This window comes from Aplidium turbinatum, chromosome 8, assembly GCF_918807975.1.
Source record: "Aplidium turbinatum chromosome 8, kaAplTurb1.1, whole genome shotgun sequence".
NCBI classification, from domain to species: Eukaryota; Metazoa; Chordata; class Ascidiacea; order Aplousobranchia; family Polyclinidae; genus Aplidium; species Aplidium turbinatum.
The window spans coordinates 15,265,534-15,389,814 of record NC_137479.1 but is presented as its reverse complement, the minus strand read 5'-3'; the positions used below and the strand labels follow the sequence as shown (position 1 = coordinate 15,389,814).

General features: G+C 39.6%; 4 protein-coding genes across 5 annotated transcripts; 2 read left to right on the top strand and 2 right to left on the bottom strand.

Annotated features, from left to right (window-relative positions):
* The first annotated feature begins 8,951 nt into the window (after positions 1 to 8,951).
* LOC145775558 (synaptosomal-associated protein 29-like) lies at positions 8,952 to 14,241 on the top strand. The gene is made up of 4 exons (XM_082586857.1): positions 8,952 to 9,287; positions 9,720 to 9,916; positions 12,636 to 12,808; positions 13,444 to 14,241. The coding sequence occupies exons 1-4, from the start codon at positions 9,069 to 9,071 to the stop codon at positions 13,608 to 13,610; spliced, it is 756 nt and encodes a 251-aa protein (XP_082442983.1). The 5' UTR covers positions 8,952 to 9,068; the 3' UTR covers positions 13,611 to 14,241.
* A 10,333-nt stretch (positions 14,242 to 24,574) lies between these two features.
* LOC145776093 (uncharacterized) lies at positions 24,575 to 98,974 on the top strand. Its single transcript, XM_082587498.1, is given in 94 exon segments — positions 24,575 to 24,659; positions 25,245 to 25,358; positions 26,855 to 27,030; positions 27,778 to 27,934; positions 29,152 to 29,345; positions 31,197 to 31,303; positions 31,846 to 31,973; positions 32,474 to 32,659; positions 33,566 to 33,765; positions 33,838 to 33,946; positions 34,238 to 34,320; positions 34,808 to 34,932; positions 35,187 to 35,269; positions 36,014 to 36,210; positions 36,576 to 36,801; positions 37,275 to 37,364; positions 39,122 to 39,256; positions 39,930 to 40,128; positions 40,684 to 40,880; positions 41,104 to 41,269; positions 41,422 to 41,721; positions 43,466 to 43,618; positions 44,197 to 44,329; positions 44,594 to 44,721; positions 45,080 to 45,278; positions 45,556 to 45,782; positions 46,555 to 46,699; positions 48,685 to 48,784; positions 49,361 to 49,609; positions 50,083 to 50,385; positions 50,726 to 50,874; positions 51,909 to 52,066; positions 52,131 to 52,206; positions 52,407 to 52,630; positions 53,037 to 53,201; positions 54,618 to 54,725; positions 59,941 to 60,135; positions 60,462 to 60,732; positions 61,287 to 61,461; positions 62,345 to 62,509; positions 63,089 to 63,322; positions 63,634 to 63,878; positions 64,053 to 64,244; positions 64,603 to 64,780; positions 65,042 to 65,243; positions 65,856 to 66,064; positions 66,622 to 66,941; positions 67,384 to 67,542; positions 68,114 to 68,224; positions 68,607 to 68,714; positions 69,775 to 69,970; positions 70,422 to 70,638; positions 70,794 to 70,941; positions 71,258 to 71,397; positions 74,171 to 74,308; positions 74,523 to 74,611; positions 74,728 to 74,873; positions 75,003 to 75,150; positions 75,331 to 75,560; positions 75,738 to 75,979; positions 76,193 to 76,328; positions 76,896 to 76,988; positions 77,421 to 77,541; positions 78,611 to 78,738; positions 78,977 to 79,114; positions 79,556 to 79,669; positions 79,989 to 80,155; positions 80,755 to 80,983; positions 81,354 to 81,804; positions 82,080 to 82,222; positions 83,850 to 83,996; positions 84,293 to 84,460; positions 84,866 to 84,967; positions 85,185 to 85,264; positions 85,414 to 85,635; positions 86,129 to 86,267; positions 86,703 to 86,769; positions 86,894 to 87,038; positions 88,610 to 88,745; positions 89,541 to 89,672; positions 89,960 to 90,787; positions 91,110 to 91,342; positions 91,679 to 91,808; positions 91,891 to 94,633; positions 94,775 to 94,831; positions 94,984 to 95,127; positions 95,586 to 95,720; positions 95,867 to 95,944; positions 96,481 to 96,609; positions 96,967 to 97,089; positions 97,207 to 97,311; positions 97,895 to 98,005; positions 98,242 to 98,337; positions 98,716 to 98,974. Coding segments are annotated over 94 exon segments (18,393 nt in total). The 3' UTR covers positions 98,907 to 98,974.
* On the bottom strand, positions 54,913 to 56,877 carry LOC145775396 (uncharacterized). Its single transcript, XM_082586689.1, has 2 exons — positions 56,150 to 56,877; positions 54,913 to 55,425 (listed from the first exon to the last, which is right to left on the bottom strand). The coding sequence occupies exons 1-2, from the start codon at positions 56,875 to 56,877 to the stop codon at positions 55,374 to 55,376; spliced, it is 780 nt and encodes a 259-aa protein (XP_082442815.1). The 3' UTR covers positions 54,913 to 55,373.
* LOC145775060 (aryl hydrocarbon receptor nuclear translocator-like) lies at positions 98,925 to 119,709 on the bottom strand. Of its 2 annotated transcripts, none has more exons than XM_082586255.1 (15): positions 118,963 to 119,709; positions 108,303 to 108,449; positions 106,644 to 106,758; positions 106,165 to 106,275; positions 105,561 to 105,663; positions 104,326 to 104,473; positions 103,925 to 104,117; positions 103,338 to 103,472; positions 102,787 to 102,882; positions 101,880 to 102,010; positions 101,531 to 101,661; positions 101,358 to 101,401; positions 101,017 to 101,116; positions 100,490 to 100,611; positions 98,925 to 99,679 (listed from the first exon to the last, which is right to left on the bottom strand). In XM_082586255.1, the coding sequence occupies exons 1-15, from the start codon at positions 118,971 to 118,973 to the stop codon at positions 99,587 to 99,589; spliced, it is 1,680 nt and encodes a 559-aa protein (XP_082442381.1). In that variant the 5' UTR covers positions 118,974 to 119,709; the 3' UTR covers positions 98,925 to 99,586. The 2 variants fall into 2 exon arrangements, with proteins under 2 accessions (XP_082442381.1, XP_082442382.1); XM_082586256.1 differs by lacking the exon at positions 118,963 to 119,709 and adding an exon at positions 109,503 to 109,544.
* Positions 119,710 to 124,281: the final 4,572 nt, after the last annotated feature.

The following is a 124,281-nucleotide window of genomic DNA, read 5'->3' as shown; positions in this document are numbered from 1 at the left end:
AATGACCAACCGACCTTTAGAGTTAGGCCTACGTGTTCGGATTCAAGCTGAAAACTGTGCTTCAGAAATCAATGAACACACGGATCAGTTGTCCGCAACCTTCGAAACACCAATATTAGTGCTGCACATCAAGCTTGTTCCAACGTAACTTCTGCTCGGAATTCAGCTAGTTCAGAGACCACTTATGTGTCTCCAATGCAAATAGGCCTACTTCCAATTTTGCCAAATTTGGTTCGCGAAGCAATACAATGTGGCCCGCGGAAAAAGCATGAAAAGTATTAGATTTCATGTCACTAATTTCGATAGAATGTGTGAAATTTGGGTCTAGGCGGTATGAAGACTTTTTTTAGAGAAATGGCATGAAGTAGGGCGAAATCGAGAGAAATTAGGGCCTGGTTGCGGTAAAGACCTATTTTTGTTTTCTTAGAGAAACGACATAAAGTCGGGTAAAATAACCGAGGAAAATTTGGGTCTGGTTGCAGTGAAGACTCTTTTTTCAGGGAAAGACTGAGGAAACGGGCGAATTTGGGGCCATGTGGCCTGCCTGGTATTGTTAATAATTTTTGCGGCCCACAGTACAAAGTAGGTTATTCCCCACTCCTGAATACAATAAACGTTCATTGATGGTATAGATTAGAGGTGCCAGATAGGGGCGGTGCCCAATATAGACCCAAAAACTTATGCATCTCATAAATGCCATTGCGCCTCAACTAACCCCACCCACTGACTCAACTAACCCTGCCTGTGGGGTTGGTTGAGTCAAACGGTGCTCTATGTTTGAGGTAATAAAAATGGCAATTACTTAATTGTCGGCTGCAGTGGCCGAGTGGTTAGCGCGTTGGGCTCGCAGTCGAGAGCCTGCATGTTCGACTCCAGCCACCCGCACTTGCTGTTGTTTCTCTGGGCAAGAAACTTTACGATAATTGCCTCTACCCAGTGATCGATTTCGAGTAATGGGTAGTCCCAAATTTAAGTGATAAGTAGAGTAGACAACCGGAAACAGACATTGCAGTCAGCTGCAGCGTGGGTCAGGTGTACGTCGGAAGACGTACACCGATGCATAGCGCTCAAGTCCGCTTTCCCGCAATGCAGGATAAAGATAATAAAACAAAAAAAACAAACAAACAATTAAACATGAGATAGCATTTTGATAAATGGGTAGTAGCAAGCATACTTCATTACCTTTGTTTCACTTAGAGTTTCATAGGTGTATCTACAATAGGTAAAAAAATATAAGGAAAAATCTGAAACATGACTCAACTAACCCCACCTTCCCCTAGTTTGATTGATTGAATCTTTATCCTCGGACTGGGAAAGCTTCTTGCAGAGCTTAATCCTGGCAGTTTCGCATACTTGTAGAGGCTTTGAATCACTGACGCAGGCCCGGTCACCGAGATTGACAGAGTGAAGTTTCCGATTGTTGAAGTCTTGTTGCCGGGGAACTATTCCATCCATTGTAGATGCCGCTGAATGGAGAGCAGTCCTTAACGTGCGTTGCTCAAGCGCACACCCCGAGAGTCGAACCAGCGCCGCTTGATCTTGAAGCTTCTTCGTTCCGGAAGTGACGCGCTAACCAATTGAGCTATCGGGGCGAAGTTAAGGTGTATGTACAGTATATTATTCCTGAAGAGGTCATTTTGTCATGTCGAAAACGTTCGATACTTAATTTGTTGCGTAGTTTTGTGTTTTTATATGTAATAAACTCGAAGATGTTAAACTTGATCACGTTACTCGGCTTCGTATGCCTATGGTTCAATAAAACTTGATATAATTAAAGCGTTTTCTAAATTTGGACAATTACTTAATTAGGATAAAAGAAAATACAGTGCAGCATCTACTTTATCTGCTTGCAAAAACCTTGAAAAATGTCTGGCAATTTTAGTAACAAAATCTGAACTCAAACACCAATCATCCATTTAATCGAAGTTGACTTTCGAGGATTGGGGTCACATGATCAAAGAAGTAAGCTTGGAGATGTTGTTTCGCTTTTTTTTGTTCTTTTCGCTTCGCAGTTACAATTCATGAAGCCTAAATAGTTAATGTGTGAAGGATTAGCCTAAAGATGTAAAAATAAAGCTGGTGAACGAGATGTTTTGGTATGTAACCTACGGTATACTCACTCAAAGTTGGAGTAGGGTAGGCTAAGAGCTTTTTTGCTGACATTCGGTTGTGGGCTGTGGCTCAACAGCAAAAGCCTATCAATTTGACATTTTACACATGAGTGAAAGGACGGTTTACAGCACAAGCACTGTGTCAGTTTTGTCAGCATATTACTAATAAAGACTTATTTAGCCTTAATAGTGTAACTTACCGTAATACGTATGCCTGGATAGCAATAAATTTATTGGGTTATGTTGACAACAGTTGTAGAGTGATGATTGGGTACTTGAGTAAACTTAGTTGATAGCTCAGTTGGTTAGCGCATAACTTTGTGAACGAAGAAACTTCAAGAACAAGCGGCACTGGTTCGACTTGGGGTTTGCGCTTGAGCAACGCTGCTCTCCATTCAGTGGCACCTAATGGATAGAATAATTCCCTGGCAACAAGACTTCAACAATCCGAAATTTCACTCTGTCAGTCTCGGCAACCGGCCCTCGTCAAAAGCCTCTACAAGTATGCGAAACTACCAGGAATAACCTATAAAGGCTTTGTCAGTCCGAGGATAAAGATTTGAAAACCAAACCAACCAATATTGCTTAGCACCCAAAGCATTTGATTATGGGAATTTCTATCCTTGGACTGAGAAAGCTTCTTTAAGAGCTTAGTCTTCACAGTTTCTCATGCTTGAAGACTGGAGGCTTTGAGCCACTGACACAGTCCCGGTCACCAAGATTGACAGTGAAGTTTGCAACTGTGACACATCAATATATTTATACTGTTGTTGCCAATATCTAATACTGTAGTGTACTATTTATTGTTGTGATTGTGTAGCCTACTGTTATTACTGTACCAACACTAGTGTTCAATTACACTGTTAGCATTAGGCATTCCAGTAGTCACTGCCTAATTGATGCATACCAATATTGCTTTAGTACAATAACAAAAATTTTGTATTGTTTTTGTTTGTCTTTTTACCTTATATAGCTGTTTACTTTTGCGTGTGTATCACTGTTGATACCTCTGTTAATCTTAATATTGTTATTATCCTTATTAGTTGTTTACTGTACGTGATTGAAAGATGAATAAGCTAGGGTTACCATATTTGAAAAAGCAAAATTCCGGACAGAGCATGACTATTTTCATGAGACCATATATATATGCACTACCGAAATGCTAAAGCTGCAAAAGTTGTACGATATAATACTCATGCTAAAGCGCCAGCTACCGAAATGAAAAGTATTGTCTTCTGTCACGAGCAGAATCCCACACCAGGCAGGGTAAGCACTTTCTAAATATAGCTACGGACCGTCACTGAAAAAAATCTCAAGTTCAGAGTGAAAAATAATAATGAGAATTACGTTGTGCCGAAAAAGGAAGAACAGCAATTACATGCTTAAAACAAATTAAAGACACGCTTGTAAGTCAAGTCACTACAAATTTACTCTTCCGACGATGCATATTTTTCTGAAAATCTAATTCTTTTCAATAGGGCCTTGTGTGATTTCAAAAATGAGAAAAATTCACTACAGCACATATCTTTGAAATTATATTGAAGAGTCTATATGCCTTTCATAGTCGCAACTTGTTTCTTTCTTTAGTCCACTGACTTTGCATCAGTGAAAAGACTCTCTCTACGTTGGCATTGTGGGATGTAATTGCTCAAAGAAAAACTGTACAATCCTTAAAATTTCTGAGTGACATGTGATGTTCGTAGACTGATCGAAATATTTGCACCATGTCTTATGCGTTGACAATTTAATAAATTCTTCGTCCTGTAGGTAACTTTCCACAAACTGCTTCAAGTTACAGATTTGGTCAAAGCATTTTGCATCGTCCACATCAACCCCTTTACCAATCAGATATCCAAGGCAAGGCTCTACATCCTTCCAACTTGGTATTTCGTTCAAGGTCATCCAATTGAAACAAGCAAACTCTTCCATTGGTTTCATCCATTTGCACAGGTACTCCAAGCATCTCTTATAGAGGTTTGCAACTTCGGAAAGAAAATTGTTACATTCATCTTCATATCCCTCTTCTCTTTTTTCAACTAAAAGCCTTTTAACTTTCAAGGACATAAAGTTTTCATTCTTCCTTTCCACAAGCACATTATGAACCAGCTCCAAATTTTCTAGTACTTCTGCAACGGAATTGTTTTCTCTCTCAACTACTTGAATACGTCCATGAAACACGGACATTAATGAGTGCATATGCCAAAGGTATAACTCGCTCATTTCATTCTCAAAGAACCGTTTAATAACTATTGGTGGATGTTCTTGTGACAAAAAGTAGGACTTCAAGGGTGAAAACATTTCTAACAATCTTGAAATTCCAGGAAACAAGGAGAGCCAGCGAGTCTTGCTATGAGAGAGAAGTCTCTTGTATTTACAATTTGCAAATTCACAGCATTCTTTCAGTTGTTCAGTTTTAATTGTGTAAATAGAAAAATATTGATATATCTTATATTCCCCCAAAACGCCCATCATAAAATTCTGGACATTTGAGCGTTTTTTTAAATTCCTCCCGGACGCAAAATTTAACCCTAAATTCCGGACATGTCTGGAATTTTCCGGACGGTATGGCAACCCTAGAATAAGCACTCTGCTTTACAACATCTCCTATATTATTATTATTATCAAATTTTGCTGCAACGACTCCTTGCGGAGTTTTCCTCTCTAGCTCAGCATGGCTTATCGTATGCTTACTGATAGTATCAAAACACTCAGATGTAATTAAAAGATTAACCAAAGCAACTCAAAACTCAAGTTTGCAAACAAAGGAGGAATTATTGTGGTTGAATGCTTTACAACAAAGCCAACTCATGAGATAGCTGCCTCGCAGTTCTATGCACAGCAGCGCTCAGTAATCCTATTAATTCATGTAATTTAGAAACAAAAAGACTAGCTAGTATCGGTAGCAGGCTAAAATACCAGAGTGAGTTGTGAAAATCATGTCATATCTCTAAAACTATAGACCAGAGGTGACAAACCTTTTTGCGGTCGCTGGCCACTTTGTCAATTACACATGAGTTATCGGGCCACACAACTTTTTAATCGTAACTTACCATGAAATCTTTTAGAAGCGACTCAAGATATTATTCATGAAAAGTAAGTAACGGCAAATGAAAGTAATAAAATCCACGCCAGTTGAAATTCAGTAAAAATAAAAACAAATCAACTCGAGCAAAAAGGATAGAGCAACAGTACTTGCAATGATAGTGAAGACAGTTTAATTTTCTAAGTTTAATTTTCCGGTTTAAGCGTTTGCTTTTATATGGGTATGATTTCTTCTTTTTTTGGCTCTATCCTTTTTGCTTAAGTTGACAAAATGTTTCGACCATTATGCTCAGAAACTACAAATCAGTTAATGACATTTCTTTTTCAAACAACAAACAAAAGCCCATGCGAATCATACAGCTGAAGCTACTAATGCAGCATTGAAGCATAAAATATTAAAAAATAACAATGAAGCATTGAATTTTTTTGCTTAGTGGGATTTTTGGAAAGTTTTTTGCTTGGCTAAGCGTTCAATATTAGGTCGAACAGACGATGTGGCAACTCTCAACTGCACACTAAGATTTTTATCTGTCAGCCTCGACCTGTAGCAAAGGAAAGGTGTAGCCTACCAGTGAAGGCATAAAACAGCTTTGAGATGTCTTTTGTCTTTATTGCATGAGCTATTGTCAAATTGTTTTGCGTGGCCGCACAAAATTCTTTGACGGGCCGCAGGGGCGTCACTTCTGCTATAGACAATAGCAATGTCATTTGAATCGGAATAAACAGAGGTCCCACTCGGCATAAAATCATAAAATTTTGCTTGATTTGGAAAAAATCATAAAATAGCATAAAATTAAGACACAATTATAAAAAATCATAAATTTTAGTTGTGATGGAGAACTGAGCATGTAAAAATCCAAAAAATTGATATAGTGTAATGTGTAACAGTTCCAACCAATCATTTGTGTACCGATTGTGACGCCGTCTGTGGAATGCGCTGATTTAGAATAACATGTGGTTGCGTAATCAAGTCCAGTGTTGCCTGTGGAGCTGGAATTAGAAGAGGACCGTAGCTAGATACTTTCATTGCACTTTTAAACGTCATTAGACATAGACAAGTAGACGCTGACAAGATTTCAAGACATTGCAGTTATGGTGGGAGAATGGTGAAAGGATAATTTGACAGCAATGTTTTGGGAAAAAGCGTAGAAGCATTTGCAAGCAATGTATCACTCAGGCCTCGAAATTCACGGCGGACATGTCCTTTAAATCTTGAGTGGGACTTGTGACATTACTTCTTGCAGGTTTTGGCTAAGCAAAAAAACTTTCAAGTCAAACATTGCATCCACCCAGAGATACAGAAGGATTTTAGAAGCATTAAAGGATCCTTTGATTGAAGTTAATATATTTCATTTATATCATTTGCTTCTGGTGACTTTGAACGGTTTTTAGCCCTATTCCAATGTGAAGAGCCACTGATTCACATTCTTCACTCAGCAATGTGCCATCTGATCACGGCTTTGCTTAGTAAATTTATCAAAAAAAAAACGTATCATCCACTCCACAGAGTGAGAAAATCTTGTGCTTGATGTCACAAACAAAGAACTTCAGAAGCCGTTGAACTTGATTGATGCTGGAACACAAGCAAAAATTTTAGTCAGTGATATTGCAGTCCTTACTGAACCTGACAAGAAGAAATTTAAATCTGACTGTCTAAACTTTTTTGTGGTTGCTACAAGTTACCTTTTAGTTTACACCATTTGCCATTGCATTCATCTGTTATTAAGCAGGCACAATTTTTGCACCCAGAAAAAAGAAATGATGTAGGAGCTACAACTTCTATCATCAATCTAACTTGGACAGTATCCAATTGCCTCGAAAAGTGCCATGCAAATGCTTTTGCCATGGACTTCTAAATAGTAGCATCTGGACTGGAAACTCAGTGGGCAACATGAGGCCAAACAGTTGGTACAACAGTTGGCCAACAGTGGGCCAACAGCCAAGTAACTAACCCTGTTGGCCAACTGTTGTACCAACTGTTTGGCCTCATGTTGCCCACTGAGTTTCCAGTCCAGATGCTACTATTTAGAAGTCCATGGCTTTTGCAATTGATGCATTTGTTTCAAGAGAAGAGCTTTATGATGAGGCAAGACTGCAGTGGTATCATACGCAGCAGTGGTATCATACGGTATCAATCTGAGGATATTCTAGATGAGTTTTACAAAAAGACTTATCTTGAAAGTAACAAATTCACCAATTCCCAATCTTCTTACTGGACTCAAGCACTAAGCAAATGTGGTTTAACAGTAACACCCCTACCAAAAGTGTCTTCCTACAAGAAAATTGACTATTATTGGACAAAAATTGGAGGCCTGTTAGATGATGCTGGGATAAAAAATATATCCGCAACTACGGTATTTAGTCTGGCGAAATGCTTTCTAACATTAAGTCACAGTAATGCCAGTCCTGAAAGAGGTTTCTCCACTAATAAACATTTGATTGATTCACATAGAAGTTCTCTTAAAGAAATCACAATTGTTGCACTGAGAATGGTGAAAGATGAACTAAATCGGTATGAGGATGAAGTAAACTTCCCCATTAACAGAACGCTAGTTTTAGAAGTGAAGGTTGCTTGTGCAAAGTATATATATGGCTGACCTTGAGCAGGAAAGAGCTTTGGAAGATAAATTGATAAAAGAGAAAGAAAGTGCTCAGGCTACTGTTGAAGCCAACAATATGGCAGAAAAACAAAAGGGAATCGATAAAATTGAAGATGAAATTAAAGAAACTGAAGCAAGCATTAAAGCTGCTGATGAAATTATTGGAGATGGGCATGCAAAGCTTCAGGAGCCATTGTTTTCTATGTGAAACAAAGCGTTGGATCGGAAAGTTCTTCAAGCAGCTAAAGCAAGAATTAACATCAGCTAAAGCAAGAATCGAAAATCATAAAAAAAAAGCATAAAGTTTTGATGAAAAATCATAAAAAAATCATAAAATAACCAAAAAATATCATAAAAAATCATAAAGTTTTTGACTTCGGATTAAAATCATAAAAAAATAGGAAAATCTTGAGTGGGACTCCTGAATAAATTCTTGAATAATTTTCAGGAAAAGTCAAAAAATTTCAAAGAAGTGGATTGCGTAGTTCTTTAGTGATATTGCTTTGAAAAGTACCGAATCCCACCCGACCCCCCCCCCTCATCACAGGACAAACGGTTAAAAAAAAAGTGTATTGTTGGAATTAGGGGCCAGGAAATATTTTAACATGACTCTTACACTTTGTGTTGGCCTTTTCATGTTAGCATGTCTTATACTTTATGATAATAAATGTCCAATGACATTTGACCCTTAGAAGAACGGTAGTTCTTCAGATTAAACACTCAATAATTGTATTGATTCCATAGTTTATCATATGTTGAAATATGTATATCGTAACTGCATTTAAAAATCATGAATGAATAGACGTTTAGTTTGTTCTAAGAGTTATTTCAAGTTGTTGTGTTACCACTAAACAATAAACATACTTGTTATATGTGATTAATGATTTATTATCATCAGTTAAATTTACTCTGCTACCTCAACTGTCCGCACCACTCATACAATTCATGCAAGTAACATGTTGCCTTTGCTTCAATGTGAAAATATACCAATGGACTTTAGACTCTATGTATTGGCTTTTGTGTTGTCAATTGAGGATTCTAAATTAAAGTATCTTGCTCAATGAAAGACCAAGTACATTGGGGACTTAATTTTCATATTAAGACATGTTATTGTTAGTACTGTACATAGTTAGACATGTTCAATTGTTCATACTTGCCATCAAGGTATATCATTTAGGTAGTATGGCTTAGATACCTTTTATCAATCTATTTACTTAGACGAAGTTCATAATCTAGTAACAAAGTTTTAAATCCTGTGTTGAACTACTCACTGTGGTCTAAGATTCTGTTGTAAAGTTGAAATAAAACCAAAGAGATGTCTAGAAGAAATCGTTGGCTTGATGATGATGACGATATCAAACCAACATCAAAAGGATCAAGTCGATGGGGAGATGATGATGTAGAAGACTTTGATCCCAACAGGGATTATTTAACTCAAGTGGTTGAAAGAAAGCAGAACAACATGCTTGAAAGTACCCAGCAGTCGTTACGCATGCTGAATGAATCTGAATCCGTTGGCACTGCAACTGCTGAAGTGAGTTACTTTTAATGCATGTTCTTAGTTTATGGTGGTCATTCAAGTGGAAATTCTAACCGTTCGTAGAACTATTGAATCAAGTGCAGATAAAATAATATTTTTGTGTCAGGAACAATCATTAACAGGGAGCAACATAATTGTGTCACTTAGTTTACTTAAGGGTTGATTGTAACATCGCTCACTTTTTAGTTTGTATTGCTTTTTAATTTTATCCAGATGCAGTTGGCTTTATTCCTGACAATGACACAGTTTTAGGTTTCAAGTAATGAACAATGTTATTCAACCCTGTTTCTTTGTTCTCAAAACTTTCATATCTTTGCCTCATTTTGTCGGCTTAAGTCTCATGTATTTGTAATTCTTCTTGCATGTGTTGTAACATTTATCTCAACGATTGATTTTTTGCACTGAGTTTGTGTTTATATGTTGTAGGAACTGGTTCGACAAGGTGAAGTTTTAAGACGAACTGAACAGAGGGTTGACAAAATGGAGCAGGATTTAAAAGAAAGTGACAGACACTTGAGAAGTATAAAGAGTTTGTGGGGAGCGTTCATGAACAAATTTAGCAAAGAGCCTCCACCGTCTAAGCCCTCAAGTTTTCCACGAGTGAATGAGGAGGGTCATAATAAGTATGTATTTAATTCTCACTAAAACTTTTTTTGAAGCTAATGTGCACCAATTACTTCAGATCTCATGGCATGTTCCAAAGAATTTTATTTAGATGCTTCAGTGTATCTAAATTTCAACATTCTTTCCTTGCACACAACAAGCTAATACGTGTATGTTTCATACATGAAACGATGTGAAGTTATTATTGTAGTGAAACAAATGACAAAAAAAACTTTAAAAAATAAGATTCCGTTTAAAAACTTATTGAATCCTGATCCTCGGACACCGAGATTTGCAAAGTAAAATTTTCCGATTGTTGAGCAGGGGTCCCACTCGGTATAAAATCATAAAAAAAACACTAAAATTGTGATTTTGTCATAATTGGCACAAAATTTTCATAAAATTTTCACAAAACACAAATTGTTTGCTATTCATTTTCTACCGTTGTAATATTAGCTTTTGACCAACAGGTCAATAACTGGTTGCGTACGGTATGTTCTCAACAGAGCTTTAATTATATGTGCATGCAACTGCGTTATGGCACCTTACTTGTTTATGCTCCTCTATCTACAAACATTACAGTTTTGTCTAACCAATGATACATGATATTTTTTCTATATCGTTTACAGGTATATTATGTTACATTTTGTTAATGTAACGGTTTCACGATTTTGTGTTGTTGCTCAGTTGCTCAGCCACAGCCATGGTTGAAGTTGTTTTTAAAGAAGCTTTTTTGACCTAATTTGTTTGATACTTGTGTTATAAGGCACTAAGGCAGAGATTCCTAAACTGTTTGTGTACCACTTGGCAGTTTCCGTACAGTTTTGCATACCGCTTTCATCCAGAAAATCTCAAAAATACACAATAAAAGGCAAGACAATTTAACGAATATTAGCTCCAATCTCAAATACAAATTAAGAACCAAACCGTTTCAAAGCAACGAACCAACGGTTGACTTGATATTTCCTACAATGTGTTAAGTCATTAATAAAACCAGTTGCAAAGAGTTCGCAGCACGTGCATTCTCGTTGAGTTGAAAAAGGGCCCAATTTTGAGGGATTAACTTCCCCATAGTTTCTCTGCAAAATCATAACCGAGAGAAATTTTCAAGCATAATACTTATCAGTATACTTTACGATATAATCATAATCGAAGTCCCGCCACAAAAATAAATGACCAAAAAGTTTTAAACGCATTTATCTCGAACACAACTTTGTGGAAATCGGGCCCTTTTTGAATTCACGTATTTAATTGTGGTTGATACATGTAACATAAATGGCATAATGCTTAGGAATGACATGTATGCTGATTGCTTATCTGTTATCTAAACTATATTCAATCAGTGTTTTTTTTAAGGTGTTTTGGGGGACCGAAACGGTCCCCCAAATCTCTCCAGCGGTTTCCCAAAATTTGGACTTGCAACTACAGTAGCCTAATAAATAATTCGTTTAAGCAAATTTAGCTATTTTTTGGTATTTAAATGAAACACTTGCGGTCTCTTAAAACTACTTAGCGGTCACCCAAACCAAACCTTAAAAAAAACCTGTTCGAGCTGATGGATTCATTCACAAGATATAAACTGATATTCATTCAGCTCACTGAAACACAATTCGAACGTATATATGGGAACCGCCTTGCTATGTGATCCCTACAATTTCTCTAAACATAAGCAGTGCTCACTGAAATGGAATTTTCGAGAACATTCTCACCAAAATGGGAATCGCGTCTCTGTTATCACTGAATTGTCATAGACCAGTGATCTCCAACCATTTTAAGAAGCGACCCCAATTTAAATGAAAATGATTTTCAACATTTACATGCGACCCCATTTTGTTTTTCCCAAAATTATAAGATAAATTTGACTTCGCACTGTCTGTAACTGTAACAACACTCTGGACTGAAAAGGTGCTTTTCAGTCCAGAGTGTCGTTACAGTTGTAGTGCAAAGACAAATTTATCTTACAATCTTTCATTTTATGTATATTGCAGGTTGAATCCCTGATGAGGACACACGTACGTGTCGAAAATTTGAGTTATTTTCTCATATATTTTGTTTTGTGTTTAATACATTATGTTAAACCCGCTAAACTTTAAGACAGATTACACACTTTGGTTTGCCATTAAATTCAGTGAAACCAAGCTTTAAAAAGCCTCGTCATATGATCTTTTTTTCTGGTGTTTTTTGCTGCCATTTTTGTATAATGTGTAGCTATACTTACTAGCTACAAATTACCAGCTGCTAAGCAAACCGTAAACAGCCGATGAAATGTCTGCAAACTGCACCTGCATAAATAACTATTCGCTCGTTCTGGAGTCACCTTGAATAATAAAAAGTTAGTCTAAACTAGCATCGCGAATGCTTTTGCTCTGTCCTACTTGTCGCAACTATTCCGTTTTGGATAATTGCACCACAATGGTTTATTTGTGACACGAGGTAGCAAGCTGTACTCCAAAACACAGGCAAAGGTTGCGAACTTGAACAAAAAAGTATCGGTCTTATTTTTCGGTAATGAATTAAAACGGTAACAAATTTGGTGAGTTGTGGCGACCCCAGGAAAAGTTAAGGCGACTCACTTGGGGTCGCGACCCACAGTTTGGAGACCACTGTCATAGACCACCATCACCATGCCTTAACATGGAATAACCTGTGTTGTTGTGTGTGGTACGATAAGGTGTGTGTTGCTTCATGCATGCGTTTGCTGCTTAGTGCTTATCCAAAAGCTTGCATTCTGTTGCTTAGGTTACAAGATGCCATAGATGGTTGTGGCCGTGCTGACGATGAACGGAGGCGAGTAAACGATCATCCAGTGCTGCATCGGCAGGAGGAATCATCACAGTTATATTCATCATCCTCATCTTCACGATACAGTGCTCCCAAGAGCAGTGCCGAGCAGCAAGTAGATGAAAATTTAGGTGAGCGCAACGCTTTTCATTTATTTCCATTTCTTTTAAAATTAATTCCTATAGAATAGAATGCAAAAAGTAGTTTTGTAAAAACTGACTTGAAATTTTTCATACGGAATGCACGTGAAAACTTGGTTTTCGATAAAGGCATGTTTAATCCATAAGAAGATGAAACCAACAAATATCTTGGGATATGAATATGATATAAAGAAATAAACTTGAATTGCGAACGTTTTCGGCTGTACAACATGTTAGCCTTTCTCAAGCATCTCCACAATTTATTTATACATATTTGCTTTTACCAAAAACATTTGCAATTTTTAGTTAATTTTTATATATTGTGTTAAATGTCGCTACTTGGTTTTATCTTGTGTTTCAACAAAGCTAGTACCTCTACTAAGTACAATTGTAAAGACATTATTTTGATTGTGAAACAGCCATACTTTCGAAAGGTGTTTAAAACTCTGGCATACGAGGATCTCGACATGTCTGATGTGCGTATTTCGCCACTCGCTCCATCCTAGTAATGAACAAAACATCGCGCTTTTGCTAAAGAACACCAGTAGGCCTAAGCGCATTTCCTGTCGGCGCATGTAACGTTGAAGAAGTTCAGTCATCAGTGTGCTTTTACAATTTTTGTTTAGATCTAATGGGTCAGAGCTTGGCGAGATTGAAAGGGCTAGGACTCGGCATGCAAAACGAAATAGACGCCCAAGATCCTGTCATTGCCCGTCTCCAAGGAAAAGTACAAGTTGTGGATGGCAAGATTAACCGTACTAACAAGGAGATGATCAAGCTTAACAACAGCTAGAGGCATTACCTGCCACTTTGTTCTTGCATTGCCGTTCGAAAATTTGTATATACATGTATTGTTCACCGACGTGTATGTGGTTTTTGCTATTTGTGGAATAGGAAATCAACAGTAATGTTCCGTTACCCATTATTTAAGATTGTGTTTAGTGCATCGTTTGAAACAAGTTGGTTAGTCTATCTAACTTCTTAACGGTTCCCACAACGTTTTATTTTGTTAAAAAACATTTACTAAATTTAGCATATAGGTTAACCAACTAACTATTAGTTTACCAGTCACACCCAAACACTAGCTGGTGAGTTATTTACAAGTTACAGGCTACCTAAAAACTCACTGGTCAGTTAGCTTTCAAAATTTAATGTTGCTTGTTGACGTCATTTGATACTGAAACGAGTATTTTCAATTGTTTTAGCGGTTGTTGTTTGTCGATAGGTCAGTGTTGAGTTGTCACTTGTCATTGCTAACAAGTTGCAATGAAGTCGAGACATTTATTAACGATGACTACAGTTCTTTGTGTGAGAATATTTCTTTCATCCCTTTTGATACATAAATGATTGTATTTCTACGTATTGATGAGCCTTGATCATTGCTTTGTGTATTAAACTTTGCCACTAATAAAATATATTGCGGTTACAAAGGTTTTCAAACTCTTCTTGACTTGTGTAGAATGCTCATGGCGCAGCAAAGCGAAAGTAAGAGCTTTACCTTGAAAATGTGAAGCTTGATTTGTGTCAATGATCAATCAGAAAGCTTCCATCACCTGAAATTATTGAGAGTGTAGAGTTGTGGTTTACAGGTCGTCGCTTGCAAGCTTTGTGTGATGCGAACTACATTTTGGTTGCAAACCTAATTTGTTGGTTGTGATGGTATTAATTTTTCTCCACGAAAACCAAAACTCAAAATTAATGACATTAGGAAAAACTACTGCATATTTTGGTTGTTGATGACTGTGGATTAGACCAGGGGTCGGAACCCATAACTCGCGAGCCATATATGGCTCTTCGTGACGGCATCTGGCTCACAAAAAGTTTTACCTCAATTTTTCATTACAATTTAATGCAGAAAATACGCTCTTCTTCTTCAACAGATTGATCATGTTTGATCGGCTGTGATCTCTCTTATGAACTGCCTCCATTTTGTTCTGTCTTTTGTTTTTATTAGTGCTTCCGGCATGCTTTTTTTTCCTGTAATTTGCTTGATATTGTCAAAATATTTCATTTTTTGTCGTCCTTTTGTTCGTTTGCCTTGCACCATCCCAGTCAACATTGAATTTTCCAACGAGTTGCTTCTTGCAACGTGTCCGAAATATCTCAATTTTCTGAGGTTAATGTTGTTTATCAGACTCCATTTATCGTTTATTTGTTGGGAAACAAATTCATTTGTTTTTCTTTTCATCCAGCTGATACGTAATAGCCTTCTGTGACACCACGTTTCAAAACTTTTTAACGTTTTAATGTCACGTTTTTTGCATGTCCAAATTTCACATCCATATGTGGCAATTGGGAAAACGAGAGTTCGCAGCAATCTTAATTTCGTGTTTTTACCGATTGACCTCTGCTTCCACACCGTTGTAAGTGATGTCACAGCTGTTTTTGCCATAGCAATTCGCCTTCTAATTTCTGTGCTATCATCATAAGTGTCAGTTGTGACACTGCCAAGATAGCAGAAATTACTTACACTTTCAACAACATTACCACCAATGTATAAGCTTGGACAAATTTCATCTTTTTTACTTATGGCCATTACTTTTGTTTTTGTGGGATGTAATTGCAAACCATATTCTTCACTTCTTGACTTGACCCTATTTAAAAGTTCTTGCAGTTCCGTTACACTTCCACCGACCAACACTATGTCGTCAGCATATCGAAAGTTGGTTACCATTTTTCCTCCAATTTTCACAGAGCCATCAAAATTCTCCAAAACTTTTCTCATGATGTGTTCAGTATAAAGATTGAAAAGATATGGTGACAATATGCATCCCTGTCTAAAATACGCATCCCTGTCAAAAATACGCTCAGAATGCACCAAATTAAATACATTTTTTCAAAAATTTCCGGGGGAGGTCTGCCAGACCCCAGCTGTTTTTCTCTTCTTCAGTAAACACATTACCCCAGTTTTACAAATCATCACCTGCCACTACATATGAGTTGTATTAAGTGTTAAAGCAATATATGGTTTTTACGGAAATACATTTCCAAAAATGTAGTTTCTATGCCTCTCTCACCTAAAAGAGTTCCCAACCCTTGTATTAGACTATCTATCACCTTAGAGATTGTGAGTAATGTTGCGTTTTTGAAAGTGTATTTGCAAAAACAAAGTTTGTTCGCCCCCCAAAATGTTTTACTCTCCTACGGCTATGTAGCCTACCAAAGACTTATTAAACATGGTAGACCTACTCTACTGAACTTTATTCCTGCTAAGCACTTAGTAAAAGAATAAATTCATGATAATAATGTTTGCCTACTCAGCTTCCTCGCGTTTGCTCTGATATTCTGTGCTTTGTAAACTGTTGAAAGAAATCCATTTATTTGATTAGGGCCGTTGAGAGAATACTTTGGACCCTGTTAGCTACTAAAGAAATGCTCTTGTCTGAAATCAAGACACTTCTAAGAAAAGTGTACCGGTAGCCTCAGTGGCGTAGCAACGCAATATACCGCCCTTGGATTTTGCACGAAATGCCGCCCTCCTTAACATCGTCGTAAAAGCTGATTAAAATTTCACTCAACAGAAGAATTAAAGCAGTGTTTATTTAATTTTATTGAAAGTTTAAAATTCAATACGTCTAGCTTTCATTGAAGCAAATTCAGAAATTATATCGTCAAAAGATAATGTCTCGTCTAAATCCCTTTCAATAGACAGAATTGCCAGCGCAGAAAGCCTGCTTTCTCCCATAGTCGATCTCACGTAAGATTTTATCAACTTAAGTTTTGAAAAACTACTTTCACAGCTTGCGGTAGAAACGGCAACAGTGAGGTAAAGCTTAAGACTCATATATAAATAAGGTGTTGATTCACATAAACGATGTTTGCTTAACAACTCCAGCGCTGTATAGTCAGTTTTAAATGTAAAACCACTGGATCGTACTCGTCGATTAAACCTAGAGATTTCTAGTCTTACCTCGGTAAAATTTACGTTTTGGCTCCTTCATTCTTTGTTAATTCCTCTCAGTGCCGGTCTTTGGGGTGTGCAAACCGTGCGATCGCACAGGGCCCGCAAATTAGGGGGCCCGCAATTCACTCAGAAAATGCAGTAATTTTTGTCATTTCCAATGGAAAAATTCAACAAAGGAATTAGCAACAAGAAAACATAGAGACTCAACGGGTGCAACCTATTTCGTCCCCTGAAAAGATCGAGAGAAAAAAACAACAAAGCCGAAGTCGCTGATCGGAGTTGCCGCAAACATTTTAAAATTTCTCTCGATCTTTTCAGGGGACGAAATAGGTTGAAATTCGATTTTGTTGGCAGCGGACAGCACCATTTTACAGTAATATTCATACCCAAATTTTGTTGAACATGCTCTCAGAATGCCCCAAATTCAAAGTAATTGTTCAAAATTTTCTGGGGGAGCTCCCCCCAGACCCCCCGCCGCTGGGTGTCGCCTTCGACGACCACGCCATCAGGCATCGCCCGCCGACCGTCAAACCACCCCCCTCCCCTTTCAAAACACCTAGCTACGCTATTAAATTGGATCATTGTCATTGGGGCCCGCAAAGCATATTCCGCACAGGGCCCGAAATACCCTAAGACCGCCACTGTTCCTCTTCTCTAACTTTATTCTTCTTTTTAAAAAAACTCCACTTTCTTTTACTCTCTTCATAGGCAAAAATTAACTTCAGTGAAACTTCAGTGAAAAAAATTTCCAACTTTAATCTTGTTCTGGAGTCTGCAGCACAATAGTTAAAAAACAATAACCATAATTGCAAATTTGCTGAGTTAAACTGAGTGATCTATTTCAGACCTGAAACTTAATTAAGCCTTTCACAAACCTAACCCATCTTCACACATGAAGATGGAAGAATCTCGTCTATTCACCACAAACAGATGGTGAAGATGGCAGTTGACTCGATGACATAACGGTCCCTTCCTGTCTTCTCGCAACTGGTTTGTTCGTTTAAAACGTTATCACATTTTACCGCCCTCCAGCAACGTGCCGCCCCTGGATTTATCCACAAGATCCAATGGGTAGTTACGCCACTGGGTAGCCTAATTATAGGCTATCCAATAAATACGCTGTGGTTTCTTCAAGTAGGCTACCCGAGCCTTTGAAAAACTTACAGGCCCATAAAATCATTTAGTTCCTGGTTTAAAAGTACCCACCGTCAACGCCACTGCAGGCTATTCGATAGGTGCAGCACTATATAAAGATACTCTTCATTACCATTACCTTCGATTTATCGGAATGCGAGTGACAGGTTTAGCCGAAAGTTTACAGGTACGGTAGCCTACTAGACTAGTTTGAACTTATATCCATCCCAATAGCTCAGTTTGGTTAGCGCATGATTTTGTGAACGAAGAAGCTTCAAGATCAAGCGGCGCTTGTTCGACTCTCGGGGTGAGCGCTTGAGCAAGGCACTTTAAGGACTGCTCTCCGTTCAGTGGCATTTAATGAATGGAATAATTCCACGGCAACAACACTTCAACAATCGGAGTCTTTATGCTGTCAATCCTGCATCAGTAATTCAAAGGCTCTACAAGTATGCGAAACTGCAGGATTCAGCTTTAAAAGAAGCTTTCCTAGTCCGAGAATAAAGATTCAATCAATTGTATGCAGTAGCCTACTGTGGGTCGGTAGCTTATCTTTATGTCAACAATTACGTGCAATTGAGTTTGAATTAATCTACGGGTAGTTTTTGGCACGTAGGATGTAGGCACACTATCTTTAAAAAAGTCAATTTGAAATTGTGTAACTATAGTCTAATCAAAATATGAATAAACTTGTGTACCGTAAACCGGGACTACTTTGAACGCCAGGGTAACTTTGAACATTTTTTTTATTTTGTTTGTTCATTGTATGTTTACCTAAAAACGTATATTCGCTTATTTTATTTTTCTGTTTAGCAGTCAATTTGTAAATAGTGTCTGGTAAACTATTTCTGAAAACCCTTTCTGTTCGAAAAAAAAAGATTGCTGCTTTGAGACTATTTTGCTTTCAGCCTAGATTTTGAGGGAAATAATCAGTTTTGGCATGGTAAGAATACTTCATTGTGTGTCTGAGTGGTTTTAACGCTTTTGGGCAAAACCTTCTTATCAATTGCAGGGTAAGTCATAAGCAAGTTATATCAATATGCACATCGAGTTTTTTTGTAGTAGTTGTGGAAAGCTTGGGTCATATGCTAGATGGGTTACTTAGAACAGTATTCTGGGGTTACTTTGAACGTCAAAAGTGGATTTCGAAAATGCGGTATTCATCCTTTTTATCCGCAAAAAGTGTTGGAACGGCTTCCAGACTATGATTTGAATGAAAATAGCAATGCCAGTATCGGTACCGACACAGCTGGCAGAGTGTCAGATGCAGTTCTTGGAGTGCTCAGAATGATGTAGATGTGGATGAGGACAGACCAAAGAAGAGAAGAAAGAAGATCAATGTCATTCCAGGGAAAAGCATCACATGTGATGAGATAGCAGAAGCAGGTGAGCACCAGAGCACATACCGGTAACCATTCTTTTATTTCTAGAACCCTCTGATGTTTAGTTTTATTGCAAAGGTTAAATAACTTAATTTTTTTGTACCAGTACTGGAATTGGTGTCTAAAATATTTCTGCTTTGAAAGCATATCATTAACAACTTCACTACCATTTGCAAAAAGCTAGGATTTCGTTACACTGCTGTTCTGAATAAATATTTTTCAGGCACATCTAAAAGTGAAACTGCAGTTACCGGTACGAGCGGTGATGATGAATCGGAAAGCAATAAGTCGTATGAGAACGAAAGCATAGAAGATGGTGCTTCATCAGAGGATGGTGCGGTTTCTGATGGTGATATTGAAGAAAATGAAGTAGAAGGATCTAACAAAAAAGATATTGCAACTGGAGAGTACATAGGCAAATTGTTGAATACGAAGGGCAACAGTTTCCCGGTAAAGTGACAAGTGTTGAGAGCGAAGGAACGGTGGTATCGACATTGACAAAGTGCAATCGAAACGGATGGAGATGGCCCCAAACCAAAGATGAGATGCTCTATGAGTGGGATGATATTGTCAAAGTACAGCCCAAAGCCATTCCTCTTAATAACAGAAATATTCTTCGATTTTCTGACTTAGAATACATGTCGGAAAAGTAGTTGCAAAACCGATGCTAATATGAACTGTTTTGAGCCATATTTCATGTTTTCCTGTAGCATCATAATTGCTATTGCCAATTCATGTACCAGTTCGTGTAAATATGTTCTCTTCAGTGAAATGTGTTGCTTATTGTCAATATACTACGGTACCGATATCAAAAAGGTTTTTTAAAAGCTTTCAATGTGTTTAAAGTAACCTCATATACAGCCAAGTTTGAACAAACGTGAACAATTCACGTCTGTTCAAAGTAACCCCGATTACGGGGTTACTTTGAACACTAACAATTTTCTAAAAAAAGCGGTTAAGATAGAGATTAAAACTGAATGTTGTTTGTTCTATTTAGAGACCTAGTTGGTCCTCCTAACATATTGCAATTTAGCGCGGATAGGTTAAGAAACCGCTGATGCACTTCATTTTGAAGTCAAAAAGCGTTCAATGTAGCCCCGGTTTACGGTAGCCTAATTTCAACTGGGCTTTTTATATAGGCCATTTTACTTAAAATTTGTACACAACAGCAAAAGGTAGCTTATCATCTCAATAATGGATCACTGAATTAGATATCCATGCCTCAAGAGGATTGGAAAAGGTACCGTAACTCATCAGACGAACTGACCAACTATAGAACCTAGCCTACTAAATGGTAAAAAGTAATTTGGCTCGGTTTTGAAAGCTTCTCTTGCTAATAAGTTACGTGTATCAAAAATTCTCAATAATTACCGTATATAAAATTTTTGACCAGTGCCCGACGTAAAAACTCAACAGAAATAAAGCAAAACAATCTGGTCATAATTCCAGACAATTAACACCGAAAAAAGTTTTAGTAGGCTATTGATTGGTTGGTTTTAAATCTTTATCCTCGGACTGACAAAGCGTTTGATAGGCTAGTCCTGGTGGTTTTACGCATACTTGTAGAGGCTTTTTACCGAGATTGGTAGAGTGAAGTTTTTCGTTTGTTGAATAGCTTCTTAAACAAAAACACAGAATGGTATTTTAATTTACTCAACTAAGTAGGCTATACAGCAGCCTACCACTTTTTGTGCTGAACAACAACACATTCATAAAACAAAAAATTGCAATAGTTTTTTTGTTAAGCTTATCTCTCGAGCGTAGGTTACGATTCTTTGGAACAGACTAGGTGTTCGATAGTTTTTAAGATGTTGCTTATTTTCAAAATTGAAGAACTGCTTGGGATTTTATTTTAAAGGTGTGGCAACTCTTTTGTTTACCTTTTTTATGTCGTCTTTCGATTCGGTTCAACAGGAATGGAGAAACTGTGTTTTCAGCTCCTTGCGCTGTGTGGGCTAGGCTTGTTATTTAGTTATTTGTGTTAGGTTAGGCTACAGATTTAGACTTGTTAGTATCGTATCGGTTTTTATGGTTTGCAAAAAAGACAAAGAAAGAAGTTTCAAAGCATGTGAACTAAACCAAATCTCTGTTTAAAAACATTATAACCAGACAATATAAATTTCTCTGCCATCTAATAAGAAAGCATAAGCAGGAGCATGTCTCTTTAACTAGTAAAATTTCTGGAAATCGGGCACCTGGCAAACAAAAAAAACTCATCAGAAACAAGTTAACGACAAAGCAGAAGCATCCATACAACACAAATAGGTTAATAGGAACACTTGGTCTAATTATATTCATCCGGAGCTGGTATACAAGTCCCCCCCCCCCCCCTGGCAACAAAGAGAAATTGACCAAAACATGTGGATTGAAGTGTGTGAACAGTAAAGCAAAGGTAAAGTGGTTTCACCCTATAGGTTTGATTGAGTCCTGTCTTTGTCATGAGTTACCAAGGGGGGGGGGGGGGGGGACTTGTATACCAGCTCTGAAATATAAGTTACACCATTTGAGTGATTTAACAGCTCTATTCACGTTGTAAGAAAATCTTTTGGTGTGATTTTATGTCATTGGCATATTGGCTGGACCTGCTGAAAAGGTCATGTGTATGCACACACCCAACCTATCCCATCCCCAGGGTATGGGATGGAATGGAATGAAAGGCGTTTTTCTCATCTGAAGATTTTCTTTCATCCCTTTTTCATTCCATCATTCAAATCTTCCATTCCATCTCAAAAATTTTTTCCATCAGCAAATTTTGTGATCTCTGCATTGTATATGCCACAAGTAAGCTTGTTAACTATAGGCTAAAAAATGATTGATTGATTGATTGAATCTTTATCCTCGGACTGGGAAAGCTTCTTGTAGAGCTTAATCCTGGCAGTTTCGCATACTTGTAGAGGCTTTGAATCACTGACGCAGGCCCGGTCACCGAGATTGACAGAGTGAAGTTTCCGATTGTTGAAGTCTTGTTGCCAGGGAACTATTCCATCCATTAGATGCCGCTGAATGGAGAGCAGTCCTTAATGTGCGTTGCTCAAGCGCACACCCCGAGAGTCGAACCAGCGCCGCTATTGATCTTGAAGTTTCTTCGTTCCAGAAGTGACGCGCTAACCAATTGAGCTATTGGGGTGGATTTGAGCTAAAACTTTAGCTAATTGAGCTAATAAAATTTGAGCTAAAACTTTAAAAGCAGTAGTTTTCTAAAGATTACGTAGGTGTCATCTGGTATTTGAAGTTAAAACTAGAAAACTATATTTGTGGTCTTGTTTCTGTGCTACACTTGTTGCACAGGGAGCACAACGAGATGGAATACGTTGGAATGGCTGTTTTTCGTGTTTTGTCAAGTCATGAAAAACATCAGTGGTATATATCTCATTTGTATGATTGTTTGTTTTTTTGATGTCTCCAGGTGTATTCCCAATATGTTTTCAAATAGTATATACAGCTATATAGGCCTACTGAAATAAACTTAATTGATCGATTTATTATTATTATATACGGTACGGTATCACAGTTAGCGCTTTGGTTTTCAAAGTGCTCTGCTTGCTGCCACATAATATTATTGTTTCTCAGACTATTTGATTGATTATTCACGTTAGAGTGTATGCGCGGTAAACAACTGAAGTAAAACTATGGGACTCACAAGGATGCTTTTCGAACTTCTTGAACAAACAGCATGTTGGTTTAATACGTATGAAAAATCAAATTATTTCATTTAAAGAAACGTAATCAAATGGTAACTTTACTCAAGTTATCTTACAATTTTTTTTTACTTCAAAAAACTGTGTTAGAACATTAATGATGGAGTTGGGATGGATTAATGGAAAACTGTCTTCTATCCCATTCCATCATCATCTTCCATCGCAAAACATGCCTTTCATCCCATTTCCTGCCCTTTCCTGAAAATGTACATATAGAACCAAGTAGACTGGTGTTATTGTTCATATTCATTTAGACACTGCATAGAAATGTGATGTCAATTAATGACTATAAAGTAAAAAGATCTCTTTTCAACATTAACAATGAGGCTGTGATATCGTAGACTACTCAGATAAATGTAAGTAATAATTCTAGAAGCAACCAGCCTAGTTCAATGATGTGGAAGAGGAAGTTTTTCCTATTTGTCAGCATCAGGCTGGACACTCACTAGTACAGCAAGCAATATTTTGATAACCATATAGGTGCAGCTACTTTACTAGCTGTGATACATTGAACAATGTACGGAGCAGTTGAATATATCCAGGAACCAACTGAGTTATCAGAGTGGTTACCAATTCCAATTTGTAGCAGAATAGTTATGACACAGGCAAGATCAGTCATATGTCTATCACTAAACATCGTTCAATGCTATTTTTGTTGTTATCATGTAGCATAGCCTTGTCTAGGCTTCATTTGTTGTTACCAAATTAAAAAAAATTTAATGTATATGTACTGTTTCAAATTACGACATGATACTTATCTTAATTACAAATAACATCTCATTACCTACTAACTTTTATGGTTGCTTCAATGTTGTGTTGACTGTTAAGCATTTTTATTGACCTAGTGGTGGGATTACATCTTAAATATAAAAAGAACAATGCTATGATTGGTGTGTAATCAAATATTTGTCTAAGTTGCGTTTGAAACTATTTATGTTTTCGGATATCACAACTTCATTCATTTGGTAAAGTATGCTACTTATTTTAGTTTTCTTGAAAATCCTGATTTGAGAAAAAATGTTCTCATGAGGCTAAGTTCATTTAGATATATTATTTTTTTCAAAATACATACTACATCACAAGCCTCAATGACAAAAAACGTTGATGCTTTTTCACAATGACAGCTAAAAATCACCTGTCAGGCACCACACAAGCATTAGACTAGCCTATATCATCTATATTTTGTATGACACTGAAAATAACAAATGGTAGTGTGAATTAGTGTGAATAACAACATGTTACTAACAATAACAGCATGCTTAAACAGTTTGTGTCACTTTCTTTTTTCCACACTTACTAATGATGTGCAAAATGTGTTTTTAGTATTCTTAGCGTCTGTGTATTATACTGTTGAACTGGCATGTTGTATTTCACCAAATTAATGTAAGAAAAATGTACTAAGTTATGTGGCATTTGAAGCAGCTTTTTGCAGTATGCTGCACTTATAACTTTTATTTTGCTTCAAAGTGAGAAAAAAATTGCCTAACTAAATAAAAAATAAACTGAATTCCACAGGTTATGGGTAACTTTTACTAAAATGTTGACATAGTCAAAATTTGTGCTGTATGCTTCACCTTGTATGAAAGTATCAAGATGTTGTTGTGTTGCCAAAATTGCTTGCAAACAAAATAACATCGACATGAAAACAATTTCACTTCATAATTGTGGAGCAACATTTCTTATTATTCTACTTTTTGCCATTCAACCATCTACGGGATATGCAAGTATGAAGCTTTAGTTAACTTTTTCTTACTTGATTGCACTGTGTTGTTTCTCAATTACTTAACATCTATTGAGCTTATCATCCAATAGTTACTGCATCGTCATGAGAAGCTTTGATAGTAATGCTGATTTTTAATATTTTGTCTTTGTATTGTGAACTGAATAGAGTGGTATTTAAGTCAACTTATTAAAGTGGTACCATACAGATTACAGAATGGCTCATTTGTTTTAGTAGCATCAGTCTATAAAACAGTAAAAAAATATGCAGTAAAGTGATTTTATTTTTTTAAGGTACCATCTATCAATTGATGTTATTTTTAATTGAACGTGATCCTATGTAATTTTTCAGAAGTGATTTTGCTAAAATTAGAAACTATTGAAAAGAGATTACTCAATGATAAGCTTGTTTGCCATGCCAACCAATACTTCATAGAAGAGCAATCATCAATTAAATATGTTTATTTTTCAGAGGCTCCTGATAGAATGCCTAGAGTTCTAGACCAAATACTGTAAATAATACGAGTACTTTCCCAATTATTTGTAATAGCAAAGGCCTATTGGCTCTTCATCACTGTTTTTATTTTTAGGATTCAAATGTGAAGATGCGTTTGGTACTGCAGAATGCACACTTTTGTCTCGGCAAAATTATTGTAATCAACTAATTGTCAAGTGGGGTTGTGCACAATCTTGTCAGTTATGTAGTAAGTGAACAGTCAACTGAGCAACTGTAAAGTAGATGAATCAGCTTATTCGATCATAAAAAATGAACAGAAACAACACCATTGTGAATTACAATATGAATTACTATGTTCAATGTCTCTGCTTTGGTGGGGAGACAACGAAATGACCCCATAGTGCACTGGTCGGTTACCACCCAAATAGTAAGTTAGTGACAAATCAGGGTGTTTGGTTTAGCAGAAACCCCAATACAGCATATTGCATAAACATACGAAGTATGCAACAGTAGCCGCCTATTGTGCTCCATTAATTTGCAAAAACATAAGCTATTTTTAATACACCTGAAGGCACCGATACAAAATCTGATAGAATGGTCTCTGTAAATTGCTTCAGATGACCTACAAATTTGCAGAAAACAGAGAAAAATTACTCCCACACATTCCACTAATCTTTGTCATCCCCGCGCAATATGTGTTGACGTTGCACCGAAACAGGCTCATTTTCTCTTGATTGTGGGAATTTTTATGTTCAGACTGAGGAAGCTTTTTTGCAAACTTAATTTCGGCAGTTTCCCACATTTGTAAAGATTTTAAACAACTGACGCAGGCTCAGTCACTCAGTGAAGTTTTTGCTTGTTGTTGAGGTGTTGTATGTAAATTAGTCCATTCACTAGGTGCGACTAAATGGAGAACAGTCCTGAAATGCGTTGTTCAAGCGCACACCTCGAGAGCTGAACCAGAGCACAGTTACCGCATACCCCGTTGGACTTGCATTTCTAAGACAAACTTCTATTACCTACCCTAGATTGATGGAGTTTATTTTTCAATATATTTAATTAACCTACCCTAAGCTGCATTATATTTGTTTTTTCTATAATCAGGTTTTTGAATGCTTGACAAGTGCTAGATGCAACAGTTTTGTGCAATGCAGTGTAGGATTTCTTTGTATCAACTTTTGCGATTTTTTTTGCATCAAGACAAATGTCGTGTTGCTGCTTAGATTCGCCTACTTGTGTACAACGTGTTGTAACGCATAATGACATCAATTTTTGAGAAGGATGTCAAAACCTGCACTCCTGTAGTAAAAAAACTGACTTTCTTTGATGCATTTATCACCGTAGAAAAACGTGCTGTAATGACTGTTTTACCCCTTTATCTCATTCTGACTATCGCACATTCCTTCTTCATTCTGACCTTGTTTGTGTTGTCCTTTAACTTATTGTTGACATGTTCTTTTTTGTATTAATAACTGCAAACCAAACATGCATAAGTTCATTTGCGAATTTTGTGTTGTTTTGTGATAAAATCGTCCTTTTCTTATGTTTTAGCAAAATGTTTTGACTACATAGAAGATAGAACTCCTAACTAATTATGCTACCGTGTTTTTTATCATCATCATTTTCAGCCTGTGAGAGCCCACTGCAGAGCGTAAGCCTTCCCCTTTTCATGCCAATTTACAAGTGTTTTTTGTGTTGTTTTTTAAATAGTGTTATTTATGCTGATACATAAATAATTTTCAGATAAGAGCTTATCCTGGAGTAGGTGGACACATTGGAGCGAATGCAGTGCTCGGAAGTGTGGCACCGCTGGGCGAAGAACAAGAGTTCGGTTATGTGAAACCATACAGCCATGTATTGGCTCAACCATTGATGTGCAATCTTGTGTTCGTACCGCCTGCATTGAAGAAACAAACGGCGTACGTATAATCCGGTATGGTTAGGCTATTTGTCTGTGTCAATGTGATCAGCGTTTCTGCTATCTTTGTTTAACTCTCATTCCCATATGTAATATGTATCATAGGCTTTTGGTATACTACATGCTGAGTTCATGTATCATGCCAGCGTTCTTGGTTGGATTAATAATTTGCCTTACTTTCTTTAAAAGTAGCGCGCTGCAATATATCAAATGAGCGGCGCTCCCTCTGCTCGCTATCAGTCGCTAAGTAAGTGAAGTGTACTTTTATGCGCTGCTTTTTGTATCAAGGTGACACTGAAGGCTGCAGCTTCTTGAGTACGGTAGCTTGTAAAATTGAAATGTCGATTAAAACAAGTTTGTTTCAAATGCATTTTACAAAATATTTGCAAAGATATATAATACCAAGTTTTGAAAAAAACAGCTTATATCTCAGTGTTGCCAGCTTCTTAGAAAGTTTCTGGCTCAATTTAGTAAACAACAAGCCCAAACGTAGTCTAAAATTTTGTAGAAAAAAAGATCCCAAAAGAAGACTGCGCTTTTACTCGCACTGAAAATGAAAACAGTTTAGTTTTTGAAACGTTTGCTGAACATAAGTTTAGTATTTCCATATTGGGCTTTTTGTTTTTTGATTAGATTAACCAGGCGTTCCAAGCGTGTCATCCTCTTATCAAGTTTGCATTCAAATTGTTTTAGCGTGTGTGTATTAAAAAATGCATGTTCATTGCAAGTAACTAACGGGAATCAACAGGAGATATGTGACCCGACCGAGCAATTTCTATGTCCTGGTGGATCTGTGAAACACACCAGCGATTGTCGAAACCGTACATGGTTGTGCGATGGTTTCAAGGATTGCACAGACAACGCCGATGAAGTTGATTGTTTGTTAGGTGGCGGTCCTACTGATGGTGAGATGAAGTTACGTTCAGGTTTTTATTTGAAGTTACTTCTTGCGCTTGTCGCAACTCCGCTATGTTTAAGCGCCTTTTGAGTAGGCTAATGGGGGGCGAGGGCTGACACTTTGCGTATAGCAGCCTTAGCCCTTGTCTACTCTTCAGCAGAGTACTGTGCACCTGTTTGGCGCCGCAGTGCTCACTGCCACAACATCGACACTGCCATAAATACTAAATAGCGCCCTGCGCACAGTGACGGGATGCCTGCGTCCCACACCATTTGACAATCTCCCCATTCTCGCTGGCATCCAACCCGCTGAGCTTCGTCGCAAAGAAGCCACTCTGTCCCTCGGTCGACGGGCACTGGAGCCTAACCACCTTTTCCACCACAAGACCTCTGCTCTCCCAAACGAGCACCCCAGTCGAGTGAAATCAAGACACCCATTCGTGCCAGCCGCTCAACTTCTTATCAACGAAGCTGATGTACAAGACATCTCTGCGTCTACTTGGGAGGACCATAAATGGAGTTCTGAATGGAAGTCAAGCGCCACCAGACTCTATTCGTTCATCCCCGACGCCGACACACGCCCCATCGGCCTAACACTACCAAGACAGGCATGGGTGCGCCTCAACCGTCTCCGTACGGGCGTCGGGCTTTTCCGCTCAACCATGCACCATTGGGGAATGGCCTCTTCCTCCTCCTGTGAATGAGGTGCCGAGGAACAGACCGCAGACCACATCATCAATGACTGTTCCATCTTCAAGCCACCTAACGGAGTGGAAGGTCTGCGTGTCATGGATGATGAAACCAAAGACTGGCTGCTCTCTAGTAGCCTTCCACTGTAGTCCGGGAACATCGTGAATCTGGGGTGGTAAAAGGATAGACCCTCGGCCTCAGAGGCTCACACGACGACGACGACGAGTAGGCTACAGTTAAAGAAATTAGGCAACAAAATCTATTTCTGCTATGCAATACAGATGTTACCAAGAAGAGAATTTAAACGTTTGGGTGAAAAAATCCTTATACGAATATTTTCGTTTTTTTTAAAGCCTCCCCAAGCACGCGAAGCTTCCATAGAGGTTTTCTTAGTTCAAGAACGATAAGTTTCGCAATCAGTCAGGACGTGCCGTGTTTCGCATGTACAAAGACTTTAACGCCACATATAATTAACCTTAACTGAGTGTACCATTGAACCAACTGGTCATACCAGGTTTCATCATTTTTGTTTCAGCGTTTCTTATAGAATTTGTAACCACGGATTCCATTCCTCAATGCTTGCACGCCAACAAGAAGAACGTGTCTCTCCCGTGGCATTGCGGCACACCCATCGCTCCTTACTATCATGAATTTCGATGGAAGTGGCACGGCTTTCACAACCTCAGAAATGTCAAAGATGGAAGGTGTCTTGCTGTAAACGGCACAACTGTGAGCAAAGTTATTATAATGTTAATGTCATAGGCGCCGACTCCAGGGGGGCGGGGGGGGGGGGGGGGCGGCGCCCCCCCGTGAATTTAGCTCGGGGTGGCTGCCCCCCCGCAAATTATTAAAAAAAAATCCAATATCAAATGTTTTTAAGTTCAGATTTGCGTTAGTTTGACCTTCATTGCGGATCGATCTCAATTAAAAGATCTACTTGTTGCAACAAGAGCGCTGCTCCTAAGATAACAAAAGAAACAGGAGTACGGTGACTGATAAACGGCAGCATGGTGCCGTTGAAGCATAGTAACAATGATTGAAAAACATTTTTCTTGATTTCTTCTGCTTTGTTTTTTCTTGGGAGTGTCAATAACGAGGTGCGGTTTGCTCAGTTTAGTATCTACGCGTATTAAGAGCTAAAGTTCAAAGTGAGCCTACAGGCCTCGAAATTCGTTTTTGTTGACGGCGGACAAACCTGTCTGGTCTGAGCAGCTATCTCGGCGGACAAATTAAGTCTCACGGCTGACACACCAGTTTTAGCCGTCGATCGTCATGCTTAATCACTTTATCTTGATAATAATTCTTTGCCATTTCAGAACTATAACTACGGTTTTAGAAGGCTTTTTAAAAATTCAGTAAAGTCACTCTGAAAGGCTTTCATCAGACCAACGACGTGCGCTTGAAGAGTCAAAGCGCCGTGTAGCTGGTCAATACGTCACATAACTGATTAACTTCCACCGAACGAGGTCGTGTGGCTTATTGCGTCACAATGCTCTAGGCCGGAGTCGGAAATTTCTACACTAACGCTACTATTTTCTGCTGTGCAAAGTTTTACAGGCTTTTTTCTTTAAGTTGACTTTTGCGTGTCATGTGAGCGAAAGTGAATTTTCCTTGGGTCTTTTCTTTCTCACTGTAGGCCTAATACCAAAACTTAACAAATTTTGTTGCATCTTGCTGTAATAACCTACTCGTATAATATAATTTAGTAACCAACCTTGCCGTATCATTATTACTCGGTGATCAAAGCCAGACATTGTGACGTAAAACTTGAACTAAATTGCGCGTGATTAGTGTAGACTGTAGAAGTACCTGTACTCCTATCGATTCTTAGCGAAGAATTCATCTTTGTTACGCTGCTTCAATGTCATCAATCGTTGAAGCAATGTAAAAATCGAAAGTTTTCCTCCTTGAATGGAAGCTATATTCACATTTTCTAGATGCGCGCTAAAATGCGCTGGAAATTATATTATCGCAACAATTGTTCGTGCTATGCAATGACGATTTGTATCGCTAGTTCCTGTGTTATTTCTCAGCAGACAAATATGACCGATCTAGATGGTACTTCCCGCGTACATCACCTGCTGTGACGGCGGACATGTCCGATGTCCGCCGTGAATTTCGAGGCCTGAGCCTACATTATTAAGCTTGGCGATATACAATGGCATATAGACGCAAAAAAACATCAATGCTGACAAACAAACATCAGCATTTTGAATGTAAGCAATCAGTCGGCTAGAAAGTTTGCCCCCCCGGCGATTTTCAAAACCCGGCGCCTATGGTTAATGTTATAATTGTAAAGCTATGCTAATGTCATAAATATGCGTAGTGTATTACTAGCATATAAGTAAAATATGCTGCTAATACCGCTAATGAAAAGATGAAGACCATTTGTCCACTTGAAGTCGAAGCATTGAACAATATTAGTTTACATCTCGACCCTGTAGCATTCGCAAACAAGCTGAGGATTCTGCTGCTTTGTTGGGGAATATTGTAGAGATTCGTCAGGCATAGACTTGTTCAAATAGAATTATGTAATTTACATATTTACAGCTTCAGTGAAGTGACGCCTGCTTGTTGCAGAGAGCTGTCGAGATGACGAAGTGTGACTCCAATAACATCTACCAACACTGGCAATGCTCGACTGATGGTGGGCTTGAGATTCCTAAACAAAAGAGGTTGACAGAAAGGTAAAGCTATGCAAAGTGCCCGTCTTTCACGTCAGTTAAAAATGCGATAAGCAATGACTTCAACTAAGTTGTTACATGAACGTTTTTAAATGAACTTGTCTAATCACATGTAAGGTCGAAGATTTTTATTTCGCTAGGGAGAAGATAAAGCTTCGTGCTGACGTTTCATTATCATCACGTGTTCTCTCTCTGAACCGAAGATTGGCTGTCATTTGCTTGCACATTTGCTAAATTTTTTGCTTCTCCAATGCTTGACAAGTTGTATTTCATCATCTTTAAAAGTTTGTCTCCCCCTGCACCTCTTTCTCTCCACCATTAAAAGTGTGATATATACAGTAACTTCTTCAACTAAGTTGTTACATGAGCGTGTTTAATGTCAGGTCTCTCATCACATCTAAGCTCATGCTTTTCTGACGTTAAAAGAGAGAATATTACTAAAACAAAGTAACTTAGCCTACTCTTGGCGGGAGTTGAGCCGACGCTCTTTTGAGCATCGCCCCCATTCTCTCACCATTCGACTATCCTCATTTGTTTGTCGGAAGGTTTTTGACTTATGAACGATCAACCGGAAAAATGATCGTCACTAGCACCAAGGATCCGGATGTGAAGTGGAAGCTGTTTGGAACCAAAGAAGATATTTGCTCCGAGAAGCGACGTTGGTCGGAGTGGAGTAAGATACTTATTTATAATCAAGTTAGAGTGCCTGTTTTGTTATAGTTTTTTTCCACATATTGTAACTACGTGTAAATAATCGTTGATCTTCTTTTCATTTCTAAACTCCCTCGATGTGTTTCAAAATCAACCATACATAACAAATCAATGTTCTTCATATTCAAAGAAACTATGAAACATAACGAAAGGCCAGCTTGAAAACTTGAGCCAACACCATAATCACGGAAGGCCAAACCTATGTAAATCCAACATAACGACCGATATCAAAATAGGTTTCCTAGACCATAACGGCAACCTAAGTTTACAATTCCTAATAATAGCGTCTTTCACTTTAAATCTTGTAGGATAGTATAGTATCTATCTTTTACAAGAGGAAGCATCACGCTGTCATCGTCCATGGGTGATCAAGCCGACGTCTAAGCTTATAAAAGCTTACAAAACTAAGAGGTTTAAAATTTGAAAGCTCACAAATTGATTTAGCCGTTTTTTTGCATTTAGGCGAGTGGTCTGGTTGCTCTTCTTCTTGTATTGCCATTGGTTACGGAGTCCGAACTCGATCCAGAACTTGTAAAGGAGGTGATCCCGGGAGAGGACTATGTTTTCCTCCTGCCGTTGAAGCGAAGAGTTGCAGCTCTACCAAATGTTTAGCTCAATGTCCTCCAGGCTTTAGCAGTGCCACTTATCGTTAGTACCTACCATTTGCTCTTTGCATATGCACGGCTGATTGTGGCGAGAATGAAGCTATAGACAGCTTATTGTGAGGCCCAGTAGGCTAGAGATTCTCGGAATGGCCCGTTTCGGTGAGTTCTCTATTCGGTGAGAGCCTTTTTCGGTGAGACCCTATTCGGTGATTTTTTTTTAAATTATTGGGTACCGTAGCCTAATTATCATTGCCGTTATAGGGTTAGGGGTTAGGGTTAGAGTTAGGGGTTACGGGGTTAGGGTATTATTTCAACGTTTAGCGACGTTAATACGATGTAAAAGCGGCAATGATAATTAGACTACGGTACCCGATAATTCAAAAAAAAATTTCAAAAAAATCACCGAAAAAGGCTCTCACCGAAAAGGCTCTCACCGAATCGGACTCACCGAATAGTAGCAGACCCAAAAATTCTATACTGTGGGCTATGCAATATGCATGACGCTTTTTTTAACCTTACTTAGTCAGCAAAACTTTCCCTTTTACATTGCTTCAACATCTAGCGACGTTGAGACGATGTATAGGACTGCGTTGTGAATAAATGAATGCCACATTGCAGTATTGCTTTAGGATAGATTAGTTTTCGTTTCTGTAATGCTACAAAAAGGTTATTTAGACATGTTGAAAAAGTTTATGTAGTGAATGGATAGCAAAGCCAACCTTGTTGGCTTTGTCCAGGGATTCCAGTAAAAGCAAGGTCCAGCAACGTCAACCTCCTCAACTCACCCGCGATTCCAGTTTGCAAAATCCATCATTTGAACATTGATTTAACGTCTACATACTTTAGCTTTATATTAACGTAAAAAGGACTGGGGTTGCTCAGTTGGATTAGGGTTTGTTGCTCAGAAACCTTTTGCGAGAATCAATTATTATTTTTTACTTTTTATTAGCGTGGAGTTGCGTAAAGTTGATAACAGAGCAACCATTGAACCTCACTGATGCAAGAAAATCCTGCCATAACATGAAGTCTGAAGGAGTTTCTTTGAACGCTGTGCTGGCATCAGATAAAGACATTCACAGTCATGAAATCTTGAAAAACTTAAGTGCCTCGGCGGGTGTGAAAAGATTTTATGTTGGAGGCACCGCATCGGTAAGTGCAGAAATTCTGCATAAGAAGTTTATTTATATACTGACATTAAACAATGTGAAGTTTTTTTTTCAGGTAGTGAATGGTGAGATTGAGAAGTTCAGCTATGCAAGCGATGGCGGTCTTGTTGGAGATTTAAGTGCAAGCAGGCACTGGCATGACGTGTGGCTTAACCTGACTGGAGGTAAACTATTCTTTGCAAATTTTTGTATTCTTCTGTAGTCGTGGTATATTATGTCGGTCGCCGTGTGATATACATGCAGTGCTATTGTGTGTGTGATAATACCAGCTGCAAAAAACGTTCTACCAGCTCAGTAAACTAATGATGAAGAGGTACGCCGAACTAAAAAAGTTGGTAACTCTTTGCGACGTCTAAAACGTACTTTATTAGTTTTCGCGTGGTATGTTGGGCCACAAAACTGAAATACTTAAAACACAAAGTTTTTATGATCGTTTTCAGCTTACTGATTTTTAGGGTGGTCCGGGAGTAATGGAGCATTTGCTCAAATAGTATCTGGAACAGGATATTGCTTATCCATAAATGCCACATCTAAACGAGTGAGTGAATTTTATTCCTGTCCATTTTCAATAGAAACACAGCTGTGTAAATGGTTATAAAGTCTATTAAGTCTGTTATAAATCCATCTTCTTCTTGTCGTCTGAACCTCCGGGGCCGATGATCCATGATTTTCCTCTTTAAGTTGTTGATGATTGCCGACTACACCGAGAGAATACCACAAAATAGCCAACGTTTGATCTCGTCAAGCAAGACGCGCGGTTCTGCTCCGTTTGCTATACGAAGGATTGGTGATTTGGTCTGCGTTTTGTTTCTCTGCGGCTTAGTCTGCTGGGAGCCCATGGTAGTAACCCATTTGCTATGAGATAATCAAGCTGCGATAGTGCTATTATTGTGATGCATGCTCTCGCTTTATTTTCTACATTTGTTACCATCAGTTTTTGCTTGTCTATGAAATAAAGTTTTTAAACCACCAGTTTCACCACGTTTTTTTACGCTTGTGACATGTGTGCATTGCGTGGTTTTCAGGGGGTGATGGAAGACTGCTATTCCGATGCGACGTACTGGGTTGAATCAGGAGGCCTACTCATGCACTTAGACTCTGGTTTATGCTTGGGGAGAGATCAATTATATTCTGGTAGTTCAACGTCAGTGTAAGTCTCCGTCAATAGGGTCTTGTTTGAGAGACGCCATTTCAAAGGCGATTACAGTCGAACATCATCAGTAAAAAGCAGTAGAAACAAGGTACTGTACTTCAGCGAGATGTTGCTCCCGCTGTATAAGGAAAAACACGTGATACTTTCACTCCAAAGAAGCATATTTGTGCGGTCGCTCCTACCTATGTTCTCACTTCCAATGCAATGTGCATGTCATGGTTCAGGTTCGATACAATCAATTGTCATTACAGGGTTCTGTTTGGGGAAGCTTGCGACATGAAAGATCCTAAGAATAGTTTGAAGTGGAGGTTAAATGGAAAGTACATTGTCCCCAGTGAGTGACAAAGCAATACATTGCTCTTGGTTTCAATGTGGTAGATCTCTGCTATAACAGACAATGTTCAATCGTATCAAAAATAACTTTTTATTGCGAGCAAAGTTTACTGAGTTAATGTAAGTTTAAAAAAGACGTTATGTCCACTGTGCATACTATCAGAGGAAGTTAGAGGTTCAGAAGAACGTAACTTCTAGCTGGGCTAAGAAATAGTAAACTGTTGCCAGATGTGGTTTCAAATTTCACGCATGAATGCAATTTCTAAGTAGTAGTGATCCAAAGCTTTAACCACTACTCTGGAATAAAGTTTCTGCTTGAGACTTGTCTCAAAACCAGACCAAAATTTGAGACTTAAGACTTTCTTATAGAAATGAAACTTTCTTTCTTGAGACTTATAGAAATTCCTAGATGTAATTGATACAATCTTTTAATATCTTACCCATTTCTATGTCGAAATGTTAAAGAAAATCTTTTTAATACCTTCGAACGCAGAAAATTAACGTTTACGACAATTTGATGTAACTGTTTTCAACTCTTCTGTAATAAAAAAACCTTTTAAAAAAATTATCAAGCCTAGAATCTTTAAACTTCTAAGACTGCCTCCAATTAAAATTTTTGCAAAATTAGTCTTAAATAAATAGATTTAAAGCTTAAATTTTAGCACTCGGAAAATCAATGGCACTCACCGACCCTGGGTTGGCGAGGAGCAAAAAAAGATCATTCATCGCATGAGCTGTGTTGCAGAGGACACGCATCTCATGCTTACTGCTAAAGACGGAGACGAGCTCGGGTATCGCGAGCAATTGGTGCTGGAGTGGTACGCAGAGACGACCTACAATGGCTTGACCGACATGTTTGAGACGAGGGACTGGTACGGAAAGTGGTTCACGGTTGCCATAAAGACCGACGGACTTTGCCTTACAGTCATTCATGATGTTGAGGTTCGATGTTCTTCCTTCGTTCCCTTGCAAAGTTTGTGTCGACAGACATGATCACTAGTAGTTGTCGTAGTAAAGATTATTTTTTAGTGTTAGCTGAAATAAGAAGGCACCATTTCTTGCTTGTTTTGGTTACTTAACTATTTAAACTTTAAAGATTAGGTGATGAATGTTAAATTTGCTTGGGTTTTAGTCGTTGGTGTTCCGCGTGAGTCGAATGTCAAGAGTGTTTCCTATTATAAACTTTTCTTAAAAAAAATTTTTTAAATAGGAAAGTCTGTGAATCGATGTCTGAAAGAACGACATGAAATAAGAGTGAACTATTAAGATAATCCTTTTATTGACGCAGTGTATCCCCGTGGTTTCAGGTGAATGATTTCTCTTTGAAAAGAGTCGCTTGCAGCCAGGAAGACGCGCAGCAACGTTGGAGCTTTCTTTGGTCGAAGCACTTGGTTAATCGTCATCATACAATGTGCCTGGCTGTCAACATATCTCGTGGCAGCCGTAGGGTGAATAACGACACATCCGTGTTGGTTGCCCCATGCATCGTCACGGAGAGAAGCCAAATCTGGAGAAGAGTGCTGCAAAAGATAGGTTTGCGAAGTCGGAAAGTTGTACAATCTTCTAGGATTTAAATTGTATTTTTCTTCTATTCCATCTGGTCTGCTTATTTGTTATTTATTGCGTCAGACAAAGCTGTCTATTGAAGCTCTTTTGCACTTTTAATTTTTTTAGCATAAAGTAGGGATAAAACCTTTCAAGTGATGAAAAGTTGATTATGCCATCACTTGATACCTTTATTTATGAGTTCCCATTGTTTTTACTGAGTTAGTATCTGCACATTTCCTAAAATTCTTTCAAGAGAACATTTCCTAAAATTCTTTCACTTTAGTTTGTTTTGTTATTATTTTTGACCTTTATAACAATGACAATGATGCTATAACAAAGAAGAGATTTAAAAAAAGTTAAAACGATTAGCAAACGATGTAAATAGCAAGTTTGCTGATTGCAACTTCACCATTCCTGCACGTAAAATAATGCGAAGATTTTTTGAAAACAAATTTCAGGCGGAACATACTATTCAAGGTTTTATCCAATAGAAAATTCCGAGCTGACATTGCAATCGAAGTGTAAGCCTCAGTCGCCAGATGCCTCAGGTATTTAATGCTTCCTTCAAAATTATTTGTTAGAATAAGTGCTTAATACTGCAGTCCTATCATTTTTACGTTTGTTTATTACACAATAGCGGTTATTGCCAGATGCAATAATACTAGCGGTTATTGCATGCAATAACCACTAGCGCAGGGGTCGGCAACCTTTCTTCAGTCGCGGGCCAAAACAAAACTGCGCAGATGTCAACGGGCCGTACAAGTTTTCCATTTGCACTTCCGTTTTCTTTACTTTTTATAATATTGTTAAAATTGGCGTTCTTATCAGAGTATCTCCATATTTAGCTACTATAGGCTTATATAGATTAATATAAAGAAAATTAGTAACAATTGGTAACGAAAAACACCAAGTACTTTATTTATTGACAGCACAACATTAATGTGATATTTGATGTTGTTTCCTGCTAGAAAGTTTCTGAAGGTCAGGTGATAGGTTGGATGAGGCAAGAATCATAACATCTTGCAAGTGGTCATCAGTAAGTTGTGTTCTCAACTTGCCGTTAAATATACGGTTAATTGACTATTACTAACGCAACTCATGTAGCCTGCAACTAGCATGCAGTAAATAGGCTAATATAACCGGACTTCAAGGTGAAACTGCCAAAGTACCTTGATGCTACCTTCTGCAAGCTTAAGCTAAATTTTGCCCCAAACCTAGTTTACTATAACAAAGCGACCCGTGATCGATAGGTCGCGGGTACAAAGGCGCTTTGTGATAATTTCCTATGCTTGGTGGATTCTAACAAGCAGCAAATTCTTCAAAGACAAGAATCACTTGTTGAAAAAAACGGAAAAATGGAACTGGGAGTAAATTATAACTCTAAAAAATAAAGTAATTTAAAAGTCTGGACCGGCTGTCACTAAAAAGGCCAATTCCTGCTTCCTAAGCTACACATATTTCTAAATTATCAACCTTCAAACAAACTAATTCTTAAAACTTCAAATCTATCAAACCATCTGTCAGGCCTGCAACGTCGCTCTCTCTAAAATGCAGTTCGCAGAGAAAGAATATCAAGGAAATTCAAAATGGCGACAATGCCCTAACTAAGCATTGTTGCGGCATAAGTACACAGGCTACGTGATTACAAGTGAGCGTTACGGATAAATATGGAAAAGTAAAAATTGCGAAAGTTTTACATAACATTTAGTAATCTTAATTCTGTTATGTAAAACCAAATGGCAGCATAAAATAATGGGATGTTCGTTTTGGCCCGCCAACTACAATTTGCAAAAATGCTGCGGGCCGGATCCGGCCCGCGGGCCGTAGGTTGCCGACCCCTGCACTAGCGGTTATTGCCGGTTATTGCCAATGTAGGAAGCGGTTATTGCCAGATGCGAAGTGTATGAATGGTATGTTGAAACTAGGCATTTGGCCGACCAGCGTATGTGCAACTATAATTTGAGCACAAATTAAAGCTAATTTAAATGTTTGTTTTTTTTTATGTTGAATTGCTGTTATTTCTTTCGCTTTCTTGTTTTCGTTGAATAAAGTTACTTTTTGGTTACTTTTTCGCAAAATTAAAGTCACTTTTTTGATTTTTTATGTTACAAAAAAATCACCCTAATTATAACTAATGTATCCTTTTGCATGCTGTAGTTACCTCATTTCTTTTTGTTCAAAATAGGTCGCTTATGTGAGATCGATTGACGGCTTGACTTGTGTGGTCTGATTTCAGCTTTCGTTCAATTACGTTTAACTGTTGCGAGCAACGGTATCAGCTGTTGGATTGATTTTTCCCATTCAGGAGTTTGTGTTGCCAAGACAGACGAAAATGATGGCTTGCTAACCACCAAGTATAAAAAGTCTTCTATCACTGGGGAGATATTCATGCTTCACAGTCGAATCATCAACATCATGGACTTGTGCTTGCAAGTTAATCGTATGTTCACATTTTACTATCTTCTTTCTCGATTTATAGGAATACAAATGTGTTGTCGAGAACAGAGCCAGTGTGGTCATTGTTGAAATCTACCGAGGAAAAGTTAGCGCTACCCAGAGTTTTACGTCTCAACATGCACCGTTCCGTAAAGACTGCATGCAATTTGACCGACTTAGGCGTAAATATTTGTGTCAAATTCGATTTTTTTTTGCACAAGATAATAATCCTTTTGGTGGGTGTGCAAAAAGATTGGACTCACCGTACCCAGCGTACAAAGTGATTTTTGGCACATCAGGAAGATGTTCAGTCATACCCGGCTGGCAAAGTTTTTTTTTTTGGTTTAATCAATACAAAAATGATCAATTTTCCCAGCTGGGGTTGTGGGTGATATGCTTGCTGATGCTGCTACGAGAGTGGGGAGGACAAAATGTCACTGTCAGCCAGTTAAAATTATTCGGAGTTTCGTTTTTTTGAGCTCGATTTGAAGAGAAACCGGTGGACCTGCCATGAGGCAAAGAACTATCCCAACCAACAAACTTTGTTTTTTTTATCTTTTTTACATCGTTTTGACGTCGCTATACTTTGGAACGATATACAAACGGTGACTCGCGCCTGAGCGCCTAGCAAAACTTCACTACTTCAAGCAACGGAAATGACTTGAGATTTTTATCAGCTTTAAATTTTCCTGTCAACGACACTCCAGTGGGGTTTGGTGTTTGCACGAGGAACGTACAAGGTGGGAGTTGGTGGAGGTGGTCCGCTGCCGGCACAGCCATTGTGAATCACGCTTGCAGTGTGGACGATTGTTGTTTGACCGCCACTTTGGATGATGGGCTTGTTTTAAGGAATTGTACACAACGACTTATTCAACGGTAAAACAAATTTCAATATCCAGTATCATTTTCTTGTCGATTAATGTAATTAATTTCTTTTTCCCTCTGGAGACACATCCTCATCAACATGTTTTCTCTGATCCCCTTCGCTTCACGTATCTCTTTCTGCGTCATTCTCCTGACTGGAAAATCTAATTTTTTTAACTTTCTTCCAGTTTTATCTTGTCCACGTTATATTATCTACTTGCTCAGCATCTTCTCCTTAGTTCTTTCAACCACCCTCATATAATTTCACTTATACCCTTGTCAATTTCGACGAAAAATGTAAGCATTTTTTTTCTAAGATCGCGTGGACGAGGTTATATAATGCAATTTTTTTTATCGTTTATCGGAGGTCTGAATGGCTAGCGTGGAAGCTACACCGTTATGGTTAGCGAATCGCAAATGCTGCTCGCTGTGCTAGTGAGTGCTCAGCCTTGTGCTGACGGCCGGGAAGAACGCTTCTTCACTAATGCAATTTTGTTGTTTGTTTAGAAATTTGTTTCTTTAAACTGTCAGTTGTTTGAATATTGTGCACGTTGTTTTTTCTCGCAGGGACCAGATGTGGAGGATCGTCAAAGGCAAACGAGGATTTCAGCTCATCCTGCTGAAAAATCCAACTCTGTTTATGGGGATGGAGTTGCCGTTTGTTGATTTCGCGCACAGTAACCTGATATCGATTGTACTGGGTCTTGTCGCACCAACAATGATCAATATGAACGAATCATATTGGTTTATCAAAGAAAGAAATGGTTAGTTCCGCAAATACATCAGCTGTAAATTATCATCTGTAGGGCAGCGAAAGCCGGCACTTTTTATTCGATAGCGAGACTATCCCATCGCGTATGTTTAACTTTAATGATAGAGCTGTTAAAAGCCAACCAACATATTATAACTTTTGACATGAATCTGTTTAAAAGAGAAAAGATTTGTTCATTGAGAAATGCCCTGTTCATACGTCATTAACCACGTCAGGCGGCCAAGGAAATGTATCAGGACTGACAGATTGTTGGAAGAAAGGCGATAAAGACTTTGTTTATAAGGGAAGCAGAAGTTGGACAGAAAATGCGGTGCGTTGTCAAGCGTGGAGAAGACAGGCCCCTCACGGCCACACTTATCCCAGCGACGGTCCATATTGCAGGTTTATTTTTATATGTGGTAGAAACGGTTGCAGCTTACGTCGTTGGAAGTTCAAACTTCATAAATATATCTCTATAAAGTTCTGAAGAGAAATTTGACAATGTCTACACGCTTTTCTTAACCAAAACAACGCTTTATTTCCATTTTGTGCAGGAGTCCACCGAGTTTTAGACCGGATGGCTCCAGGCCGTGGTGTTTGACCGTGATCCCCACCAAGCGTTGGGAGAGTTGCCGAATTCCGGAATGCCCCACACAGTTAGGTGTCGCTCTATCAAGCGATGACGGGTTATGGGCGGTTACCGGAGGAAGCGAGAAGTTGCCGTATGCCTGTGAAGTCCATCCCGAATGTATTTACGGCCACGGCTTTGACTACAAAGGAACCATCAACTCAAGTTGGACAGGCAGGAGCTGTATGAACTGGCTAGAGCGCCAAATAAAGTTGCGTCAAACCGAGTGAGTCATCTTCTTTGCAACCCACTTTTTAATCTGGGCTTGACTTTGTTTTTAGTTTTGGTAAGCGAAGCATGATTGTAGATTTTTTCGATTTTGCTTGAATTCAAGTAATGCGATGTCAAAGATCATTGAAAGTTATATTTGTTTGTTTTATATGTAGCTATAATAATAATGTTATGGTTTTATTTATAGTCGCTCTACAACTGCTAAGGTCTATTAGCGACAGGGCTCATGTTTAATTTTGTATCAGATTTACGATGTCATCACATTATTCCCCGACTTATCCTCACTGTGTTATGCAAGTAAATATACCTATCGGTACCGTTTTTGAAGTCTTTGTTTTAGCCCGATCTGGAATTGATCTCGGACCTACCAGTAGTACAGCCGAAGGCGAAACCCCTCGACCACTGAGCTGTTTTTTATTTTATTTTTTATTTTTTATCTGTAATTGGTAACAGACCACGGGCAGAGTTAAACACTTTCATTTGAGCGACAGTTAAAGGGGACCTGAAATGAAAAGTTAAAATTTTTGGTGATTCTTTAGTGTTTAAGTATTATATTTTTGGAAAAAAATTTATATGCCTTTTTGTTTGGGAGATAAAACCAAATGAAAATCGGCCGCCTGATGGCGGTATGTGTCTTGTGACGTCATCGGCGGGCAGCCAAGTATAAACAGCTTCACGCATTTGCCTTAGAAACGTTGTATAGGTCATTGTATATTGAGTAATAGAAGATCAGCACAAACAAGTTGTTTGAAACAAGACAAGGATTTCTCTTTGAACTAAAAAGACAGCGAAGAACATCATTCTGATTCGTGCTCTGACAACACCAGTTCGGACAGCAATCGGATGGAAAATTTGCATTGAAAAAAATGCAGGAAAATAATTTGCTTGAACCAAGTGGTTTATATCAACTAAAAGTAGCCTATGTATTCAGAGTTGCCTACCCTGCCAATGTTTTACTGTCCTACTGACCTGTTTCAAAGTCTTGTTGTTTTTTCGCTTTGCTATTCGATCCAAACGCACGATCGTACTCACAGACCTGTACCTAGGTCGATCGAGTTTTGTGGGTACTGCATTGACAGTGGCTTTTACATATCTTGAAAAATCAAAGACAGAAGAAACAGCTTCAGGGATGAGCAGGTGTCTGGACTGGTGCCTTGTATAGCTCTGCCTGTAGATCACGTTGGTAATCGCTGGCCAGAAAATGATTGCTGCACACACGACAATGCTGGTTTACAGGTGGGTTTTGAGTATCATCGCCGAGATCCATTTCTTCAGCTTGTCGTCATTATTCAGAGGTAAACGATAAAAGGATGCCCCTTTGACGATTCCCCGGTTAGTACAACCGGGAACCATACAAGAAGCCACCATTTTAAGGGCGTAAAAACTCCTTTAGCACAAAATTGTTTGCTGTTTCGGTAGCCTACGCGATTTGTTCCTTGTGTTTGCACGCAAAACAGTAGACCTTGGATGCGGCTTTGCCAGCCAATGACGTCATCAAAAATTCTGACCAATCAGAATCATTCAATTCAAAAAAGTTTTTTTTAGGTTTTTTAATTAATGGTAACACAAAAAATAAAAAAATTGTTGAAAAACGTTTTATTTCAGAAAGATCTACAAATACAAAAGCCATGTATTTTCGTTGCAGTGCACCTTTAAGCTATTAAGCTTGAAGCATTGTTGACTCATTCATTTGCACTTGTAAAAAATCTTCAAACGTTGGAACAACTTTTAATTTTCAGTTCTGGGATCATCGCCCCAAACCACACGTTTTGCCGCAACCCCAATCGAGAGGAAGGGGGTCCGTGGTGCTGGGTGTCGGATTTCGAAAAGGAATATTGCAAGCACATCTTGAAATGCCCGGTCAGATGCTCTGATCCGCCTACGTTGTTTCGGTGAGTCACTACAACGTTCTCAAGTAGCAAAATCGTACGTTTGCACACGTTGAATCAACGTAAAAAGAACGCATTTTTTAAGCTGGGTTACTGGTTGATCAAGTTAAGATTTTTTACTCGGAAACTTGCTTTGAATCAATTGCCATAAATCATTCAAATCACTGTGATTCATTCCCGTCATAGTTATCTTACAGCAATTTTTCAAGGTCTACGATTAAAATTTCAAAACGCTTTTTTTCAAAAAATCTTGACATGATCGAAAATAACTAAGCACAGACTCGGAATCAGCGCCCCCGAATTCACAAAGTACGCGCCCACTAGTTCTTGAGTTTTTTCAAAGTTGAAAATTTGTTGCACAGTGCGTGGACGCACAGTGTTATTAACTTGTTTGAGAACAAAATTCTGTTATCCCAAAACCAGAAAACACACAAATGCGTTTTAACGATGTCACAGCACAAGCTGTAAAACAAGTGAAAAACCATGCTCCGGCGACAAACCTAAAATGTCTCAATGTGATTGCACTTCTAGTCTCTGCTTGCTGCTTTATATCTATATTTTCACATGAGTGTATTCGTCAGTGGTTATGTTCATGGAATCTTTCACGCTGGGTCTGGCGTCATGTACGCGAACAAGACCACCATTCTGTATGCTTGCAATCGCGGCTTTATCCGGTCAACACCGAATACAACCTACGACTTGATGTGCGTCAACGTAAGTGTTTACTTATCCAGAAGCTTGTTGTGACCTACGGTACTTAAAATAAACATATGATAATAAACGAAATAATTTGGAGAATAAATGTCGAGCTACCTTGTAAAATTACTGTATATTTAGTGTACACCTTCCTTGTTCTCGTTTAAACAGACGTTAGCAGACGTGGAATTAATGTAAAAATGATGGATGTTGTTGTCTGGGATATGACAACGTAAGCTTTACACATTGATCCAACATTTTTAACATTTTGGTTCGGTCCAGGGCACATGGCTAGGCAGCATCCCAACTTGCGAGATCACTTCTTGTACTTTTCCAAACCCAGGAGTTGGCAACGCAGAACCTTTGTTTACTTTCGATATTGTTATCTTCAACAAGCCCGTTGTTTACAAGTAAGCCAAGTGTTTTTCAGCATTGTCAAATCCAAGAATTACTTTATTGAGGTTATCCGTGCAGTACTCATTAGAGATCATTGCATGTTGTATCATATCTGATTTTTCAAGAAAATTATGCATTCACCTTTGATTATGTCACCTCACGTCTTGATTTCCTGAAAATAAATTCTTATTTATTATAGCCACATCATTTTCCGACATCGTTTACATTCAGACACCTGGTGAGAGATGCCCGGTTGAACCTGCAGCACAAAATTGACATTTCATTTTTATCAGTTGGCTAGATAAGAAACTCACGCAAACAGTTCAAATAGAAAGTTGCATTTGAAAACGTTTTTTTGTCGTCCGCGTGCAGCTGCAAAGAGGGTTTTGTGATTGACAAAGTGACGGAGAGCATCACGTTGACGTGCAGCACGGGCAACACTTGGTCAACAGAGAAGCTTCCAGAACGTTTGGTTCATCTGGACAACACGAAGATCACGGACGTCAGCAAAATATCTTGCATTTCATCTTGCTACCACGGCTTCACGCAAGTTGGCCAGTGGTGCACGAAGGTTTGCTCTGTATGCATTAGAGGTTTTGTCGTATCAGTTTATTTTTACAGTGAGTTTCGTCTTTTGACGTTGAATCAGTATCCAGTTTGAATGATTTGTTGATTAAAAATTGGGATCGTTTAAAAAGAAGAGTTTATGAAGTTTTTTGGTTGTCGGATTTTTTTTCGTGAAAAATGCGAAAACAAGAAGCTCGCGGTACGAAATATTTAATTTCTTCGTGTTTCTGTGGACGTTGATTGAATTAAAAAAAAACTGATTTGCTGGCTGTGTGCTGTAGGTGAACACAATCAAAGACTTTTACGCCGGCGATTCAGATAGCGACCAAATGCGATGCGATGCTCCTTCAAGAGTGATTCCTTTGGAAGCAGCATTGTCCCTGGACATGCACGCCATGTTAAAGGGACTGGCTCGTGAAAGATTCAAGTTTAACGCTGAGTGGACACCGACTCAATTTGAGAAACTGGATGATTTTCGTGGCTTAACTTTCAACCAATCCATCTTCAGGTTAGTTGAGAAAACCATTGTTCACTATTTGGGTGGTGTTAACTGTAAAGGACACCAGTGTTTTTAACTTGCTTGTGCGACTAGCACTTGGCACTATTAAGAAGTCTTGCAAACACTTAACAAAAGTCAGAAAAACTACGTTGTATTGTAACAAAAAAATAAACACATTCATGGTTAGAGTCAAGAAAAGACATTGGTGTTCCGGTTGAAAGTCAGACAAACACCTGTTGAAAATCAGCCTACCTAGAATATGTTGCGTTTAAACCAACGCCACTTAGAGGTAGATTTCATGAAAAAAATTTATTGAAATGGCCACTTAGAGGCCATTTCATGAAAACAATTCAAAGTTTGTGACGTCATCACGATTAGTTCCGAATGTCAGCGTGGTTTGACGCGCTTGCTTTCCATGATAAAGAATCGGATTCGGTGTCCGCGTTCCTCAACCACCACTGACAGTTACAGTGCATGGGTGTTTGGCTGACAGTTACATGGGTAGCCATTTTTTCGTAAAGTGAAGACGACATGAAAAGAAAGTTATGCCATGTTCCAACGTGTCACTCACTTATTTACGCATTATGATAAAAATGTAGTTACGTTTTTAAATGTTGAATCAACGTACAATACGGACTGATTTGTTGGCTAGGCAATGATAGTTTTGGAGTCACTAATTTTTTTGGCTGGGCAATGACAGTTTTGATGAATCACTATTTTTTTCTGGCTGGGCAATGACAGTATAGTGATGAGTCACTATATGTCTTATTCATCCGCGCAGGTCATCAATGAGCGGGAAAATATTTGAACCTGAAGTCGACTACGTTCCTTCCCGTTTCATGATCAAATCTATCACTCACATTCGGATCAGTTTCACTGAGTTCAAACAGTACTGCGCGGCTGCATTCACCCCTTCTGTTCTTGTGGTATGAATATTGCTCTGTTAAAAGAAGAGAAGGAACTTTTTGTTCGTCTGTTTTGCTTTGCAGTGAAATCGAATCATCATATTTGTTGCATGATAATTTCTCGTGGCGGCCGATTCAGTTCAGTTGTTATAATTTCTGACCAGCACAGCGAAAACAGCGCACGTCGACATAGCAGAGGTCTAGAAAAAGGTAGTAACGACAAAACGCGAACGTTAAAAGGTGCTTGATACCAAACAAGTTAATAAGTTTTAAAAAAATTGTCACGGTCGCAACAGTCCTCATAATCAAGAAAGAAACACTTAAAGTACTTTCACGGCTCCCTGGTTTGACCGCTCTGCCAGTTCTTTTTATTAATATCTTTAGTTCTATCTTTTTAACGTCGGTAGACATTAAGACGATGTATAAAACGGCAACCTTTTTCTGGCTGGGTGATATAGCGTCTGTTCATGGTTGCGACAGTGCTTCTTGTTTTACCGAAACAAGATTAATCTCCGTTTTCTTAGTTCATTTTATTGATTTACCCATTTTTTTCCAAATCGGAATAACATCTCGCATAAAATCGCTTTTACGTCTCAAATTGAATAAAATCTCGTTGGTCTGTGTTGCGAGTTGCGACATATCGCTGATCTAGACTTACTATCGTGACAGGAAGATTGCCCGTCGGAAAATTGCCACCCGGAAAATTTCCCGCCGGAAAATTGCCCGTATGGGAATATTGCCCGCCGGAAAATTGCCCGTGTGGGAACATTGCCGTCGAGAAAATTGCCACCCGGAAAATTGCCCGTCTTTGAGTAAGAAGTAGCTGCGAAAAGAATCCAGCTGTGAGTCTGTAATGAACCATTGTTCCTTAAACAGTCTAAACTTAGCACCCTTGCAACCAGATTGGTGCGACGAGATTTAATTATCACGTTTTGATACTGATCTTTGTCATGTATTATGCGAAATTCATGAAATAGCCTACTTTAATCTGTAGCAAACTTGATTGAAAATGTACATTAGGTAATTAGCAGTAATTAAGGCACATCACATCATAAATTTATCATTTAGATATTGAAAGTAGCAACAACTTTCATTCGGGAATGACAAGTATGGGGAAGGTTTAATTGATATTAGAAACTTACATGATTACTATTGTTGCTCATGTGTTAACCAAAGCGATCATACAGAAGGCAAATAATGAGAATACATCCATCAAAACACCCGGACGATTCCATGATAATATACAAAGAGTAAAACAATTAAATAGGGTGGCAACATAACAGTTCGTGTCATGTGCGTTGTGCATGGCAGATCAGCAAGTTTTCCCTTCTTAGTTAACAATAACAACATCAATATTGCAATATGCGAGTTCGCGTGTAATCTTGCTTTGCAACTTGTAGATTTTCTTTCACTGCAAATGCACTCCCAATAAATCGTAGTACCACTTTTATTCGTCTTATTCCGATGATACATAAATTGTGATTCATCTACAAGAATGTCTTTTCCGCGCTCACTTTTTATCACAGTCACCATTTTGGGGTGACAAAATTTGAGACAATAGCGGAATCTGAAAGAAGACTATCCTCAGAACTCAGTGTAAAGCTGTAGCCTATACTTTTGTCGGTATGAGATAGAGAGTTGATATTTATATTCCCCAGAAGCATTTTTTCATTTAGTTTGGCATTTACAGATTAAAATTGATCACGCCTTTTATTACAGCTAGGTGCTAAGTTTAAATTATTAGAGGAACTATGGTTCAATACAGACTAACAGCTGGACTTTTTTCGCAGCTACTTCTTACTCAAAGACGGGCAATTTTCCGGGTGGCAATTTTCTCGACGGCAATGTTCCCACACGGGCAATTTTCTGGCGGGCAATATTCCCACACGGGCAATTTTCCGGCGGGAAATTTTCCGGGTGGCAATTATCCGACGGGCAATTTTCCTAGTGCCACTTACTATATCTGACATTTGGTGAAATACAAAATCTCGTATGTTGCATTGCAGCCTGCAGAGTGCCCGGAGGACTTTAGAAACGAAACTTATCTTTTTCGCTGGATATCGGAGTTCCACATTCTTCATCTTGGATTTAAATTGTGTCTTACAGGTATGGCTTCATAGTTTATTCAAAATCGTTTGAGGATAGGCTACTTTTGTTTCAAGATTTTTTTCGAGATAAACTGCGTCTCGTCGTAGCATCTTGACAGGGTCAAGAACAGCATTGCATCTTTTATATAATTACTTGAAGTTCTAGCGGTTGAAATGCGCGTTGAAATCTAAATTCTTTTAAAGCGTACCTCCGTCTTTTTTCACACAACAGCCAGTGTTTCGTATTGTTTTCATACCGAAGCACATTTTGTTACACAATTTATTGCCCATGATTTGTGAAATGATTTGATTTTAAACTTTAAAAAAAGTGATGCAAACTGATGGCTTACTTGGTGGTTAGTCTGTCCGCCTCTGGATCGGTAGGCATAGGTTCGATGACCTGTCGGGTCATACCAAAGACTTTTTAAATCTTATTCCTGTTTGGCATTTTGCAATGGAATGGATTCGGTAATAATGTTGCGCCTCTATACAGCTGCATTGCCACTGTCTGCTTTGTAAAGCGCTGAGAAGCAACGCATATCTGCGGTGGATACAGCGCTATATAAAAGCACACATTATCATTATGTGTCTTCAGCGACCGGGATAGGAGCCACCGTCCGTCTCGAGCCTTGTTCAATCACGAACTACAACCAGCATTGGAATTGCGAGGATGAGAGGATTTTTTTCTCAGTGGGAAAGTTCTTTCGTGGCGTGATGCATTTTGGCTTCTACAAAGGAGCTCCCTTTTTGTCCACACGTTCCCATCTTCGTGTATCTTCCGGTGCTAATCTCACTGCATACGCCAATAAATTCTACGCTGGCGATTACCTCGTGACTACTCTAGGTGACGGATCTGCATGATTTTTAAATTATTAGGCCTACTTTTCTCCTTTTAAACCTGACAATAATCTTGGTATTGCTATTTTTGGATGTATTTGATGTTTGGTTTGGAAAGGGTTAAGAATGTTAATGTTGGAAATCAATGGGCTTAACTTGTTCTTGATAGAAAGATAGCGCTTCGGTAGAGAGTTTATTTTGTTGAACCATTGGCATACGAATATTGTTGAATCTGATTACGTTACTCGGCTTCATATGTCTATGGTTTAACTTGTTCTTTTGCATTAAATAATAAAAAATCAAATACACATTTGTCTTACGATACATAATTTTCAACTATGGAATGGGATAGCGATGGTTGAAATTCTACACTTTAAAAAGTTCAATGTCCAGAGGTACATTGTGTTACATGCAGACTTTGAATCAATGTAAAAAAATGACTGAATTGCCGACTGAGCGGTTCACACTTTCTTGTTGCAGGATTAAGGCGGCACATGGGAATCTGCAGCGGCGCTTTCAAACCATCGCATGAATTCTTTTTCCCACTTTGCTACAAAGAAAACCCATTATCCTTGCTAGACACACGTCCGTGTTCACTCACTCCACCGGTTGACCATGTCTGTCCCTATTATAACGCCGACTATGACGTCAGATCCACCGGCATAGGCCGTTTACTTTGCGTTAGGCGAAATGAAGTAACAGTGCGGGCTTGGAAAGGGACTATTACTGTGGGAAGTTGGTGCCTTGCCATGTTCATATCATTTGACTCTTTGAAATCACAAGGTATCGAAAAATCTTCAAACGATTAAATTTCAAATTGGATGTCACATCCATGCTTTGTAAAGTTTCAAGGGTTCTAGTTTCCCTTCAACTTTCAGTCGTCGTAATTCCAAAAAATCGTTTATCTTTATTTATTGTCAGTTTCACGCTAACATGGCTTCTCGTTAAGTTATCGCCTCAGATGTGCAGTATTCGCATGAGTTTTGCTATGCTCGATATTTTTCAAATGAAATTTTTCTAAACTACTGCTAATAGGACAATCGCTAATTTGCGTGAAAAGAGGTTTGACGTTTCTGGGGTGATACATCTTCATATTTAAGAAAGACTTTTTCCTTGCTAACAGTTATGGAAACACCGTGCTCATTACACGTCACTGAGAACATCTGCGTCATGAAAGCGTTGCATTCTTGTTCATCTCCTGCTCTGAGGATCAGGCGGGGATACAGAGTTTCTGGAAACGACAGCACTGAAACAGTCAACCTCATATACTCTGTAAGAGCAGTCATTTTTAATTTTATTTTTAATGTTATGATTGGCTCACGCCAAAGTGACGACGTGATGAAATCTAAATTTACCAGCTTTCTCTTTTCAGAGTCACTGTGCCAAGTTTCGATTTTTTATTTCGAACAGGTTTGGTCCGATTTGTAGTTCCCCGCCTTGTCATAATCGACACAGCCTCGCACCTCCGTCGAACCGTCAAGATGTGTAGCCTACCAGAGGCTTCTGCTTTGTATGCTTGTCTTCGCTAAGTTTTTCTATCGCATATCTAAACCGGTGGGATGGCGCAACGGATAAGGCGTTGGCTTTCCAATTATGCAAACCTGGTTCGACTCCCGGCTTCAGCTGGTTGTTGGAAAACACCGCTCACCTCTACCCAGGGTGTAATAAATTGGGTGGGCGTAGTTGCTGAAGTAAAGGCGGCCAAGAGAAAGGAATTGGCCACCCTACTCTCCTTAGTGCCGAATGCTTAGTATAATGAGAACCTTATCTTCTCATACCCGACACTTAAATCAAGTATGGGAACCCCCTTTACCTTTTTTTTTTAAATTTAAACCGTTTGCACTTGCTCTCGACAATATTGTTTTTTGAATCTTTTTTTTTCTCGGAAGGATCCTTATTCCAGCGATGATCAATAACTGTAGACTATAACAACCACACAAGAAGATAGTGAATCGTGAAGAAAGGGGCGTTCTTCCCGGCTATCAGCACAAGGCTGAGCACTCACTAGTACAGCGAGCAGTTGCGATTCGCTAACCATAACGGTATAGCTTCCACGCTAGCCATTCAGACCATTCAATCAACAATATGTGGTCGAATAAATTTGTGGCTAGAATACGGTGCGATACTGATGAGCCCAGCCTCATGGGCGAAACACGTGGCTATCGCTGTCAATTCTTGCTACAAATCGGCTGCCGAGAAACAAGATAGTGAATCGTTACTTTTATTACGTTACAATCCGCACTTTTATTAAAAGCTCTTTCAAGGAATCCGTCAACGTTTAATAGATTCTCCTGTTTTTGTTGCAGATCAGCAATGCGTCGTCTGCCGAACCAACATCTTACGCACGCGGTTCTGTGCTCAAATATCGCTGTGATGCTGGATACAGGTTTTCCGATGGAACGGTACAACAGAGCATTGTCTGCCTTAAAAGCGGCTCTTGGTCAAGAGAACCAACGTAATTACGGTTGATTGTTCGAGAAAAGTGTTGCCATCTTATATTTTTAAGTTAATATTATATTTTTGTCCAGGAGTTTCCAGTGCATCCCAAGATATTGCTACAGACCGAACGATCCCGCCTACGCCCGACCCTTGTTTATACCCAAGGTGAAACTATGTGATCCTTTTGTATTACGTGCATCGACGTGTCTCTGTATGTTCCTGAACTATTCTTTGTTGTTAGAAACCCAAAACATCGTTGACTCCAAAGAAACCCACGAAATCTATTTTAAATATCTAACCCTAATCCACGAGACCACTGGTGGCATGACACATAGAACTTGAGAGACAATTTAAATCTTTTTCAGAACACAACTCAACTCAATGTAGGTACGACCCTGCAAGTGTCTTGCCTCACTGGCTACGTCATCAAGGATAACATCGTGGCTCGGTCCAGCATTTGCAACCCAAACGGGGATTGGGATCCTCCTATTGTGTCCTGCAGACCGATGTCGTGCACTCCTCCTCCGAGCATAGATGGAATGTCAATTTCCGGAAACGTGTTTCGTCTTCACGGCACAATCACGTACAAGTAAGTTATGTAGATGTTAAAAAGTTTAGTTTTCTATTCCAGGGTCAGCCACTCTGCTGAATGTCCATGTGCTCTTGTGGAAGTCAAGTAATGGGGAGTCCCATTAACGTATATTTCTGATGACACCGATGTTTTGCATAGCACACACTAGTAGCGATGAAATGCATGTAATTAAACAATCAGTTTACGGCGTATCACGACATGACTATGACCACCCATCCTTGTAACCCAATGGATATGCTCCTGATAATAAAGATGCTTTATTTTATATTATGATTATGAGACACTGTCTCGGGGATCGTGTTGACTTTGGGCAGACGATTATTTTAAGCCAGAAGTCAAAAGCGTTTGAAATTTAACACGCTAAAGTAGTTACTCAGATATTTATCTATTGCAATGAAACCAGATGCAAGTTTGGAACTCATTTCATACTTCCCTCTGGTGAGTCCGCATTGGAAAGTTTTCACAAATGCGATGCGACTGGAAGTTGGGTGCCGGACCCATCGCTTCTTCAGTGCGTCGAGACGACTTGTCCTGATCCTGTCAATATCTTAAGCAGGACGAAGTCCGGGTAAGAGAGATGAAAGCGTGTAGACTGTAGACTGTTGTAGATGCATTATTTTTTTATGAAATTTGCTCCATTATCGGAAGGTTTGCAAGAGGAGCGCAGCCATATGCTATAGTGCGTAGCCAATTGTATGGAATTATTAGTTAAGTTTTCGGGTTTGCGTGTGTTTCTATATTCAAACGTCAAGGGAAAATCGGTATGAGTCAGACTATCCTGTTTATTCTTCTTCGTCGTATGAGCTGTTCTTCCGGACTGTATGTTTGGGCATGATGTCATCAGCCACTCGACAGTCTCGTCATCCAGGGCCTTCAGTCCAAGCGTTCCTGTTTATTGATTTTCCTGTTCAGAATATTTTTTGGTACGCCAAAAAGTTCAGTAAAAGTTATTGTGTTGAAAGCATTTTTTATTAGATACAGTCGATCCTACTTAATGGTAATATTTCAGCAGACCCTATTCCATTTTTTTTAAATAATTTTTCGCGTTTATTGGGATAGTCCGAGGGTAAAATTTCACACAATAAGCTACTTTCTTCGGCTGCATAACCTAGTGGTGAGACCCGTGGCACGACGTTCGAAAGAGCGCTGGTTTGACACCGCTCAAGAGCATGTGGCTGTGTCTTTGGCAAGACACTTAAAAGTGGACACGAAGATTGACTTCCTTACCTTCCCGTTTCCTTAAACTAAATCTTTCACGACCGGGCGTAAACTTGGATCTGACAAAAAAGCCACTTTTTAACAGGATAAAATCTGACCTGGTCTCCGTGTGGCCCGATCGAGATTGATTGTACTTTCGCGTTGATAAAAACATTGCAAAGTTCCTTTTATCTGCACGCATGCCCTAAGGTTACCAAGCCATGACGTTGCTTCCTCTCGTCAGATGCATTGAAAAGCTAAGGTTACCAACCCATAGCTTTCCTGCCTCTTCTCATCAGACAGTAGAGCGCGGCCTATTTTTAAACCATCTTGGTTGCTGCAGACATGTCACTGCTGACATATAAATCGAGTACCGGTAGTTTATTATACAACGGTCACCAACACGGTTCGTACGGATCTTAGACTGATTCCAAGTCAACATATCAGTTGCAGGTCTGTTCTAAATCATTCTTCGCCTACTAAAGCTGCGCCTGCATTTGAATTTTGTTCTGTAATTGACTGCAATTGTACTTATATAAACTCAGAATATAACGTTATATAATCTTCAAAATATATTGATTATTTGCATGAAGCTTGAATTCCGCCTACTCTAGTTCAAAGGTCATTACTGTGTGCGCGCAAGTTTTCTTTTTTTTTATTTGAAAAAGAAATGCAACTCTTCATATGCTCCAGTACTCGTGAAGAGGACTTGGTTTCAAAGTGTTGGTGGCCTCTGGTTCATCAAGACTGAAACAACCTATCATTTATTATTTGTTTGTCCAACCAGCCCGGCTCAAGTGGCCACCATTGGCTGCACCGGTGGAGAATCATTGTTCGATGGATCGGTGCCAGTGCGAGGAGGCAAAGTAACCGCTCTTTGCAACCCTCACGGAAGGTGAGGATTTGAGTATTACTGAGGTTTTATTGTAAAGGATTCACGCAAGATTGTTGGAACGTTCAGCCTGCTCTCACCTATTTTATTTACTCTTATGAAAATCAACAGAAACAACTTGTCAATTATTTTGAACTGTGCTTTTTTTTTATTAAAATAAGACAAAGTTTCATATGAAAATATATTCAGGCAACAAAAAGACTTTAAACATCAAATAACGTAGTTTCATGCAACAAATCTTAACCAGACCATGTTTACAAACATCACACTTGTATTGAGAAGAACTTACACAACATTATTAGAAACGCATTGCTGCTAATCTTTTTAACCATTTAAAAAGTGATGAAAACGAAAAACATCATTATTATATGAAGTGAAAATATCACTGATATGATACCACGCGGTCTAAACAGTTTCAGTACTTCGCACAGCTCATTCCAACGGTGATTTGGAACGAAAATACATCGGACATACCAGTTTGTGCCACCAATATAAATTAATAAAACAACTGGTCAATTGCTTGAACTGTGTTTTTCATAAAAATAACGTACAATTTTATATACAATATATTACAGTAAAAAACAAACAATAAAGCAAGCATCAACTTATACAATTTAATGCAACTAACTTTAACCTGGCCATGCCCACGTCTTAAAGCCACCAACTTCTTCTGTATATCCTTTGGTTGTAAGCATTTTCTAGTCTGAAAAATATTGAGATAAAGCTTCAATTTATTGGTTTTTGTTTTTCTTCTATAGTAATTTCTTGAATAGAAACCGCACAATTTGATTAAAAATAAACAATAGAAGCCGCAGAAGACAATGATCAAATCGCTTTTTTACTGATAAAAGAAACCAAACCAAACATGTCTAACGCCACGCAAGAGCTTGCACATGCAAAAAACTGCAGTTGTCACATTACAGTAGTGGTCAGATCGTAACTAATAGAATAAAGACTTTTTGACAAAAGAGAGCGCAGAATTTTATTGTCACCTAAACAACACTACCGAAACTTCCATTTGGTTTTGTTTGCTTTACACAGATGCGACAATAATAGCAGCTGTCGGATTAGCGGTTTTACAAAAAGAGACATTAAAATTGCAGCTGACTTACTGTTTCCGTTTTCTTGTTACCGTTTCTTATGGTAGATAAACTCGAATGCCCACTGAGCATCAATTAGAAAACAAAAACGTTCATATAAAAAAATACAAGGTGCACAAAACTTTCAAAAATAAAAAATAGTAGCCGCGGTTTCTATGCAAGAAAATACGGTATTCAGTATATAAATCTGATTTAAATGCCGCTCAGTTATTCAAAGTAGAATAGGCAATGGACATACTGTGCTGTAAGTGATGTTTAGTTATTGTTGATTTAGTATACATTCAACCTGATTAGAAGTCCAATCATGTTGATGTCGAGGCCACTTACTTTTGCAAGTTTTTCAATGCTGCCCGATTGTGACAGTGAAGACCCGAAGTGAGGTCAGTCATATTCACATCCCCATCTTCATCCCTAAAGTTCCTACAGTATGGTGACTGGTCATCACAAGAAGAATCCCTCTTAGCAGAAGCCAAAAAAATGTCTAGCAAAAGATTCAAGCCATGACCACCTATTCGTAAAGCTATTTGAATCGCTTCTTCAGTCTCGTCCCGTGAAGGACTACATGAATTTTTGTCAGCATTTTCCCTCAGTAAAGAGCTGTTAAGAATTACTGGTCTTGAACTATTGGCATGATGTATGGGGTCCATTAAGATCTTTGGTTTACCATCCAGTCTTCCAGCAACTTCAAATTGTAGCATGAAAGAGACTTGGAAAAAGTGATCTTTGCTCACATCCCAATTTCCGAACAATGACATTTTACTTGCTCGGAAGGTTGAATAATATCCCGGAAATCCTCGATCCATTAAAGTATCTTTCAGGTCTACCCATGTGGGAAAAACTTTTCTCTTATTATCAGCGTAGAACTTCACCCATCCATTCCCAGGATGTTGCTGTTCTGGTTTTACTTCGACGTGCACCTTTTCTTTACGATCGATCGTGAACTGATAAGTTCGATTTGATCGCCAATAGTGGTCCACCAAACACTTCAGCATTTCTTTCACCTCCTCCCCAGTGATCTCGGTGATATCGTAACGTATTATCGATTTATTTTCCATGTTTTGCGGATACCTATATTAAAGTACTTTGATATTACTTGCAGAGAATAGTTTAAAGTTTAAACCAACAATTTCCACACAAGAAAAGAAAAAAAAATGTTCGATTATTCAGTTTTGTTTACTGTTATTTCTGATTATCAAAATGCAAAGTAATTTTCACTCTAACCATTTAATACTTCAGTTAGACTAGCAGTGAGACACAATTCCAGTTTAAATAAGTCTTTATTTCTCTCACGAGATTGCGGCCAACGCAAAAAGGTTTGATGACAAATAAGTTTGACATTGATTGATTGAATCTTTATCCTCGGACTGGGAAAGCTTCTTGCAGAGCTTAATCCTGGCAGTTTTGCATACTTGTAGAGGCTTTGAATCACTGACGCAGGCCCGGTCACCGAGATTGACACAGTGAAGTTTCCGATTATTGAAGTGTTGTTGCTGGGGAGTTATTCCATCCATTAGATGCCGCTGAATGGAGAGCGGTCCTTAACGTGCGTTGCTCAAGCGCACGCCCCGAGAGTCGAACCAGCGCCGCTTGATCTTGAAGCTTCCTCGTTCCAGAAGTTACGCGCTAACCAACTGAGCTATCGGGGTATCGTGGAAATTACATTACATCACATTACGTGGAATGCGCCAACACTGTATACCAAAGCAGTAGCCTACATGAACTATAAATGTAATTTGCGTATAACTTCTTGGTTCGCCGTTGTGTATAGTCTACGCATGAAATGGTTGCTACGTTCTATCAACATTTGTCTGTCACAACTAATTTCTACTTCAAGATTACCAGATTTTGTTCACATCATCCATGCGATTGACCTGTTAGTAGCCTACATCCGTGCCAGTGACATGTGCCTGCATTAAGTTTGTGCAATGACGAAGCATTAGCTCAGTTTGATAGACGCGAACTCGTTTAGTTTATCTGCTAATTTTAGCCTAGGGCCGTTCGGATTGGTTTGCCAACACCCCTGGAATGGGTTCCTGTTGTTTTTATGTCAGGAATGGGTTTGTTGCCATCATGGCCTTTTAACACTGACAACGTATCAAATGCTAACAATTATAAAAGATATTTTTAGTAGTAGCAGTAGCAATGGGATAGCACAGCGGATAAGGCGTTGGCTTTCCAATAATGCAAACCTGGTTCGACTCCCGGCTTAAGTTGGTTGTTGAAAACACCGCTCACCTCTATCCAGGGTGTAATAAATTGGGTTGGCGTAGGAAAGGCGGCTGAAAGAAAGGTAGGCTACTGGCCACACTGCTCTTGTGTACCGAAGGCTTGTTAGCACAATGAGAACCTTTTCTTCTCATATGGCACCACCTTTACAAGTGGCAAGATCTAATAACCTTGCCTCAACGCTTACTAGTGTATAGTGCTTTTTTTTATTTATTCACAACCTCATGATTTTGTGGTGCCAACTCTTCACTGGACTGGATAAATTTTACTTTGATATACAATATTGTTTGTGGTTGCACTTTATTTTTTATAGTCGTCTGCAGCTAAACTTTTAATCGTATCGAAAAGATTTTTGAAGTTTTCGAAGAAAATAAATAATATTTCCGATTTTCAGCCTGATCAAAAAGTTGAACGTTTTAATTTTCACTATTCTCTCAAAACAATTTATATGCAAAGTTATTGTCTTCACGCCCTGTGCGCTATAAAAATGAGGTGTAGCCGTTCAAAACAACACTCTGCTGCAGTATATGGCCTACTGAACCACAAGAAATATGAGCGTGACAGCAGAACAATAGGTTCTATTATCGGCTACAACAATCGGTGAGTAGATTTCATATGCGTATTGTTTGACGCACAAAGCAATTTTGATTGATCAATATCCAGAAAACCAATGAGATTCTGCACCTCGAACAATTACTGTGACACAATAAACAGTGGCTGGTGGTTCAACTTTGTTGCGTACAAAAGCGGGGATTCCCCATAACAGCTATTTAACTTTCCCCAGGTGTGGCCGAATTGCGCACTCGGCAAGCACGCAGGCTGCTCGACGCGATTTAACTTTTTAACCGTAGAAAAATAAAGCCTAACAACCAGACGGCATTTAACATTATAAGTTAGGTTTATTTGACTATGGTTAAAAAAAATCACTTTTCTACCAAAATTGTATTTAACTTTTTTACGACCAACAATTTTATGCCATCACTCACCAAACTCGGTCCGTTGGACTCATCAGCGCAGTGATCTAAGTTGTCATTACATCTGGCCAAAAATGTGTTTGTAGGCCTGCATGTCCAGAGTACTTGCAAAAATACATGTGGTAATTTGTAGCGTTCTTGAAATGGATTTATGCAACTACTCACATTACAGCTTAGCTTGTTAGGCCGGTTGTGTTAGTTACTGTGCAAGGTGTGTAACTTCGTAACATTTCTCCACTGATAGAACATTTAAAGTTTCTTGTTCACTCTCAGGATGAGCACTTCTTTTTGAAGTCTTTGTTGTAGTATTTCCATATCTTTGTGTCAGAGTTGGGTGTGACACTCAAGGCATAGCCTATCCATACTAGTTGGATTTGTTACCAGATCATCATGTCGACCATCAACTCTTTCACTTTCCACTGGCTCTTATTCATTATGAAACTATCAGACTCTCCAACAGACGGCTCAACGTCTTCTTTATTATCAACCGCAGTGTTTGTTTTGCCTGTTAGAAGTTCAAGGGACCCATGTTTTACTTCTACCAACTCTTCTTCATCATTACCTCCATGTGCTAGCCTGTCCTAGGAAAAAAAATTAACGCGATGACATTTTATGTTTTGCATATGCAAGTGAACGTCAATTGGCATAAATAGTTATAAGAATATTATTATTTACACAGCGCCACGTCCGCAGTGAAAACCATGCCCCTAGTCGCTGTACACGACAATAACAAACAAAACGCTAATGACGCATAGTGACGTGAAATAAATAGTCAGAAGTAGATTCAAACTGCTGTAATAAAATCTATAAAAATGATGTTTAAATTTCAAAAACGTTTTTGCATGGGGTATAGCTTTAAATAGTAACGTCATAGAATGTCAAATGGGCTGGAAAGTGAATTTTCTTCAATATCTCCAGCTGGGAACCAAACATAGCGAATTTGCGGTGCGACTACACAAGGTGTCCCCTGCCGATCAGTAACATACAGAACGCTCGAATGATCCGCTGGTCGAACAATCTCCCTGGGAAGAGAGACGACTTCCGGAACCCGGTCCATCAAGCGAAAGCCGAGCTTTTCTGCAATGCGGGTTTTCACCAAATGCGCCACTTCAGGTTAATATGAAAGGTTTAACAATACCTGATCATTATTTTTGGATCAAAGTTGCGAGTCACTTAAATTTGCAGAATAGCATGATGATAGTCAAAACCATAGCTCAGACGAAGCATTACACGCAATGTTTGCTATATTCTGTTGTAGATAAAATAAATTGTTGTTTCATTTTCGACAGTAAGTTATATGCTGTAATCAGATAATTAATAAACTGTTTTTTTTTAATTAAAATGAAACGACTTATTTGGTCCATTACTTCTTTATTCTAAACAAGGTATTGCAGTTCACTGACCACTCAAGTCAAGTTTACACTTTGTTCTGTGTTTAGCATCTACAATGGTGTTCCAGTGGGAGACAGAGATGAAGGCTGTCTTGGTGCAAACGTCTTCACAAATCGAGTCACTTTGTCGCTGTTGAAAGTTTGTAAACAAGAAGATGATCCGACATTGTTGTGGCAATGGTGGCCTTACAACAACAGCCTACTCATGAACGTCGTCACAGGAATGTGTCTGACCTCTTCTTTACCAGCACCAAATATCAGGCGAAATGGCTACGGGAACGTAACGTTGGAAAGCTGCTACGCTCATAATAAACGCCAGGTGACTGTGTATCAAGACACTTTACAAAGTTGCCACACAGCTTTTTTGTCTTATCCAGGTTTTCGCTTGATGGTTTATTGAGAGTGGACGGGAAGGCAAGGAAGCTAATCTTTGTGCGTATCTATGACAGCACCCTCAAAGCCATGCCTGAAGTTGGATTTTCAGGCATAGCTTTAAAGGTCCTGTCAGAGACACAAACGCATGCTCTTGAGCAGTGTCGAACCGGCACCCTTTCAAGTGCCATATCAGGGCTCGCACCACTCGGCTATGGAGCGAACATATGCAGTTGTTAAGTGAGAATGTAAATCGAAATAAAATCCCTACAAACTTCATCTCATGAGACGTTTATTATCCGTATGCATTTAAACCTCCTTAATCCGACCTACGTCCTTTCTTCCAATACTGTCGCTTTAGGAGGTTGTCCAATCATCAGAATTGAAAAGGAATGAGGTCGGGCAGTAGTAAATTTTGATGATCTTACTTTTGTTTGACAAGGTGTGACAATGGCAGTTATCACTCAGCACTGCTTACAAACTATATTCGACTTATTGTAGCAATGGACGTGTTATACTCACAACGGAAAGAATCTGTACGTTGGCTTGTTGCATCAGGAACATGAGGCTGACGGAGAAGTCGTGTTGCTACGGTACAGCGCTCCGTTGCAAAGCGTTGTTGTGTCCACAAGTCTGTCGCTGGGCATCTCGGAATGGAAAATGAGCGAAGGATCGGGTCCGTATTTTGTTGCTCATTTCCTCTTCTGTTCCACGAGAATTCAATCAAAGCTGTATTGTTTTGTTGTGTGTAGCCCATTTTATTAAAAATCTTCTATTCAAAGACGCCTTTTCACCAAGCCGGCACAATGAATCGGTTGTTAGAACGTTGTCTCTGCATTCTGCAGCGGTAAAACTGGTTTGACGACATATCATGTCAACACCAAAACACTTTAATTTATTATTTTTGTTATGCCGGGTAGTTGAAGATTTAGGTTAAGTGGACTGGAAGACAAGGAAGCCAATCTTGGTGTCTACCTCTAAAGTGTCTTGCCAAAGACATAGCCACATGCTCTTGAGCGGAGTCAAACCGGCGTTTTTTCGAACGTTGAGCCAGGGCTCTCACCACTCAGCTATGCAGTCTATTAAAGATCGTGTAGTGAAGACTAGGCCTGCTTTGAGACGCCTGCTCTACCCAGGCATAGAACACTTTTACTTTCTATGACAATCTTAAGTTTTGTTGTATAAAGAATGATTATATTACTAGTTAAGGAATTCAATCTTTTGTAGGAAAAGCAACAAATCGTCATCAAATTTTTAATTTAATTTTTGTCTTTCTAAATCTTTCTTGTCGGAGCAGCAGCCCATTTTGCAAAATAAAATATTCATGTTTTTTTTCTTTCGCTCAAAATCAGCAAAGCATTAAAATGCTGTTGCCTTTACGAAAAGCTATAGAAGTGTGTTTTCATTCTTCATGTATATTTGCTTATATCCTTATAAGTGAGTAACCTACTAGCTAACAACTGATAGTACGATACGACATTTATTCAATGAAACTGTGGTGATGTTTTTATTTTGGTTTCATAGCGTGCAGTAATAGCCAATCATTGTGCTTGTTACAGCTATATGTGTCATGAAATCCCCGGATATGAAAACAGAAATAAAGTGTTCCGCAACCGGGGTTTGGGTTCCCGACGCGAGCAAGATTGGCTGTGTTCCAACAGTGTGTCAACTACCTGCCAACGAAACCGGAATTATTTTTCACTCTGCTACTTCTGCGAGAGGAGGTATTGGAAACATAAAGTTAATTTGCTGTACAATTAATTGCAGATATTTCAACAATATTTCGGTATTTCGACAATATATTGCAAGGAGAACAGAAAGTCCTTGGATCAACTTATAAATGATTTATTAATAGACTATACATAAAATTTCATCAAAAATGTATCACAATGAAAGCTTACAATACCAGGAGTGAATTTCTTCATTATTTTCAATTTTTCCGCCCTTCACTTGGATAACTCTCTCAATCCTTTTTCGGAAGTTTTCGATCGAGGCACGTAGCTCATTCTTAAATCTATTCACAACATGGTAAAAGGTGGACTTGGCAACTTTTAAGAGCTTAATGATCTTAGAGTTGGTTTTGCCCGCGCGATGGAGCTGAATGATGGCTTCTCTTTGGCTCATGTAAGACCTTAGAATTAATGCTTACAATTAGACCTAAACGTTAGAGAGTGTAGCAAGATATTTAGCATATTAAAGGGCATATAAGTGACATTCAATATGTTTAATCATAAAATGAAAAAAGTCCAAGGACTTTCTGTTCATCCTATACATTCGTTGTGTAATATCCAAACACGTTACAGCACGGATACCTTGGCGCGACGCCTACAGAGGACTCGCATATGGCAGCACAGTGGTAGCTACTTGCGCTGAAGGTTACAAAGTACGAGATCCTTATGGAGAGGGAAGACTTTCCACTGTCGTCATCAAATGTAGCGCCATGCAGCAATGGAACCCCACGCTGAGATACATGCATTGCGAACCGATTGTATGCGAGAGTTTGGCTGGTAAGATCGCCAACGCCAGACTCAAAACAGGTAAACATATTTTTGCTGCATTTAGGCGTTGAATGTTAATCACTACGCGGTGATTAACCGATGAAATATGCATAAAAAGTTCATTCGCTGCAGTTTCACTTTTCATGGATGGTCCAAAAATCATTGTCAATATCATGAAAGTCAGTTTCTACTCACGTCGTCTTTCAGTCTAAAGTATCTTATCTTTTCTTTTTCATGAATATTTTATTTCAATTTGTGCTGCTTAAAAGCGTTTTTATAAAAACGAGCACGTCACAATATACCTGGTGTATTAAATTGACGCTTGAAATTGCTTTTGTATTTGTGAATAGAAGTGGACCGGGCCAAGAAGTGGCAGTACCTCTCATCCGTGACTGTGATATGCAAAACGGGCCTGTGGTTTGAAGATGCTGGGATAAGAAGCCCAACACTGACCTTGGACTGCGGCAAGGACGGGGCCTGGGGCTGGCCTCCTGCTGAAGTCATCTGCAAACCCGTGGCCTGCGCTAGTCAGCCTCGTGTTCCCTCGCATGCGTCTATAATATCACGTGGAGGAGGCCATTCTTACAACGATGCTGTAAATTGATATCACTAGTGCTGAGTTTGTTTCTGATGAAAACAGTGTGAAAATAATTTTATGATTAAATGTTAAAAATTAAACAAGACTAGTGTTTGAAAGCAAATGTGTCCTTCTGTATGCATCTTCTCGACTTTTGAAAAAATCTTCAATCAAGCGCAACTTTGTTTTCAGCGGATAATGCGATGCAGCGAAGGCTACTGGTTTGGTCGGGATCGTCATGAGCTGATAGTGCGTTGCCTTGACGACGGGAGGTGGCATCCCTCCTTGGACTGCAAAGAGGTGACATGCGTTGATCCTCCTTCCTACATTAGCTTCGGAAGGATGTTGACGGAGACAAGAAGGGGATGGGAAGTCGGAGCGTCGGTGAGGAAATGATTTTCATTTTTACGAAGCAGACCCTCAACATGAGGATTAATTCGTGACGTGTATAGTCAAAATTGGCTGATGATGATGACGAAACTTTACTTAAAGTTTTGTAGCACATATGAATTTCTTACACGGATGTGAAGTGAGATTTTTAAGTAGCAACCGTGCTGATGTGGTATTGTTTGCTGATGTTGCTGTCGGGGTCAGTTAGACTCACCATTTTGCAACTGTAGTTTGACTGTCACATTTTTTTCGAACTGATAAAAAATTTTCCAGACTGCAACACAACAGTTAGTGTTTAAAGGTGTATAAACTTTTGCCATACCACTCCTTCAATTATGCTACTTGCTTGCAGGCCATCTACATGTGCACAGATCATCGGTTGTTTCATGGGACGGATAACGTAACAACGACGGTCACTTGTGAAGTGGATGGCTTGTGGTTTCCTGACCCAAAAACCCTTGCATGTACTTTGTATGGCTGCTTGTCAGTGGAAAAGATGCAGAAACTAAATCCCAATTCAGCGATGGCAGGTGAAAAAGACAGTGAAAAAGTTTTAATTACAGCATGTTTTTCTCGATTACGTTCACGCTTCAAATCATACTTTCAGTCTTTCGTAGTGGTAGTGCTGTCAAGTAATTGCATCCATTGTGGGTTTAAGGTAACAACTGAGGTGAAGTCGTGGTGAAAGTACTTTGTATCTGTCAAACTGTTGTGTTCTCATGTTTGTGAGGTTATCTTTTGCATGCGTTAAACTGATATCGTCTTGGTCGTAAAGTATTGTTTTTGTAAAGGTGGTCACACCACTGTAGGTGCCACCTTGAACGTGAGCTGTGAAGGTGGATACGTTATGAGGAATGGACTTAAATCAGTGGCTATCACATGCAGAAGTGACAGACGGTGGTTTCCCCCTCTGGAGGCTATTCAGTGTCTCCCCGTCAGTTGCGGAGGGAATCCACCTGATATTCCCAGGGCAAAAACAATAGCTCGAACTGGGTCAGTTTCTTTTTGATTCAATAGCTTAGCATAATAAAAATCACATTAGTTATTATGAAACTGATCGAAGTAGAAGTAGAGAAGTTCCATGGAAGTGCATCTGAAGTCTGAGATCTTTTCTATTGACTTTTGACTAAATGTCTTGCCCAACTCTCCGATGTATTTTTTTTCAGTCGGTTGAATGGGTGAGCACGTCAGCCTGACCTTCAAAAGTTATCATCATCGTCCATTTGTCCTTTCTTTAGTAGATGAAACCTAGCGTTTGTCCCCGCTAGCAGGTGTCCGCTAGTTTTTCAGTTTCTTCGCCATGCCTCCCAGTTATTGTAAAGATTCCTTACACTAATGTCTTCTCTCACCAACTCTAGCCATCTTTTTTTGGTCTCCCATTTTTCCCCCTGTACAGACAGAAAAGTTCAAAAGTTGTGGATTCGAACCCACAGGGTGCACGTCAGTGCCTCCGCAAGATATTTAATAATTTATTTGATGATGGGCACTCAGACAGGGAGATAACATTTCTATTTCATCGAACTCTTTCATCCCTACACATAGGATTGGAAACAGCACAATGAACTTATACTAAATTATGATCGTTTTTGTCTGTTTGTTTTCCAGCTATGCATACGGCTCAGTAGCAACGGTCACCTGCGACCAAGGTTACATCATGCAAGGTGTCAATGCGATTCTATCGGTTGAAGTGAAATGCAACATCAGTGGTTTTTGGAACCCAGACCCACGTACTCTCAACTGCACAAGCGTGACTTGCATTGATCCAAAGGCACAACCAAATACTATATTCACTCGAACCAACAGAGGAGGCCGCCGTACGTTTTCAAGTGTTCTTATTTTTCTGTTTTCTCATTTGCTTATTCACTTGTTGTAAGAAACTGAAGACTACTTTATTTAACATGTGAAGTTTTTTACTAACTTAAATATGCAGCCATGTTAACTCAGAAAGCATCCATTCTACACTAAAGACAGGTTGTTCACAACAACACGAAACAAAGAACAGCTAGAGGGTAAAACACGCCGACTAAATAATTAAAAAAAACAAGAAACGTAGGCTATGGGGGGAAATAATTATTTAATAAATCAACATCGCAAATACGTAAGAACAACGCAAAGAAAACTGAGCAAGATATTATTACAAGGGTGACAGCTCACTTTGTTGGTCATGAGTACCTGTTGTCCCCACCCTAATGCCAGCACCCTATTCAGCATCATAATCTGTGGTATGCTCGCATTCTATATGTTGAAATAAAGAACTAAAAGAATCTGTAACCAAAATACATACTTTTGTATGCCATCCCAGCCAGGAAAGTGGGTTCTTTTGACGTTGATTCAACATCTGCTGACATTTACCATCTTTTTCTATTCACAGAGATTGCCGTTAAAGGTGACACTGCCATGTTGTCGTGCACCCACGGTTTCTGGTTGGAGTTTCGCGTCTATGAACTTGTGTTGACATGCTCGGACACAGGTCTATGGGACCCACACCCCTCCTCGGTGCCCTGCATTCCCATCAACTGCTTCGATCCTGGCTTGCTGCATCACTCGTCCAGACAACTGGTCGGCTCCCTACCCAGTCAAATTTTCATACTCTCTAGCAGCAACATAGACACATCCAAGGGCTTCAAGTACATGCAGCAACTTGAGTACAAGTGCAGCCCGGGTTATTGGGTCGCTCAGGGGATTACTGAGGTTGGTCTTTAGGCAAATATCGCGTCATGTCTTGTTTGCATATACTTTGTAGCAGCAGTCACAGAAAAAGACGTGTCGCTGCTGCTGGGAAATATGCCCAATCACGACTTTACATGCGAAAGTATCATGTGGTTGTGAATTGCGTGAATGTCCATTGCGTGAAGCTATCAGTTAAACTGATAGCTGTGGCAATTTAACAAGAGAAAAAAAAAGCTAAAAATTTAATTTTACGATGATAACTTTTTTGAAAACCACAGTATTACTAAAACTGGTTTAAACACCCAAATACCTTATCTAGCCAGTAGGCTAAATGTTCTTCTTTATTTTGATTTAACGTCATTAGTTGTTGAATCAACATAAAAAAATACTGTTTTGTTGGCGGGATAGTCGCTGGTTGAGTGTGCGACCACCGCTTTCATGCTGACATGCTTGTGCACCGCAGCAACGTACCCTCTGCCAACAAAATGGTGAATGGACGCAAACGACAGGCACCCTTCGTCCGTGCGTTCCTAAGTCTTGTGCAAAGTTGCCTGTAGTTCAGAATGCTGATATTGTAGCGGTGCATTCTGCTCACAGTGGCGTTCATAGCCACGGTGTGGAGGTGAGTCTACGGTTCGAATCCAGCTAAGTAACGTTTCTATTTTTCATTGTTGTAACTGATGTAAAAATGCCTTCAATTTGAGCAAATAGAACGGGGATTGCAAGCTGTGTACTTTTTTTCAGCAAACGTTTCTGAACTTTAAGTGCGTTTTGTATCATGGCCTTGTTTGTGTTGACGAAAACTCAATAGCAAGTTTGTGCTTACCATGCAAGAGTTGCTCTCACCTTTCAACGTTGGAATGCAGGAGATATCTAACAGAAAAATGCGTTTCACGGCAAATTTCTGCAAGAAAAAAATCTAGTTGTGTCACCTTTAAGTTTTATGGTTTAAAAGCCATTTCAGAAAAGAAGCACTCGTGTTGCTTTTACATGTGAATTCCCAAGAGTTCAGATCCTGTCGACCGATAACCGCAAACGTTGATTTGGTTCCTCTGAGCTTGCTTGATGCTTTTTAGTTGATTGAGCTGTGAATTTTATGGACGTTAACTTTAAATTTTGGGACTGTTCACTTAATAAATAAAATCCTTTATAATGCCAGATGAATTTACAATTTCAATCTTGTTTACACTTAGATCACCTACAAATGTCGCACCGGCTTCTATTTCGAAGGCGGTCAGGTTACTAAAGTGACAACGGGCGTGACATGCACCCTTGGTGGGTTATGGAACCCGGCGCCATCCAAAGTGAGGGGTTTGTAGAGATTTTCAAATTACATGCCACCAGCATTGAATAAAAATTTTAACAAGTTATTTACTTTTTAGCTTTTTTTTAAATGTTTTGTGCGTTAGCTAAAATAGTTGGTGTTAATGTTTGAAACGACCATAGTTCAACTGCAGTGTTAACAAGCAGCTTGTTCACTGTTTACGTTTGCTTCCAAACGTTAAAGAACAATTTCCACGTCTGATAACGATGTAGTGAAGGTTTATAGCGACGCAAACCACCCCTCCTCCAAACAACAAAATTCGTTATTTTTACATTGATTCAACGTCTGCAGACGTTGAATCAATGTAAAAAATAACGGATTTTGTTGTCTGAGGGCCGTTATTTGAGTTGTTCCACTTGCAGTTACGCTGCATCATTGTCACGTGTCCTCGCTTGAATCCCTTGTATCGCAATGACTCATCATCCATCTCGTACGGCTCCATTGTGACAGTGACTTGCCCGATCGGTTACGTACTTGACACTCGCAGCAGAAAAAATTCTGAAACACTGACATGCACTGCTACCGGCGAATGGGAACCAAACTTCGGTGTGTATTCAAAAGTGATTGCATGAGGGTTTTTCATGGTAGTAGTTTTTTTGTGAAATTTCTTGCGTTCTTCTAGTGACTGCTGACTGACAGAACGTCGAATATAAAGCTGATTGTCATTTTCAACGTCCAATGGTAGCCTAGCCTGAAAATTCTTATTTAGGTGCCTGGTAAATATTAAACAGTCTCGTTCTGCGTTTAGTTTTTTTGTTGTTGCTCCATACCTACTACGTTTTGTAATCACGTTCATAAGCCTTGAAAATACTGGATTGCTGCTTTTTTGCAAGCTATTTTTTCTATTTCGCTTTGCAAGTAGTCACCCTTAACAATAAAGCCCGCGTGTTCATCTTTAGTGAAGCTGTGCGAGCGATTGTCATGCAGAAAGCCTCCCGATTATCTCAATGCTAAAAGTCGGCCTGTCCAATCGAGTGACTACTTGTTTGGGACCATCTGGCAAGTGGTTTGCCAGAAAGTGAGTTCTATGTTGTTGTTATATGTTCTACTATAGTATGGTGGAACTTCTAGTGGGATTAGGATTAAAGGTGTTACAGTTTATTACCAGTCAAAATCATTCTTGCAAAGTACGTAGAAGCATCGACATTGAGAAAAGCACGATCGCTCACCAAGCGTTCGCAGTTGCACATTTACAGCATCAGGTTTCTCTTATTATTATTCAATACTCGTGACGCTTTTTCCAATCCTTAGAGTTTGTGGACGTCTCGATTGTGCCCAGTTCTTGCAACGCTTCAGTCGATTTTTTAGGAATGCTTTGTATGTGAAACTTCGCTTGTAAATGCTAAATAGTTGGTTAGTAGTCTTGACATCCTGATGCTTGGTCAATGCTAGCTGAACATATAGAAACTAGTTTCCAAGTATTTGTGATTTCTATTTTTGCTGATGACACAACCATGAGTATCTTGTCATGATCAAAACAAAAACGTGCACGCAGAAATCCAGAAATTTTTCCTTTCATTCCACTTGCAGAGCTATTCGGTCAGCTTGAAAAACAATTCATGGGATATCCGTTGCTCTGACGACCGTACTTGGCAACCGGACGACTTGCAGTGTGTACGGGACAACTTCTTTCGCTGTGATCTCCCACCGAGAGTTCCCTTCGCCAGACGTGTTTTGCAGCCTCGATACTTGCATGATTCTAATGTCACGTACGTATGCTTTGAAGGTAAGGAATCGAAGATGATGGATTTTGCTGTCTGGGACGTTGTCTTGCGGAACCGGCCGTTTAAATTGTCCCACTTGCGCAGTTATCAAGTAGTGTGGTTTGTTGTATGCCAAATCTGCTTAGTTTTTCAAATCCAGATCAGACAAACTTCTGCACCTTTTCTCAATGTTGGTCAGAACCCTGAAATGACGAAATTAAAGGAATAGGTCTCATTTTTATCAAAATAGCGTTCACTTGTAACAAAATTTTCTTACTCTTTTAATTTGAAACCTTGACGAAAAACCTTTGGAAAACCTACTCAGTCTGATGTTGACTTTTCTTAATTTTTTGAAATTGTCCAGCCAACCTTGTTGGATATTTTGAGAACTCTCCACTGACGTCATACTTGTGCGGTCCACTGAAATATATTTTGTGAAAAACTATGAAATGAAATGACGTGGCAATTAATTAGATTATTGGATGGCCGGAAAGGAGAGATCTCAGACGAGCATCTGCGTCGAAGGAGTCTGGGTGCCTAACCCCTCCAACTTTGCCTGCCATCCGGTCACTTGTCCTCTGCCTACCAGTTTCCCTACGAACACTTTCTTAGCAAAGCTAGTGGGCAAACAACAGGCGCAAGGGGTGACAGCGGCCGGTCTTTCGCCAGGGCAAAAGCATTATGAAGCGGGGTAAGTTGTTTTACTCCGTCGTGACACGATATGAAGCGCCTCTTGTTTTGCGTTGTCAGTGAAAGTTAATTTACGCGACGCTGATGCGAATGTTTCGACGATCTATGCGTTCTATGCCTTGCGATTAAATGAGTTGTGATTGATCATTTTGCCAGCGCAAAGCTCACCATCCAGTGCACCAACGGTTATTGGATGCCAGATTTTGGGCTTGAAATTGTATCCGTCTGCGGTCGAGACGGATTTCTGCCTGAGATTACTGAGCTTCAATGCACTGCAGCAATTTGTACGGAAATCTTACCTACTGTGAGTTGTACTTGTGGTGTCCTGTGATGTTTGATTTTTTTAATTTCAGTGTTCATCCATTTGTTGTAAAATGTTTTCTATTTCTTACAAGAGGTTTGCTGGTTTTACTAAAAAAAAATTTCATCTCTTATGAAATGTTTATCAAACTTATTCCGTGTAGTTTTAAATAGTGACGATTTCAAATACTCGGCAAAGGACAGGAACTTCTCCTTGTGGAAAATTAAAAAAACTGACTGAAGATAAAACCATATGACAAGTCATAAGTCGTCAACTATTGCAACGAGGCCGACACCGACTGATGCTATTTTCTTTCCAGATAGCTTTTGCTACTTTCACCATTCACATGAACGGGTTGAAAGCTCCGGAAGCTAAATATCGTTGCGCGGATGGCTACATTTTTTCGACTTCTCAATTCACCAGAACAAGAGATTTCACAACTTCCTGCGATGGGGGAGTGTAAGTTTTTTTCTCTTTTCAGACATGCAAGTTGACATTGACAAATCTTGAATCAATGCTAAATGCGCTGCTATTCACCGATTCTCTAAATGAGAGATTTATCTTTATCTGTATGATCTTGGAGTCAATTTTTTTGTACTATAAAAATACAAAGCTATATTTTGACTTTGTGATCAATATCGATACGGCATCGAAAAAGTCCTTGTGTCCAAATATGATCTGATCACATGACTACTGTTACGTCTGTTCTCTAAAATCTGAACCAGATGAAAATTTGTTAATAAAATACCCTCGTTCATAAGCAGGGTTGGTTGGGTAAAACCTCTGGGAAGTTTTTTTCAGTTTTTCCCGGGTAATACTGGGGGAAACCGTGTAAAACTGGGGGAAACAGGGGAAAACTAGGGTAACGCTTAAAACTTCTAAATGTGTTGTTTGTGGAGTTTCTTACGCAATATAATGACTAGCCAGCTGTTTAGCTGTTATCTTATGACATTTTCCATCTGAATTGCATCAATACTTAGATAAAATAGATAAAGCTCCGGATCATTACAGAGTGATATTTCAGGTTTTTCTTTTGATACTTTCTCAATGCGTACTGACTCACTGTTTGCTGGCAGTACCAAACTACCAATAGTAATTTCGTATTGCATTCAGATGATCTACCTCCAGCTCAAAGACCACGCCAGTCAGTGTTGTGCTGTTGTGACTAATTGCTTCAGTTTAAATTGCAGCTTGCAAACCAACTGATATCTTCCAGCACTTTTCCGGAAAGCAGTAGAGGTCGTCCACATAGCCTTCTCAGTCCGAGTCCCTCAGTGGTAAGCACTTTCCTAAAACGCTTCCTCCCACAGAAAAAAAGAAAAGCCTCAAAAACGATGTCTAGTGTGCTACTCTCATGGAAGGAGAAAAGTGAGAAGAAAAATAAAGGAGAAAAATGAAGGAGAAAATGTTGATCGGTTTCAAAAATATATGACTTTGTCTGCAGATGAGCAAGAAACTGCACGCAACTTTGTTTTTGAAAAAGATGACAAGTTTATTCTTGTACTGGCAGGATATGAAACTAAGGATACATATATTTTTCCAAACATCTCTTTTATCAAATCAATGAAAAAATTGTCACCACTTAAATATTGGCAATACATAAGAAAAGTTGCAAACAATGAGCCAGTAAAGAAGTTTTGTTCATTGATGATGGCAATATCATCATGCCCACCATCCAGTGCTGGAATAGAACGCTTGTTCAGTAGCATGGCTTTAATCCACACAAAGCAAAGAAATAGGCTGGGCAATGAGAGGGTTGCTAAATTAGTGCATGTTTATAGACACTTTGGATGGAAAGAATTTGATACCCCAGATAAAGAGCTGTTCTATGTGGACAATGAAGACTGTTGACATGTTATCAATGACTGAGATTATACCGGCTCTTAATCTTTTCTTTCTTTGGCTTTTGTTGTTCAATGTTTACAATTTTGTTCGCTGACTTCATGTTAGGCACAGGGGAGCATCTGACTTGATAACATACTGGTATGTTCATCTATGTAAACTAATGATTGGACCTATCTATTATTAGATATTAGTAAATCACAGTATTTTCTTTTTTTGTAGGATGAGCACAGGAAATCTTATAGGTTCATTCAAAATATGATGGTAATAAACATTAACTATGAAGAGTAATCATTATTTCATTCACATTTGCAAATTTTAACAACTCAAGTTTTTCCCAGTTTTCCCCAAAAGGTTTTTCCCAGTTTCCCCCAGGGATTTACCCGGGTAAAACTAAAGTGGGGAAACCTCCTTGGCTAACCCTGTTCATAAGATAGGTTGCCAAGAAAAGGAAAAAGAATTCTTTTTATAACTTCAAAATGCAGTAGAATCCGGCTTACTCAACACCGGATAATTGGACGTTTTGCCTAACTGGACACTTTTTCCGTGGTCCCTGCAGAACGCATATGGCTTTCGTAGCCGACATGCTCATTTTGGCTGTCGCGACACTCGATGACTCGACACCATTTTTACGATCCCGATAAAAGAAATTTTGTTGGTCGACGATTTCAGTGCTTCACTGAACGCCACTCTGCATTTTAAGTGCTAATGCAGTTGCGACGATTCTTGACAATTTGTTTTCCCATCTTTTATCTACCTTTACGCTTCCAAGTCATGAATTTGCAACTTTCCATTCGCTTACTTGTGAAAGCCAGTTTGTCACTGCCGCTGCAAATTATGATTTTTCTGTAAAATCAATTTTTTTTATTGGAAGGCAACCGAATAGAATTACATTTTTAAGTATTTTCAATATTGTATCTTGCTTTGCTCAACAGACTGTTTCTTTTGGCCATTCACTAAGTCTCTTGCGCCTTTTAGACGTGATGTTTTATGTATTACTAAATAGATATAATCAAACACGGTTTATTCGGCTTTGTTTTATCAGCTACGAATTTTAAAAGTGTGAAGTTTTAGCAGCGGTTTGTTTTATTCAGTGCTTGTTCGTTTGATGACTGCACGTTAGTCTCTTCCCAAACTCGTTCTGTCTTGCCTAGACGCCTAACGTTTGCTTATAAACAAACAATACGCACAGTTTGGGTGGGGAATTCACGAGGTTGCTTAACTCGGCGTTTCGCCCAAGTCGACATGTTTATCATTCTGCTTCTGGTGTCGAGTTAGGCGGACTCTACTACATACGACAATCATGTTGTTCTCAAAGATCGAGAAAAGAATAAATATTCACCTTGTGCTAAATGTTAAAAGTAATTTGAGTGATTTATTTTATTTTCAGATGGGTGCCCTCCCCGAAGAACCGACTGTGTGTACCCCTGATGTGCCTAATCCCTCCTGACATCTCTTTCGGTTTCTACTCGTCGGGTTCAATATACTACAAAGACACGGTTACATACAGTTGTTTGAGCGGCTTTAAGTAAGTTTTATCAATTTGTGTTTTGTCTCCAATCGAGGTACGTGTTTTGTAGGCCCTATCGTTTACAAATGTAGGTGACAATACTCAAATAAGTAATTTTTCGGCTCCGTAAATTATTGTTTTGTTTTTGTTTCTTGTACACCTGGATTCGATTCCAAGTCAATTCATACTAAAAACTTTAAAATGATTCAAATATTCTTTTCAATATCTTCAGATTCACATCTGGAAAAACGACTGAGGAAACCACTTGTAACGACCATGGTCTGTGGGACCCTGACCCGGTTGACACCTTCTCCTGCGTGGGTAAGGAGGATATTGTTTTACGTTGTTTCCGTTTGCGTCTTTTGTTCTTGTCTAAGTTGTGCCGACTTGCTTTTATGAGCATCTAATATTTGCATGAAATGGTGGTAACATTCCAGTGATTGACTGCGGTGTGCCCATGAAAATTCCATTGAGCACCGTTACTTATGAAAGTGCTACTCATTTGAAGACGGCAGTCTATACTTGCAACCACGGCTTAAAGATATACGGACAACCATCCAACAAGGCAACTGTGAAATGTGAGGTGGGCATTTTGAAAACTTCATTCGGACTTTGATTTTTTTAAAACTGCCCTGAAAAGTTTAACCTCCAATAAAAATTATATCGTGTTCAAATGTCAGACGATCAGCAAAAAACGTGTTTTTTAACCCAGTCGGACACACGTTGGACACCTCATCCAGTGAATGCTGTGCGATGTGTTAACGGAACTTGTTCTGGTGCACCACCGATTGTAAACAACACGCAACATGCTTATGGCTTTACTCACTATGGAGCCACATGGACTTACGAGTGCAAGACAGGTTTTTTTCTGTTACATTATTTTTCCTTTCTACTTTTGACAAAATTAAAAAAATAAAGATTAGATTGTCTGGTGGTGAGCTTGCTGAACCGGTGATCTTAAAACATGGGTTCGATACCTTTCATATACTAATCTTTTTTCCCCTGAGTCATATGTTTAATCGCCGCGATTGCTTTTATAGGTTTTCATGTGTCATCGGGCCAGCGTCATATTCGCATTTCATGTAACTACGACGGCACGTGGTCGAGACCACAGGGGAAGTGCATCAAGAGCACTTGTGGGACACCACCTTATGTTGACAAAGCTAAAATCGCCGACTACAAAAGTTACGTAGACGCGAGTGGTGCTTCGAAGCAGAACGTCACCTACCGGTGCCATGACGGGACTTGGATCAGCAATGGCATCTACAAGGTTCGAATCAAGATGTTTTTATTTTCTGTATTCGAGTCTTTCTAAATGCACGGGATGACAGAGCATCGATCTTCCAATGCTTTCACTGTCTTGAATTTGAAAAGCATTTCCCTCGTTATTTTCGACTCCGTCTTCATATGAATCATTGACGTCGCGTTCCGTTTCGTTTTTACACAGAGCTTCACAACAAAACTTGTGTGCGACGACGGAGAGTGGTCACCAAAGCCTGAAGTGGGCATTCGTTGCGTCATGGTGACGTGTGATGTGTTGCCTACACCGCGTGTGCAGCAAGGATTAGCTCCTCCTTCAATCTCCCGGACCCACCCGGAAGAAGCTCCGCAATATATGGCTAAGGTCATCTTCGAGTGTCCCTATGGGCAATTTATAAAAGCTTACCGGCTGAGGAAACTATCAATTGAGTAAGTTGAGCATAGTTTGTTTTTAAAACTTAAAGACTTGCTTGAGTGCCGGTTTTACATTCGTTCTATCACAATATACATTGAATCAATCTAAGCTGCTGTTACTTCTCCCACGCAGCTGCATTTTTAGAGATTTTTTAGAATCAAACGTTCCAATTAAAAAAAATTAGCAAGACCGGACGTTGCTAACCTTCAGATTTCTTGCATTTGTAGTTGTCAGAAAGACGGACGTTGGAGCAGGGATATAACAAATTTGTTTTGTGAAGAAACCTCTTGCCCAGATTTCTACAATGACACCAACGCTGTGTGGACCCATCGGTCTCTCTTCTCTATTGGAGCAAAATCGGAAGTAATTATTAAAATTTTTGTCAACTGCCTTCAGAACAAGTGATGATCAATTTTATTTTACTCACTTTAAAGATCATTCAAGGAGTTGCCACGGTGCCAAAAGTATTAAAGTAAATCATTTTGGTCTTGAGAACGCTTTAACTTTAACGTTTTGTCGCTTCTACCTTTTTCCTGACCCTTGCCATGTTATAGCAAGTACTATTTTTCACTTTTAATGTTAGAAAGTAAAACATGAAACTGGAAAACATTTTGATTAGTTCCATGTTGGCATTGACGTCAGGATAAGCTGTGATTTCATGACAATGCTTTGAGCCTACCAGCACACCGTGGGTGTTGAAAGCATAAGCAGGTCCAGATCACATGATTTAACTTGAATCAACATGCCGCCTGTAGCAGACAACTTCAAGATTGTGTTGTTTGGTGTCAATCGACCACTAAACGTTTGATTGCCTTTGAACTCACACATGAAGTTCAATGTCTCACAACTGGAAAACTAACAATGATGATTAATAAGACCTTGCGTTATTACCTGGCACGTCCGTAAACGACTTTACTGCCGTACATACAGCTGACCTGCCTGCCAACATTTTGGATCACCAAACGAGTCTCACTGCTTACGATGACGTGCACTGAGAATGGAAGATGGGAACCAGAAGAGAAGGTGGGTTTGATTCTGATGACGACTATCTGTCGGTAACCTTCCTCATGTATCACGTGATCAGAATTTATCCTAAATGTTGTTGCTTTGGAAATTTTTGATGATCAATAAGATCTTGAATGTACCGATGGTAGTCTACCTCTATCAGGCGTAACCACACCGATCCGGTTTGCAAAGCCAAATCTAGAAACAAAGCCATGAAATGGTTAGTAGTACTTTATTTTTTAAATTAACTATGGAGGTAACGGCTTCACTCTGGAAACCAAAGCCTAAATATTGCTTATAAACTACTGCGAATTCTAGGTCTCTTGGGCTTTAACGTTAATTAATCGCGGCATTTCACCGTAAACTTTTAAACTTTAATGGTTGTACAAAATGTGACGACAACGAATACCCAGAAACAGCGATATGCTCGATGTTATTGTTACGTACCAGTGTCTTCCAATTGAATGTCCTGATCCTGGGGTGGAACACTCGTGGTACAACGTCACCCACAAGACGAGGACCGACGTTCGATTCCCTGTCATGAGCCAAGTTAACTTCACTTGTTTCAATGGTATTTTGTTTTTCAATTATTGTTTGAAAATTTTGTGTGATAAAATTCTTGGACGATACGTATATGGAGTGTCTCGAATTTATGTATGCCATCTGTTGATAGAATGCGTGCGTTTTAGTTTTTAACAGCTTTGGCCAACAAATTGTTTGGTGTGTTTTGAGCGACTACCGATCTACTTTTTCAGCCTGGCCACCAAAAAAGGCGAAAATGAAGACTAATTTATCACAAGAAAGCGAATGGAGTTCAGTTTGATATAAATTTTGCATCATATCGCACGAAACTTCTCCGCTGCAAACAAAACTTGCTGCAACGTCATAGAATAGATGTTCGAAACGATTTTTTAGGGGGATTGAGATGAGACGAAATTGGAATCTATAAAAGGCGGTTCGAAATTAAACGAAACCTAGTTTCGTTTGGAAATATTTTTGGTTTACACGCTCATTAGCGTGAATAATTGCTAAGTTTTCTGTCAACATTATTCAAAGTCATCCGCTTGAAATTGCAATGTGCTTTTCTGCATTCAGAGATTACTCTACGTTTTGATTCCATTTCGAGTCAATGACGAAACGAAACGGTATTCATTTCGAAATGACACTAAACAATGACAAAGAATATCACATGGAATCGAAATTAAACGTTTGAAAAGTTTGGTGCATTTCCGTTTCGAACAGTCTCGTATTCCCCTAAAAGATCTATTTCGACCGTCCTGTTTGAAAATTAGTTTGTCATACATCACGGCAAATCTTGAAGTCTGCTAAGTTCTAACCATGAGAATGCAAATTTTCACATTGCTACTATGAAGTGACATTTACAACTGTTTTTCTCGTCACCTGGTCCCATTTCCCTGATAGCCAGCCATGCTGCTTAGCGAAATGTGAGAATCCATATTACAGCGCCGCAAAACGACGGCGTTGTAGATTAAATTCGCTTTGAACCATATCATTCAACATTTTAACAACGTTGAAATTGTTTTAATTTTATCCCTATTTCGCCTTACCAATGTACTGTGAAGCCTGACTGCTTTATCGTCTAAGTAACTGGCATTAACTTTCTGTTTCGTATCATTAAGGTTACACCATTCTTGCGTCGACAAAGAAATTGATTTGTGAATTATCCGGTGAATGGAATCCATCGCACACGACAGTTCGATGCAGACCAATCACATGTCCCATGCCGCTAGTGACCGACACAGCTTTGGTTCGTGCAAGTTTTGATAAAAGCATCTGCTATCATTAGATAACAAATATCTGCATGAGTTGAAAGTTTCTTACTGTTATCTGAATTTCTTTTTTCTTATACAAGTTTTTGAATCCTCTTCGTACATTCAACGTCAGTGTTGCCTCCCCAGACAACAAACGTTACTTTTACGTTGTTGAAACATGGTAAGACGTGGGGTTAGTTCATTATCACGATAGTTGATAAATAATCTTTTCAGTTGGTTGGCGCGAGGACATACAACTCCACCTTGTTCGTCAAATGCAAGCTTGGCTTCATGGTAACCAACGGTATTACTTTCAAAGGAGCCCGATGTCAAACTGATGGAACCTGGGACAATGATTTGGCTTCCGTCGTGGTTAGTGAAACCACTAGGCTCGGTTTTCATAATTTTCTATTTGTGTGTTGTGATCTTTATTGATTGAGTTTGGGAACCTCAATCCTCGAGCTGAGAAAGCTTTTTGAGAGCTTGATGCTGGCAGTTTCGCATGAGGCTTTAAACCACCAACGCAGACCCGGTCACTGAGATTGACGGAGTGAAGTTTGTACCGTTGTCTGTGAGTTATTCCATTCACTAAGTCCCGCTGATTGGAGGGCTAGCTATTCTTGAAATGCGTTGCTCAAGCGCACACTCTGAGTGTCGAACCAGCGTCGTTTGATCTCGAAGCTTCTTCGTTAATAGACTCATTCGTTTCACCAACTGTTTTTCATAGAAATGATATTTTGTGCTTTGAAAAGGAACGTGCCTGGTATATGTTCTCTAACGCAAATGTGACATGGCAATATGTTTAAATTCCAGTGCTTTCCCATAATCTGTCATCATTCGTCCATCATTGACAATGGAACTTTGATTTCAGCTTCGCGAGGACCAAACTATCATCATCGTGACATTGTCAGGGTAACTTGTTTAAAGGTCAGAACATGATTTATTTTAAACCATTTTTACTTCTGTTACCTTGTTGTGTTTGCAGTTATGTGTCAATAACTTCATCTTTTTCTGAGGCAGTAAGTTGAGTTGTGGTATAGGGTAAATATGTAATGTATATACTGTATGTAGAGTTGTAGACCTATGTATAAACAGCAAGGTATAGCAGAAAATTTATTTCTAATTGAATGCCTGGCTCTATTACGGAAAAAAGAAAAGCTGGTGAAATGGTATTTTCTTTGCTATTATAGTCCAGTAGGTAACTACTTTGGTCAGTAATGCTTCTTCATACTTTGCCACAATGAAGGGTTATTGGACCGATCGCAACATTCGACAATTTTCATCGCTATGCTCCGATACTGGTCTGTGGTTTCCACCGCTGGATGACGTGAAATGCACGAGAATATCTTGCATTGAGCCCCTGCCCATGGCATCAGCTACCAAGCAATTTTCCAGCTTGATAGCTAATAGCAGGTACCTCAACTAGTTCAGAACATTTTGATAAAGTTGCAGTCGTTTGACTAGAATTGCACGATTTTAGCCGCTCGTTAGTAACGTGCGTCCTAAACCAAACAGACAGTGTTTGACAACTTTCTTGCAGACAATGCAAAGTAATTTATTGCGATGTGCCGATTCGAAAATCCTGATTGGTTTATTGTAGCCGCAGTATATAGTGTAATAACAATGTGCAATACTCGTCTGCGCCATTAAAGCGCTGAAATCAATGCACATCTGCAATGGATACAGAATTATATAGAAACACATTACTATTATTGTTATCATTATTTTTATGACCATCATCAGTGTATTTCTTGCTCGGGGAACATGAAGATTTCGTGTGTGTGGAGCCAATGCAAGAAGCAGATTTCCAAGCCTCGCTGATGATAAAATCCGCAATACTCTTTGTCAATCCACCAGGATCGTTGATGAGCTCATTGTTCTTGTCAGGTTCAGGGATGAGATGATGATCCATGGAAAATCCCATAGCCAAGCCAACGCACACATTTTCGATTGTTTACATCAAACTTACGTAAATTATACGTTTTTTAACCTTTTTACATTGCATCTTTTAGACTAAGATACGTTTGTGATCCTATTCACTGGATCGCAACATTGCGACGAGGAAGAGGAGAGAATCCCTTCGACAGGTGGATCATCGGACCTGAACAATCTTTCACACTTGTTTGTCTGGAAGGAGGGGAGTGGCATTATGAGGCAAAAGACATTCGATGCTTGAGTACAAAGGTTGCTAACACTTTCCGAATACGAAACGAACTTGCCACGGGAGCTTTGACCACAGAAGTATATTTGTGTTGTTAAACGCTTCCATTTGACTTGCTGCGACTTTAGATTTAGGTTTTATGAGAAATTACTTATTGGATTATGAAAAACAGAAAAAGCTTCTCGTAAAGAAGGAAGTGTAGAAGAGCACTACAAATAGTCGATGAAATACTAAATTCTGCTTGAAAAGTATTGCTTTTAATTTAATTTATGCCTCATTTCATTTCTCTTTTTATTCTTTGTTTAATTCCATTGAGTTTAAGCATTTTTTAGTTTGCAAAATACAACATATAACTTTGTTTTTCCAAAGATTAGATTGCGCGTGTTGCAAACGATAGCAACTAATTGATGAATATCAATGATGTAAATCTGCACCTTCGTCTTTCCGCAGCAAGTCGAAGTTTTACCAATCGGCAACTACGTGTGGTTGAGCAGAGAGGCGATAGTGGCAGTAAACGATCCCGGGATAGGGACGGAGCTTGGGGAGTGGATTGAAAGAGTCGAAGGAGGAGAAAGAGGAAGACTTTTTAAGGCAAGCGGGATGGAAGAGTTGCGTGAAGCGCTGGAGGATGAAAGTTATCGTGTCATTGTGGAGGACGTCCTTAGATCCACTCCTTTCACTTCCATCAATTGCTCAAATGAAGAAGAAAAGGACTTTATTCCATCAAATATGACCGAAGATGAAATCAAAAAATATGTTCCCATGGTACAAGTCGATCCTGTTCGAAAATGCAAAGCGCTTTCCAAACTGCGGCTCCTAAGAAGAGCAAGGATGTTGAAAACTCTTCCTTCAAAAATCCTTACCGAGAAAATAGAACGTGTTCTGGACTTTCGTTATTCAAGTGAGACTAAAACATATTTTTTTGTTAATTTGTAATTGTTTTTTTAACTTGTTGTTTCACCGCAAACACAGATTGTAGACTAGTATCAGAAGAAATTGGGTAAGAAAGTAATCAATATTAATCAGTAATAATTTTTAAATTGCAAAAATATTAAACGGCGCTTTTAGTTCCAATGATGTTCTAATCTGTCTTCAGAGTAGTTTTAAAAAATCACTTGAGTAAATTTTTAAATAAACGAAAAGCTCTTCAAGTTGATTTCTTGCGATCTCTGGCAGGAATCATGAAAATGTCATCGTTCGGTCGTACCAGCCACATCGTGAAGGAGTACGCGGCTTTAGTTGGTAGCAACGACTCCTTCTTGTACGATGGCGACCCTCTCACAACGTGGACGCCAAACCAGCATGCTATCTCATGGCAGGTGAGTACAGGGTGCCATGCTTGGCTGTCATCTGTGGTATGCTAGTTCGATACCAGGGTGAGGTGATTGTTGAAAACGTTTCTTATTTTTTTGTTGTGTTGCAGCAGTTCAAAAGTTGCACCACACCAGAAATTATCAATTTCAATCAAGAAGTATAATAATTGAACAGATTCCTTACTGTGATTGTCCAATGACTGATACAGAAGGGAATGCATTGCAGTGAAAAGTGACAAATTAATTCATCTTAGTTTAAAAATTTCGTGTTTTTAGTTTTAGCAAAATCAAACATGTCATTTTTAAACTGGGATTGAGAAGTCCAACCTTGTCAGTCCAGTCCTTTCCTTTCTATATTGATCGTTGAATAGTTGCATCGTCAATTTGGTTTTGTAGTTTGCATAGAATTAAACACCAAATTATTTGGAAACCTAGTAACTTCCGAACCGCCTTAACCTAATATTCCTTATTCCAATTAATATGTCATAGAATTTCGAACTAGCGGTCACCTGCCATTAGACCTGTTCAAAAATCAAAAATGTTCAAACTTTTTAGCTTCTCGCATTGTTTCCCATGATTTTGACCATGGAAAATTCGAAAATGACAAACATTATGCTCTCAGATGTTGGGATACCCTGACTCAAGAGGCCTAAACATTTCCATTTTTGCCAAAATCACTAGTTCAGAAACGATACAGTACTGTTCATGGCCTGCATTCTGTAACATAGTCATCACGAGGTTATTAGTCAAACCTCTGTCAGTCTTGTCTTACTGAGTAATGAGCTAACTTCTTGCTTTTTAATAGATCATTATAACACAAGTTTGAAATTTCAGAATGACGTCAGCATGACCTTTATAACGTCATCTTGACGTCATCGTCAAAATTAAATGTGGGCTCTCTTTTTGTCAGACTAGACCCATTGAAAAATTTCAAAAGATGTGTAGGTTACCTGAAATAAACAAAATGCCTTTTTACCAAAAGTGGCGCTAAGTGCTGCTAAAATCTTTTTATTCCGCCCACTCTTCTCAAAATGAACCATAGGCAAGCAAAAAAAAAGTGACCTTAGCGGGTTTAACATAATGTATTACACACAAAACATTACCACACAAAACGTTTTGTGTGTAATACATTATGTTAAACCCGCTAAGGTTAGCCTACTTTGTTTTGCTTGTCTATGGAAGGCTACATGAAAGCAAACTCTCTACCAAAGCTTTATCTTCTCAAAATGATGCCAAATATCGAAACGTTGATTTTCACTGGTGAGCTATCAACAAGGCATTGGATGAAAGTGTTTTCAGTTGAAATAAAGACTTCCACTGTCAGGATCATGTCTTAACAGGCCAAAAATGGATGATTTTGGCAAAAATAAAAATCTTTAGTCCATTTGAGTCAGGGTATCCCAACATCTAAGAGCAAAATGGTTGTCATTTTCGGGTTTCTCATGGTCAAAATCATGAAAAAATGCGAGGATAAAAAATTTGAAAATTTTTGATTTTTAAACAGGTCTAACATGCCATACTAGTAAAAGTTGCTCTTTTTACATCTGGCTACGGTGAAACGATGGAAAAGCACCCTTTGCAAGCCGGACATGTTCGTGTTTAATCAACACATGCATTCCCTTCACTTTTCCAGTTTGAGTTTCATCTCGGTGAACTGTATCTCATTGATGAGGTCATGATAATGACGACGAAACACGTCGTCTTCAATTTGACGTTTTCTCCCAATAACCAATCGTTTCGTTCGAATAAATTCTTCCCGATTGACACTCGAAAACCAACGGTGAGTTTGTTAAAAGAATATAAAGTAATGATAAATTACACACGAATAAGAATATCGGGTGTTTCAAAAACTTCATAATACCTTTCCTATAAAAATGTATCTGTTTGCTGCCATCAGCTTGATTTTTACTCAGTTACCGTGACTCATCAGGAGAAGGTTGGCAGTTGTCAACATGAGTCTGAATTAAATGCTAAGGAAAGTTAATATTTCGAATACCTTGGATTTGCGATGTTTTCTTTTGGAAAAATAAGGATTTTACGATCCATTAGTTGCTTGCTAATTATTTCTTCCTCCAGGCTTTAGGCGAATACATGGAAATGGCCGTCCTGAGCTCCGCTTACGGCCTCACAACAAGGATGAGGAACTTCGGGAAGCAGAAAGCGACCCTTATTCACTTTTCATTCGATCTTCCTCCTTTCATCCGTGAAGTCAACTTCCACGGCGCCCGAGCGGAATGGCGGATTGTGAGTGATTCGGTTGCAATCACAATCCTTTATAGAGTTGTTTCTTGGCCAACCCAATAGGATGGGTATTGAAATCTGTTGATCCTGTGCTATGTTATTAACTCATTACATATGCACTGATAAGCAGACAACTGTGTTGCTTTTATGTCATTGACTAATGTTGGACATGGACAGGCTAAGAGTGTTCTGCACGATTGATGATTAAAAAACAAGGTTGAAAAAGACCATCACTAGTTAGAAGCACTAAAAGAAACAAATTAATGCAAGCGCACTGATGATGCGACTTCATCTTCGGCTAAGCGCATGTTATCGAAATTATGTTTACTTGTTTAATTGTTTAGATCTGTAGTTACTAGTTATTTAGTCTAAAGATACTCCACCTAACCAGATGCTGTCTGTGTGCAGGTGGTTCCCTTGACGAGCATGGTGGCCATCCTCATCGCCACTGCTTCCACATTCTTCCTCCTCCTTCCTGTACTGATGATTTTTGACTACAGACACGCCAAGGTGCTGTGTTGTATGATTTATGCTTTCTGTACTACATCAGCGACCATCAAACATGTAGGCCGACTGCATTCACTTACAATATCTACAGGTCAATTTCTTGCGCGTTGGGTGCGTGACAAAGCTGTTGGTGAAGAAACACGTTACTTTTGAATGAATTTTTCTAAGTTACTTGACGTAACGTACAACTTGTGAATGACAAAATGAACTGTTTCTGCAGGAATGCACCGTGCAATGGTTTGGTGGCTTGAACGACGGAATTCCTTGCGTCATAAAAATACAAACAGCAAGCTCACCCAAGTAAGGCATCATTGAAGGCAATACGACTGTCACATCAATGAGTGATCAATTGATCATGTTAAATAAACAACCGATTAATGTAACGGAAACAAATGCAGAGATGAAAATCAAACTTTTTAAGAAAATTCAAACTGTGCAACACCTTTTAGGGTCGTATTGGACTTGTACGTTCGTGTAGTGACGAGTCGTCGAAGCTCAACGCCCGTGGCTTGGGTGAAGATGCCCGCACTGAAGCGTGGTGTGCTAAGCAACAACCTCACAATCGGCTTTTTCACTCCTCGGCCCGAGACCAACCACGTTGGCGTCTACATCGCCTGCAACGCCAGCGACTTACCGGAGGGCGTGACGGAAGAGAAGAAACTGACAAAGTGGTGAGAGGCACAACGCACTTTTCGATGTGGCTGGCCACCACTACCAGCACTACCAGCCACACTACCAGCGTCGTAGTGTAGTGGTTGATATTTCCTGGACTTGGGTTCAATCCTGCCTAGAAGTGTAAGATTACAAAAGTTGTGGCCTACCTACTCGTCCTCTCATTGAGCCTTGAATAAAGCAAGTTAGAAACGATCCGCTGCGACATGCAAAGTAACCTTGATATTTCTCTGAATACACAGAGTAAATCATGCCATAAAGAGCAGATTGACTTCCCGCCATTGTCAGTAATGGTGTCACTACGATATGATGACATCAAGCAATAAATTGAATTGTAGTTCTGAATAGGAAAGAATTTTTGATGTTAAAACAACGCTATTTTTAGTTATTAACCTTGCTTCCTGGGACTTCACTTCGTTACTACTTTCATTTCACGTTTGAAAAAAAAAAAAGAAACTAAAAGATCAGCCTATATTTTTAATCGCGATGCAGGGAGGTTGAAAAAGTAGCTGCAGTGTGCGCCGGCAGACAATGGTCTAACCAAGGAAAGACGGCGGTGGTTTCGATTCAGCCATTCCAACGATTCGGCTTTTCACTTGAGCTGCAAAAGCGGAAAGACCACGATAGATGTGTATGTTTGGATAGGGATTTCATTTTGTATTTGTTGCTTTATTAGAAGACATACGCGCTTCTGTTTATTCAAGCATACCGGTAGTAACCCTTGTCTTGTCTTTTTTATTGTTTATTGTAAAAATTTTTTTATGTTGCCTTGTGTTTTTATATCTTAGTGAAGCTACATAACCCTAGTTGTTTTGTGTTACTGTTGTTTGGTACAGGTTTATAACCTGCTCTGTGTCTGAAATAGCAAAATCACTCTAGTCAATAAAGCGGCATGTCTCAACGTAGTCATTTAGTCGCTTTGAAATCATATGCTTATTCATTGTTTGGACTGCTTTGTGTATGTTCAAGGCCTTTGTATACTCTGAAATTGGTCAAACTGTGTGCATGTGTGTACGCTTCGGCAGGTAGCAACATTTCGTTAACAGAAACAAACTTTTATTTGCAGACGTCATGGCTGACAGTATACGCCCAACATCACATGCTGACGCTGGTCAGACCTCTGCGATCTTTGTGTGAGTTATCACATACAGCATGTAGCCTACAGTAGTTACTTCACATCGCAAGTAGTGCTGATGAGTTCTGACGTCACTCGGTTCAAACTGACGACGATAGTGACGCGTTTGTTTTGCGTTTCAGTTTCGTATCAGTACCTGACGTTGACGCAGAGATTATTTTCCGTCGTCGCCTCAATAGCAGCGACCATCCTGATCATGATCGTCCTCCATGTCTACACTGATGTGGCCGCAAGTCCCGTAAAAGGGGAAGCTTGGTACCAAAACAGGTGAACTCCCGTCTCGATTTCTGTGCAGGTCTTTTCTTTAGTTTATTCCGATGCAGTTCGTTTACAATATTTCACATCACGTCATTAGGATTTTGAGAAAAGGTTTTCTGAACACAGCCAGCTTCTTCGGTTCGTAATTTTGATTGCGTTTACTCTTATAGACAGAATGATCCAGACCAGCTTAATCTTGCCAGGGTTGCCAGACTTTATTTTTATTTTTTTTAAAACTGCCAAATCAACACAAAAACTGCCTAATAGCAGTTTTGATGGCTAGTACCTAAAAAACGATCCTAACCATGTTGGATGCAGCATCAGATACAAACCCAATGCATTTTTGAAGATGTTAGCCACGTTTTATTAGAACGTTTTCAGTTACGTAAATTTAAAGAATTATAACATGCTCTAGCTCTGTTACGACAACTAAAGACACAATACAGCTTTAATGCTTTATCATTGTCACTAACATAATTAACCAAAATGCATATATGCTTTTGTGTGTAAATATATGTAAATTTATTAACAATTAGATCATATTTCTTTCCTTAAAATCTGTTTTTCAAAATCACGTTTTTCTTTTCAACAAGCAAAATGACTTTTTATCAAACAAGCACACTTAGTTCGGTGAAGTTTCAACCTTTCTAGAGTACTTACATGTCCATGAATTAAACAACGGCAGGTCCATGGCGACCTTTATACATTGTCTATAGATCGCTATGGACAGGTCATACAAACTGCAATTTGTATTTCTGCGGTTTTTATTCCATCGCTCACCACAAGGGCGGAACCAGCAAGGAGCTTTAGAGGGAGGGTTCAACAAAACACACTGGCGTATGTAGGATTGTAGGTCTACATTAATTCGTCCTTGTAAAAATATGGTGAATATGGTTATTTTTTTTGTTTTTAAGGGGAGCAATTGCCCCCTGGATCCGCCACTGACTCATCGCACGTTTCTTTTGTGGTTTGTATTGCATTAACGGCCTTCTACCTCACCACTCAAGTTTTAGCCTTATGTTTTTGGGTGTCACCATGATCTTTGATGGAACTAAGTGTGGTAATGACAAAACATCACCACTTCTATAATCCATACAATCTGTTGCTCTTACTTGGTTTTATACTTACCGTCACCATCATAAAACGCTTTCTATTTAGATGCTACACTTTTTAATGCAAAATTAGGCTACAATTTCATGACAATGATATTTCTATTTAACTCTTTGAAGTGCACATAAAAGTAAAAAAGTTGAAGAAACTCGCTCGCAAGTCTTCGAAATCTTGAAGGCTTCTCCATGCTGCTAACTAAACATTTAACATCAGGTCAAATTAGTGTTATTTCTGGTTTGGATATTGCCTATTGATTATCATTTTTACCTTTTCAAAACAGCTTTGAAAAAATTCCTAATTTCCTAAAGTTTGCCAAACACGTTTTAAAAGTCTGCCAAACTGTTCGTTTTCCTGCCAAACATGTTAAAAAACTGCCAGATTTATCATATTTGGCAGCAAAACTGCCAAATTTGAATCTTGCTGGTTGAAAATACAACACACTCGTTGATACAATATTTTTTCTTTTCCAGTTTCGTGAGCATTTCTACTCACAGTGGCATTTGTCTCATCATCTCGTTTTCCGTTGGCGTCGCCATTCTACTTTTTCTTCGATTTCTCTTGGTAGCTTTCTCCAAGCATGAGCGATACATGAAGTTGTGTGGAAAGGTAAGGCAACCGTGTAATGAAAGGTGTTGAACTGTTGATACGGACAGCTAACAGCTATTATATAGGCTACTAGTATGTCAAAATACATGATTTTAACATTTGAAATTAGTGAAGCAATGTTTTTCATTTTCATTGTCTGACTATTACGTTCTTACCTATTCCTGTGCAAATAAATTTTCCATAATTTATTTTCTGTTTTTCGAATTAATTTGTTACGCAATCTTAAAATTTTTCTAAGAGTGTTGCGACTCTGCCAAATTATTAACTTACTATTTTACATTTCGGTTGCAAACATGTATTTTTTGTTTTGTCGCTTTTATTTTATTCTAGCCTCTGGTATGTTGGCATGTAACTTTTCTCAGCGATGGTCAGAAATATAAACTGAACTGAGAATATATCAAGCGATGATTTACAACCGAAAGAAGCAATTTTCTTTTGCTACTTTTAGCAACTGGGCCTGATCACCTGTGCTTCTAAACAAAACCAATTACCTCTCTCTCTGAAGAAGATTTTTTAGCTCAAGGACACTAGCCTTTAGCCCCCTAGATCGTGATGAATGGAGACTAAGGATGTGCCTTGCCAGACCCGTTCTACCCTGATTCTAGGAAATGAGACGTAAAACAGGAAGAAGAAGGAGAAACACTCCATTAATCTTCCAAACTTCATAAACTTCTAATTACATTATTCTAAGAGGTTACACTGTTGTGCAAATGCATTCGATGAATGCAAAATAGCAATAATACATTTGCAACAATTATTGTAATACTTTGCTTTAATGGTGCTTTTGGTACACAGGCTAGGACTGCTGTCCTTCGATTGCCGGGGAAATCCTTGTACAACGTCATCATGACTGGCTACCCGTCATTAAAAGCATTCAAAACTGGGAGTGGTTTCGCCAGTCATCTTCTTCCTAGTCATTCCACTATGGTAAATAGCCGTCTATCAAATTATACGCAGCATGTGCAGTAACTTATTATTTTAGGCGACCAATTGTTGAATTTAAACAAAAATCTGCCTTAAGTCGAGTTCTTTGTGTCAGGATATTGTGTAAGCTATGATGCATTGATAAACCTTATTTTAAGAATAATATTTTTACTAGATTGTGCGGTTAGTAAAGGATTCGGCTATGGAACGTCTCTATAAATGTCTAAGTGTAGATTGCAATCTGAGTAGTTTTACAAGATTCTGACTTCATTCCCATGATATGTTTTTAGATGGCCTGGTTGATGGAACGAAATTTCTGGTGCCTAGGAGTTTACAAGAGCAGAAGTGCTCCTTTTGCGGTGATTCCATCCTCTGGAGTCACGAAAGTTGATGAAACGGATAAGCCAGAAAATAGGCCTGAAGTTAAAGATATCATTTCCATGAAGAGCACGGATTCTAAAAGCGCCGAAACGTTGGACTTAAAGTCGCCTTTGCCGTCAGTCGGTTGTGTGCCATCAAAGGGGAATAAACATGGCAAACGCATCAGCACAGCGCACAATGCTTCATCCAGCAGTTCTTCAACTAGCTCGTCTTCTAGCAGTTCTTTATCAGGATCATCTTCCAGTGGATCAAGCGGTTCTGGAAGTGTAACTTCAACCTCTGGATCGACCACATCATCCTCTGGAAGTGCAAGCACAAGCGGGAGTACTGATTCAACTGCTAAAAAGAAGACCGTTTCTTTTGACAAATCGACCACAGAGAAGACAAAGAAAGCCGCTCTGGAAGAAAAGAAAAAATCGGGTAAAAAAAAGAAGTCTGATTCTTCCTCCTCTTCTCCTGAAGGCAAGTCTTCGTCAGAAGGTGATGATGACGATGATGATGATGATGATGATGACGGCTCTGGTTCCAGTTTCACGTTGCCAAAGGTGAAAAAGAAGAAGAAAGAGGCAGTATCAAGCAGCACGATGGAGACTTCACTCCACACAAGCGACATGACTGTTGATTCCAGTACTGACGTCATCCTTGCTGACAAAACGAAGATCATTGCCGATATCGCTGCGATGCAGAGAGGAGCATTCAGAGACAACGAACAAATGGGAGATGGCTTGCGGACTGAGGTATTAGGAAATGATGTTCTTATTCTTATTGCGAGTTATCCGGTAGTTTCGTCTTCAGGAAGATGAAGTCTTTCTCCGTTCTCTTGTGTTCAGGCTACTGGAGAATTTAACTCGTTTTTTCATCTACCTTTATAAAAATACATCTTCCAAGACTGATGATATAGTTAAAAAGAATGTGTAGCATTATTTTGTTGTGACGTTCTATATTTCTAAGCCTGTGTGAATGTGAATACTGTAATTCCTTGTAAAACTTTGGGTATATGTTGAGTATTTCCCTTCGTCTAAATTCATTTTCATAACCGACAACCGCTTGTTGTTGCAGATGAAGAGTTACATAGTGTCACGTCCGACTTCATCCCAACTCTCTCTTGCTGTAGGACGTCGAACCATCTTCCCACAGCGAGAGGAGGTGGTGACACAATCCTCCTTATCCGACTTCTTCTTCTCATTTACAGCAGGGTCTCTAGTTCTGGGCACCATGGGTGTTCTAACCTCGATTACATTGGTCGTCTCCTACTTGCTGGTGAACGGTCATCGAACTGGACCAGAAGCGAAGTTAGATATGACGTTTTTATTGAGATCTTTACTCTACCGCCGGTTGTAGTTCTTTCCAATGCATTTTCGTATAGAAAAGTTATTTTATATAAAGCAAGCGCATTGTAGATTTAATTTATGAGTGAGTAGTTTGAAATTTGACATATTTTTAGTTCGAGAATGTTAAATCACTCACAGCAAACGTAGCTACTCTTAAAAATCAAAAAGTTTACTGTAAGGTTTAACGACTTTAAAATATTCGTTCCATTCAGAGTCGTTCGTCTGACAAGCGATAGTTACCTTCTACAAAATAAATACACTCCTCCGCATTACAGCGTCAGTTTAATTTCTTTGCAGGTTCCTATTGGACGGCGTTGTTTTGATCACGGTTGGCTTTCTGTTCCTGGGTACTGCTCTGGAGGGTGCGATCGTCTCCTTGCTTATATATTGTGGTTTGGTGGAACATGATATTGACTTCGAAGGAGAGGTGACAATGGTTATCCAATAAAAGTTGTGCCGATTTTTAAATCATTTTTGCAACCGAAAAATAAACTGTTGTTTCTTTTTAGGTGAATTCTATTATGAAAAAGTATCAACACACTTGTTCAAAGCTTTGCACAGAAAACGTTATCGATCAAAAAACGAAGCCTTCAAAGCGTGGCCGCGCCACTGATGAACAAGGAGTCGATAAGCAAATACAGGAGGCGTGGAAGAAACACAATGAGAAACACGTTGAAGTGCAAGCTGGGGCAGGATTGACCCAACGACAAGCTCGGCTGCGGCAAACCCGCGAAGCGATTCTTCGGTGCGGCGCCACCATCGGCCCTTGTAGGACCCGCAGCTGCCCTGGTAAGATCCCGTGTTATCGCTTGGACTGCTCGATAAAGCATCAAGCGCAGAAAGCCGCCTGTTGTGCTGAAATCCAAGTCGAGATCGAATCTAGCGACACTCACTCCACGCCTTCAGAAGGAGAAATGTCTGAAGCTAGCCAACGCTCGATGCGTAGTGCTACAAGAGAAGATAACGCTTTGTTGAAATCTTATCTTCCGTGTGAGAAGGTGTCGAAGTGGATCGGTGGTGATGTGAAGTGGATGTGCGTCACACCGAAGTACAAGCCACTCCGTCCTGGTAAGTCCGCCATCGAGGAACGGATGATGTTGCCTTTGGAGCATTCTTTGCCGCAAGCACGTCGAACATATTGCAGGACAGCTGATGATTCTGTTGAAGCTGCAACTTACCAAACTGTTTTTAATCTGCCACCAAACGTATGCGACGTCTGTGAAACCGGGAACGTATCTTTGCCGCCTACGTTCTACAGTGAACAGGAGCATGTCGATACGCGGTCAAAAAGCCAAATAAGCAATACAGTTAAACTGTCAGCGTTTTCAAGCACGCGAATTAACGGACAAGGTAAAGAAATGCTCATGGTTCCGAGAAGGTTCCCTGAAGAGTTCAAGGTATCTGATAGACCGGTCTCTGGAAAGAAGGATGGACTTCATTCTTTAGAAGGAAGCGCCGGACGCATCTCGAAGCAAAATCAAGGCAAATATCACCTTTCACCGGCGTTGAAAGAAAAACTTGGTGCATCCCAAAAGAAGAAGAGCAGGGGTGATGACGATGATGGACATCAATCACTTCAGGCATCACAAGGCACAACTCCTTCGCCTACAACCACTCCGTCGCAAGGAACCAACCGCAACTCGTCAAGTCGAAATTCATCCGGTCGAGCGAAACCAGGCCCTCTAAAGCGTCACGCTCGCAATGGCAGCACGGATTGGTCTTCTACAGACACAGAACGAAAAACTCCTCATTACAAAAAGAAAAAATATCACACTGGTCCCGAATCCGAATATTCGTCGGAGTCGAGATACGAATCTGCGGGAGGCGGCGACGAATTTTCCCCCATCGGCCGAATAGATGTTTCGGTTTGCGAAGGTTTGAGCTCGTATGAGTCTGACAGAAGTAAATTACCGACTCTTGGTCGCCGCATCTCGGTTAGTGTGCTGACGACCAAGTTTGACTACTCGCGTTATGAGAATCGATTCATTGACGCGTTGAAAGACCTGCAGAAGGAAAATGAGGGAAGGAAAAAAGACGGCCCATCATCTGTTGAAACCGGACTACGTGACGCCATGAAACTGCTGCGGAGAATATCCGAGCATGCAAAGATCGGAATAAAAGGCAAAGAGTTTCCAAGTAAAAACCTGGCTGGCTATTCTGAGCGGGAAAAGGGCTATGTTGAAGCGTTTAAAGTGCTGCACGACGAATCTGGTTCCAAAAGTATGAAAGACATAGCGCAAGCGTACGAAAGAATTCCTACAAAAGGATTTCTTGACCAAGAAAAAGGATTTCTTGAAGCTATGAACATCATCAATGGAATGTCAGACGACACAACTCTTCCGTCAAGCACCAGTCTCACCGAAGCCGACAGTGAGCTTCGGTCGTCCGCTTACACGCATTCGGATCACGAAAGGGGATTCATAAGAGCATTGAAAGTAATGCGTGATATATCAGAGGACAAGGCTTTGATGAAAGAAAAGTCAGGTTTGCAAAAGAAAGATCACAAAAGGCATCCTGTCAGAGTTCATGTTGCTGAGCACTCGGCCGGCTTATCAGGTACAGAAGACCCTTCTACAGTCGTCTCCTGCAAAGTCACGTCTAAGCACAAGCTAAAGCGGCAGCAAGAAAGCGATAGTTCGGACAGTTTTGGAGGAAAACCGAAGACAAGACCCAGATACCTTCCGAGTAGTTCACTGACAACTGACACGCAAGGAGCATCCACAAGTGGATACTTGCCACAAACAGACGAATCGTTGTCCACTCGAAAGAAAAGAAGAACAACTACGGACACTTCGGGAGAAGTTTCTACATTGAGTTATCCCCGTTCAGATGACTCTCTCCTTTCATGCAGAGCGCTGAAGAAAAAACGACGAGTTACTATAAGAGAGCCTCCACAAACCAACCGTGTTGAAATGGTTCGAGCGACGGTGTATTCTGATGGCGTAAGTGAGGAAGACGCGTCTTCCGACATCTCTACCAGCACAATCCGTGAAAACTCCTCCAGGAAGCAAGATAGAGTTGCAAGAGCGACTGGTGATGAGTCATCTCTCCCTAATTCGGACATGTTCCACCTTTCTAATCTGAGTCCGTTCAAAGCAGTAAAACATTTTTTGACGCAAGCCAAACTGGTCGGCTCTCCAGACAACGTGTGGGGTCCGAGTAGTGGAGAAGAGACGGCAGAAATGAGTCCCTACAAGAAAGATCACGAATCGGAGTATGAAACAGGGTCTTCAACATCAGTCGCCCCTAAAGGTAACTTAACTCATTTCGCTGTTGAACTTAGTTTAAGTTAGGCTAGCTTTCTGTACTGTTTTGGATTTAGTGAACGAACATTCTTGTGTTGTCAAGATAGCTTTGCAGAACTTCCTCGACGATGCTTGCATTTTTTTTCAGTTGTTCTCCACAATTTCCCCCAAACCCAATCGTCTGCATCACGTGATACAACACCAGGTGAGGCGAAAACTGTTTCATTGTCTATTTCGACAAGGAGTTGAATCAATGTTAAAGACGGGGTTTGATATCTGGAATTAGTCATTATTTAAATCCTTCTTTAAGTGGCATTTTCTTAACATTTGTGTTATTGTTGGCACTGGGCATTTCAGACGCTTCTCGTTCGACATACGTCCAAAAATCTCCAAAACCACACCCGAAGAATCGTTCCCGGAGTGGTAAATCCATTCGTGTCGCTGCCAACACTGACCCTCAGTCAGTTTCTACTGACTCCCGCACTCTGCGACCGCATTCAAGTAGGTTTTATCAAAAGTTTGTTTTCATAAAGCTGGCTAGGTTTGGCTTTGAATCTTTATCATCGGACTGACAAAACCTTGATAGATTATTCCTGGTAGTTTTGCATACATGTAGAGTGTAGACTGAATACAGGCTTTTGACGCAGTGCCGGTTACCGAGAAAACCGATTGAAGTTTTCCGATTCTTGAAGTGTTGTTGCCGAGAAATTATTCCATTCATTAGGTGCCGCTGAATGGAGAGCAGTCCTTAGAATGCATTGCTCACAGCGCACACCCCGAGAGTCGAACCAGTGCCGCTTGATCTTGAAGCTTCTTCGTTCACGAAGTCACGCGCTAACCAATTGAGCTATCGGGCGGATAAAAAAGCGAAAAGGTTTTGCGCAGATTTTTCAAACTCAATAATTGAAAATTGCTAATTGTTGATAATGCCTGACACTTAATCCCACCGTTCACATCAGATGCCACAAGCTCTTCGTATGGACAGCTGACGTCACAGACAGACCAAGAATCTGAAGTCCTGTCTTTGCGAGTGACAGTGAACTCAGAACCACGGACGCTCTCAGCCGATTCGTTGCTTCTTCATCCTTTTTCACGTAAGCAATTTATGGTTTGTTTAGGTATTTTAAAGTCAGGCTGTGGTTTTCAAGTTCATATAGCCTAGGATTGCAGCTATTGTGCCCTGGATTGCAGCTATTGTGTGACGTGTACTATATGGATGACTAATTTCATTGTTGTACAGCTGCAATGGATCAACCGAATCGCGTGACGGTCGATGCATCTTCAGACTATTCTAAGTCGATACTGACGACAGTTGATGGTAATGTTTTTTGTTTTTATTTTCATAATGTGCAGCACTTTTACAAATGAATCTAATTCTTAACAAACTGTTTGTAGACGTCAATATAGGTTTTCACAGCCAAGCAAAATTAGTAGACTGAGGCCTGTGTGGCCAAAATCCTTTTCCCGGCGGAGTCTATGCTACGACGAATTCACTTCGGCGTTTTGAAGTTATTTTTGGCCATGTCATGAGGAAGGAAAATTACAATACGCTGCTTTTATGGAAACATCAAAGGAAGATGAGCTCGTGGAACACAGCGTCTCACTTTTCTCAATAACCTCAAGAGTCATCTTCACGTTGCAGCCACAACAATTTTTAATACTAGCCCAGACAGCAAAATCCGTTAAAATAATGTAATCCAGTAAAAATAATGAATTTTGCTGCCTGGGAGGTTACAGTAAGTTATAATATCGGGATAGATCGAAAGAACTGTATGAACGCGTAAACGTGGAGCAGGCATGGTGCACGAAGAAGGTGTTCTTATGTGGAACTGACGTAACGGCGATATATTTTAGAATCGTCGCGCATGGATCACGATGGTGAAGATAGACGAAGAGAACATACTGATGATGATCATGAAAGCGACAGTGACGATGACAGCGATGAACACGAACGCGCCAGGGCGTCAACTGTTGCATCTTCGGGTAAAGCTGTTTATTCGCGATAGGAATTCTTTCTTGTATATAAAAAAAATTAAACTAAGCAATTAGGAATCTGCAATGAAAATAATGAAGTCGTCGTCTGAGAAATATTTCAAGATTGCTTTTAACATTTTTTAGTGTCAAAGCACTGATTATGACTTAACATTTTCAACTCTTAGATTTTTTTTATCATTTTGATACTTCCTTCAGCTCAACTAAAGATGATCATATAAATCGAAGTTGATTTCTAGTCTATTATTGTAACTGTCTCCGCCGCCAATGATTTCTAGTCTAGTGAAAATAAATTACTTTTTCTCGATATGATCATCAGTCTTACAATCTACAACTATATTCTGTCAGTGAGTTCGGCTGACGACATTCGTGCGCTACGTGATGTTTTCAGCGAGATCAAGCATGTCCTAATCGCTGGGATTAATTACACGAAAAGTCGTCTATCCATGACACGCACCAGTTTGCACCCAGGTAGGTTGCAATCTCAGCTTGTCAACAATCAAGTGAAATGAAACGAAATTAGTCGGCTATTTATCTTTCACTTGGTGATCACTCACAAGTTTTCAACTTCACTTGTTTACGTTGCAGCTGCGGGGCCAAACGCTTACGCGCAAAGCGTTATTTATTCTTGCTTATCACGAACTGGAGTGCTCTCCGAAAGTCTTCTACCATCGCTTGTGGAGAGAGGAAACGGTGAGTGCGTTTACTGGCTTTGGACAGCGAAACTTTTCACGTGGCAGCCAACTTAGCTGTGGCTATCTAAGGGAACGTTCAAATATTACGTAACGCCTTCGAGGGGGAGGGGGGGGTTTATGCAAAACGTTACGTTAGCGTCACATCGGGGGGGAGGGGGTTCAAGCAAAACGTTACGTAACGCTTTCGACCACGGAATGGTAGTTTTTTGTGCTGAATTCGTAGTGAAAAAGCGTTACATGGGGGAGGGGGGGATTGAAAAAAGCGTTACGTTGGCGTTACATGGGGGAGGGGGGGTCAAAAATTCGGAAAAAAGGCGTTACGTAATATTTGAACGTTCCCTAAACAAACTTTACCCAAGAAAATCAGGACAACCTGTAGGCTGGTAGTGACTTTGAAGAACTCAGTTTTAACCGCAACAGCGCAGGTGAACGTCAACACTGCTGCGTGACTTTCGAAACCGATTTATTATTAAATTCTGTGCCACAGCAATTCATGCAGTGTGCTGGCAAGTTGCTCCAACAGCTTTAACTTTTCAATAACTTTCGCAAGACTGCAACTCGAGTGACTTGTCATGTTTTAGACAAGGATGTCCACAGCGAGCTGCTGGTCTTAAAGCAGGAATTGAATGATGTCCAGAACAAGGCTTCCGAACTTCTCGGTATCGAGAGACCAACCACGCTGTCCGCACCTGGTGAGGCCACTTGTTGTTTTTATTGCGAAGGGCTCCTCTATTAACGTTTGGTCGAAACTTTCTAAAATTTTGGAATGCTTCTGTTCTGTCGCAGAGACGTCACCTGACGATAAATCTTAAGACTTTTTATGTTCTTGTCTGTTCTCATTCGTTTTTGTGAGCGAAGGTGTCTATTTTGTGCCTTGGATGTAACGAAGCGGTTTTGTATGACATGCTTACTTTTATTTGTATTGAAGAATATCACTCAACCGAAGATCTGGTGGGACTGCGAAGGGAATTCGATCGGGTCCGAATGATGGTTGAACAGGCTTTGAATGAAGTGATAAAATCAGGCGAGTTTTTGAAATTGCATATCTGAAGCAGCAGCACTTTAGCATGTGCCTTAATTCAGTGTAAAAGAAGGTGGTAGAATCGAGTTTTAAACAAAAAAATTCAGCATCCTCACAGGGGGAGATTATCCCCCACCCCCGATTTTCGAAAACTTTGATCTAATGAAATGTAGTACGAAAAAGTGATTTGTGGGGTTCGAGTAAAATTTTCAAAACGAGATACAAAGGGTCTTCAAAACATGTGGTTACTTTTGAAAATCAGGACTGAAGTTGATTTTAAACCCTTCAGGTGGGTAGTCTCGTTTAGTCTATCTTACGACTTGGGAGTGTTCAGGTTTAGTTTAATTGCAACAATTATTCTAACATTTGAGTTATCACTAGAAATGGAGCGTTCCGAAGAATCAAATGTAGAGATGATATCGATAAACCAACCAGCAGGCACTAGTGGAGTTGTCAGCCCAGTGATTGAGAGGTCAAGGCAGTTCTTACCAGACGATTATAGCAGAAGCCATTCATCGAATATCGGCTCAGTAGTGAAAGTATCTTGCTACAGCGACGAGGGCGAGGATTAACAGAATGTAATATATAACCGTTTTCTGTTTTATTACCTTTACAATATTAGTGAACAATAAAATACATCTTTGCAACAAAGCAAGTTTGTTGGCAGGTAAATAGTTCCTGATCGCAATAAAAAAAAAGTAGAAATTGTTCGGCTTTGACTCTTCTAAAAACGTTACACTGGAATGTTCAAAAACAGAATGCTTACAGTTGTGCGTATGTCATCTACAATGCTTGCTAGGCGCGCTCTCAAACCAACGCACAACTGCAGCATAAATCTCAGCCCTCAGGTAGTAGAAAAACGTTGGATAAGACATAATAGTTAAAACGGTAACATCTTCATTAAGCAATCATACCTTCCACTTCCCGCAATGTTTTGCCGCTTACATACATCACAACTTTCAACGTTGTGCTGCGTGTCAGCAAAAGAAAAAGTCAATATCACGGGACGCTTTTAACATGATTCACAGCATCAAATTTTATGCAATAACAGGTAAAATTGTACAAGGCAAAGGTGCAATTTCAATTAAAAATCTTCACCGTTCACTTTCACACCAAACGTATAAATATATACAATCTGCATAAAACCTATCAATGCATAGGTTCATGAACTTGATGTAATAAAAGTGGAAGAAAAAGTGCTTTCTGCAATGGCAGTGTTAACAAAATACTGCATATAAACTGCCACATTGAATTATGATTCTGAAAAGGTCGGGTACATGTTGATGCTGTCGTATTCGGGTGCGTAGGTTGTGTTTACAGATTCCATCATTGATACTATTGGCTCCTGCAAATAGCAAAATCAACGGTTATGAATTGGTCCTGTCCGTATGATCACTGACGTATTGCGTGGTGGTGAAGCTCATCTGATAGAGCCAATGGGTCACTTGTAATGATTCATATTAATGTTTTACAACGATATGTTAATACTAAGAGCCAAATTTTATTCAACTATCTTTCTGTATTCCACTGAGCTGACTTGTAATCTCTCATTGCAAAAGGTGTTGAACCGACCCTTGTGGCTGTTCAGTTCTTCAACTTATCATGGTTGAGGTGAAGTTTGGTTTACGTTACTGTTGACTATCACACACCGTGCATTGCCTGTACCATCAAGCACATGATAACATCGATGAAGATGGGATGCTTAACAGGAACCGATATCGGAGGAGACATACTCAAACGCAATGTTAAAGCACGGAGACTATTTCACAACCAACTATTAAAAAACGCACTGTGGATTTATTGCCTAATCTTGCACTACTGGATACATCGGCAAGCTACCTCTGTTGGTAGAAATAGATGTAACCGTAAACCATTGTTTTACTTCAGCACACTCAGTGCTCCCCAACCTTTGAAAGAATCGCCAGTCTGCGCCCACCCAAAACTTCAATGACCCAAAACGTCTTTTTTCCACCAACCCCAAAGCGGTTGGCATTATTAACTTCGACAAACGGGAGGGTTATGAGTCAATCCCTCAAGAGACGTCATGATAATCGGGTCAATAGTACACTGATAATATTATCATTGTATCGTCTTAAATCTACCCTCAACTGCTTAGAATGCTAGATCAGTGTGGTGACATAGACCTCAAAGTTACCTGCGGCTGATATGGTTCTCTGATGTGCTGCCCAGCAGTTGTGTGTGCGGTGAACATACCAGCAGGCGGGGACGGCTGGTATGATGTGGCGCTATACCCAGCCCCGCCGTGTGGAGCTGCGGCTGAAAAATAATGTAAGGTTTTTGTGATGCTGCAAGGTTCAATCAAAATTTACATCGTTATCTTTTCCGGACCAGTACATGCCATGAAACAAGATATAATGGTCCATGTTTGGTAATTTTCATGATTGTAATTTTGCAAAAATTTTCAACGTTTGACAATTATTTGTTCCACGTTATAAAATAAAACTTATCGTGTCGTATAACAAATTACATTGTTGACTTAACGTACCGTATTAATTTTTCCACAATGGGTTTCAACAATTTACACCGTATCAAGCGGTCATTTTCAGGTAGAATTCATGGGTATACGACATTCATTTTCTAATGTGTCTCACAACTACATTTTCTGCGCTATTTCTTTTGTCGTCTTTCCGAATGCAAAGCCACACAAGCCTAGCTCGTTACCCAAGTTCGTCGCAAAGCTCTCCACCGGCGACTGCTGGTATTGAGCAGGTGCAGAGGGGACGGCGGTGGCGTTGGTCCACTGTTGCGTCACTGGGTTGAACTAGAAATTAAACAGTGGCAAATTTAGAAATAATATTGACACAACAATATACTACTATATTATGAGTTTGCATTGCAGCGACCAAGATTGACATTCCCAGACAGCAAAATCCGTCTGTTTTGCATTGATTCAACCTAAAATGTTTTTTTTCTGTCTGGGTTTGGACAGAAAATTATCATCTGGAGTGCATTTGAAATAAGATCACTTTAATATTACACAAAACAAACGTGAAACCACTTACTGCTTGTTGCGGAGAATACGTCATGTCGGTCGGTGACGGTTTCACTGCAATAACAAAAAGTTGAATACAATAACTCCTCAAGGCAAAAATGACGTCAATCGACGGAAGAACGAGTTCACTTGTGTTTGTTTTTTTAAGCGATTTCAAAATAAACAAAGCCAGTGGTTTCTAACCTTGCATCGGGTACTGTGGGGTGTGTTGCTGCGGTAATTGAGGAGATTGTTCAGCAGATCGGTTGTAGGCTGGAAGGGGCTTTTGCTCAGGTAAGGAAGTGCTTTCCATAGCTACCTCACTCCCAGGTTGTCTAGGAAGCAATAGAGGTGTGGGAATAAAAGACAAGGCATATTTCGGACAAGAAATTAACTATACTCTCTACCAGTTAAGATGTTACTGATGTGTGTAAGAAAAAAAAGCGCATTTACAAGAACCTGTAGCCTTCCGAGTGACTTAGATATTTATAGAAGCATCAAGCAATTTGGACAAACAACGATATAGCTTATCTCTACCTCACACTGAGCATACTTGACAAGAGTGTTTGTGCAAATGACATATTCTACTTCGTTGTTGTAAGGATTCTGGAAGGCGAATGAACTGGTTCGTAGCCAAACGTATTCACCAGACTGTGACTTGAATCGGTACATCATCGTGAGCACCTGGAACGGAAATTGCAACATCCGGGCATGATCCACGTCATCGTGACAATGTTTTAAAACTATTTTCAATAATGATAATTGCTTTTATTGAAAAGGGTACGTTATTAAAATTTGTAACACATTCTCCATAAGGAACACATTTCTCTAAAGTCTTTTTTGGTGCCCAAGCAGCAATCAGTTTAATTTCAAAACTAATTTTTACAACAGTCTTATTCAATATTGAAGTGAGTTCCTGCAGCTCATTTTGTTCTGGTAACACCAACTTACTAGAAAGTGCAAAAGCACATGGGGAAAAAATTATCAGCAATGCCCAAACTCGCAATAAAAATTAGATTCAAGCTTTCAAACCTTAGTTTAACCGACTGCCAAAATGCTGGTAACAGCAGGCCCAACACGACACGTAACATGTCGAAAAACAGAAAACCGATTCGCTCAAAAGTTCAATGAATTCCATGATATGGAAAAGTAGTGAGAAAATCGCATAAAGTGTAGCTTTGTTATATTCTACAAAGCTGTTACAGTTTAAAGTTATTATGACAGTTACAGTACATTTGATATAGATATTGTGGGAAGAAGAGACAGAGCCCACTGAAAACTTTAAAGCGACTGGGTAACTGAAATAATGCATCATTCCTATGTGCTGTCATACAGGAAGGGACGTAAAGGAAAGAAGCAACGATTGTCTTGCTTTTCCGAGCCAAGCTAATGAATAGTAATTCTTTTCGATTTTTAATCTATACAACACACTGTTATTAATATAATCTTATCCCACATACCTGGCCTTTGAGTAACATAACTTGCTTGAAGCTTTCCTTCATGTTCTCCACGTCATCTCTGTGGTAGAAGTCGGATGGAAGCTTGTTGAGAAGATCCTGCGAATACTCAATCAAGTTAATTGATCGAGCGTTGCACTGAAATTTGTCACCATATCGATTTTTCCAACTGACGGCACACTATTAAAAACCTCGTCGAAAACCGCTAGACGCGAGAGAGAACACAATCTTGGCAGCACAAAGAAACTTCAATGTGATACAGGTTGAACTCACACGCAACATAGTATTCAAAAGATCATGTGTAAGACTATTTTGAGTCTTCGGCTGTGATATATTTACAAGTATGTGGACGTAAATTCGACGATACGCTCGGACATTTTTTTCTTTACAATGAAGGGTAAGACTGGGTTGTAGAGAGGAAAGTTAATTAACCACAAGATAATTGCAATAAGTTGAAACACTTTGCGGCCAACAACCTTTAACGTGCCAAGTTATGGCGTTAGCTTGGTTGTTGATGCAATTTTGTGTGATTTTTCTCATATGAAGTATCCCACCTGCGGTCGGTAACCAAGCACACTGGTCACTCTCAAATCAACGAAAGTGAAAGTTCCATCACTGCCATGCCTTGAAACAAACTCGGTTGCGTCTTGAGTTGTGTTTAGTTCACCAAGATTCGGTTGACTTGTAACCTAAAGCAGCGTTTGTCAACTTTTTAAAGTCACAAAAACGTGTTGTGCATTGAAAAAAACTTCAAAACAAAATTCAACAAACCTTAAATTACGCTTGAAGTGTAAACCATTAGTTTGAAGATAGCAAATTGCGCACACAAGCATTGCATTTGAAGAAGCGATCAGTCAGACTCACTTTATGCACCTTTTAAAAATTTAAGTGATGTAGTCTCATCACAATAACAATTGTACTTTCCGTGTCAGAGCCTACACTTTTTACAAAACAACGGTTTAAAACTCACTGATCAGAACTTTTTTGAGTGTATTTTTTAATCCAAAGATTAAACCGAAAACAAAACAATATTAAATATCTCAGCTACTTTGAAGAGTACAAGTTGAATCCACGAGTAATCTAACTTTTTAAACCAAATAAGACATACCTAGAAAAACATGCACTATTCTGCAAAACTTACCTGGAGACGAGCTACTGCAACTAAGCAACAATTTCCAGCGCTGGCTGCCTGAGCACCTCCCAAAGCAACATCGTCCATAGCTTCCGCCTGAGAGTCGCTTCCATAACCAGCAGGTGGCCACGCTCTGATGAACCCAGTGACGTGCATGACTGCATGCATGTCTTGACCTTCTTCGTACTGCCCCACTACGTTCCTATCGAAAGTTTAAGCATTAGGTAAAATGCTTAGCCAATTATATTGTTTCTGTTTGTGATGTAATCATAACAGAGGCTAAACAAAAAGAATGGAAAAACTTAATAAAGATTTGGAGATGACCTTGCAGTAGAAGAGAGTAAGTGTATTCCGGAAGAATAGGAAAATCCCGATAGGCTAGTTCAATATCCGTATGGTTGTTGACTTACGCTTTCAGGTGCCTAGGAGCTGTCATGCTGTTAACTTTTCCGCACTTCATTCTGCATATGAAAGCTCTCCGAGAGCCAGTGCACATCCTAACAGCGCTTGATTGTCCCTCTTTCTTGACTGTTCCCGTCCTCATGTCAAGTATGCGACCTATTGAGTAAAAATCATTATTAAATTGAACTTGTTGGTCGCAATTAACGCTATTGGAAAGGACTTAACATGTTTCCGCTATAAAAACGCTACTCGTTTCACATAGGCTACAACGCACCCTCTAACATTATGCGGCAAATCAAAAGTAAATTCCAAAGATTGTTTATGAAGCAGCAGACCTTCCAAGCATCGCCTTGCACGGTAAGCGCATATACAGCACAAACTTTTAATTGTTATACAATAGTCCCCGCTTATTAAGCCTACCTCGAGACCGGACAATTTTGGGCTTATTAAGCGAGTGGGGCTATTAAGCGGGGGATGAATTTTTGCCACTCTTATTCGTATAATTGACATGGTCAAAGAAAATTGCGTATTTTGCGATTGGTGTCAGTAATGAGCAACGTTTTATACAACCCAACGACCACAGAAAATTAAGAACTGAGTTAGCAGTCTAATGTGTGAAATTGTCAAAAACACGACAAAGAATAGTTAATTGTGATGCTTTTTTAAACAATTTTAAGGAAATATAATCGCATATTAGCCTATAAGCTAGGTCTTGGGCTTGAGCGGGGCTTTCTATTACAGGAATGAATAGGAGTAATTCCGTAACAAACTGAGCTAATAAATGGGTGGGCCATATTTTAAACTGATTGTCCTGCTTTGGTATTGTGCACGTTATAACATCCGTGTTTTGTCGCTTCTACCTTTTCTAGACCTCTGCTATGTTTGGCATAATATATATTGTTTTTCGTTGTGATGGTCAGAAATAAAAACAAAGTGAAACTGGGCCTATTAACCGTGGGCTTAACTACTGTATCAGTAAAAAATCGGATTTTACTCTTCCTACAGTGAAAACAGGATAGAGACAAAAGATAAAAAATGAAACAATATATAACTGTACAATTACATCGTAGTGAACCTAAAAATACAGACAATTTCAAACAACCACAATTTACGAATTCAAAACTTGTATTATTTATTGCTTGGAAAAAGTGCCTCTACTGTTAGCAATGACAATAATTAGAAACTAATTCTATCAGGTCACATTTTTACGAAGTATTTACTAGAAATGAACAGCTTCGTTTACCAGGGTTTTGTGAATCCGAGATGCACAACTGTTCTTTTACTTTCCCTACATCGTCAGGGTGAACCAAGTCATACAAGAAATGACCGTGCCAGTCCGACTGGGCCTGAATGAATTCAAAAAGATAGTTCTTTGTTTTTGATGGAGCGCAAGATAATTATGTAGAAGACAAAAAAATCGTGTTGATCGTGACAAAAAAATCGAGAACAAATACCTTTGGCACAATAGTCAGAAAGCAAACACCAACCATATATAAAAAATTAAAACTAAGCAAATGGTTAGACCTATTAGGCGAATATATTTCCTTTTCATCCGAAAGTTACAATCAACAAGAAATTAGTCGCAGAACATCTGTACGATTTTCGAGTTCAAGAATATTTCCAAGAGTTATCAAGTAAACACCTCAAGAAGAAATGCAGCGAGACTGGTAAAACAGTACTTTACTAAGTTCGGAGCCAAAACGTTGTTTAAGCCTTTGGACCCGAGGGTGGATCCTTATAAGCACTAGTTGCTTATAGGGATCCACCCTCGAGCCCAGATATAAATGGTGTCGGTTCTATATAAATGGTGTCGCTTTACGTTTTGGTGATAATTAAATGATGCTTACTTGACTGAGCACAGCTGTGACAGTGTCAGACACATAAACCACCTGGCCTGTTTCACAATCCGTTACAAACAAAAACCCATCAGCCGCTTCAAGAACAAGATGCTTCAATTCCTAGTAACAAAACAACAAGGTAAAGACAGAGAAACGCCTTCCGAATGCCAATAAGTCTCCTTCTTACTGAATTGGGATTACATCAACGTCTACGACGTTGAAACGATGCAAAAGAACAACTTTTGTTACCTGGAACCAAAGTCTGATCCTTGACTTCAAGTGAGTTAAGGTAGACTGTCGTACCCAAAATGGTCTTATTTTAAAAATTGCTTCCGTCATATAGACGTACAATGCTTATCGAATTACAAATAGTAAACTTGGCTTCCGAACGAACAAGCGACTGAATTTAAATATACTTGCCATGCATTGCCTCGGCGTAGGGCAACGAAATTAAAAGTCACAAGGTTAAGAGGCGAAGCCAATTTTACCTGGTCGGTTAAAAAAGAAGGTTTGAAATTGTTGTCCATCCCTCCTCCCATTGCACCTCGTAGCTGCTTCATGTGGGTCACAGCCATCCGTAGAATAGTTAACTTGTCGGGCTTTCTACAATGGAAAACCTAAGGTCATCATGTGTCGCAGAAGAAACGCGCTAACCCGACCGCAATCAAGTGGTCCACTGGTCCTGTTAGCAAATTTTGCTCTTCTAGCATGTTTTCGAAAATATTCAAGACCATGTAAAAAGTGGTTATGGTGCTAGATTGCTAGTGTGACGCTACTCAGAGCTCCCGGGATGTAAAAAAACGTTTTATAATACTAGTGCCCACTTCTGAAAAAACAGACCTTTTTTCGAGTTAACAGAATGTCATAACCCACTCGTGCAATCTGCAGTGATGTCAGAATTTTAAGCACGAGGCGTTTATGACTTCTTACGCATCATCAGACGTTTGCGTTCTCAACACGAATTGTTATTATGTAAGACGCAATATGGTGATCACAATTTCGCAAGTATTGCAGCTGGAATTGCTTATCGATTTTTGCATAAAAGGACAAGAAAATTTAAATAAACTCAAAACTTGCAGCTGGAATTGCTTATCGATTTTTGCATAAAAGGACAAGAAAATTTAAATGAACCCAAAACTTGCTTAAAAACGTTCTATTTTCCTGAGCATCATAACTAAATATATTGTTTTCCTATCATCATCAATCATCATGTGCAACAACTCGGAGCATGGATGGATGTGGGCGCTATTTCAGTCATTTTGCAGTCAATTTGTGGACCACGAAAAACTGTCAACGTTAAGCTCATGTAAACTCACCTTACGAAAAAATGATATCTGTCACCCATGGTTTCTTCGCAATTCAATGACGAAATATTGCAAAATGAAATCCGATTCGCGTTCACAGCACCAGAACTTAATTATTACATCCAACACTGAGTACGCCATGGCAATATAACCCATGATATTCTGCCTGTTCAACTTAATGACCGGCCACAGCGGTAGTGATGCATGACATTGTCTAGTAAAGTCACTGATAAAGATTGTTCACATTTCGGGGTAACTGTATATTTTCTATAAATTTCTACGTCATAGGAGAAAATCAATTGACGAATGGACGTTATATTTTCGACAAGAATAGGTGGCACCCAGCCAGCAAATTAGTCATGTTTTACATTGATTCAACATATGCAGATATTAAATCAACAAAAAAACGACTGACTTACTTTCTGGGTAGTTTCACGGTGTTCATATTTTCTTTAAGTTACGTCTATTGAAAGTGGTAAACAAACTAAACGCTAAAACGTTTGGTTACAAGAGCGAAGATGTTTTTGAAAAACAAAATGATTCACGCAAAGTTTGTTCTTGCTGTTTACGCTCGTACGATTTCACGATGTGCAATTAATTGTTCAGGGTTAAGGTCACATACTGCTCTGGCTGGTATCAAATTCCTAAGGACCTGTATATTGAAAGGATTATCATAAACATGTTGAACTTTATCAGCTTGTGTTTATGGCAAGCTGGTTGGCAGAATTATACCACAGATAAGCATGAATTGAAAAAAGAGCTATATACATGAATTAACACAGAAAATGCTTCAAGCACATTGGCAATCGTTTGAAAAACAATTCGCCATGCAATGAATGATACCTGGCTAACGCACTGCAAGTAGGCACCATATCAGACAACTCAGTGATGTACGCAGTCATTTTGTTTCTCCGCCGTCTCTCAATTTCAGAGTGGTTTTCACGAGCAAATTTCTCTTTCTCCTTTTGAGACATGTCCTCCAGGCTTTTTCTAGAAAGCAGTTGAGGTTCTGTTTATTGATATGCTGTGATCGGTATTTGAAAGAGATGAAGCTGATTTGTTCATTGAATAAAATATATCATATTCAACTAGTCCTTTTTTTATTAATTCAACGGCTTCAAAACTTCATTACAAACTGTAGCAAAGACTAATTTGTGGCTGAGCAGCACGCTGAAAACCTGTTGTGGTTTCCAGATTACTGCTATATTGCTACAAAATCTTAAAACTACCAAACGACTAAAAACAATCAAATTACTGCATAAAGTTAGGTAGGTAGGCCTATTCACTACTACAGATGATCACTCAAACAAATTTTAAATGAGGGAAAAAAATGACGCCTAAAGTATCTCAATCGTCTAGAAACGACACGAGATTGTTAGCAACAAAAATTTTGCAAAAACTAACAAAATCAATGTGTTGAAACACCCAAAATGTAATAAATAATACTTTATACAAAATTAATTTGCTTTCATTCATCAATAAATTTGCTTCAGTTCTGCCCCGTTAACTCAGTGGTTAAGTGCCCGACTCAAAATCACGCGGCACGTGTTCGGCTTTCGGGGTGTGCGCTTTTGCAACGCATTTCAGAACTGCTCTCCATTCAGCGCCAATTAGCGGGTGGAATATTTTTCAGCAACAACATTTCAACAATCAGAAAACTTCAGTCAATCTCGGTAACCGGCCCTGCGTCAAGAGTCTCTACAAGTATGCGCAACCACCGGGAATGACCTATCAATGCTTTGTCAGTGCGAGGATAAAGATTCAAAGCCAAATTTGCAGAGTAGATTAAGATTTAACAATAAATACTATTAATACTACTGAAAGTGCTAAATGCCAAGCAAAAAACTAAGATAATCAGAAGGTCCTTGTTCAAATAGAATTTTCTATTTCTATTTGAATAAGGACCTTCTGATTATCCCCCTTTTAGGGTGAAACAGGCTGTAGAGGTTTTAGAAAGTAGTAACTATATTTTATGTAGATTAAAGATTATGTTCATCCAAACATTCCATCTAAACACTGAAATGACCCAAAAAAAATCGCAACCTTTTCTAAAAGTGAAATAATTGTTCCAATCTTGACATTCACACACTCTGCTGACAATTTCCGTTCTTGTTAGCCGTCTGTAAGTGATTAATCATGGTCATTTACTTTCCACAAAACTATAAACGTACAATTGCCACAAAACCTTGCTTTTAAATGCTTAAAATCTAACTGAATGCAAACGGCTGCAAACCGGGAAACGTTCAGGAAAGTTTGACAACTGCATTGGAGGATTTTATGCGCAATAATTTTCCTAAATTAAAATTTAGAAAAGTTTTTTTAAATTATGTTTCTGTTGAACTGGCATACTGCAAGAACTTGCAGGTGTATTAAACAAATTTTTCAAATAAATGAACTACGCAAAACGGCAAATCCTATGCTTTACTTTGCATATTTGATCATGTACCGGTACTTCAAATTATTAAAATATTTCTAGACAGAAGCTTTACAACTTGTTACAGCAAACCTTTCAAAACTATACTCAACAGTAAACAATCAGGCCGACTGTGAAAGCAAATCGCACACGATACGCACGCTAAATATAGGCACACATGCATCAATCACAGACACATTTGACTGGTCGCAAACTAGCGAATCTAAAAATGTTCTGATTCGTGCTGGATCCTGTTCGTTGGGCTGAATATCCTGTGTGGGCTTGTTTCAGTTAGTGCTTGTGCATTATCATACAAACAGAAAACACGCTATGCTTTACATACAAGCTTGTAATATGAATGGATATAAGAAAAAGTTGGATAACATTCAAATTTAACAAGAAATATTGCAAAGACGTGCTACATATCAAAGGTCAAAAAGCGACTTTTATATAGGAAACTATAATTATGCATTGTGACATATAACTGACAATAATAATTGATAAGTAGGCCTACATCCAATAGAGACAATGCAGCAGTCAGTAATGCATAAAGCATCTACCTACCCTACATGAGTGGCTTGAACTTACAAGTGTGCTGTCAAGGCAAAGCCTCAACAATTAGGCTAAACGACATTTAAATCATTAACAAGAAAAGCAAACAAGGAAATCAAAATGATATAATATAATACGAAATATCCCTCTAGATCAGTCATCAGTGCCTCACTGATCATCAGTGGCTCTCAAACTATATTTGGTTTTTGAAATTTGAACCACAATAGTGATAAATTTGGGTAATGAAGCCTTTGAATGCATGTAAAATGCAGAACAACTACGAACTACTTAGGCAAGACAAATGGGTTGCAAAAAGTTATTTTAACAAAAAAACAGTGAATTTTAAGTTGTAGCAAAATAGGGTTTAAAAAACACTGCAATAGAAAATAGATGAACATCACCTACTAGGCTACTGTCAGTGGTGGATTTCCAGAAGATTAGCTTCCGGAACGTTAGTTTTTTACTTTCCAAATGCGCTAGGTGCCGTAGAAGAGATTTAGAAATATGCCCTTATAAGACTTTGAAACAACACACTTGATGTACGTAAAACGTTGCTAAAGTAAGTATCATGGTCTATAGATGATATAGCGTTGTTCAATGCAAATATTCGTATTTTAGTGAAACAATAACACAAAAAAATGCAAGTTATAGGCTACAATTTTTCGAAGCAGGACATTAAGGCGCGAACAAAACGGCGCAGAAAAAACGGCGCAGAGACAAAACGGCGGAGAGAAAAAATGGCGCAGAGGCAAAACGGCGCCAAAGTCAATGTATAGAACGATAATACTCTGCAACTATAACGAAAGTTTATGTGTGAATAAGGATTTTTGGAGCTGGTATATTAGTCCCCCACCCCCACCACCCTTGGCAACTCATGACAAAGAGGAATTGACCAAAACATGTGAACAAAATAAGGTAAAGGTTCTTCTTCTTCGTCGTATGAGCTGTTCTTCCGGACTATATGTTTGGGCATGATGTCATCAGCCACTCGACAGTCTCGTCATCCAGGGCCTTCAGTCCAAGCGTTCCATGTGGTGGTTGATGGATTGGGCAGTCATGGACGACATGGTCTACTGTCTGGTCTGTGGCGCCACACTCGCATCCCGGTAAAGGAGCCAGGCCCCATCTGCACATGTCTGAACGAAAGCGACCGACGCCGGTTCGTAGGCGGTTAAGCCGGACCCACGCAAGTCTTGCGAGGGACATTCCCGGAGGGTGGGGATCGACGTCGGGTAGGAAATCACGGAGTCGGGAGGTGTTGTTTTGCCACTCCATTGTAGTTCGTCCAGTGTGCCGCACTTATTTCAAGATCTTCAACGTTGTTCAGAAGCTGTCGTGCGACGGGCACAAATGGACGTCTTGATTTCAGTCGCTGCTGTTCCCCAGGTAGGCGCTGGAATGTACTGTGGAGGAGGTGGTCGGGGTCCAGTGCGCGACGAGCAAGGGAAATCATGGCTCCTTTACGGCGAAGCTCAGCAGGTTGGATGCCTGCAAGGATGGGAAGGCAGTCCGTTGTAGTGGGACGCAGGCATCCAGTCACAGTGCGTAGTGCGTCATTGATGGCGGTGTCAATGTGGTGGGTGTGGGAGCTGCGGCACCACACTGGTGCGCAGTACTCAGCGGTAGAATGGACGAGGGCCAAGGTAGCTGTGCGAAGGGTTTTCGCATCAGCTCCCCAGCCGGAACCCGCCAGTCGCCTTAAAAGTGCAACGCGCGCAGATAGTTTTTTGCGCAGTGACTCCAGGTGTTGTCGGTACGTGAGTGACCTGTCCAGGGTTACGCTGAGGTAGGTGGGTTCGGCGCAGTATGGCAGGCGTTCGTCATCGGTGGTAATGTTGATCTCACGTTTTGCTTCCTTGTTGTTTAGATGGAAGGCCGCCGACACTGTCTTTGCCTTGCTGAGCTGTAGCTTCCATTTCTGGAGATATGTTGATATAGTTGACATGTCCTGGCTTAGGTTCCACTCCATTGACTGCCAATCTCCGGCTGGATGCAGGAGAGCCAGATCGTCTGCGTAAGCATACATCGCGCACTGGACCCCGACCACCTCCTCCACAGTACATTCCAGCGCCTACCAGGGGAACAGCAGCGACTGAAATCAAGACGTCCATTTGTGCCCGTCGCACGACAGCTTCTGAACAACGTTGAAGATCTTGAAATAAGTGCGGCACACTGGACGAACTACAATGGAGTGGCAAAACAACACCTCCCGACTCCGTGATTTCCTACCCGACATCAGGCAGGTCATATATGTAAGTGTTAAAGAGGAGGGGAGCCAGGACAGAGCCCTGTGGGACGCCGTTCCTGAGTCGACGTAGTGTACTTCGTCGGCCGCTACCGGTGGAAAGGGTAAAGCTGCGGTTTTGCACAAGTTCCATAATCATATGGACCATGTGCCTGTCAGGAAGGAGACAGAGTAGTTTGCAGGTAAGGTCGCTGTGCCATACAGTGTCGTAGGCAGCCGTGAGATCGACAAACACGGCCCCAGCCTTCTTTTTTGCCGAGAAGCTGTCCTCGATGTCTTGGGTCATCAGAGTGACCTGGTCTACGGTTGATCTTCCGTGGCGAAAGCCGGCTTGTTCCCGAGGGAGCTGAGGGTCTATTATCGGTTCGACACGGGCGTAGATAAGTCTCTCGAGTATCTGGAAGGGGATACAGAGCAGAGAGATGGGGCGGTAGCTCTTCGGATCCTCTGGGGGATTCTTCGGCTTTGGGACTGCAACCACTAGGGCTCTTCTCCAGATTCTTGAGATGCGCAGGTGACGCAAGCAGCAGGAAAGGAAGTCTTTTAACCAGGACCTCATAAAGGGGGCAGTTTGGAGTATTAGTTCCGGGCATAGGTGGTCAAGGCCCGGGATTTGCCTGGCTTTAGGTGCTGGAGGGCGGAGGCAAATTCTTCTGGGGTAAACTCACCAGAGATGTTGCCCTCGACAGGTGTTGGGACCTTCCAGAGGTCCGTCATTTCGTTGAAGACGGACTTGTCTGATTCACGGTCTCTCGTTCTGTGCACTCCATTTTTCACAAGTTGTGAGGCGATGGCATTTGCTGAAATGGGGCATTGGCGACGAGAGGCACGTGATCTGCCAGTGAGGTTGTTGAGTGTACTCCATGCTGTGCGGCTGGAGTGCGTGAAGTCGATTGAGTCTATGGCTTCTGTCCAGCGCTCCTTCCTCTTTGAATCCAATCTTGCCAGCAGGGCTGTTGCTGAGTTGGTGGTGGCGGTGCCCTGGGGCCGCTGGTTTTTTTTTTTTGCTGAGACTTTTTGGTCATTTGTCCGAAATGACTTGAAAAAATTCGGTCATTTTTTATTTATTTCGGTCATTTTTTCTGATGAAAATATTTCCTTTGAAGTAGCTGATACAAACGAAAATTTGCACTTCCTGACTAGCTACAACATTAAGTTTCGCTGAGAAACGTTGTCGTGTTTTATCTGAGAAAATTTAGAACAGACAAACGTTACTTCCAGTCTTAGAAATTAACATATTTTTACTTTTTCAAAAACATTGTCGAGGCCAAACGGCAAAAGTTGAAATTGCCTCGGCAATTGCATGTGAACGTTTATTACAAAAAAATTGTACCAAAACATGTAAAGCGAAAAATATACTAGAGTAGTCTATCACAACCGCACTGTTTGATTTGTTGTGATGTAATAATACCAAAACTAGCGATAAAGCGAGCAACGCGATACGCACACTGTTACAGTAATTAACGTTATATAACTCACTGGGGGAAAGTAAGTTAATTTTGGGTTGATTCAATGTTTGAGGCACCACAAATCGATTTAATTTTCCAGGCATATTGCGTAACAACAGTACCCAATAAGAAATTTACGTTTGTTTTACATTAATTCGACATCTAGTGACGTTGAATTATCATAAAATAACGTTAATTGCTTAACCAGGTACCGGAAACAAATTAATAGCTCCCCGAGAAAAGATTGCCTCGATTTACGTTTACACTAACATAGTTTCGGCACAATTGAAATACCGTGAGCAACACAAAGTCGCGAGGCGCGATAAGGAGTAGATGCTTAGACTAATTTGACGTCTACTATCGTTGAATCAATGCAAATAGGATGATATTTTGATAAAAGATTCAATTCTCCCAGCTGGGCACGTGTCTAAGCGCCGGCGAAGTAACCCAAACAAAACATCCAGCAATAGTAAGAGTCTGGTGTAGTCCAAGAAAATTATATTTTTTGTATATAATCTTTTGGTCCTTACAAGCGCTCCTGTGGCCTCAGCATTTTTATTGCCAACGCTAATGCGCCATTCACGCATCTGCGTCTGCAATCACCTCGGCAAGTGCCGATTGCCCACGCTAATTTCGAAGACTGACTTCTGTATTTGCGTTATCACATATAGTAAGACATTGGATCAACGTTTAAACACTAAGTCTACGTCTTGTATTTCCGATTGACAAAAAATCGCACAATGGCGCAAGAAGCTTCTTTGCAATCACTGAAATCGATTTGAGCGCGTACATATTTTTTCGGACATTTTGACCGAATTGACTATATTTTTTTCGGAAATTTTGCTAAAAAATTGGTCAATAACCGATAAATGACCGAAAAAAAAAACAGCCTGGGGGGAACGGAGGAAGTCGCGGTAGAGCCTGTCGCACTCCACATCCCAGCAAGGTATGTAGTTTTTCCGTCGACCTCGCGGGATGGAGTCTTTTGCTGTAGATATGATTGCATCACAGAAGTCCTGGTAGGCTTCATCCACTTTGATGGTGTGTGGGGATGGGAGGTACTGCGTAGCTTCGTTTGTGAGGAAGCTGTAGTATTCCCAATCGGCCTTTCTGAAGTTCCATCGCTTGACAGGCTTGCTCGGAATAGTTGTGGCAAGCAAGGGGGGCGTGATTAGCGAGGGTCGGTGTTGAGACCTTAGGAACTTCTCTAGCACACGTCTGTCCGGCTGGCGATCGTAGGGGTCAGCACTGCGAAAGCCAGGTCTGGGTTCGTGCCAGTGTTCAAACGACCGGAGTGGAAGCTCGGTGCGCCCTTAGGATCGTATAAGAGGGCGAGGTTGTTGTTGGTTGCCCAAGCGGCCAGACTTTCTCCGTCGTTGTTGATGGAGTTGTAGCCCCAGTCAGTGTGTTGGCAGTTAAAATCGCCAGCGTAGAGTCTGGGGTGGGGGAACACTGGGATGGCTGTTGATGTTATCCGCGAAGGTGGGGGCTTGTAGACATTGACGATGTTGTAGCCTGCTACATCTACACAAAGCCACTCGATCTCCGATTGAGCTTGGGATTGGTCAACCAAGGACCAGCTCAGCCGGTCATGGACAAACGTGGCGAGGCCGTGTTTCCTGCTGCAGGTTGCGCCTGCGAGTGTGAAGTTGGTTAGTACCAACTTATCCACAGATGTGCAGTGAGTCTCCTGGAGGAGGATAATGAGGGCTTGATGCTTGGTGGCCAGGTGCTCGATAATGTTGAGCTTGCTGGCCGTGATGCCCTCGGTGTTCAGCTGCAGTACGGTGGGTCGTCGGTACTTTTTGACAGTGCGAGCACTGCCGTGCCCTGAGAAGGGCATTTATGGCAGGAAAAGGTTCTGTGCTTGTTACGTTGACTTTGGCGGCGTTTTGTCTGCGCCGTTTTGCCTCTGCGCCATTTTGTATCTGCGCCGTTTTGCCTCGCACCATTTTGTCTCTGTGCCGTTTTGTCTCGCGCCGTTTTGTTACAAAGTGTGTAGAGAAGCACGATCAGATGTCAGTATGAAGTTCATTTGTGGAAATCCGCGTTCACACTCGTTCGATGAAATTGGAAGGGATTTTAGTGATGTTATCAAATTTTGAAGACTCTGGGATCTTCTTTTCGTAGTTACAGTAGAACTCGGTTAATCCGGATTCGATTTGACCGGCGATTCCATCCGGATTAGGCGAAGATCCGGATTAACCGATGACGGTTCTATCAAGCCTGACGTTACCTAGATAGAAGGGTATCGGTAAAAATCACCGAAATTGAACGCATTAGTGTGGCCACTGGTCATCTGCCAATTCCGAGACGCGCGATCACCATATTAGCGATAGAATTCTTTTGAAATGCCGTATGCATGTAAAACGAATGTATTTGTAGACTCTGCGTCTAACGCAAAAACACACTGGCAAAAATATCTTCAGACATGCGTGTCGGAATAATCTGTAGTCACTCAAAACTTTTGAAAACAGTTACGGAAGACGAGTTTCTTTGGAAAACTCACAAAAATTAAACAAAGTCTTCTATTGGAAAAACACCACCGACATACCGCCGAAAATTCCACCGACATCTTTTCAAGTTACAGTACGAGTTTGGGCATTTGCGCACGAATTTTGCGTTAGGAGGGATTACTGTTCATGAAAAGAAGAAATCCGCAATAATTTATTGCGTCACATTAACGGAACAATAGATAAGAAATTTCTCGCAATAAGCCACGTTACGTTTTAGCATAAAATGGCAAAACTGTCGGGAAAATCCGGATAAAGCGATAGAGAAAGCGCAACTTTTGTCCGGAATAGGCGAAGATCCGGATTAAATAATCCGGATAATCCGAAGCTGTTTCTCAAGAAAAAGATTACAAATCATTTGTACTTCCAGTTTCATCCGGATTAGGCGAAGATCCGGATTAACCGAATCCGGATTAACCGAGTTCTACTGTATATATTCACAAAGTCCTCTCACAGCTTCGCGTTCATCTAAGCGCAATCTCTTTGCCACTTTGATGATTTCGTTTTCTCCGTGTGTCGTTACTGTGTCCTCTGGCCAAGTAGTTGAATCATGTATTTTGCAGCTGTTAATAAATGACAAGTCTGTTGAATTCAACAAGTGATCTTGGATGGAATTTCCTAAGTGATGATAGAAGATGCGAGGATTGATTAGCGGGCTATTTCTGCAATTGTTTACATGCAATTCACACCTTTGAACTCTAAGTTTTCTTCAGCATCCTTGGCAATGCGATAATGTCGTCCGGGTTCGTTCCTACGTGTTTCAAATAGTTTTGCAAGATTATTAATTTTGTTATCTGCATCCCAAATAGTAGGCCTACATGCTCTGTTTTGCAGTTTGAGGCTTACTTCGGATAACTCTTGCAAGGAATCGTACATCAAAGCCAAGTCCAACAAGAAATCTGTGGATGTTATCTTCAACAAGAGTCCTTGATATTTTGCACGTTCCCGAGAATTTTTTGTGTCTCTACTAGCTCCTTTTTTTGCTCATCTTTGTCTCTACTAGCTGAAATGTTTGACAAGTGCTGGAAAATCATTCCAGACGGCATTAACTGTGCGGAAACTTGAGGCTACCCAACGTGTGTTCGGTACCCTCCCGATTTTCAACAACTGCACTTCAACAGCCGCTGCACATTCACCCAATTTCCTGCTTTTGTTAAGAAAAGCGTGGTTAAGGCTATAGCCTTAAAAGATCCATAAAAGATCGAAATCGATTCACATTACTGACTGATTTTACATCACGAACCGATAGTTCCAATCTATGGTTTGCACAATACCACACCACAATGTCTGGAAATTCATCACGAAGCAATTTTGCCACACCATTTTGCGACTTAACATCACAGCCGCGCCATCACATACAAGTATACAACACCAATCAAACAAGAAAATGAAAATGTTGTAGACATGCCATATGATTTTAGGCAGCTCTTCAGGGAATCAAAGATGCCATTCGCCGTAAGACTAGCGAGCTCAACAAGATCTACAAATACATTCACAGGTTCGGTTCCGCCAAGACTGGTACATAGATATATTATCAGAGTGGATACGCGATTTAACGAGGTCAACTCATCAAGAATTATAGATATATTTTTACTAAACAGGGCAAAGCTTACTAAGAGTATAAAATATTTGAGCTTCCGGAACGCCGTTCCGGACAAGCCAACTTTTTGATCGAGCTTCCGGAGCGGATGAAATCCAGCCCTGCCTACTGTTAATGAAGAAAGCACAAGATCAAGCCACAATTCCTGAACATCAGGCATGGACAAGTGCACTTAAACGACAACTCTGCAATTTGAGTGACACATAATAGATAAAATGACAGGCAAAAATATTTCGATGACAAGGGCGACTCAACTGTCTTCCTGAATGACATGGCCTGTTTCGGTGGTTCAAGTCTTTACAAGTACAGTCACAGTGATACTGATCACTGCACAAGCTACGATTAACATGTCAACAAAATAAGGCATAAAACCTCAAAATAAGCCAAAATATTCAAGAACATTCTGAATTTAGATGACTGGCTATCAAGCTAACAAAAAAAGTGCATTATATGTTAAAACAATGAACTATATTATACACAAGACTACATTGCACGCTACGAAGACACAGATAAAATTTTCTTTTATCTACTGACATGTCACCTTCAATAGAATTCCCTATTAAAACTTGCAATTACTTAACTGGGATATCATTTAACTTCAAACTAATAAAAGTGTCACATTTATTAATGAGACACATTACATCATACTGTTTTGTTCAATTGTACATATGACTACTGTATTTAGTAATTTTCAAAATCCTTTCTTTTAGCAATAATAATAACAAAACTTACTGTGGGTCCATTGTGTAGGTATATATTTTTCTGGAGGGATACTACAAAGAAAAACTAAATTAAAAGAAGTACAATATCAGTCTATAAATTTAAAACTTGTTCCTGGAACTAAAACATATATCTGTACTGGACCAATGGACCATTAGCAATAAAGTTTTGGAAAGTTGAATAGGCTACATTTCACGCTTACATATAATTAATGTTTAAACATGTGGTTCTCAGCCCTTTTGTCTTGGCGGACCCCTTTTGTTGCTCTCAAAGTGGTCGCAGACCCCTAACAAAACTTTTCTTTGAAATCTTAGCATATTGAGTGTCGTGTCTCGTAACAGAAACAAATGCTTCATATGCTTCAAAGTGAAACGCTTAGAAGAATTTGCTGAATTCATAAGGCACTTATGGAAATTGATGGCATATTTCTCGTAAGTAATGTTATAAACCGTGCGTTGGTACACAAGATCAAAAATAAGTAATCTATAATTATGCTGATTTAGTGATTTTTTATATAAATTTTAACAAAAGTTAATAAAACTTTTGTAATTTTTAGAAAAAAAATTGCTTCATTTTTTTATTTGTAATCACAGTTGGTAAAACTGCAAGTGCAAATAGAACGCTAACTAACATTTGCATCTCTAAACTAAGCATTGATCAACAATCTGCTGTCTCAAAAGAATGTAGTTAAACACACGTATAATCTAATAAAGAGATTTAACTTTGGAAAACAAACCTTTCCTTGACGCCTCTTGAAATTTAAAGAGACGTAAGCAATGCACAGTTTAAAAACCACTGTAAATACACAAATAAAGCAAAAACTAATTTTTAAATGTTATAATTTCATGTTATAATTAATAGTCATGCTTGCAAATTCAATCTCTCATGAACCTGCTAAAAACGCTCTGCATTACTTATGGTACTAGATCTTGATTTTCACGAAAAAGCAGGATCAGAACAGAATTTAAAAGTTTTTGCAGCAGATCAAAGATTGAAAACAATGTGTAAAGTTATTTACAAACTTGCCACATTTATTCTTTACACGTAGACTATATGCGACATGAAGTAAGCTATAATAATAATGTATTCTGGTCCAGTACACATGGTACTACAGAGAAAAACATTAACATAGCTCGCAGATAACAATTGATAAGAAAACATAAATAAATAAAAATAAGAAAATTTTGAAGAGAAAACAAAAATCACAAGGAACAAAAAAGATAAGACACAATCATAAATAGTTTTCGACACGTCGCTTAAATGTCGCAATAGACATACTATTGACTACAGCATATGGTAAATTATTCCAAGTATTGACTACTCTATTGGCAAAGGAAAATTTACGGCAGTTCAGTTGAGCAAACTGTTTATGCAATTTAAAATTATGGCCTCTGGTTGAATTAGAGTTAAAAAGGAAATATTTGGAACATGGTGATACCGAAACATTGTGTACTAACAGTGGCCCAATAGATAGATAAATTTACGCTGTTGGAAAGTAGCCTACTGGTTTTAGGCATTCACTGCATTTAGTTTAACCTCTAGGTATCGTTGCGTGTTTTAATTCTGATTCTTGCTGCTTTACTTTACTCATTTTATCAGTATGTTTTTGTGTTGTGCCATCGTTGCTGAACAGGTTGTGTTAACCTGTTTTAGCCACCTTGATAAAGTCAGTCGTGCTGACTGACGAAACGTCGGAAATACAAAAGCTAGTTATCATCTTTAACATCACGAGGTAACCTAGTATATAGTCACCAGAAGAACGCAAACTAATTTTATTACCAAATGCCTGGTGAACAGTCTCTCTCTTGTTTTTATTGTGTACTAATTTAAAAACTTCTGTCAAATCAAAAATTAATCTCCGTTTTTCCAACGAGAGAAGGTCTAGTTCAAACAGTCTTTGTTCATAGGTTAGGTTTTTCAGTCCATGAATGCATTTTGTTGCTCGTTGTTGCACCCTCTCTAGCAAATCAATGTCCCGAACAGAATGGGGATTCCAAGCCGCCACTGCAAATTCCAAGTGGGGCCTGATCAACTGTTTATATAATCTTAAAAAGACATGCTTGTCCCTGCTGACCAGTGTTCGTTTTAAAACACCCAGGACCATCTCCGCCTTTTTAACTGCATACGAGACATGGGTGGATGTTTTAAGATCAGTCGTTATCATAACACCCAAGTCTTTTTCACTCTTTTTAGGGGCAATTGGCATGTCACCTAGAACATACTGATGCTCTAATTTGCCATGACCAAAGTGCAGAGTGGAGCACTTGTCAACATTAAACTGTAGTTGCCAGGATTCCGACCAGTCCATTAACAATTTTAAGTCCGTTTGTAGCAGGGATGAGGCAAGATCGGGATCATCCCTGCTCAATTCTGTGTAGATTTTCATGTCATCCGCGTATTTCAACAAGGTGCTGTGACTAATGTAGTCATCAGCGTCATTGACATAGGCAATAAACAGCAGAGGCCCAAGGCAACTTCCCTGAGGCACACCGGATATCATGGGTTTCGGATCACTTTTCTCTCCATCCACCACAACGACTTCACTCCTACCAGAAAGGAAGGAACGTATCCACGAATAAACATTGCCTTTTATACCCAAAGCCGACAGTTTCCTCATTAGTCTTTCGTGTGGAACCGAATTGAAGGCTTTGGTAAAGTCCAAATAGACAACATCAACGCATTGACCTTTATCAACAATAGATGTGATGTCTTCCAGAAATTCAAGAAGTTGGGTTGTGCATGAGGATTGTGGGATAAATCCAAATTGGGATGATTTAATAAGGTCACGCTCATCCCAGAAGTGCCAGATGACTTCTCTTAGGCATGACTCCATTAACTTACAGACACAACTTGTGAGGCTCACTGGACGATAGTTTGCAGGAGTTCTTCGGTTTCCCTTTTTAAAGATTGGGGTTACATGGGCAATCTTCCACTGCCCTGGAGTGTCACCATAATCGAGACACAGCTGAAAAAGTCGACACAACTGACATAAAAGAGTAAAACCACCAGCTTTAAGTGCAATGTATGGAATACCATCAGGCCCAGTTGAGGCAAATTTTTTTGTCTTGGTCAGGTTCCTCGATACTAGCTCAGTCGTGAAGGTGACACTGACTAGTTCTTCTTTGGTTTTTGGTGGAGCAAAAGGTATGTGGTTGGTATCCTCATAGGTAAAGACAGTGGAGTAAAAGTTACTCAGGGCTTGTGCACACTCAGTTGCATTGTTTGTTAAATCACAATCGCTGCTCTTGACCAAAGGACCAATGGAAACTTTTGATTTTTGCTTGGAACGCACATAGTGCCAGAACGGTTTGGCATCAGTAGTTTCTACTAGTCTGCATTCAAAGTTTTTGATGGCATACCGAACTTCTGATTTAAGGTTCTTTGCCGTAATATTTCGCATTCTCCTGTTTTCAGTAGTCTTATTTGCGAGAAACTGTCTTTCTGCTTTATTGCGTTGTTTTCGAGCATTACGGACCTTTTGAGTTTCCCACAAAGGAGATGTCTTAGTTATTTGTGTTGTTGATGGGACTGTAACTTCCAAGATACAATCCAAGGTTGATACAAAATTTTCCCAGATTGAATTGACCTCTACGGTGGAAAAAACATTTTCCCAGTTAGCAGCATTCACAAGATCTTGAAACAGAACCCAGTCTGCCCTCTTAAAACTCCGACGCAATCTAGAGCTTTTATTGCGGCGGATGCTTAACAGCGCAACTTCTGCCAAGACCATGTTATGGTCCGAGTTAGCTAAGGGTTCTAAAATATCGACGTTGGTAATAAGCTCTGGATTAGAGGTGAACAGCAGATCCAAAGTTGCTTCTTCTCTTGTTGGGCTTAATACACACTGCACTAAGTTATTGTCCAGAATTACCTCCATAAAATCATCATTGCTTGGCTTGTAACAGAGGTTAGCCCAGTCAATTGAAGGAAAATTGAAATCACCAGCAATAAGTCAAAAAGTGTGCAGAACACACCCAAGTACTGTCTGTCATTTACTTTTGTTCGGATGCAAAACAAATGTGCATTAAAAAAGCAAAAACCCCGTGAGCAATGTGCATCCGAAAAGAGAAAAGACCGTAGCCTTGGGTAGGTAGGCAACTAGGCATGACATACCGTACATATAGTCTACATCACATTGATATGTCATTTAGAATTCAGTCATGTTTTTTTCAAAGAACCAAGAACAGTGTATTAGGGTTACCAGGTAAAAGGATAATTGAAAATTAGCAGAATCATTAAAAATTAGCAAGATCAGGAACATGTCATTTATATTTCCAAAACCATCAACTCTTCTTCTTCTTGGATTAGGATCTTGTAAAAGATTGTTTGGAACATCTCTGGTGCAGGCCGGTAGCCAGCCGGGGGCCAGGGGGGCCTCGCCCCCCCTGAAAAAAATTTCGCCCCCCCTGGCAAAATCCCAACATTCTTGAGCAACAGCTGCAATTATAATGATTTTGCCCATTTTCCCGTTGCACAGCTCCAACTGGCCCAATTAACTACAATTGTTTTGTTTAGTTAACAGCTACGTATGATGATTAAATAATTTCGACCCCCCCCCCCCCCCTAACTCCTCCTTTGGCAACCTCAACAGGTTCAATTCAAAAAAGGCCAACACGTGTTAGGTTGGTAAAAAAATTGTCAGAAACTGTGTAAAATAAAAATGTTTTGGGAAAGAATGATAACCTAACAAAGAGGGAATGGATTTCCAGCAGGCCTACAAACCGGTACAAATTAGGCTATACTTAATTCTTACCATTCTTAAATACTTACCATACTTAATTCATACTTAATTCATACCCATTACTTACCATACTTAATTCTAAGGGTCAGTGATAACCAATCTGTGCAGTGATAAACCAAATTTGTGCAGTTAAGCAGTGTTTATTTCTTTTCTTCAATCCAATCAGTGTAAATAAATTTTGTTTCTAGTTTTCTGATCTGTGAAGTGTTCAACCTTGCAGCAGATATTGCTACATTTGAATCTAGCACTGCCGTTTGTGAGTGTGGATTCTCAGTGTTAACAAAGGCTGACGCTCCCACTAGATGGAGCATGTTACAACCAAGACAGGCAAACTTAGTGCTTACGGCCTTTGAACATTCTGTATCGAAATCTATCGATTTAGACTTGTTTGTGAGACGGCTTGCATCCAAACATCAGCGACTGCAATTGCAATAGACTAGCTCACGGTTGTATAGGCGGAATGTAATCATATATATCAAAATCCTCGGCACTAGCTTCTTCGAGCCAGTTAAAGTTTTTACTCGTAACAAGTACCGCTATTTATACAACAAGTCAACAATTGCTTTGTTATGTTGGTCATTGTAATATGG

Excerpts from the sequence above, each read along its gene's own strand:
- LOC145775396 (XM_082586689.1), bottom strand. The coding sequence starts at position 56,877 with ATGGAAAATAAATCGATAATACGTTACGATATCACCGAGATCACTGGG. Across the intron at positions 55,426-56,149 it reads GCATTGAAAAACTTGCAAAA|ACTAGAAAATGCTTACAACC; the intron begins GTAAGTGGCCTC and ends AATATTTTTCAG.
- LOC145775558 (XM_082586857.1), top strand. The coding sequence starts at position 9,069 with ATGTCTAGAAGAAATCGTTGGCTTGATGATGATGACGATATCAAACCA. Across the intron at positions 9,288-9,719 it reads TTGGCACTGCAACTGCTGAA|GAACTGGTTCGACAAGGTGA; the intron begins GTGAGTTACTTT and ends TATATGTTGTAG. Across the intron at positions 12,809-13,443 it reads GCAAGTAGATGAAAATTTAG|ATCTAATGGGTCAGAGCTTG; the intron begins GTGAGCGCAACG and ends ATTTTTGTTTAG.
- LOC145775060 (XM_082586255.1), bottom strand. Across the intron at positions 104,118-104,325 it reads GCTCCTAGGCACCTGAAAGC|GAACGTAGTGGGGCAGTACG; the intron begins GTAAGTCAACAA and ends AACTTTCGATAG. Across the intron at positions 100,612-101,016 it reads GAGCTTTGCGACGAACTTGG|CCGCAGCTCCACACGGCGGG; the intron begins GTAACGAGCTAG and ends ATTATTTTTCAG.